The sequence below is a fragment of the Aquarana catesbeiana genome, linkage group LG06, assembly GCF_042186555.1.
Source record: "Aquarana catesbeiana isolate 2022-GZ linkage group LG06, ASM4218655v1, whole genome shotgun sequence".
Lineage (NCBI taxonomy): Eukaryota > Metazoa > Chordata > Amphibia > Anura > Ranidae > Aquarana > Aquarana catesbeiana.
In genome coordinates, this window is record NC_133329.1 from 316,001,630 (window position 1) to 316,145,808 (window position 144,179).

At 43.4% G+C, this 144,179-nt stretch overlaps 1 protein-coding gene across 2 annotated transcripts; it reads left to right on the forward strand.

The window, feature by feature from the left end:
• The first annotated feature begins 1,985 nt into the window (after window positions 1–1,985).
• On the forward strand, window positions 1,986–76,167 carry FTCD (formimidoyltransferase cyclodeaminase). Of its 2 annotated transcripts, XM_073633707.1 has the most exons (14): window positions 1,987–2,144; window positions 20,704–20,887; window positions 32,679–32,807; window positions 33,768–33,856; window positions 34,565–34,744; window positions 36,314–36,451; window positions 39,853–39,984; window positions 50,145–50,206; window positions 63,759–63,885; window positions 64,306–64,467; window positions 68,624–68,667; window positions 70,585–70,723; window positions 72,813–72,908; window positions 76,032–76,167. In XM_073633707.1, the coding sequence occupies exons 1-14, from the start codon at window positions 2,091–2,093 to the stop codon at window positions 76,113–76,115; spliced, it is 1,620 nt and encodes a 539-aa protein (XP_073489808.1). In that variant the 5' UTR covers window positions 1,987–2,090; the 3' UTR covers window positions 76,116–76,167. The 2 variants fall into 2 exon arrangements, with proteins under 2 accessions (XP_073489809.1, XP_073489808.1); XM_073633708.1 differs by lacking the exons at window positions 68,624–68,667; window positions 70,585–70,723 and having other exon boundaries at window positions 1,986–2,144.
• Window positions 76,168–144,179: the final 68,012 nt, after the last annotated feature.

Consider the following 144,179-nt stretch of genomic DNA (forward strand, 5'->3'; position numbering starts at 1 on the left):
CTAATTAATGAAAGCACCACAACTCCATTAAGGCTGGGTTCACACCTATGCGAATTGGATGCGGATTTCTCCGCATCCAATTCGCATGACAGAAGATTGTGACTGGCTCTCTATGGAGCCGGTTCACATATCTCTGTTGCGGGAGTGGAGCGGCTGGCACAGTAAAGCTGGAACAGGGACGCACCGAACAGCCTGCTGTGAGCCGCATCCGTCAGAGGTGTGAACCCAGCCTAAGTCTAAAGCCGCGTATACACGATCGGACTTTCCGATGGGAAATGTTCGATGACAGGCTGTTGGCGGTAAATCCGACCGTGTGTATGCTCCATCGGACAATTGTTGTCGGACTTTCCGCCAACAAATGTTGGCTAGCATGTTTTGAAATTTCCCGCGGACAAATGTGTGGATTTTCCGAGCGTGTGTACACAAGTCCATCGGACAAAAGTCCAAAGTACAAACACGCATGCTCGGAAGCAAGGACGAGCCAGAAGTGGTCGGTCTTGTAAACTAGCGTTCGTAATGGAGAATTAACATTCGCGACGTGGCAAATTATGAAAACTCCAAATGCAGAGCACATTCTCTTCTTCTTTAATGGGATAATAATGAAGCTGCTTTGCTGGTGATACTGATGGAGTTTTTGCAAGCTAATTTTTAAAAGGCTTTTTTTTCTAGTGATATCAAATAATATCAAATAATATTATTATGCTTTTTTTATTTTTTATTTGGGCAAGTTACCACAACACCATTATCCTGTAGTTTTTAGGATCAAAGATACAACTATGTTGGTGTCCCTTGTCAATTTTACATTGTATTTTTTAAAATGTAACTGCCTACTCCCAAACTGTCATTTGAAGTAAAACACATAGCCAAGTATTATTCTTTATTCTTCAATTTTTTTATTGTGCATTAAAAAAGAAAACAAATAAAATTAGACATGCTATCTGCCAATAGAACATAACCAAACAGTGCAAACAGTGCATTCTATGCATCCAAAAATATAGAAAAAATACCAAATTAAATCATTATTCAAGCAAAAAAATAATGTCACATCAAGTGACTGGGCTTCTCTAAGCTGCCGCACGACATACGTGCAGTAAACACCCATGCACACGTGTGAATGCAGCCCTACGCTCAGGCTGGGTTCACACTGAGGAATGGAGCGGCTCACAGCAGGAGGCCAGCGCATCTACATTCACCGTTTCAGGTTCGATTTCAGCCTGAATTTTGGGCTGAATTCGGACCTAAAACGGACCAAAAGGCGCACAGGACCCCTGTGCAATTCACACCGGAGCCGCTGCGGAGATGTGTGAACTAGCTCCATAGAGAGCCGGTCAGAATCTCCTGCTATGCAAATTGGATGTGGAAAAATCCGCATCCAATTTGCAATAGTGTGAACCCAGCCTAAAACTACAGACCTGCTGAATAAAGGTCAAATATCCGCCTCCTCCCTTGTGAGTCTCCCTACATGGATCCTCGCCTCAAGCCTCAGAACAGTTCTGCTCCGTGGGGACTCCCTCTTTTGCACAGATCACTGACCTACATGATGTTGGTCAGGGGTGACTTGTGCAAGCAGGGGATGTTTTTAAGAATAGTTAGTTAGCCTTTTCCTCCACTTTAATTATACACACTTATTTAATGGGTAAGCACAAAATACAGTCACCAGATTTAATTCTATTTAGATCAGCAAAAGATTCATTCTGATTGGCTGCTATGGGTTATTGCCCTTTGAATTGTATTATTAAATAAATCTGACATGGTTAGAATAGATTTGGAATTAATGTATGATCACAAAAGATCCCAAAATGTGCACACAATCCTTTCATTTTGGTTTACTTAGCAAAATTTGCACCGCAACCTGTTAAATATTAAATGGACACTGTTGATGTGTGTCTGGACATATGCCCCCTTTCCTGCAGACATCATTTTGTTTTGCACACTTTTTTACAGACACATCCTCCCTCATACCAGCCAAAGCCAGAGATAATGAGTTAATAATTAACACCTGAAAATAGCAGACTTTTTAGAAAGCTTAGTGAGGCAGCCTCACAGGGGGATTAAGCCATTCCACTAGAAGGGCTCAAGAGAAAGAAACCATGGCCAAACTAGTGGAATGTGTCCCAAATTTCTCAGAAGGAAGGAACAAGGAGGTAAGGGAAATTATAATTCATTTCCAGGTGTTTAGAGAAAGATGTCACATTGTCTTGAGCTATCCCTAAGGCCAGATTCACGCTTTTATGATGAGTGGCAATGCATGATTTGCTCTGCAGTGCCAATAAATCTGAATGGCAATACATAATGTGTGTTGCAACTCGTTACCATTATGGTGTAAATTATATCTGAATTGTATCCCAATGCATGGTGGTGTGCTGTGTTGCTAAAAATAGTGCATTAACATATTTGGTGTGCCAGAAAGTCATTTCACATGCATAGGCTGCCTTCATGCATGTGGCACAATGTGCAAAGATGAAAATGGACCCTTAAAATTCTTGTGAATATCAGTGAAACAGCCAAGGTACATTCAAATTTCTAATCTCTCACTGGATTTTTACATATATATATATTCTTCTTTTTTTTTTTTTTTTTAAATTATATAAACTAATTGCTAACCTGAAAAGGAAAAAACAATAATGGTACATATACAGGTTATACCTCCACTCTGCTAAATAAGAAAACCAAAAGGATTAATGAACTGTGCATACCAGATTTAAGATAAAGTCTATACTGCAAGGTGGACAAACCATTTGTGCAGATGCATAAGAACCCTTTGGAACTTGGAGGCCCATTTTATATTGGATGTGGATCTACCTGTAGCCTGGGGTGCTCTCCTGCTGTAATGTAAAACTAGACTTGGCCCGCATCTATCTAGCCATCATTGTGTAGCACCCTGGGGTTTAGTCAGGGAGCTCCTCACAAATTTACTTGCCAAGAGTAGTCATCTTGGTCGATGGAGAGAAAACAATAGATCTCTAAGTTTGGCCTTGTTGCACTTTTCTCTTCTACCAGTAGGTGGCCGGGAACTTGGTGGTACTAGATATGAGAAGGGCAACCCAAGGTCAGGTTATGGGTATATGGGTTATCTCGGTCAATGTAAAAAAAAAATATAAAAAATGTGGGGATTGGGGAGGAGGACAAAAGGCAAGTGCTGTATAAATGATTGGTCAGTCAATTGACTGATCAATGTCTGACCACGCACCTGATGTGGTGTTATTGCTGTAACCAGAGAACCAGTACATAAATGCAAAGGGCAGGGGGAAGGGTAAGGGAAAGGGGATTCTCTGTATATAGAATATCGAGTGGAAAAGCGGTTACTTCAGCAATTCGTGATCAGAAAGTGATGTTTATAAAAATTAACAATTTATTGAATTATATTAAAATCAACAGGGCATATTGAGACATTCAAAAATGGGGATAAACACAATATGAGTAATGCAAAAAACCTCAATATCAGAAAGGTGATTCTAGGAACGGGACAACAAATAAGACAAAAAACACACACGACAGCACTGACACGGTCCGGACTAAATATGTTGTTCAGCAGCAATAATAATCGAATCAGCCCATAGCAATCACACAATAGTGTTGCTACCATGTATTAGTTAATCAGGTATATATGTTTGGGTTTGATATGCTGCTGAGGAACATATAGTGGTGGGAACAAGGAGAGGGGAGAGACTGGTAGGAGTATGGCCAGGGATGATTGCCTGGCAAGACCAGCTTGTGAGGGGTGGACAGCTAGCAAGGAATTGAGCCTGGAGTGTTCTGCAGCGATGGGACTAGGAATGCATACACAGATTCATGGGCAGTTCATAAGGTGCAAATGTCACTGATTAGACAAGTTGATATAATAATAGTTCGCTGAAGGTAATAGAAGTCACAGTTCCCAGCATACAATAGCAGCCTCCTGTATTAAGCACTGAGTGCAGTGAGGTACGATGTACAGTAGTCCAATGTGTTTATGGCAATGATAGGGGCGATGTGCCTCAGCATGCAGATGTATATATGCATCTATAGGAGCCTGTTATGAATGCTCATACATTACCACCCGTAGGTATTCTGGAAGGCTGGTCCGGGAGCGGATCCTATGAGAGAGTGCCAGGATCCAAAGGACTTAGAGAGTGGCAAGATTCCTGCTGCTGACAGTGGCGGTCGCAGGGTGTTAGCGTTCCTCTTATGATGTGGAGACACCTAACGTTTTTCTGATCGCCTGGACGGCTCGAATCGATTTCGGCGTGTGCTGTGGCAATCGGCGGGTGCCTCACAGCTGTTCCCCTAACTCAGCCTGCTCCGTGGGTCGTGACAGCACCGTTGATGACGTCAACGCGTTTCGCTGGAGCTTAGTAGCGTAGCTTCATCCTGGACGTTTGATTGGTAGAGCCAAAACACACCTTTTATATTGTAGTGTGTTGACATGGGCATATCCAATCAGCAATGTGGTTTAGCAGAGAGCAGTATCTCTGGCTGTAGAGCGATGTAAAACGTGGAGTTTACACATTATTAGCAGTACACCGCGGGTATACTTAGACCTTACACTTTAAATAGTGTCTTCTCCCGGTGTCCGCATCTTCTGCCGGCTCCACCGCTATCTTCTGGCACTCTTTTGCCAGTGGTGGTCCGGACCTCTGGATCGTCTTCTTCCCTCTTCTCTTCCAGAGATGTTGACACAACGCTCCCTCCAGCCAGAATGGTCTCTGTGCGCTCCGCAACGGACTTATATAGGTGGTGACCCCGCCTCCCTATGATATCACAGTCCCGGGGCATGCTGGGACTGTGAGGTCATAAGGGGGCGTGGCCATGTCATCATATGACCACGCCCCCTTATGACCTCACAGTCCCAGCATGCCCCGGGACTGTGATGTCATAGGGGGCCGGGTCACCTCCTATATAAGTCCGTTGCGGAGCGCACAGAGACCATTCTGGCTGGAGAGAGCGTTGTGTCAACATCTCTGGAAGAGAAGAGGGAAGAAGACGATCCAGAGGTTCGGACCACCGCTGGCAAAAGAGCGCCAGAAGATAGCGTTGGAGCCGGCAGAAGATGCGGACACCGGGAGAAGACGCCGGAGAGACCCCCGAAGTCAGAAGAGGACCCTCGAAGACGGAAGAAGACCCCGGAGCTGCCTAATAAATTACTTTAAAAACCTGTGTACTGTGGTTTTTTATTGACACTTTTTTCCCTAGGTGAATGGGTAAGGGGTACCATGTACCCCATACTCATTCACATAGGGTGGGGGGCCGGGATCTGGGGGCTCCCTTATTAAAGGGGGCTCCCGGATTCCGATAAGCACCCCGCCCGCAGACCCCGACAACCAACGGCCAGGGTTGTCGGGAAGAGGCCCTTGTCTTCATCAACATGGGGACAAGGTGCTTTGGGTGGGGGGGCCGCAGGGCGCCCCCTTCCCCCAAAGCACCCACCCCCCCATGTTGAGGGCATGCGGCCTGGTACGGCTCAGGAGGGGGGGCCGCTTGCTCGTCCCCACCCCCTTTCCTGACCGGCCGGGCTGCGTGCTCGGATAAGGGTATGGTATGGAATGGGGGGGACCCCCACACCGTTTTTTCGGCGTAGGGGGTTCCTCTTAATATCCATACCAGACCCAAGGGCCTGGTATGCCCCTGGAGGGGAACCCATGCTGGTTTTTTATTTAAAATTTGGCGTGGAGTTCCCCCCTCAAGATTCGTGGTGGTAAAGAGCTGAAAAACCACGTGATATGGTGAAAGTTGGCTGGAAAAGTCCCGTCGTCTGTATGCAAGACAAACTTCTGGCCAACTCCCTTTGTACAAAAATCCAAGGGAAAGTTTGTACAAAGTCCTATTGTGTGTGTGTGTGTGTGTGTATTGGGCTTTAAAATCATTTCTATAGATCAAGCCTTGGCAATAGCCAGTGTATTTACATAAATCAAGTGGGAATTTTTTGTGGGTGATATCATATTTTGGGTGTACAGTGGCTTTATCTAAGTCCCTAAGAAGGCCTGTAGGTTCAATTCGGTGTTTAGGCCTAATGGAATAAGGGACTTTAAACGGTACACCCACCAATTCTCCTTTTGTAGGAGTACTCGATCAAAGTCACCTCGTCTGCTAGATAACTTTAGGGCATATATGCCCTTCACCTGCATCCCTTTGGTGCTTCTGCCATGTTGTAATGCGAAATGTTTGGCTAGTGGTTTCTCAGGAATTTTTTCTTTGTCTTTAATTTCCCTTAGGTGCTCCCCAATTCGTACTTTAAGAGGTCTCTTTGTTTTCCCCACATACATTTTGGGGCAGGGGCAAGTTATCATGTAGATAACCCTGGACGTAGAGCAGTTAATTAGATCTCGTATTTCATAGTGTTCTTTTCCTAGGGCATCGGAGAAGGTAGTTGTTCTATGTACGAATGGGCAAATCTGGCATTTATTGCAGGGGAACATCCCTGTACTTTCACATCGAATAGTACCAAGAGGCCTAAGAGACAGAATCATTCCCGCTGAACATCTACACACCGATCGTTTCCTACCTAAATGGAAGGAACTCTGTGTGAATCATGGCGTTGCTGTCATGGAGTTGATTGTGGAAGAGGAAAAAATCCAGTTGACTTCATTACAGGAACAGATTGAGGAAAGCGCACGCGGTTTGGAAACATTTAAAGATAAGGAGGAGTTCATTAAACAGAATGAAAATCTAAAAAAGGAAATTAAAAAAGTTCAACTAAACCTTAAAATAACTAAACAAAGTAAATTTATGCGAGATACAATCGACTTTGAAAAAGACGAAGCCTTTGACCTGACAATTCGCCGTGGACGTAGTAGATCAAAAAGTCGAGGACGGGGTCAACAACCTAGACAAAGTAGACACGAATCCCAAAGCGACTCAGAAGACGAGACAGCTAAAACAGTGACTTTCTTTAGACCAGGAGGGGTCGGCGCCGACTAACAATCAGGCACCGTCCCCTATAACCAAAACTGCCGTAAAAACCAACAAACAGTCAAAAACAACCAAAGAAAGGACAAACACCAGGAGCCAAAAAAGGAAGTGATACAGCCACCACAGCTAGTGACTACCCGCCCAAAGACTGATATGAAGGTAGTAAACCTGTCTGACCTTGAACTGACTCCTGATTACATAAGCCTGCTACAGAAAGGCCTGTCTTTTTCCCCTGTCTCCAACATGGATAAATTTACGGTATATAAGGACATAGCACTGTTCCTGAGGAAAGTCTTCTTAAAATCACTATACACTGGTCGAGATACCCCTATAGAAACAACTTTATCTCTTAACACCGAAGACCAACAGGTATTTTTCTCAAGTCATCTTCCAGGACGGCACACCTGAGAGATGAGAGGCTCCTCCCCACAGGAAACACAATCAATCAACAGCTGTTTTAAGTCCACACCCTTCCCCCTGATCCTCAGTTTTTGATTGTGTTTCTCCCTACACGGCGAAACTGTTTGTTTTTTTCCAAATGACCGAAGCCTGGGGCTGGTGGTCTCCCCCTGGGAGCCGGACCAAATGCCTGGGAAGCCTCTGGGTCTGGCGGGATATATTTATCCTTCCCGGGGGGTTCCCCTATCCTTTCCTCAGGGGGGGCAGCAGAAACTGGGAAAGCCCCCCTGAGAGCTGAAGGCCCCTGGGTACAGTGGTGTCCCCAGAACTTCAGGGGCCTTTATCCTGTCTCCCCCCCCCCCCCCCCCCCCCCCTTACCTGTCCGGAAGTCCTTTCAGACGGGGGTGCTGGCCGTCGGTTCTTTCCAGGGGGATCGTATCCCCTGACTCCTGGGTCCCTGGTAGCTCGCGTGGGCTGCTGGGGAGGGCACCGCCTGAACGACCCGCGTTCTTACCCAGAAGGGAAGGCTGAGAGTCAGCAGGAGCAGGCGCCCACATCCTCCTTTCGAGGAGGCACCAGTTTACTATGGTGAATGTCTGCCTAAACCACCTCATGGGAATGAGGAACGTACGGCATTGCGCCCCCCCCCCCCCCCCATGTGTATATACTGACTGGACAGAGCAGGACACAGCCTAACCTTGCAGCTCCCTAAAGGGACAGCAGTTGTGGGGGGGGGGGCACTTTGGCGGCTATCCTCCTTGCGTGTGGACCATAAGGATGGAAAAGCAAGCCCGGTGGCTGTGGAAAAAGGGGAAGACAACGGTGAGTCAAAAATCCCCAATCCCAGCCAGATGGTTTCTGGGCATTTGAGATAATCTCCCCTGGGGTCTGGATTCAAATAGCCCAGAAGCTTTTGCTAAAGACACCAGCCACAGCTCCCTCCTACATCAGAGATGCTGTATGGTGGACAAGTGGTGCAGAGGAGCGAGTGTGCCTAAACCACCTCAGATGGGAAAGAGGTAGGTAAGGCATTTTTTCCCCTTCCACCTGTATTTACTGAGTGGTGCAGTGCAGGACCTGGGGGTCTCCATAACAAAATAGCCCAGAAGCTACTGCTAAAAACCACCAGCCACAGCTTCCTCTTATAGCAGAGACACTGTGGTTATCACAACAGTAGGTTGCCAGCCTCTCCCTACATACCCGGTTGTGGTACATTAGTAGGGGTGAATACAGCAAAGAGGGTGACCTGGTAGAACAAAGAGTTCCTTACTGGCCAGGTATACCACTGAACAAGTTATTAATGGTGCAATGGTTGAAGGATTCAGGAGTAGGCTCCCTTGCTCAGCAGGTGCACTAGGTTATCTGGCCCTATTTGCCCAGCTGCTAGGAATCTGCTTAAAGTTGCTCCAAGATGCTTAAAAGCTGACCTAACTTTCAACAATGTGGCGGGGACCAAGCTTCTGTGTGGCACAGTAGGGGTTCCCTTGTGACAGATCCTCCTTTTGGGGGTTGCTTGCTATGGGTAACTTTTCATAAGCTCCAACCTCCCACTCCACTCTTACATTGTGGTTATATTTTAATGCAGGGGGTAAGAAAAACCTTTTTGTTGGTTTGGGCTACAGTCCACTCAGTGACAGATCTAAAAGCGATTTCCCATAAATCGTTTTTCCTATATCCTTTGATTAAGGATTTTCTGTGCAAACATATGCAAGAGCTAGATGGCTATATGATTGCTTCTTTAAGGGCTGCAGGTGGCTATTTACCTCCAGGCTAAATTGGTAACCACCCTTTTTAGAGGTCTTATATTGGTCTCTAGGGCTGGGCTCATTGAGACTTTAGTTACTGATCAGCCCCACCCGTGTATGAGCTGGCTAGTGTTTGCTCAATCTACGGAGGTAAGGTAGGACAACTGCTACTATAGTAAGGTGTCCAACCATTTTAGGATTGGTTCCTTCACTGGTGGTGAAGGATTAGTATCTACAGTCCAGGCTATGCCTATGAAATAATTTACTCCTGTTTGGTTATTTCATAAAGGGATACACCATGACTCCTTCTTGGCTGCTCACCAGTAGACCTCAGTAGTGAAGGTTTGTCCTTGCTGGGGGGTTTGGTGGCACAACTAAAGTACACATTGAGATTTGTGACATCTCTGCTGAAGCTTGTTGGGTGTCCTTTATATCCTAAAGGTACTGCTTTGTTTGGCTACAGATCAGAAAATACAACAGGGAAGGTGGTCTGTACTTTCTGGTTTTGTGCCGCACGCCAGAAACGCACATCATTGAGTCTGGTGATGACATTTCTGCTCATAATTGTTATATTGCTGCACATCAGACCTACACAAGATTGGGGTCTGTCTGTGGGGTTTTTGTGTGTCCTGTATTACTGCCTTATTGGTTGCTTATCAGAAAGGCAGCAGGAAAGATTGATGGCAGGGGTAGTACATATACTGCCTTTGGTAATCGGTACAGCACCACAAGGTGGCGTCGTGCTGATTCAGACAGTGCTATTAACGGCAATAGCTGCCGATTTTAGGCATGCGATTTGACATGTGAGTCGCATGCCAAATCGCTTCAATATGGATGTGCTATCTCTATTCAGAATTGTTAGATTGTTGCACATTAGAGATATACACGATTGAAGTTTGTCTGTGGGTCCTGTATTACTGCCTTATTGGTTGCTTATCAGAAAGGTAGCAGTGAAGATGGATGGTCCTGATTTTGTTGGAAAATACAAATTGAACCTGTGCCATGGGTAGTACACATACTGCCATTTGTAATCAGTGCAGCACCACAAAGTGACGTGCTGATTCAGACAGCGCTATTAACAGCAATGGCTGCCGATTTTAGGCATGCGACTTTGACATGTTGAGTTGCATGCCAAATCACTTCAATATGGATGTGCTATCTCTATTCAGAACTGTTATATTATTGCACATCAGACATATACAAGATCGAGGTCTGTCTGTGGGTCCTGTATTACTGCCTTATTGGTTGCTTATCAGAAAGGCAGCAGTGATGACGGATGGTCCTGATTTTGTTGGAAAATACAAAATTGAACCTGTGCCAGGGGTAGTACACATACTGCCATTGGTAATCAGTGCAGCACCACAAAGTGGCCCGGGCTGATTCAGACAGTGCTATTAACGGCAATGGCTGCCAATTTTAGGCATGCGATTTGACATGTTGAGTCACATGCCAAATCACTTGAATATGGATGTGCTATCTCTATTCAAGATTGTTGTTGCACATCAGACACATACAAAATTGAAGGTTTACTGCCTTATTGGCTGCATATCAGAAAGGACACAACAGTGAAGGTTGTTTGTCTTTTTCTGATTTGTTTTTGCTGCTCAGCAGGGAGACACATTGAGGGTAATGACATCTCTGTTAAGTATTGGTATATGCTACACATCAGACATACACAAAGATTAAACATTGTTTGTGTCCTGTATGTCCTATATTTACTGACTTATTGTCCGTATATCAGAAAGGCACAGCAGTAAGTGGTGTTTCTCATTGATCTTCCTTGCTGTTTCTTAGGTATATACAGTAGGGGGTTGTTGGCTGCACTCCTCCAGGGAGCCACAGCATGGGGACCCCTTGTTTGTTCGACCCGAAAACTGCTTTTCCTGCGACCGGTGCAATCTTGAGGTCTGTGGTTCCGTAAGCAGGGACTGCTGGATACGCTGCGACCTGGAGTCGCACAGTCACGAATGATACCCTTTGGAAGCCATAGTATGACTTCTCATGCGTCTTGCAGTCCCAAGTGGCAGGTTGGGTCGCACGGGTGTGGGAACCCTAAGCTTATCTGTCCCTTCTGGTTCAGGTTTTGCAATGCTGCAGGAATACTCATTGTGGAGTTATTGCCTTATTTTGCAGTAGACCAGAAAGATCGCAGCTGTAAAGGCTGTCTGTTTGTTTTTATGTTGCTGCACAGCAGAAGTACTCAACATTGAAGCTTGTTGGTGCTTTCTGTTTCATATTGCCTTACCTTATGGCACTTCAGAAAAACACAATGCTGTAGGTTGCTTGTGTTCTTTCTCTGTTGGTTCTATGTAACTGCACTACAGAACTGCATAACAGGAAGGATTGTCTTATAACTGTACTTGGTGGTTCGTCATAATTACGCAACATAGAAGTTTGGGTCTTTCTGTCTTCTCTTTATAGCCTTGTTTTGCTGTACATCAGTAAAACACCACTGTAAAAGGGGGTTCCCGTCCTTTCTGTATTTACCAGTTATGACCTAGCTAGCTGCACTTCAGAAATGCGCAGCATTTAAGGTGTGTTTGTGTCTTAATGCTTACATATTGGCCGCACATCAGAAAACCAGACTGTGAGGTTCAGATTTGGGTCTCTTCCCATATTTGATATTTTGGTTTAGCTAGTCACACTCAGATACACAACATTGATGTCTATGCTTGTGTCCTTTCTGTCTAAATCTATTGTGCTATGTCCACAATCTATGATTTTTTTATTTGTGATATTAATAATACATGTATCACCTTTTTGTATTTCAGCCTTCTCTTCTGTGAAAGGGCCAGGAGTTCTGGTGCAGATGTCACATGTCAGAAAGCCTCGACCCCTTACATTCAGGGATGCCAGAGCCATTTCCTAGGGTTGAAGCCCAGTAGAGTTATGGGTCACTGGTGGAAGGCGATAATGAATCGCCCTGTTTAATAAGAACTTAGGAAGTTCGGTTCAGAGGAGTTTTATGGCCTGAAGATGAAGTATAAACATGTATACCCGACCAAATAGGTTACAGCTCGGTGCATGGCCTTCATTTTGCCCTTCTAGCAAAACTAGATGTAGCAATATGAGTGTTCTTCTCCTGAGTAGGCTCTCAGGCGTAAGTAAAACTATAGATTGGGCATGCCTTAAACCCAGGGATTAAGTTTTTGTTAATCTATTTCCCTTAAGTAGGTTTCCCTTCAGTCTTTGCTGACGTAAAGCTAAAAATGAGCAAAAAGGGGTTGTCTGTCAGGGGCCCCCCTTTTTTGGCAGTTTTATTTCCATGGACAGGGTTGTGTTAAGACAGGCCCCCTTATGGATCAATGTAGTGTCCTTGTCTTACAACACAGGTCTCCGATTAATCTTTTTAGTGGTTCTAAACAGCACCTATAGGCAGAATAGGCCATTGTTGGTAGATGTGTGACAGGCAACATTGATAACCTACAAGTTTAACATGTTTTCTGATTCCATCTTTAAGAGCCCACTCCACCTAGATCCTGCATCCGAAACAGAGAAGGCAGGGACACATGTGGAGTAGACCGGCAGATCAGCCGCATGATCCAGCTAAGATACCTTCATCAAGCATATGGAGTAAAGGTAAAGCTTACTGCAGAACCGAGGTTCGCCAAGAGTCTTGCAGTGGTCCCACCCTAAGGTAGGCCTGAGGTACTTGATTATCCTCTCAGGTGTGCCGTCCTGGAAGATGACTTGAGAAAAGTACTAGTTACTTACCGGTAACTGTCTTTCTGGGAAATCTTCCAGGACGGCAGGCCTACTTCCCACCCGTTGGAGGAGGGAAAATTTTAGAACACTAGAAGGTGAGTACCTATGAGGAATGATTTCCCTTGTGAACCAGGTTCAGGAGTTACTTCTCTACAAACTGAGGATCAGGGGGAAGGGTGTGGACTTAAAACAGCTGTTGATTGATTGTGTTTCCTGTGGGGAGGAGCCTCTCATCTCTCAGGTGTGCCGTCCTGGAAGATTTCCCAGAAAGACAGTTACCGGTAAGTAACTAGTACTTTTTTTTATCCTAAACTCTCTTTTCCAAGAGAATGAAGGATCAACCCAAATGGAAGCCCCAATTAGAAGAAAGGCAAATCTACGAATCCGTTCCCAGAAAATGCCCCCCCTTTCTAAAAAATGGTTACAAATTTTTTTAGAACTTGTTCAGACTGACCTAGAGAAGGTCAACTGGACTCAAAAAACGTTGACAACTTAACCATTGATGAAAGATGAGCACTTAATGACCTCCAGAAAAGACAGAACATTGTTATTAAAAAGTGGGACAAAGGTGGTAACGTAGTTCTGTTGAATCAACAACATTATGAGAAAGAAGTAAAGCGCTTCCTGAGTGACAAATCCACCTATAAGAAACTCGACAATAATCCTTTTCCTCACCTTGTTAATGAATTAAACATCAAACTGGTAGGGGCTAAAGAGGAGGGTTTGTTGACACAAGAACTTACAGAACCCGCCAGAAAGGCCGATAGTATCGGCCTGCCAAGGCCCCCTTGAGAAAGTCGGTAGGTACTTAGACTCCCTGCTGAAAGATATGGTCACTAATTTAAAATCCTATGTACAGGACACTCGACATGTCCTGGCCAGGATTTCCAAACTAGAAGATCTGAAACACTTGGATGAAGTCCTACTGGTCGGGATCGATGTCAAGTCCCTGTACACTTCGATCCCACATGAATGTGGAATCAATGCAGTTAAGATCTTTCTGGAACAATGGTATCCAGAATCAGGACCACAAAATGAATTCCTACTGGAAATACTGGATTTTGCATTACTTAAAAACTACTTCAGTTCCTGACCACCTACTATCAGCAAATCCGAGGCACCTCTATGGGGGCAGCATGGGCCCTGGCCTATGCTTGCCTTCATCTGGGGCTCTGGGAAGAGGAAGATGTTTACCCCTCGTCCATGTACCGCAGCCACGTACACACCTGGCTGCGGTACATCGACGATGTCCTAATGATCTGGATGGGCACCACAGAAGATTTACATGACTTTGACTCAACTGAATACCAATCAAAACAACATAAGGTTGACGTATAACTTTGACCGGACTAGCTTGCCTTTCCTTGACCTACTCATCACGTTCCAAAATGGCCAACTGCTCACCTGTACATTTCGTAAAACGTCCGCAAACACTCTTTTAAGTGCCAGTAGCCACCACCCCCACTGGCTAAAGAATGGCATTCCGGTGGGGCAATTCTTAGGAATTAAAAGAAACTGCACTAAGACCAGCGATTACAGAAGAGAATCTCTAGAACTCTATGCGAGGTTCCGCGAACACGGCTACTCACATAGACAAATTAGGAAAGCCAGACAAAAGGCAGCAGCGAGGGACCGTGACAGTTTACTTGTGCTACATTCAACTGATTCAACTGCCCCTAAACAGGTGGTATGTGACCAAACCAGGATAATCACTACTTTTGGCCCCCAGTGGAAGGAGGTACGCTCCATTCTGGAGAAACACTGGGGGGTTCTCGCCAACTACCCAGGGCTACTTAACATAGTTGGTACTTCACCCAAGTTGGTGGCCCGACGTGCCAGAAATTTGGGTGATATGCTTGCTAAATCTGAATTCACTAAGAACCCCGACCCTACCTGGCTAGCTGACTACCCACGAAGTACAGGGATGTTCCTCTGCAATAAATGCCAGATTTGCCCATTCGTACATAGAACAACTACCTTCTCCGATGCCCTAGGAAAAGAACACTATGAAATACGAGATCTAATCAACTGCTCTACGTTCAGGGTTATCTACATGATAACTTGCCCCTGCCCCAAAATGTATGTGGGAAAACAAAGAGACCTCTTAAAGTACGAATTGGGGAGCACCTAAGGGACATTAAAGACAAGGAAAAAATTCCTGAGAAACCACTAGCCAAACATTTCGCATTACAACATGGCAGAAGCACCAAGGGAATGCAGGTGAAGGGTATATATGCCCTGAAGTTATCTAGCAGATGAGGTGACTTTGATCGAGTACTCCTACAAAAGGAGAATTGGTGGGTGTACCTTTTTTAAAGTCCCTTATTCCATTAGGCCTAAACACCGAATTGAACCTACAGGCCTTCTTAGGGACTTAGATAAAGCCACTGTACACCCAAAATACGATATCGCCCATAAAAAATTCCCACTTGATCAATTTATGTAAATACACTGACTATTGCCAAGGCTTGATCTATACAAATGATTCTAACTCTTGCAAAATGACTTTGTTTTAATATCGTCCTCACTGTCCTGTAATATGGTCTCTTTTCTGTGTCCTCATGTCTCTTCCCCCTCCTCCCTCCTCCCTGGTATACATTATTATGTATTATACTATATTTTTCTATATTCTATGCACATTAAGCAAAACGATCTGCAAAAGATTATACAAAGTAACGGATTTGGTCGCAAATTTCATGTTCCCGGTCTACAATACATGAAAGGTGTGTTTTGGCTCTACCAATCAAACGTCCAGGATGAAGCTACGCTACTAAGCTCCAGCGAAACGTGTTGACGTCAATGGCGCTGTCACAACCCACGGAGCAGGCTGAGTTAGGGGAGCTGAACAGCTGTGAGGCACCCGCCGATCGCCACAGCACACGCCGAAATCGATTCGAGCCGTCCAGGCAATCGGAAAAACGTTAGGTGTCTCCACATAATAAGAGGAACGCTAACACCCTGTGACTACCACTGTCAGCAGCAGGAATCTTGCCGCTCTCTAAGTCCTTTGGATCCCGGACCAGCCTTCCAGAATACCTACGGGTGGTAATGTATGAGCAATCATAACAGGCTCCTATAGATGCATATATACATCTGCATGCTGAGGCACATCGCCCCTATCATTGCCATAAACACACTGGACTACTGTACATCGTACCTCACTGCACTCAATGCTTAATACAGGAGGTTGCTATTGTATGCTGGGAACTGTGACTTCTATTACCTTCAGCGAATTATTATTATTATTTATTATTATATCAACTTGTCTAATCGGTGACATTTGCACCTTATGAACTGCCCATGAATCTGTGTATGCATTCCTAGTCCCATCGCTGCAGAACACTCCAGGCTCAATTCCTTGCTAGCTGTCCACCCCTCACAAGCTGGTCTTGCCAGGCAATCATCCCTGGCCATACTCCTACCAGTCTCTCCCCTCTCCCTGTTCCCACCACTATATGTTCCTCAGCAGCATATCAAACCCAAACATATATACCTGATTAATACATGGTAGCAACACTATTGTGCGATTGCTATGGGCTGATTCGATTTATTATTGCTGCTGAACAACATATTTCGTCCGGACCGTCACAGTGCTGTCGTGTGTGTTTTTTGTCTTATTTGTTGTCCCGTTCCTAGAATCACCTTTCTGATATTGATGTTTTTTGCATTACTCATATTGTGTTTATCCCCATTTTTGAATGCCTCAATATGCCCTGTTGATTTTAATAAATTGTTAATTTTTATAAACATCACTTTCTGATCACTAATTGCTGAAGTAACCGCTTTTCCACTCGATATTCTATATACCGAGAATCCCCTTTCCCTTCCCCCTGCCCTTTGCATTTATGTACTGGTTCTCTGGTTACAGCAATAACACCACATCAGGTGCGTGGTCAGACATTGATCAGTCAATTGACTGACCAATCATTTATACAGCACTTGCCTTTTGTCCTCCTCCCCAATCCCCACATTTTTTATATATTATTTTTTTTTTTTTTTTTTTTTTTTACATTGACTGAGATACCCCATATACCCATAACCTGACCTTGGGTTGCCCTTCTCATATCTAGTACCACCAAGTTCCCGGCCACCTACTGGTAGAAGAGAAAAGTGCAACAAGGCCAAACTTAGAGATCTATTGTTTTCTCCCCATCTACCAGGATGACTACTCTTGGCAAGTAAATTTGTGAGGAGCTCCCTGACTAAACCCCAGGGTGCTACACAATGATGGCTAGATAGATGCGGGCCATGTCTAGTTTTACATTACAGCAGGAGAGCACCCCAGGCTACAGGTAGATCCACATCCACTATAAATATAATTCAATATAATTCAAATATAATTTTAATATAATTCAATAAATTGTTAATTTTTATAAACATCACTTTCTGATCACTAATTGCTGAAGTAACCGCTTTTCCACTCGATATTCTATATACCAAGAATCCCCTTTCCCTTCCCCTAACCCCTGCCCTTTGCATTTATGTATCTCAGTCAATGGACAGGGGTTTTCTTGAATCCTTTGGCCTGCTGAAAGGACCTATATATTCGGGTGAGGTCAGGTGATCGCTGTTCTGCGCCATCTGGACGGCTGTCTGGGTAGACGTCTGTCGTACACCCTAGGCTGAAGATTGGGCCTGTCCTGGGGCCATCTGACTGCCAGGCTGTGTGAGGGCCTGTCCAGAAGTAAGAGGTCAGCACAGGGTTGGGACTGCGGCTTGCAGTCCAACCGAAAGTGACAGTTCTGTTGGCCGGAGAACCTGTCAGTGGTCGAAGGGAAGCTGTCGCCACAAAAGGACCAATCACCTTTACCAGGGACCACAGTGAGTAACTGAAGAAAGTATCGGACCATATTCTCACCGAACAGGCACGGTGGAGAATTGGGAAACTTCAGGTGGTAATCAAGTCGGGGACCCAACCTGCGGAGCAGATGCTTGCAGGGCATCCTTGAGTCAAGCCAGGGACCTCGCCGGTTAACAGGGGTGAAGCTTGAGAAGTATCTGGAGTGCCAAGCTAGGGACCCAGCAGGGAAGCGTGGGTGATGCTTGAGGAAGATACCACTGCCATCCTTGGAGGAGCTCAAGGGATTCAGAGGGCCTAGTGAGAGACCAGGAGCTCAGTGTTTAAGAACTACAAGAGGCAGTTGTAGTGGAACTGAAAGAACTGTTAAAGGACTGTTGCCATAGGGAAAGCATTCCTACATGTGCAGAAGTGGCCCCTGGCTGGGGCCATTCCCTGCACGGCTGTCCTCCTATTGAAGTCTCGGAGTCTGCCAATTGAATCCATAACTACTTAAGGGTGTCCTGGCCCTTTCCCCCAAAAATACAAAAAGGACTGTCAAAAGAAATAAAACCTCTTGCATCCAAGAAGTGTCTGGCGCCCAATGACTTTCACCATCTTTGCACACACTATGCCTCACAACCCACTACATATTGAAGGATGTCAGCTGTCTTTGACCTTGAAGGTCCTCGTTAGACTGGACAAGGCCAGAGACCTTGCTACAATTGATATTGGGGAAAGGGAGCTTAAAAAAAAAAAATGGTCTTGCAGAAAGGGCCTTTGATGACTCTGTCCCCCACTGTCTAGAATGCAGGTACATTTGATTCTGTAAAACTATTAATGCTTTATGCAATTCTTCCATTGCTGACTTGGTTATGAAGGTGCTGGCTGCATGATGCAATCCTTATCCTGTCTTCACTACTTGATTGTGCAACTGACCTGGAACAAGCTTGTTCAGCTGTTGGGACACCTAATCTCTATATACTTGCATACTACTGTTCTTCTTGAAAACGGGGTGTGCTTAGCTGAAAGCGATTTATCACTTCACAACTGTCAAATAGCGCTCAGTCTCCCCTATCACAAGTGCATGGAATCAGGGAGAGTTTGTGTTCAAGAAAAAAAAATGTTGGGACTTTAAAACCGTTCTAATAAACCTTTTTCTGGTGGCAGTCACTTAAAGGCTAAGTTCTCCTTTCTGAATATGTCACACCTGTATTTAGGGTGGAGCATGTTTAGCATACACCCCCTCTCCTCCCTGTGACAGCGGACAGGGAATCCATGGCGTGCACCCACTGCCACAATTTGAAACCAGTACAGCACTCTGCACACAGAGCCTCATCATTCATTCAGTTTTCTATTAATGAATGTACTACAAGTACCGTCAGTCATTGCGGCTGACGGTTTGTAGCTCTCAATGAACTGTGAGGGCACTAGTGAGCAATCTTGTAGTTCATTGCTCTTACTGCTCTCAAGTAACTGCCTGCCCATATCACATATCAGGGTCGTCCTGGCAGTCTGCAGGAGCCTGGCAATGCACCCGCAATCTGGCAGGTGCAATGCATAAAAAGAAACTTCTTCTTTTTTCTAATATATATATATATATATATATATATATATATATATATATATATATATAATTTTTTTTTTTTTTTCCCCCAAAAGGTGATGTATCCTTTAAGAACTACATGTGCCTAATTCAGGCAAATATTTGCAGCAGTGTCAATAACCTTACCGACACATGTTGTAAATTCATGTAGTTCTTGCAACCGCCACTTTATGAATCTATTTCTAGGGCAGCAACACAATCTAAAAGAATTACTGCCAGTTCTCAGGCTGGTAAAGTGGTGGTAATTAAGACCAACTCTGAGCTGGCGTATAGAGGTACACCAGTACTCAGAGCTGGCAGTACCTACCTGCACAGGGCTGTATCCCTAGCCAAAAGCTAACAAAGATGATATCATTGCCCTTATTTGGGAAATGATTGTCACTGGGTGGTTAGAGCTGATATGGAACTAAAAGACCAGTTCTCCATAAGCTCTGCTGTACTTTTGATTGACCGCATTTGGCAGTGGGTGGATTTGATAGCTGCTATTGGGCTGAATAGCGATTATAAATCCACACATCGTTGTGAGCTGTCAATCAGTCGGGCACCACCTTCCTCAGCCTGTCAGTGACAGGTGTAGTGGCCAGAGAGGGAGTGCATTGGAGTGCCAGTGTAGATAGAGTACAGACATGAAGAGATTTATGTACCTGTCTGTGACTTGAGTGCTGCACCCTGGTGGAATTCTAAAGGGTGTCTCTGAAACCCTTCGTGTGTGTGTGTCTAAACTGATTTGACCATGAAGAGGGCTCCTCTTCCTGTTGGCCTTCATCCCCCCCCCCCCCCCATGTTTCTTTTTGGTCAAACTGGATGAGATTATTTTCAGCCTAACTATGAATATGGCTACATTACACAGAGATCCAAGTGCTAGAGACAGATTGATTGAAAATATTCTTTATAGATGGCTATTACAATTTATAATCTACATTAAAGTACTGGTATTACCCTAATTTCCTCTCATGTTGACAGTTGTCACCAATCTCAGTTCTTCTACTCCTACTTTATTTTCTGTTGCATTTCTGGGACTCAATGTGTTCACTGACTGCAATGAAAGCAGGACAGGGGTTTGAACCCTTCCCCACTCATTTTGGCTGGAGTTAGTTTACATGTTTGACACAAAACTGTAGATGTTGTAATTACTGGCTAATAAAACGCCATGGTGATATCTTTGTTGGTTCAAGAATTTCTGGATTAAGGTCAGTACTGGCCCTCCATAGATAAAAATCATTGGTTTGTCTTTCCTCGGCACACGTTACCATATGAATGGTAAAGCTCCAGGAAAGTCTGAACCCAGTCTGGGGGGGGTGTATCTCCATAGTGCATATTTTCTGTATATACAAATATTGTATATACTTTTCATCTTTGCTATTAACACAAAATGTAAAAAAGTCCTTGGGAAAGTTGTTCTTGTAGACTTTCACTGCAATGTTTCTAAGATCCAGTTATTGACCGCTGTCATTTTGCTTATCTCCATAAGTTTTTACTGAGAAACAATGTGTGTTTTATTTTTATTTTATTTTTTACAGCTATTCAATTTAATTGATATCCCTAAATAAAACAACCCATATTTACTGAATATTCATCTTTAGATTATTGATGCAGTAGCTGCAGCTATTTCACAGACGGAAGGATGTCGCCTGCTAGATGTTGATCCTGGAGCCTCCACCAACCGCACAGTGTACACCTTTGTGGGTTCACCAGAGGCGGTCATCGAAGGAGCCCTGAATGCAGCAAGGGTTGCTTTTAAGATGATAGACATGAGCAAACACAAAGGTGAGCAAGTGACTGTATTCATACCTCCTAAGACTATATTCACTGCCCTTCACGAAAGGTTGTTTTACATGCATTGTCCTTTTACGAAGTATGTATTGAGATTTTCTTTCTTGAACATCACGGGACACAGAGCCACAGTAATAACTGATGGGTTATGTAGGTACCACTAGGTATTGGACACTGGTCACGCCCTAAGTAGGAAGTTCAACCCCCTATATAATCCCTCCCCTTACAGGGATACCTCAGTTTTTACACCAGTGTCTTAGGTGTTGGACGTGTAAAGATGTCCTGTGCTGAAGCTCCAAAGGGAATATCCTGATATCCTATACTGGGGCAAGCCAGGCGAACCGGATCGATTCAAAGTGTCCTTTCATGGCCAAATTGAATGGTACCCAGGCCTTGTGTCCAAAGAAACGAGGTTTTACCTGTAACGCTTCTCTTTTTAGAGAGCTGGACCCCGCATATCAGAAAAGGGTCTTTAACACCTTATTTTTGGCTGGGTGCTTTACAGGGCCAGAACTAAGGATCCCCCTATTGGTAGGGGGCCACCAGTCTCTGACGATTTTTTCAAACAGAGCCCACCGTGACAGCTGAAGATTGGGTCTGTATATACAGAATCCTGCGGCTGGATAAGGTAAGAGGAGATTCCACAGAATTTTAAATTCTAGTAGGTTTTCTCCTTTTAAGGTAAATGCATGCTATGCCTATTGTGACCACCGGGGGCTGCCAAGAGCACATACCTTCTCATGCTGACTTCTGTCTCAGCGTTCGACGCTGCACAAGCTCCTCCGACCGGCTCCAGGTAGGATGAGATGGGGGGGTTTTCTCCTCTGGGATTCCCCCCAGGCTAGGGGGAGGCCGCAGGAGGGCTGTAAGGCGGTTTTACACCGCACTGTCACCACCGCTGCTGCCGCCGCCGCCAGGCTGCCATTGCAGGTGCAGGCCTCTCTCCTTCCTCCTCCACCCCAAGCCTTCCTCCATGCTCATCCCGGAAGGGTCGGCTCGCGCGGGAAGCGCACGTTTTTTGAAAAAAACTAAGGCGGGGCGGTAGAGGGGGGGGCGGGGCATCAGAACAGCGTCAGCGTGCTCAGACGCCCACATTGCCAGAAGCAGTGCTATTTAAAGCACACTTTACAGGTGCTCTGAGTCTTTGGAGGGACACAGAGCTGACAGTCGCATGTAAGGTGGGTCACAGGCATTCTCCTAGGCTGCATTTACTAAGGTAACACCAGACTGGGCATTTGGTAGCAAGGCTTTTGCCAGACTACATCGCTCAGCAGTCAGTGTTCATTTTGGATACCTCCACCTTGTTGCTTTGCACTATGGGTAGAAGAGGTTCAAGTACCCCCAGAACCAGAGACACTAGGGGATCTCATTCGGGTTCTGAGGACCCCCTGTCTGCAGCATCCCCCCCCCCCCCCAAGGGGCCAGGGACGGCTGGCCAGGGATAGCCGTTGGGGTCAGGGGCTGTACCTGCTTCTGGCACTTCAGCCCCTGTATACATTACACAAGAGGTTTTTTCCTCAACCATTACTGGTTTAGAGGAAAGATTATTGGCCGTGATTACATCTTCACTCAGTGGAAGAAAATGTACTAGGCCTTCCTCTGTTTCCCAAGACCCTTGGGTAGAGGAGCTCTGGGATAAAGGAGAAGAATCTCTTTCAGAGGAATAAGATGGGACAGATGATTCCTCTTCTGAGGAATCAGGTGGAGAGGGACCCTCTTCGGCTTCCCAAGAGGAGAAAGTCTTAGTACAGATCCTTACTGGATTGGTCCGCTCCACATTTAAGTTGCCCATATCTGAATCGGTTAAGGAATCTTCTTCTTCTTTGGGGTCGCTGAAACCTTCTCAAACAGCACATGCTTTTCCTGTTCATAATTTACTTGAAAAGCTCCTTTATTCTGAGTGGGATCACCCAGATAAGCGTTTTCTTCCGACGAAAAAGTTTTCAATACTTTATCCTATGGAAGAAAAATTTATTAAAATGTGGGGAATACCGGCCATTGATGTGGCCATTTCCTCTATAAATAGTAGTCTGACTTGTCCTGTAGACAAAGCTCAGATGCTCAGGGATCCTGTGGATAAAAAGATGGAATCCTTATTGAAGGATGTTTTTTCCTTAGCAGGATCAGTGGCTCAACCTGCAGTAGCAGCGATTGGAGTCTGCCAATACTTAAGAGACCATGTTAAGCAGGTCATCAAAGTTCTACCTGAACAGCAGGCCCAGGGGTTCGCTAACCTTCCAGCGGCCTTATGTTATGTTGTTGACGCCATCAGAGATTCTATCATGCATACCTCTCGTCTTTCACTTGGGTTGGTGCATATGCGTAGTATCCTGTGGTTGAAAAATTGGTCAGCCGAAGCACCATGTAAGAAGCTGTTGGCTGGGTTTCCTTTTTGTGGTGCAAGAAGAGTAAGCGTCCGTCTTTCAAATGGACTCTTTCCCCAGTGCCAGGGGCATCAGCCTCCAGGCAGTCACGACAGCCTCCTCCGTCTGGGGCAAGAAACAAGAGTCAACCCCAGGGACAAAAGAAGTCCTAGGGGAAGAAGTCTACTAGACAAGACACTAAGGCCTCTTCATGAAGGGGCGCCCCCGCTCGCTCGAGTGGGGGGAAGACTGCTACAGTTCTCAAAGCTCTGGCAGGAGGACTTCCAGGACAGATGGGTAATCTCCACGGTAACCTTAGGGTACAAGCTGGAGTTCCAAGAATTTCCCTCTCCTCGTTTCCTCAGATCAAGTGTTCCCAGAGAAGAAGCAGTCGCTCCTTCTAGCGTTAGAGCGACTTTTGTCACAAGAGGTCATTATGGTGGTTCCCACAAAGGATCAAGGATTGGGCTTCTATTCCAACCTTTTTACGGTCCAAAAACCAAATGGGGGATGTCAGACCCATTCTGGATTTAAGAGATCTGAATCGATTCCTAAGGATTCAGTCCTTCCGCATGGAATCAATTCGGACAGTAGTCTCCATCCTGCAGGGAGGAGAATTTTTGGCATCGATAGACATCAGAAATGCATATCTACATGTGCCCATTTTTCCTGCTCATCAGAAGTTTCTGTGCTTCGAGATAGGAGGGTGCCATTTCCAGTTTGTGGCTCTGCCCTTCGGGATAGCCACTGCACCTCGAGTGTTCACAAAGATCTTGGCTCCTCCTCTGGCCCGATTTAAGGGCTCAGGGTATAACTGTCATAGTATACCTAGACGACCTGCTCTTAATAGACCAGTCGGTAGCCTCCTTGAACGGGAACTTGAGGACCACGGTCAAGTATCTGGAACACCTAGGTTGGATACTCAACCTAGAAAAGTCTTTCCTAAAACCAGTAAGAAGACTGGAGTATTTGGGTCCGATCATAGATACAAGCCAGGAGAAAGTATTTCTTCCTCAGGCAAAGATTACTGCTTTAAGGGAGCTGATTCTGACAGTCAGGATCAAGAGGTCTCCTTCTGTCCGCCTTTGTATGAGGCTGCTAGGAAAGATGGTGTCTTCATTCAAAGCAGTTCCCTATGCTCAGTTTCATTCAAGACTGTTGCAACACAGTATTCTGTCGGCCTGGAACAAGAAAGTTCAGGCATTAGACTTTCCGATGCACCTGTCTCATGCGGTGCGTCAGAGCCTCAATTGGAGGCTCGTACCCGAAAACCTGCAGAAGGGGAAATCCTTTCTGACGGTTACCTGGACGGTGGTAACAACAGATGCCAGTCTGTCAGGCTGGGGATCAGTTCTGGAACAGTCTGCGATCCAGGGGCTATGGTCCAAGTCCGAGAGGACCTTGCCCATCAACATTCTGGAGATCCGGGCGGTATATCTAGCCCTAAAGGCCTGGACTATCAAGCTACAGGGTTGTCCGGTCATGATTCAGTCCGGCAATGCCACAGCAGTGGCTTATGTCAATCATCAGGGAGGCACCCGGAACCGAGCTGCTCAAAAAGAGGTGAACCAGATCTTAGTCTGGGCAGAGATGCATGTGCCATGCATATCGGCAGTTTTCATTCCAGGGATAGAGAACTGGCAGGTTTACTATCTAAGTCACCAGCAGTTATTCCCAGGGGAATGGTCTCTGCATCTACGTCTTTTGGGCCATATGCCAAAGATGGGGGGGGGGGGGTTCCAGATGTAGATCTCTTTGCATCCTGATTCAACAAAAAGATAGACAGACAGATTTGTGGCAAGGACAAGGGATCCTCTTGCATGCGGACGGATGCGTTGGTGATTCCGTGGCATCGGTTCTCACTGATTTATGCATTCCCGCCTATTCTGCTACTGCCACGACTCCTTCGCAGGATCAGGCAGGAAAGGAGGTCAGTACTTCTGGTGGCCCCCGCTTGGCCCAGAAGGACTTGGTATGCAGAAATAGTAAGGATGACGGTGGGTTCCCTACCGGTACGCCCAGACCTGTTATCTCAAGGTCCAGTGTTCCATCCTGCCTTACAAACGCTAAATTTGACAGTTTGGCTATTGAGAGCCAAAAGTTCGTTCTGAAGAGTCGTGGGCTTTCAGGTCCTGTGATATCTACCTCGATTAATGCAAGGAAGCCAGCTTCCAGAATGATTTATCATAGAGTCTGGAAAGCTTATGTATCCTGGTGTGAATCCAGGGGTTGGCATCCCAGAAAATATGTCATGGGTAGAATTCTTGATTTTCTACAATTGGGATTAGAGATGAAGCTGGCCTTGAGTACCATCAAGGGCCAGGTCTCGGCCTTATCAGTATTGTTTCAGCGGCCACTTGCTTCGCATTCTTTGGTCCGACACTTTATGCAGGGGGTGATGCGTCTTAATCCTCCGGTTAAGGCGCCCCCACACCCCTGGGACTTGAACTTGGTTCTGTCGGTGTTACAGAAACAGCCTTTTGAACCAATACGTCAGATTCCTTTGGTCTTGCTGACAAGGAAACTAATTTTTCTGGTAGCTATCTCTTCTGCTAGAAGAGTATCAGAATTGGCAGCTCTTTCCTGTAAAGAGCCTTATTTGATTGTACACAAGGATAGAGTGGTATTGCGCCTTCATCCTAGTTTTTTACCGAAGGTGGTTTCAGATTTTCATTTAAACCAAGACATTGTTCTGCCTTCCCTTTTTTTTTTTTTTTTTTTTTTTTTTTTTTTTTTTTTTTTTTTTTCCAGATCCCTGTTCTCCGGAAGAGAGGTCACTACATTCTTTGGATGGAGTAAGACCAGTCAAAAGCTATCTGGGAGCAACTGTTCAAATTCACAAAACAGATGTTGTTTTGTTCGTGCTGCCAGAAGGTCCCAATAGAGGACAGGCAGCGTCAAAAGCTACCATTTCTAAATGGATTTGACAATTGATTATTCAAGCTTAAGGTTTAAAACACAAGATTCCTCCGTTTTCAGATCAGGGCACATTCCACAAGGGCTATTAGTGCTTTCTGGGCAGTGCATCACCAGGCCTCTATGGCTCAGATCTGCAAGGCCGCAACCTGGTCTTCAGTCCATACATTCACAAGATTTTATCAGGTGGATGTGAGAAGGCATGAGGATATTGCCTTTGGGCGTAGTGTGCTGCAGGCAGCGGTACAAGGTCCTCAGGTCTGATTGCACCCTACTTGGTTGTGATTTTCCCCCCCTCAGTTGGCATTGCTTTGGGACATCCCATCAGTTATTACTGTGGCTCTGTGTCCCATGATGTTCGAGAAAGAAAATAGGATTTTTTTTATAACAGCTTACCTGTAAAATCCTTTTCTTTCGATGGACATCAGGGGACACAGAGGTCCGCCCCTCTTCTAATACACTTATATTACTTTGCTACAAAACTGAGGTATCCCTGTAAGGGGAGGGATTATATAGGGGGTTGAACTTCCTGCTTAGGGTGTGACCAGTGTCCAATACCTAGTGGTACCTACATAACCCATCAGTTATTACTGTGGCTCTGTGTCCCGTGATGTCCATCGAAGGAAAAGGATTTTACAGGTAAGCTGTTATAAAAAATCCTATTTTTTTTTAAACAAATGTACAGCTTAATACAACAGGTAATGCATAAAAAAGTACAATACGATAGGGGCTATTGGGTCAATAATAGTGAAAGCAGTGCAAGATAAAGTGGCTATTGATACAAAAAAAGGCCCCGAGACCAAGCTTCAGATATACAGCTGCGTAAAGGAGTTCATGAACTCACGGAGTCTGCATCTCGTAGCTGATTGGGGCCACCGACACCCTAATGGAGGTTGTATTCGCCCCTGAACCAACTAGCGCACAAAGTCCATGAAAGCCCAAGACAATAAGGCTGGATTCACACCTATGCTTTTTTTAGTGCATTTTGCAAATTTGCACTACAGTTCAATTAACATGGATTCCTATGGAACATGTTCTGTAGTGCAAATCTGCAAAATGCAAAAAGCACTAAAAATGCATAGGTTTGAATCAGGCCTAAGAGGAGAAGAAATGAAGCAACGAGGAAAAAGAATTTGGCGAAGAGGGTACATGCATTGTCCTTCATCTCCATGGATAGTGCATTTTGATGGAAACTGTACCAAAGCTTCATTTCTTTTAGTGCATCTGCAGTGCAAAGGTGTAAATGCAAAACTACCCAAACGTGTTTTGCATGTTGGCTGCCAAATGTGCATAATAGGTTTTGATATTTAAGCCCTTCTTTCAGCATTGGGGATGTTAATATTTACTTTCCAGACTTCAGGGATTGAGCCTTTTTAGTGTAGGTGTAAAAACACTAATTTAGAGCATTTAACAAAAGCAGTATTGCTCTAAATGCATATGCACAGTTAACAATTTTATTTAAAATGTAATTTCAGTTTTGAAATAAACTACCTACAGTGCATCCAGAAAGTATTCAGAGCTTCACTTTTTCCACATTTTGCTATGTCAGTCTTATTCCAAAATGGATTAAAGCAGAGTTCCACCCTAAAGTGGAACTTCCGCTCATCGGATTCCTCCCCCCCTCCGGTGTCACAATTGGCACCTTTCAGGGGGGAGGGGGGTGCAGATACCTGTATAATACAGGTATCTGCACCCACTTCCGGGTATAGCTAGCCGCAGACTCCCCGCCCACCCCCGTTGTGTTGTGGGAAATACACAGTTCCCACAACACAACGGGGACCAGTGTAGACGCGCAGCGCGACTCGCGCATGTGCAATAGGGAACCGGGCAGTGAAGCCGCAACGCTTCACTTCCTGATTCCCTCAGTGAGAATGGCAGCGGCAGCACCCAAGGGTCGAGGGACGGTTCGGTCTCGGGTGCCGACATCACTGGACCCTGGGACAGGTAAGTGTCCTTATTTTAAAAGTCAGCAGCTGCAGTATTTGCAGCTGCTGACATCTAAAAAAAATTTTTTTTTGTGAAACTCCGCTTTAAGTTCGTTATTTTCCTCAAAATTCTACAACCAATACCCCATCATTTATACAACATGAAAGAAGTTTGTTTTTAAGCTGGCAAGATCAGAAAAAGGGTGGTTACACTGCTGGAAAAAATGTGTGCTATACATATTAAATGTGAATGGGGCTTGTCAATACTTTTATAGTGATTTCTGTTCATCTTTTAGATGTTGGTCTTAATAATTTGAATCTTGAAATGTTGGCCGTTGAGCTTTTGTGAGTTATTTTAAGGTTTGGTTTTGATTTTTGGAGGTTTAGGTCCTAGTGACTGGTCTTTTTAATATAGATTTCATGTTCATACTTGGTCTTCTAATGTTCAGTGTAAAATGAATAATTGCTTTTGCTTGTCTCTGTAGTGCTAAGTGGTCCAGCTTATGATTTCTGTGGTGGTGGGGTGTTTTTTTTTTTTTTTTCTCTATGGTGATTAGTGTAACTGGTCTGGCTGTTTGGTCCCAGGTTCCATTTCCTGATGGAACAGGAAAGCAGCCTAGCAGCCAGTCAGAACAGGATGTACGTGTCATATTGACACGTACATCCTAGTGAACCAGCCTTAAAGAGGGTGGTTCACTTCAATCCATCATGAATGCTGCTGCCAGACTCATCCACCTTACCAATCGCTCTGTGTCTGCCACTCCTCTCTGTCAATCCCTCCACTGGCTTCCGCTCGGCCAGAGAATTAAATTCAAAATACTAACTATGTACAAAGCCATCCATAATTTCGCCCCAGCTACATCACTAGCCTAGTCTCTAAATACTAACCTACTCGTTCTCTTCTTTCCTCTCAAGATCTCCTGCTCTCTAGCTCCCTCGTCACCGCCTCCCATGCTCGCTTCCAGGACTTCTCCAAAGTCTCTCCAATCCTATGGAATGCCCTACCCCAATCTATCCGCTTATCTCCTACTTTATTAGCTTTTAGACGATCCCTGAAAACCCTTCTCCTCAGAGAAGCCTACCCTAACCACACCTAACAACTGTATTTTAATTTTCTCCATCAGCTCATCCCCCACAGTTATTACCTTTTTTTGTTTCCACTTGACCCTCCCTTCTAGATTGTAAGCTCTAACGAGCAGGGCCCTCTGATCCCTTATGTATTGATTTGTATTGTAAGTGTACTGTTTGCCCTCATGTTGTTGTAAAGCGCTACGCAAACTGTTGGCGCTATATAAATCCTGTAGTATTATTATTATGCAAATTGGATGCAGATTTTCCGCATCCAATTTGCACAGCAGGAGATTGTGACCTGCTCTCCTCTATGGAGCTGGTTCACATATCTCTGCAGTGGCTCAGGTGCAATTTGCCCAGGAGCCCTGTGCGTCTTTTGGTCTGACTTCAGCCAAAAACTCGGGCTGAAATCGGACCTGAAACGGTGAACAAGGACGCACCAGACCCCTGCTGTGAGCCGCTGCGTGCTCATATGTGAACCCAGCCTAAAGCCTCGTACACACAGTATGATTGTTGGCCAACCGAGTGTCTGATTTTTGTCAAACAGGTGTGTGCCAGGATCTTGTCTTGCATGCGAACGGTACACAGTTGTCGTGCCACAAACACAAATGTAGTGATGTACTACAAGGAAATTTATCTCTTGAGCGCCACCTTTTGGGCCCCTTCTGCTAATTTCGTGTTTGAGCATTGATTCCGAGCATGCATGTTTATACTTTCGACTTTTGCCTGACGGATTTGTGTACTGACCATATGAAAATCTGAGGTCAAACCGCTGTCCGCCAAAAATTTACTAGCCTGCCTTCCAACATTTGTTGGACGAAAGTTGGACAACAATTGGCAAAAGGAGCGTACTAACGGTAATATTTTAAGACAACAGTCTGTCAACAGACAATCCCCTGCCAACAATCGAACCATGTGTACAAGGCTTTAGAGTAAAGGATAAATTAATTCCAAACCGGAACTCCTCAGTAGGAGTAAAGTCCTGGATGTACTATGGGGAACTGTGGCAAATGCTTTTGCCAAATTTTGATACACCTTGTCCACAGGCCTTACTTTTATTTAGATGACGGCTCGCTTCCTCATGGAATGTTATCAGATTGATCTGGCAACAACAATCTTTCATGAATCCATTCTGCTTACTATTAATGCTACTATTTTCAAAAGCAAAATCTTGGATATTGTCCCTAATCCCCTCAACTATTACATACAATCAATGTTGGACTGACTGGCATGTAGTTACCAGGTAAATATCTTGGCCCTTTTTAAAATATTGGTACCACATTTTTCAAACTTTCTGCCAGTATTGAAGATGTACATTAAAAATTGGAATAATGGTCTGGCTAAGTTATTTGAGGACTCTCTGGTTTAAGCCATCTTGTCCTGGTGATTTTATTTGCGTTTTGTTTCCCCCCCCCCAAAGCGTCTTTCAGAACAGCACCTCAGAGAGATTGTGACTCCTCCCACTGGACCACAGGAAACTCCTCCTTCCTCCAGAACATTAAAGGGAGGCACCTCCCTACCAAACCTCATTTTTGTGTTTCCTCCAGCCTGGAGGGAACATCTTATGGGGGGGGGGGAGCCATGATCTCTTAGGTGATCCTGAGAGACAGAGGTCCCTCAGCTTTGTTTTTCCTCCCCCTCCCTATTTATTTATTTTATTTATTTATTTTTTGAAGACCCCAGCCCTCCCGTCCTACCAGAGCATTTTCAGCAGTAGGTTCGGGCTCCTTATTTCTCCCTATGTGCTCAGAGCCACTGATGATCCAGGGACCTGCTCCAGTACAGTCCCGGCGTGTGTATCATTTCCGGTACTCGGGCGTAGGGGGAGAAGGCAGGGCAGGAACTGGCGCCTATTTCCACGTCCAGTGCAGTGGCACTATGGGAGTCTGGAAGTGGTGTGTGAAGCCATAAACAGAGCTGGATGCGGCGTCTGCAGCAGTGGGGACAGGCACCAGCAAGGCTCAAGTAGGGGACAGTTATTTACATCTGCCCATTTCCTTTACCTGGGGTTTCCGATCTTTCTTTTTCCCCCTGGTGGCGGGGGCCTGTCTGGGCACTGAAGGCTGTGTCTCTCCCCTCTTAGTGCACCTTGTTGGGTGGCAGAGACTGGGTCTCACCAAAAGTCCCCTGTGTGGTGGGGTGTTTTTTTTTTTTTTTTTTTTTTTTTTTTTTTAGCTCTTGCAAGATCAAGGCCAGCACCAGTCAAATGTTTCCCTAAGTGGGACCTGTCGGTAGTCCTAGTAAGGAGTCCATTTGATCCTCTGGAAGCAGCATCACTCAAATGTCTCACTCTGAAAGCTGTGTTCCTGATCGCCATTACTTCAGCACGCAGGGTCAGTGAGCTACATGCTCTGTCAATTAGGGAACCTTACCTCTCAGTGTTTCCGGATAGCTATCCTTAAGACAGACCCAAAATTCTTACCTAAAGTAGCCTCAATGCATAATTGGTCACAGGACATTGTGCTAACCCATCGGGGGGAGGAGTCTCTCTCTCTCCCTCTCTCTCCCTCTCTCTCCCTCTCTCTCCCTCTCTCTCCCTCTCTCTCCCTCTCTCTCCCTCTCTCTCCCTCTCTCTCCCTCTCTCTCCCTCTCTCTCCCTCTCTCTCCCTCTCTCTCCCTCTCTCTCCCTCTCTCTCCCTCTCTCTCCCTCTCTCTCCCTCTCTCTCCCTCTCTCTCCCTCTCTCTCCCTCTCTCTCCCTCTCTCTCCCTCTCTCTCCCTCTCTCTCCCTCCCTCCCAGAGCGCTTGCGGCCACTTGGGCACAAAGAGCTGTTCCACCCCTGAACAAATTTGCAAGGCGGCGGCATGGTCAAGTTTTCGCACCTTTGTGCGAAATTACAGGCTGGACCTCACATCTGCCAATGATCAGCCATTTGGCAGGAAGGTCCTGCAGGTTGGAGGAAGGAAGTGTTTCCTGTGGTCCAGTGGGAAGAGTCATGATCTCTCTCAGGTGCTTTTATCGAGCCAATATGTTCTGCCTGCGCTTTTCTTACTTAGTTTAGCTAGCTGCTGTGATTGCACTTCTTGTAGTGTTGGAATGGTGACCATAATCCCTTGGCTTTTATTTCGACATCTTTTTGTAATTCGTAGATCTAGCAATGTGTTTTTTAGTCGGGCATCTACCAATTGACACATAGCAGTTGTCCTGCAAGACATTTCAAGAAATAACGAGCCTTAGTGGAGTGAGAAGTCCATCTGCCCATTGATGTCTGAATAATTAAAGTCCCACTAACATTGCCCTGCCTTTCCTATCTGTGAACGGAGATTGGACTCCTCCTCATCCTTCGGGCTAGTGGGCCTGTAGCATACACTCTCAATTCATTTCCCATTGTTTCTTTCCTTTTGAAGCTCCAGCCACAAGGATTCCCCCTCCTCAGTTGCTGTTGAGAAAATTGAATGATAAAATATTACACTGTGCACATCGTTCTCTGTTCCCTGTCTTTTTTAAATAAATGAATTGTGTAATTCAATCTGCATGGTCATTGGTATTAACTTGTCTAATCGTGTTTCAGGAGAGCATCCTCGTATGGGAGCACTGGATGTCTGTCCCTTTATTCCTGTCAGGAATGTAACAATGGCAGAATGTATATCCTGTGCAAATATATTTGCAGAGAAACTGGCTAAAGAGCTTCATGTTCCAGGTAGTGAAATTATTATTATTAATAAATCTGGTTCTCTGTTCATCACTTAGGTTACCTCAGATATAAACCCATAATGCGAGAAATGCAGATTGCTAAGCTTCTTCTGAAAATGCGATTTAAAAAAAAAAAAAAATCTGTTAGCGGACCTCCCAGCTATTGCAACACTACCAGTCCCATCACACCTCTGCCTCTGGGTGTCATGCTTGTGGCTGTCAGTCTTGCTATGCCTCATGGGACTTGTAGTGCTGCAACAGCTGGAGGTCTGCTAATTACATATCCCTTCTTGCCTATGTTTTCATTGGAGCTAATTTTTTTTTTTTTTTTTTTTTTGTGCTGAGTGTTGTCAGTTTTTAGTAATTTTGCTTCTGTTACAACATCTGTGGATTTTTTTTTTTTCCTTTTCCCCGCAGGAGCTGGCAAAGCATTGCACCTGCAATCTGTGGAGTACAGTGCAATGTCAGGCACCTGCAATTCTTTCATCAGCCCTCTGCCTGCACCTCCTATATGGGCTTCTTTTGAGATGGAGAGCCAGAGGAAGTGTCAGGGAACTATGAGTGCGCTGATTTATGGCGTTCATGTTCCATTTGATAACTATGAGTCTGTCTGCGGCAGTGGAAAGTGACTTGTGGTATATTCAGATTTCTATGAATGATGCGGCTGTGCTGGCGGAGCCCTGCACAGCCGTTTCGACTTTAAAATGTGACGCATTTAATACAAATACAAATGCCCCTACATTTCACGTGAAGGGGTTTCTAGAGGTGAGGGGTGGGTACCTGGTTACATGTTTACAACATAAATATGGATGTAACCTAATGCTAAAGGTAGAGTTGGCCTTTTAATCTCTCTTAATAATTAAAAAAAATATATAATATAATATATATATATATATATATATATATATATATATATATATATATATATATATATTTTTATGTTTTATAATTGATTTTTTTTTTCCAGTTTACCTGTACGGAGAGGCAGCTCGCAATGTAAGTCGAAAAGCTCTTCCAGCAGTGAGAGCTGGGGAGTATGAAGCACTTCCCACTAAGGTACAGAGGGTATTTCAAATGAGTCAGTTGTCTGCAAGCTACAAAAGTGCTGAAACTGGCTAACCTAGAATAAGCATACAGATTAAGAAGGTAGAGGCTTCTACAATGCATATTTGTTCAGGGTCAGCAAGAGTGCTGAAGCTAGGAGATCATCCAAACTATTTTCAGAAAGGGAGATCTGTAACAGCAGCCATGTTCTTTGCACAAGTTTCCTTTAAATGTTTTGGCGCTAGTGGTGTCTCACAATCCATGCTGGATTCCTTTTTTGTATCCAATTGGAAGTCCAGGCTATGAGGATAAAGGGTGGCTGAGGACCGGATTTGAGGGTAAAGAGTGAGATCTTGCAACCTATACGTCAGGCTCTTAAAGCAATTATTTTATTTATTTATTTTTTTTGTCCTTTTTAAAACTCTGGTTTTATGTGCATGCTAGTTTTAGATATTAAGATGTAATCCTTTTTATAAATGGTTTTGGCATTTTTTTTTGCTTCATTATGCTTTTATTATTCTAATATAATTCTGGCATTCTGTTTCTCACACTCACACTCACACTCACACTCACACTCACACTCACACTCACACTCACACTCACACTCACACTCACACTCACACACGCGCACACACACTCACTCACTCACTCACACACGTGCACACACACACTATCTTGTCTGGGTTCCACCACATCTGAATCTTTCTTGTTTGAATGTAGCTTCAAAATCCAGAATGGAGTCCAGATTTTGGAGATTCTGTATTTGTTCCAAGCTGGGGGGCAACTGCAAGTGGTGCTCGTAAATTTCTTATTGCATACAATATTAATTTACTGACTACCAAAGAACTGGCTCATCGTGTTGCCCTGAACATCAGAGAAGGAGGTCGTGGGAAAGATCAGGTGAGAGGGAAATGGTGGTTTGAATAATACCACTGTATCCTGTTATTAAATCTATGTATATGCATCTTTTTTTGTGCCGGATTCCTGCTGTAGCCAGTAAAATAGCAGGTTACTCTTATCCACTATAGTACGGTGATATTTTTCTTTTGACTTTGCTCCAGCTTTGTGTTTCTATATAAATGTTAGACATGTGCAATTCGCTTAGTTCCGAATTCGTTTTTTTAACGAATTTTGACAAATTTGTTAATTCCAAAATTTCCAAATCTCCGAATTTTTTTCAATTTCCAAAATTGGAAATATTGGAAAATTTCGGAAATTTAAAAATCTGAAATAACTAACTATTAAATTATAGGTATTGGAATTTTTCCTTTCAAATTTGGCTGTTAGTGAATGTAACGAGTACGAATTATCTGAAATAACGAATGCTGTATTTAAACGAATGGAACGTAACAATCTAATAATAATAATAAATAACAATAATAAAACTTTTTTTTTTTTTTTTTTTATTAATTAGTTCCATTCCATTTGTTTAGATGCAAGATTCGTTATTTTGGATAATTTGTAACTTCAGATAAATTTTTATTCGTTACAGCCAAATTTTGAAAGGAAATTTCAAAACCTATAATTTTAATTGTTATTAGTTCTTTATTTCCAAATTCGGAGATTTGGGAATTTTGGAATTAATGAATTTGTCAAAATTCCTTTTCTTTTTTCTTTCCTTCCCAGTATGAAAACATTTTATTTTGAGCTGGGTTACTCCTCTGAAATCATACCAGCCCAAAGGTACCCAGACCTACCCTTTATACCCCTTTCACACTCGAGGCGCTTTAGTGCTAAAAATGGCACCTGTAAAGCGTCTGAAAAAAAGCCGAATTTGCAATCCCAGTGTGAAAGCCCGAGTGCTTTCACACTGGGGCACTGCGCTGGCAGGACGTCAAAAGTCCTGCAAGCAGCTTCTTTGCAGCGGTGAATACACCGCTCCTAAAGCGCCGCTGCCCATTGAAATCAATGGGCAGCTGCGCTTTGCGGGCACTTTTAACCCTTTATTTGGTCACTAACGGGGGTTAAAAGCACCGCAAAAACGATGGTAAAGTGCCGCTAAAATTAGCGGCGCTTTCCTGCCGACGCCCGGGCACTGGCAGTGTGAAACGGCCCTTATGGTAAATAGCAGAAAGCAGCAATATTGATGCTGCTTTACTGTACATGTCTTCACCTAGTCGTAAGCAATCCAGACATAGATTGTAAAAAGCAAATTGCAATTTAAATACCTGCATGACCGTTTGCATAAGCTATTCCTGATAATCATAAATGTTACAATGTTAGATTTAAGCACTCTGCTCTTCCCCACCATTTTATTTTTTCAGCTGTATAAAAAGACTAATCCAGGCCTATGGCTGCTACTTTAAAATAAAGCTATTTTATTGTTATATTTCATGTTTCTTAAAATGATCGGAAGCTGTGATGTATGTTAGCAGAAAAATGACTGCATTTGAGTTGGGGCATGAGCAGTTAATCTCACTTTGTCCATCCTTCTTCTTTCCCCCCCCCCCCCCCCCCCCCCAACCCTAGCCTGGTCGTCTGAAAAAAGTGCAGGCTATTGGATGGTATCTTCAGGAGGAAAGCATGGCACAAGTGTCTGCGAATTTACTAGATTATGAGGTTACTCCACTACATGTGGTGTATGAGGAGACCCGCAAGGATGCCAAGGTACCCACTTTGTTTTGTATAGTTTTCTTGACCAAATACAAAACTCTGTTCTTTTGGTGTAGTAACAGCTAGCCCAAACTCAGAATGGATAATTGTGGATTTCATTTGGTCATTCAGTGTAGCCAGGTGCTTAGCTAAGTGCGAGAAACACTGGCTGCAGCTGTTCTCTATAGTTGCTGCCCTGTGGCGATGAACTGTTTCTATTTTAACAAGAGGGAGCTGTTGAGCAGCAAGTGTTCAACAGTCTGAGTCAGGCAGCAATGCGCTGTGGGAACTGTAGTCCTGAGGGTAGATTCTACTGTGTAATCAAGAGCTTTTGAACTAAATTCCCCATAGGTAATTGCTAGGAGAAGGGGAAACGGTTGCATTTTCCTAGGCTGTACAGGGCATCGTATAAAATGGATAATATACCAGCGCATGTATGCAAAAAAAAAAAAAACAGAAAGCAGCTGAACACCAGGGTCAAACAATCAAATCCCTCAAGTCAAATAAATAAAGTAGGTGCAGCGCTAAACAAAATAAAAAGAAAAGAGAAAAAAAAAAAAGTCCAGGGATAAAAAGAAGGTAACAATATAGCAAAAGTCCTTCAAAATATATAAAGCATAAATAAAGTCCAGATTTCCTATGGAATTTCACAGCAATATTATGTGACTGATAGAAGAGCCCTTCACCATATACTGAATGGCCTCTCACCTGATGACCAGGACCCTTGAGTAAAGGGTCATAAAAGCATTCCCATAGGGATCACAGAGAGTGAAGGTTCAATCCAGTGACAGGAGACTCCTCCAGGTAACCACGTAACAGGGGGTCAGCATACATCATATAAATAGAAAGGGACAAACATAGTGCTTTCCGTATGCCAAACTTTATTAGAAAGTAAAGAAAAACACTTACATATCAGGCACTTCACAAGTGCCAGGACGGTAACAGTGCATAAAAATACAGCAAGGTGTGTACAAGCAATCGAGCATGCGCAGTGGCCACGGATGACGTCACGACGTCACGTTCTGGACGCGTTGCGTCCCAGTGGGCAGGGACATCCTCAGCAGATGTACAGGGCATCGTGTCCTCTCTCCGTGAGGGAGACCAGAGTGTGCACCATCGCTGCTGCATATCAGCTGCCTGAGTGGGATACGGAGCACTGATTTTTTTTTTTTTTTTTTTTTTTTTTTTTGGGGGGGGGGACGGGCAGCCACCTGGGTGCAGAGCAGATTGTGAACTATTTTCTGCGTGTGACCGGATGAGCTCCAATATCGCTGGGACTAGTGAGCTGCGGCTGTGGGAAGTTACTATCTGCTGCTAGAGAGGGACTGTGCCCCTTAGGAACTGACCATACAGCCATCTAGTAGCCTTATTTGTTGCCTGTAGGCTTGACTGGGACTATTTTCATGTACACCAGTGGTAAAACTGGGTCCCAATGCTAGCCGTGCTTATACTAAGGTACCTCATAGGGGACATTGCACCAAATCCTAGTCATTCTCCTAGAGTGTACTCTAAACTAGTTCTAGTATTCACATTGCAGTTAATCCTTATATGTATTGTTTGTTGCTCATTCATGAGTTGCCCACAGTCTAGTCATACAGAACTTGATTTTGAGCTTGGCATAGTGATTATACTGCATAGCAGACTGTGTCAGGGCTGGGCAGCCCTCCCTTCTCAGTGCTCGGGTTGCTCAGCTGTTGGTTAATTGCCAGCACTCATCGTTCCACAGCGGCTAACTTGGTGATCATTTCCTGCTCGTCAGTTTTTAGCCTACCTCTTCTGGCTACTTTAAGGCTGTATTCACACTATTACGACTTGGATGTGGGTTTCCCGGCACCCAATTTGCATAGCAGGAGATTGTGACCGGCTCTCACATCTCCGGAGCGAATTACACAGGAGTCCTGTGTTTTTTGGTCCATTTCAGATCCGAATTCAGCCAAAAATTGGGGCTGAAATCTGACCTGAACTGGTGAATGGAGACTCACTGGACCCCCTGCTGTGAGACACTCCGTGGTCTAGTGTGAACACAGCCTAACTACCTGGTTCATTTTTTGCCATTCGCCTTGATCAAACATATATCTGGAGACTCTGCTTTGTTCCTGTTGAAGACTTGCCTGGCTGACGTCCCTACTGTTTCCTGTCTGCTGCCTCCAACTAAGCTGATCTCTGGCTGCCTGATTTACTGGCTAGTTCTGACTACCCGCTTTGGCTACCGTACCCTGGCTATGTTTTGACTACGTTTTAGTATTTGTACCATTTTTACCATTCTGCTAAAAGGTGTGGTTTTTCTTCTTCCCTTCCCTTTTTTTTTTTTTTTTTTGCAGAAAACTGCATTTTCTGTTTCTGTCTCATGGTTGCTGACAGTCTGAACCTACCTTCCGTGTGCTCATTATGCTCAAACCACCATTTTATTCTAACCCTTACCAATACATTAAGTCATTTACAACTAAACAGTGCTGTCCACTTCCTGGTACTAATTCACAGCCAAATGAAAGGCATCTATCTTTGTGTTCTTAGTGGTGCTTGCAGTAAATTTAGCTCAACCTGGTGTGTCGAAACGGCTGAGGTTGTTCTTGGAGTCGAGGCACAGAACAGACAACCTAAATTACCAAGTGGCTCTTGCAGTGGGTAGCACTGTATTAAGTTTCCTCTGTCCTTCTTAGGGCCATTTTTGGGCTTTTGACAAAACTGGCCCCACAGTGAATATATTTCTGCATGCACATTTGTTTGAAATGTGCAGTGACCACTAGGTTGTAACAGTTTTTCTAAAGGTTTGAAGCTTTGCACCATATGTTAGCACTATAAATACAGTAATTTAAAGTCCATCTTACAATGGACTTTCTGCTAAATTTTATATGGGGGGGGGGGGGGGGGGGGGGGGGGCGACCTAAACAGCAGACCATTAGAGAATGTATTGAATGTTCAGACCTTGCTGTTGACATGTCAACTTGAATAGAGGTGGGGGTTAAATCAAGGGTCCCCTTGATTTAACCCCTTAACCCCCCCCCCTGTGTTTTTTTAATACATCTTCTTTGCATGTTAACCCATACAAAAGTCAGTCGTGAACCAGTAAGGGTACATAACAAGGTCACAGAACATAACAGAATTCTGAGGCCCATAGTATTGGATAAAGACATAACCCTCAATGTAAACCAGGTGGCCGCAGCATGGACGTCAAAGTATAAAAATGTGTAAAGTACATTTGTAATTTTAAAGAAGCAAAAAGAGTTGGAAAAAGTATTGGGAGTATCCTTTTCTATGCATATAAATAAACCTTTTGACATTTTTGAATCACTGTATTACATACGTTTTATAGTTTGAAGTCTCTTTATTCCCCATTCTTGATGCCTTTCTTTACAACACTTTTGTATCTTTTCTTTACTTGTTGAGCTGTAGATTCTGATCCGCTTCTGTTTCAGGAGTTAGGCCTTCCAATACTTGGTTCGCAATTGGTTGGTTTGATCCCCCTTCAAGCCCTGTTGATGTCTGCAGAGTATTATATTAAAGAGGAAAATCTCTTCTTGCTGGAAGAAGAGCACAAAATCCGCTTGGTAAGATATCGTGTGTGTGTGTGTGTCACAGGCCACTGCTCCTTTTTTTTTTTTTTTTTTTTTTTACATTTAATAAAAAAAAAAAACCACAGGGCTTTATTCTCACATAGTTTGACCACACTTTAACTTCCAGTCAAATTTATATGATTAGCCTTTTTAACCTATCCCTTAGATCTGATTCAAAATATTGCTTTTGAATAGCCATCTTTTATTGTCCTGTAATTCTAGTACTGCAGTGAATAAGGCCGAGAGAAAACAGAAAATTTTCTATCAAATACTTTACTGTAGTTTTCCTTTCCTGATGGACTCCATGGCAGCCTACATGTGGGTTTTACCCCGCCTCCTCTCCAATGCTATAGGACCCAATTCCCATAAATTTGTGCTCACGGCCAGAGACTGCATTCTGTACTAGCCAACTCTTGATCCATGGGAGGGAACTCTGTTTGTCATGGAGTCCATCAGGTAAGGAAAATTACGGTGAGTGTTTGAAAGGAAATTTTCTGTTTTCCTGACCCTCCATGGCAGCCTACATGTGGGAAAATAACTAGCCAAACCACATGTGCAGGATTGCTGAACAAAAAAAGGTTTTAATTTGCCCTTCAACTGACAGGAGTCTTAAACCAAAATTCACAGGCTAAGGATGCAGGTTCTATGCAATAATGTGCCATGAAGGTGTTGATGGAGGCCGCCCTGCAGACAACGTATGGAGCCACGTCAGGCTGCCGCCCAGAAAGTTAAGATGCCACTGGTCGAGTGTGCTGTCACTGCCTCTGGAGGAGCCAAACCCTTGGCCTTTAGGCCTGCTGGATGGCCTGGACAATCCAAGACAGGATTGTTCTAGACGAAGCATGTGGGGTTTTTTTTTTTTTTTTTTTTTTTTTTTCCCCTGTTTTGCCTGGAGAAAAGGACAAAGAGGAGATCTGACCGTCTAAAAAAAAAAAAAAAAAAAAAAAAAAAAAAATGGCTGTAGCTTGGAGGTACTCCTTCTGTGTCTCTCCCACATCTAGAGGATGAGCCTCTGTAGCTTCTTGCCTTGAAGGTAGGAAGGATGATATCCTGGTTTTCGTAGAAGACCAATGTAACTTTTGGGTTTGAGTCAAGCATGGGTATGAGTACTACCCGTTCTGGGGAAGGTTAGAAACTACTCTTTGTGTCTGAAGACCCTGATCTCAATCTCTTTTGACCAATGTGAGAGCCATGCAGAGAGTGAACTTGAGAGAGGGAGATCCTTAATAGATGTCAGGCTGACTCCTTCGATTCCGAGCTCTGGGCACGTCCAGGACAAATGGGAGAAGCCATTTGGGGAACCTTGATTTTTCTCTAGGCCCTGAGTCTTGCTGCCCCACCTGAAGAATTGCCTGACCAGAGGGTGACCAGCCCATGAAACTCTGGAGAAAGCCGATGGGGCTGAAACTTGGACTCTTAAGGGAGCCGACTGACAGGGCCAAATCCAGACCTGACTGTAGGAAATGCAGGATCTCTTACACCCCCCGGGTCCCTATATGATCTTCCCATGGAGGTTGTAAATTCCACAAATTTAGCCCATATTCTGCCATAGACCTTATCCGTACTTGTCCTTGAGCTCGAGGGTGGAGATGACCCCTGATGTGCAGCCAAGGGCCTCCGGCCTCTTCCTCAAGAACCATACCATCGGTAGTAGACGTGCCAGGCATGGATGCAGAACTGCCCCCTGGGGACCGGATGTCTGAGGGGAAGGGGCATGGGTCCTGAAAGCTGAGCTGCGTCAGCAGGGGAAGCCATGGCCTGTTCGGCCAGTATGGCACTACCGCCACTATCTCGCTGGCTTATGCTCAGTCTCTGTAAGGATCTGAGAATGACTGACTGGGATTGGGGGGGGGGGAAGTATATATTCTGCTGAAGTTCTACCGTTAGAGCATCTACCCGAAAGGCTTGGCTGCAACGGCTACGGGTGTAATACTTCTTGAGTTTGAAGTTGCGGGGGGATGCAAACAGGTTGACTTCGAGATCGACACCCAAGGACCGAATCCATCTGAATGTCTCCGCATGGAGAGACCACTCGTTGTCCACTTGGATACAGAACAGAGTCTGCCTGAGTGTTCTAGGCCCCGGGAACATAAACTACCGAGATGTTGGCCAGATTCTTCTGGGCCCATGTCGTGAATGGCTCCACTTTCTGAAGTAGGCAGAAGACTCCGAGTCCCTCCCTGTCTCTTCACATAGGAGAGAGCTGTGGTGTTGTCCATTCTCAACAATAAGGTTTCTCCCTCTATCAGGTGGCGGAGGGAGCAGAAGGCTGCCCGTAGTGCTGGGACACTTGATACTGGGATGTGAGGTTGGAGATCCCATCTGCCCTGGGCAATCTCTGACCTGCAGTGAGCCCCCCCATCCTGTATTGCTGGCATCGGTCGTAATTGTGACCCAGGAAATGGGGGTGTTAGAGTGGCATCTGGCAGGTTCCTGCTTTACAGCCACCAGAAGAGGTTGTCCCTCATGCCCAAAGTTATGTAAATGCACTGGCTGCTCTTGTCTGGGTCCCCACTGCAGGAGAAACCCCTTTCTGGAAGGGGTGTAACCACCAAAGGGCCCATTTGACCATGGGGGGGGCGTAGAGACCATCATGCCTATGATTGACCCCTCAGACATGAGGAAGCTAGGGCCAGGCGTACTCTGTTCCACACTACTGGGATCTTCTCCTCCAGAGACAGGGAGATGATGTACTTGACTTTGTTGAACTGGGCCCCTAGGTAGACAAAGCCTTGTGTTGGCTCTAGATGACTTTTCTCTAAGTTCAGTAACCAGCCAAATGCTACAAGTGTAGAAATGACTTGAGCCCTGTGACGTAGCAGTTGCTTTCTGTCCTGTGATGGCAAGAGAAGATTGGCGATAATGGTGTAGGTGTATGCCTCTTTCTGATGAGGGCTACCACAGCCAGAAGAACTTTCAAGAACACCCGAGGTGAGGTTGAGAGACGGCAAGGGAGGCAGGTGAACTGAAGATGCTCTTGCCCGACTGCAAGCCGGAGGTATTTGCAAAACTCTGCGATGGGCACGTGAAAGTAGGCATCTTTTAAGTCTATGGAGACTAGCCAGTCCCCCAGCTGGACTGCTTGTTGAATTGTAGACAGGGTCTCCATTTTTGAATCTTTTGTTTTTGACAAACTTGTTCAGATACGTGAGGTCTATCACTGGGCGCCATGAGCCCTTTTTCTTCAGAACTAGGAAGAGGCAAGTACATGCCGAGGTAGGGCGAACCTCAGAAGAGGAGCATCTGTGAAGGACCATACGTGTCCTGAGGAGACCATCTTGATGGTCCCAGTAATCCAAGATTGAGGCCACCCAGACATTTTGAAAGAGGGGCAGTGGACATGCCCTCACCAGACATGTCTGAGCATGCCAATCTCAAAAGGACTTGGAGGGCCCATGTCTGCCAGAGGTTGAGTTCTTGGCAGACCTCTGAGAGAATGTCTGTCCCCCTCTTCCACTTCCTCCTGAAGTCCTGGCCTATAGAAACATGCAATCCTTGCCCATTCTGGTGCTTGGTTTCCTTGACTGGGGCCTTCTCTGGCCGAACAGGCTTTTTTTTTTTTTTCCCTAGGGCAAGGACCCCTGACTTTCCACCAGTGGCCCATGCTATGGTGCTGTCCAGTTTGTTGCTGAATTGTGAGGAGCAGATCAGCACGCCAAGGACACAGCCACAAGGCTCACTTGGCTGTAACAGAAGACAGCCTAGTCTGGACCAACAGATGGAGAATGTTGATGGAGGCCTCGCCCAGGAAGACTGACGCCAGCTTTATCTCCCGTACGGCTGAGCCTCTAGCCACATCTTTCTGAGATGTTTCTGAGAACTAAGTTTTTCCGTTCAGACTTTCATTGTGTTGGACATGGCTGCCCAGGCCAGTTTGCAAGCCATTCCCACCATCACATAGAGCCTTTTGAGGTCTCATCGATCCTTCTCTCAAGGCCATCCTTGAAGGATATGGCATCTTCTAGGGGTGACAAGCTTTGCCAGTCTCATTATGCCTGCATCGACTAGAGGCGTGGCCTCCAGGTGCTTCATGTCCTCACCCTTAAAGGGATAGAGCCTCATTGTTTTGCTTGAAAGGGAGGTTCTCTTGTCAACCTTGTCCCAGTCTTCCAAAATGATATCCTTCAGTTCAGCCAAAAGCGGGAAGTTGGAGCGTTTGTCTTCCAAGTGTTTTGAAGAATTTCCTACGTTTTGCTGAGGGAGTCGCTTGTTCTTCCCACTTCAGGGCCTCCCTGATTGCTTTAATCAAGGGCAAGTCTAGGGTGAAGTCAAAGCGCCTGGAATTCATCTCACTCTACTATCTGAGGATCTGGCAGATGCATAGCTTGGCTGGGATCTATGCAGGTCCTCTTGAGCATCCCCGACGGTAGAGCCTGACCTGGTGGTAGTCTGGCTATGCATGTGGGTCATACCCATTTCTTACAGGGACTGTTGCACCACACGCTTTACGAGAGACTCCATTTGCTGGGTGCCTGTCTTTCCCCAACTGCCCGGGCAAAACATGGCTCACAAAGCGACTTGCCCTCCGGGACCTACATCCCCAGCAGGCTCTCTGATCAGAGCGGCTGTCATGGCCGTGGGTGCAATGTCTGGAGGAGGAATTTAAACTTCTTCTCCGCTGATGTTGAATCCTAGACGGAGAGTCATGGCGTCTGGATCTAGATGACGAATGCTGATGTTGCGGCCTGGCAAGGTCCCCATCTTTCCTTGTCGAAGTATGGAGATCCGACCTGGATGGACTTTGACAAAGCCAGAGAAGAAAGTCCTGTTCGAACAGATGCATTTATAGGTGGACCTCAGGTGCGCCCAGCCAGCCGGACACTCCCTTACCCCCCCCACCCCCACACATACCTTATGCGTAAAGGTCAGGATTTAGAGGGGGAAGAAAAAACTGGTGCTTCCCTCTTTAGAGAACACCCCCCTCCCCGACAACCACTGACAGATGGACAGAGGGTTACCTTGTGAAAGATATGCAGGGCTTGGGGAACCTGCTGCACACTGCCCGCAGGATTTCGAGATGAGGCAGCGGCTGACAGCTGTTTAAATACCCCGCCGTAGTGACGTCAGCGTCACGTCTCTGTTGCACATGTGCCAACACAGCTGATTGACAGGCACCTGCATGGCCTCTGAGTCCTGAAGGGCTGTGTGAATGCGTGGAACAAACCCTTGATTCCGTCTGAGGCCTCGCGCATGCGCAGAAACACTTGTGACTTGCACCCGGAAGTATTGCAACAGCCTGGAACGCAGGAGCACTCCAGCCACCATGAGAGGCCAATAACACCAGGGAGAAAAGGAGGAAGGAAGGAAACAAATATACAGACTGCTGCCATGGAGGCCTGCTGCAGTATTCCATCTTCTGTACCTTGCCAGTCAGTCGAGAGGGCGGCCATCATGGGCATACACAGGCCATCCACCATTACTGGACAACCCTGCCTGTGGCTGGGCTCTGGGCTATTGACACCGGTTCATCCAGGATACCTGTATCCAGCCTGCTCGTGCAGGGGCTCATTCCTAAAGCCTGGGACGCCACTCCATGCAGATAAGCGTGCAGGGTCCAAAGAGCAGGACAAAAAGAAGGCAGTCTCTGGCCATGGGCTCAAATTCATGGGAATGGGGTCCTATAGCATTGGAGAGGAGGTGGGGTAAACCTACATGTAGGCTGCCATGGAGTCTGTCAGGAAAAAAACTTTTTTTCAGTTAAAGGGACTAGGAAAGTACTACTAAAGTACTACTTTTCTTGGAAAAAAGTGCCTTATACCATTATAAATTGGGTAAAAACTAAGCCAATTCTAGAATTATGTCCATCAGGGTAAAAGGAAGTCAAATCTCATGAAATTTTAGCATAAATTAACTTTGTGCAGTGTCTCTAAATACCGTACCTTGAAAGTATTCATACCCCCTTGAAACTTTCCATATTTTGTTATGTTACAACCAAAAACGTAAATTTTTTTTGTTTTGTTTTTTTATTGGGATTTTATGTGCTAGACCAACACAAAGTGGCACATCATTGTAAAGTGGAAGGAAAAATAAATGGTTTTCCAATATTTTATAAATATCTGAAGTGTGGCATGCATTACAGCTGCAAGTCCCTATGGGTATGTCTCTTTATACATCTAAATTTTATATGTATGCCCATTCTTTTGCAAAATGGCTCAAGCTCTGTCTGATTTGATGGAGTACATCTGTGAACAGCAATTTTCAAGTCTTGCCACAGATTGTCAATTGGATTTAGGTCTCGACTTAGAATGGCACAGTCAAACACCTGAATATGCTTTGATCTAAAACATTCAATTGTAGCTCTGGCTGTATGTTTAGGGTTGTCCTGCTGGAAGGTGAACCTCTGCCTTAGTCAAGTGTTTTGCAGACTCTTAAAAGGTTTTCTTCTAAGATTGCCCTGTATTTGGCTCCATCCATCTTCCCATCAACTCTGACCAGGTTCCCTGTCACTGCTAAAGAAAAGCATACCCACAACATGCCACCAAGATGTTCATTGTGGGGATGGTGTGTACAGGGTAATGTGCAGTGTTTTGCACCACACAACGATTTTGCTTTCAGGCCAAAGGGTTACACTTTGGTCTCCTCTAACCAGAGCACCTTGAACATGTTTGTCGTGTCCCCCACGTGGCTTCTCCCAAACTGCAAACAGGACTTCTTATGGCTTTCTTGCCACTCTTCCATAAAGGACAGATTTGTGGTGTGCACAACTGATAGTTGTCCTGTGGAAAGATTTTCCCCAGAGTTACCAAGGGCCTCATGACTGCTTCGTTGATTAATGCTCTTCTTGCCCGGCCTGTCAGTTTAGGTGGATTGCCATGTCTTTGTAAGTGCAGTTGTGCCATACTCTTTCCGTTTTCAGATTATGGATTGAACAGTGCTCTGAGATGTTCAATGCTTGGTCTATATATTTTATTTATTTTTATTTATATATAACCTAACCCCCAGGGTTGTCTTTAAGGCAGGGCAAATGGGGAAACTGCCCTGGGCCCCATCATGGTTGTGGGGCCCAAAGCAGCTGCCTCATACTCGCCAACTATCCCAGTTTTTAAATTTCTTTGTCCCTTGAAGTTTTAGTCCTGTACTGTGACCTGGTATCTTGGTGTGAAGTTCTGTTACTAATATTGCTGTGTACAGATGACTCACCTACAGACCCTGTGTTTTTACATGTAAATAACCTGCATTAATATGCAAATAGTCGTGGACCGGTGCCATTCATATGTATATCATGCATCCCTGAGTTCATATCCACCATCACCTCTGCTGAATGCTGCTCACTGGGGAGGTAAAGGGGCATGCTTGAAAGCCCTGCCTACAACTGTGGTCAATAAGCCTAATATCAGTCTGTTCTGCAAAGGTAAGCAAACTGAAGGTGGAAACTTTTTTCAAACTAACATGGTGCCACAGCACTCTGAGGGGTCGAGGGTGTCATTAACAATTAATGGCACTGCTGTGTATTGACGTGGAAATTCCCCTATACACTACTATACACTATACACTAATCCATGTCTCCTGCGCTAAATCGCCCTTTTGGTATAATGCATCTGTGTACACTCGTATCTTCCCAAGTAACACAGACCTAACCACCATCCTCACATCCTTAGCTACACAGCCTGCCTTCCCTTCTGGAGAGCCTGTGTTGTTTATTCATAGTATTTAACAATAGAGCTTGTTAGCTTTACAATCGGTTAATCGAGCACAGGCTTCAAACAGGAGGAGTTATACAAATCCCAACCAATGAACAATGATTAGGGGAGTATTTTGGGTATGTCTGGGCAGGGCCAGTGTGTAGGATTTCCTGCCCCCTGTCCGTGCTCCTTTTAGCTACAGATAGAAACCATATTGCTGGCCTAAACTCATGAACACTGCCCCAGACCACAATGCACACAGACTCCCCGTTTTTACCGTTGGCGTGAATGCTTATTCTGCATTGTTCAGAGAATGCATACCCGGATTATACTACCATTCCTGCTGATGGAGAATATCTGCAGAGACACGCCATAGCCCCTCCGCGTGCTGATCAGACACACAGAGCAACCCGAGCGTACATTTCCCCCCCCCCCCCCCCATAACCAATAATGTCTTCGCAGAGTGAACCCCCCCCCCCCCCCCCCCAAGGATCGTCTGTGCATTGCACAGGGGCCCTTCACTGGTGGACATATCCCCACTCTGCAAACACTTCTCTGCAACCTCAGGAAGCTTTCCACTACCAAACGGGTCTCAACTGGCGTCAGTCTGCTCTTTAGAGCGGGCTGCAGGAGCACTAATGCCCCATACACACGATCAGAAATTCCGTCAGGAAAAACTTGGATGGTTTTTCTGACAGAATTCCGCTCAAGCTTGCCTTGCATAGACACGGTCACAAGTTCTCTGAACTTTCGACCGTCAAGAACGCGGTGACGTACAGCACTACGACGAGCTGAGAAAATGAAGTTCAATGCTTCCAAGAATGCGTCAAATTGTTTCCGAGCATGCGTGATTTTTTTTTTTTTTGCGCATCCAAATTGCATACAGACTAATGCATTTTCGGATAGGAACTTTTTCCGACCGAAAAATAGAGAACCTGCTCTCAATCTTTTGCTGGCTGGAATTCTGCCAGCAAAAGTCAGATGGAGCATACACACGGTCGGAATTTCTAACCAAAAGCTCACTTCCGACTTTTGCTGGCAGAATTTCTGATCTTGTGTATGGGGCATAACACTGGGAGACACTGTGATAATACATATTAAATGCATCTTAATAAAATTTCCACAACAGTATCTAAATGGCAGCATGTTTCTGTGGTGTCAGGAAAGTGATTTTGCATGCATTCCCGACACACACAAATGTGAACGCAGGCTAAATGTCTGTTACGTTGGTAGTCAGTGTACATCTTCTTGTTACATTAGGGCTTGGTGTACAATCCTTTCATTCACACTAGTGGTCAGTGTAATTTCCCCCCCCCTTACATTGGTTACTGTAAATGCTCCTATTACATTAGAGGTCAGTGTAAATCCCCCATTACATTGGTGACCAGTGTAGAAACTCCTCTTTATATTGGTAAAAAAATCCAAACGTGCATTTGTGGTCAGTTTCGAATCCTCCCTTACATCGGAGGTCCATGTAGAAGCCCCCTTTAAATTTATGGTGAGTGTAAATCCCCCCCCCCATGTTGGTGGCCAATGTAGAAATCCCCTTTTTATTGGTTGTCGGTGTAAATTCTTCATTACATTGGTGATCAGTTTAAAGTGGACTGAATACAATTGCATGCCACATATTTCAGATATTTATTTGTAAAATTTGGACAACCATTTATCATTTTCCTTCCACTTCACAATTATGTGCCACTTTGTGTTGATCTTCCACATAAAATCCCAATAAAATACATTTACGTTTTTTAGTTGTAACATGACAATGTAGAAAATTTTAAGGGGGTATGAATACTTTTTCAAGGCACTGTAAATGACCAGATCTCAGTCCAAATGGGGTTGCCTGATCTGATGTCCAGACCATTTTGGTGTACCCCCTTTTTTTTTTTTTTTTTTTTTTTTTTTTTTTTTTTTTTCCTCTTTTAGCAATCGTAATCAATTATAGTATCGGAAGCCCTCGTTATAACCTTGAGAATATACTGCAAGTTGTAAATGCGTCCTTTTTTTAATTAGAGAAATTATGGAAGAATATATTTTGGAATAGAATAGGGAGCTAATGGCTGCAAGTGTGCCACATCGGTGTTATTGACAAGTCTTGTAATTGGCCCTGGCTGATAGGAATACAAACAATGGACTTTGCTTATCTCACAGCCAACTTCCTATCCTTATCCTTTTGCAAGTGTAGCTTCACTTCCCAAAACTAGAATATGGCACATAAGCCAGGCAGTGACTGTTTCCAACATGCGCCTTGCATATGACAGAATCTTTTAAGCTAAGCAACACCTTATTTTTTTTTTTTTTTTTTTGTTGCGTTTTTTGGGAGGAAATCATTCCAGGTCCTTTCTTTTCAAAGGGAAAAAATGGGGCTATATAATTTTATAAGGGGAGCTAGCTGTATCTTTGAACAGTATCCTTTCTAAATTCACTTTTATAGATACCAGAAATGTAAATTTAACTCTGCATGCAGTTAAACTTGCCACAATATTATAGATTGGTATGGTTTCCATCCACTAATTTATTGATGTGTAATAGGTTATTAACCGACTAGGACTGGACTCTCTGGCTCCCTTTGAACATAGGAAAAGAATAATCGAGTAAGTGGTTTTAAAACAGTTGATATAATGTATAAGACTATTTATTTGGTGATGTGGGATGAACCGAACTCTGGGTTGAGGCACCTGATGCTGACATTCATCAGACCCCAGAAAAGGTGTTGGTTGATATAGACAGCAGGACGGTGGCTATGGAAGTTGGAATCCATTAAGGAGTGTGTAACCATTCACCCGCCGAATCCACTAGCCCTAAAAATGAATGACGCTGGAGCATCGGTCCCATGCCCGGCCATCACCAACAATGAGCGAGGTCCCCGGGGGCTAGGCCACGACAAGTAGGAGGGCCGGCTCGGACGCCCCGGGTGAGGCTGCCACAGGTGCTGAATCTTGGTGCTAGCAAATATTCAGGCGAGGCCTAAGTGGAGAAGGATTCCATGTGAACAGCAGTTGCACATGGGTCAATCGGTCCTGAGAGATAAGCGAGTGCATTTCGGAAGTGACATGCGATGGCTTCCATCACTCTTGGCCGATCAAAAGGGAGTGGCGAAGATGGGCAGGGCGCCCTGGAATGTGTTCACCCAGAGAGAGGGGCCCGAGCCTTGGAAAGTGTCTGGGCTCTCGCTGGCCCTCAAATCCGGGGGAAAGGGTATAAATCTTGTGCTGGGTCGTACCCATATCCCGCAGAAGGTCTCCAAGGTGAACAGCCTCTGGCATGTTGGAACAATGTAGGTAAGGGAAGTCGGCAAGTCAGATCCATAACTTCTGGATAAGGATTGGCTCTTATGCCATGTACACACGGTCGGACTTTCCGACCGGGCTGGTCCAGCGGACGGAATCCGACGGACAGTCCTACAGTGTGTGGGCTGCATTGGACTTCCGACGGACCGTTTCAGTCAGAAATTCGACGGAGTTTAGATTTGAAACCTGCTTCAAATCTTTTCGTCGTAACTTCGCCGGACTCAGTTCCTAACGGAAAGCCCGTTCGTCTGTATGCTGGTCCAACAGACCAGATACGACGCAAGGGCAGGGTACTACATCTCGCTCTCGCTGCAATAGTAAAAACAAACATTCCTATTGCGGCGAGCGAGAAAGGGAGGCGGCGATGTCCCTTAGGTCTGGTATAGACTTTAAGAGGAACCCCCTACGCTGAAAAAACTGTGTGGGGTCCCCCCAAAATCCATACCAGACCCTTATCTGAGCATGCAGGCCGGTCAGGAAAGGGGGTAGGGACAAGCGAGTGCCCCCCCGAACCGTACCAGGCTGCATGCCCTCAACATGGGGGTGGGAGCTTTGGGGGAGGGGGGCCCCACACCCCCCCACCCCAAAGCACCTTGTCCCCATGTTGATGAGGACAAGGGCCTCTTCCCGACAACCCTGTCGGGGTCTGCAGGCGGGGGGATTATCGGAATCCGGGAGCCCCCTTTAATAAGGGGGCCCCCAGATCCCGGCCCCCCACCCTATGTGAATGAATATGGGGTACATTGTACCCCTACCCATTCACCTAGGGAAAAAGTGTCAATAAAAAAAACACTACACAGGTTTTTAAAGTAATTTATTAGACAGCTCCGGGGGTCTTCTTCCGACTTCGCCGGTGTCTGGTTCTTCTGCCGGCTCCTCCGCTATCTTCTGCCGCTCTTTTGCTAGCGGTGGCCCAGACTTCTGCGTCGTCTTCTTCCGTGTTGACACAACGCTCTCTCCCGCTGTAATGCTGTGTGAGCGCTCCACAATGGCTTGTATAGACGGTGGCATGTTGGGACTGTGACGTCAGGGGGCGTGGTCATCGCGTGAGGCAGAATGCTTTAAGTCAAGGGGCAGACAGGAGAATAAAATTTTTATTTATTTATTTTTTTTTTTTTTCTTTCCATGGTGACCTTGGGCGCCTAATAGATAAAACTTATTATTTTATTATCTGCAACTGGTACCAAATGTAATGAATCCAAGAAATATGTAAGGCTGTGAATAATGTAATGGGTGATTTCTTTTGTTGTTTTTGGTGTTTGTTTTTTTTTCAGATGTTTCTAACCGTGCACCAGACAGTTGGCAATCTTTTACACTGGGGCGGTTTTCAGGCGCTTTGGCGCTGGAAATGGCCTCTGCTAAGCGCCTGAAAACCACCTCTCATTCATTCAAGTGTGACTTTTCACACTCTGGCTTGGGCGGTGTGCTTGCGGGACGTTCCAAAAAGTCCTGCAAGCAGCATCTTTGGGAGCGTGTTGGGAGTGCTGTATTTTAATGCTGCCAAAATGCCCTGCCCATTGGAATGAATGGGGGTTAAAAGCGCCCTGCTAGCGGCTGAAAAGTGCCGCTAAAACGAGTGCCACTTTGCCGTGGCCCCAGTGTGAAAGGGGTCTAAAGCAGATCAGTAAGGGAACAATTTTATAGCAAAAGGGGTCAAACTTTACAGGATTTTAACTAATTTTAGAGCTCATCACAGGAATCCTAAAGTTAACTGTTTTTGGAATATTGAGATGGTGTTGGGAAATGGAGATGACATAATCTAAAGCAAGAGGCTTTAAGGTAATTACACTAATTGGTATTTGTTAGACACCTTAGCTGCCGAAGTGTTAGATGTGGTTGACTGGAGAGTGCAAAATCTGGTGCAGTTGTGCATGGTAGCCAATCGGCTTCTCTTTATTTTTTAATTTATTTATTTTTATTGTATCAAAATATTGACATAGAGTTTTCCTTCAAAGTTCAAAAAAAATAATAGTATTTTAAATACATTTTCCAATTCCCCCAACCCCCTTACCTCATTACCCGCTCATCTTCCTTTTAACATTATTATTATTATTATTTTTCTTTTTTTATTTATTTTATTTTTCATCTCACCCGGTACCCATTCACCTAGGAGTTTGTCGCCTCGACATACAGTGGGAACGGAAAGTATTCAGACCCCCTTAAAGCGGTAGTAAACCCGCTGACTTTTTTTTTTTTTTCCCTACACCTGTAAGGGAAAAGGCATAATGAGCTAGTATGCACCGCATAAGCCTTATTATATTATATTATATATATATATATATATATATATATATATATATAAAAGTGATAGCCACGGTCTTCTGGGCCCCATGCCAAGCAGCTGCCCTGCTATATAGCGAACACAAGTGGTCGCTCTTCCCCTGCAGAAGTGGAGAACCTGGACAATGCCATCATGATCTACACTTCATCCAATCAGAGAATGCCTTGCATTTTTTTCAAGGAATGCAAGGCATTATGTGAAATGCTAAGAAAAAAAAACCAAAAAAAAAAACCTCCACAATAAAAATAAAAAAAAAAAAAATAATTTGAAAACACACCCAAAGGGGTTACCTTGAAAAAAAATGTATGGGTTTTTTTGGGTATATGATGCTGATCTTTTGTACCACTATACAGTGGGGACAGAAAGTATTCAGACCCCCTTAAATTTTCCACTCTTTTATATTGCAGCCATTTGCTAAAATCATTTCATTTTTTTCCTCATTCATGTACACACAGCACCCCATATTGACAGAAAAACACAGAATTGTTGACATATTTTTTGCAGATTTATTAAAAAGAAAAACTGAAATATCACATGGTCCTAAGTATTCAGACCCTTTGCTGTGACACTCATATATTTAACTCAGGTGCTGTCCATTTCTTCTGATCATCCTTGAGATTGTGCTACACCTTCATTTGAGTCCAGCTGTGTTTGATTTATACTGATTGGACTTGATTAGGAAAGCCACACACCTATCTATATAATACCTTACAGCTCACAGCGCATGTCAGAGCAAATGAGAGGTCAAAGGAACTGCCTGAAGAGCTCAGACAGAATTGTGGCAAGGCACAGATCTGGCCAAGGTTACAAAAAATTCTCCTGCACTTAAGGTTCCTAAGAGCACAGTGGCCTCCATAATCCTTCAATGGGAGATGTTTGGGACGTCCAGAACCCTTCCTAGAGCTGGCCGTCCAGCCAAACTGAGCTATCGGGGGAGAAGAACCTTGGTGAGAGAGGTAAAGAACCCAAAGATCACTGTGGCTGAGCTCCAGAGATGCAGTCGGGAGATGGGAGAAAGTTGTAGAAGGTCAACCATCACTGCAGCCCTCCACCAGTCAGGGCTTTATGGCAGAGTGGCCCAACGCAAGCCTCTCCTCAGTGCAAGACACATGAAAGCCTGAATGGAGTTTGCTAAACACCTGAGGGACTCCAAGATGGTGAGAAATAGGATTCTCTGGTCTGATGAGACCAAGATAGAACTTTTTGGCCTTAATTCTAAGCGGTATGTGTGGAGAAAACAAGGCACTGCTCATCACCTGTCCAATACAGTCCCAACAGTGAAGCATGGTGGTGGCAGCATCATGCTGTGGGGGTGTTTTTCAGCTGCAGGGACAAGACGACTGGTTGCAATTGAGGGAAAGATGAATGAAGCCAAGTACAGGGATATCCTGGACGAAAACCTTCTCCAGAGTGCTCAGGACCTCAGACTGGGCGAAGGTTTACCTTCCAACAAGACAATGACCCTAAGCACACAGCTAAAATGAAGGAGTGGCTTCACAACAACTCCGTGACTGTTCTTGAATGGCCCAGCCAGAGCTCTGACTTAAACCCAATTGAGCATCTCTGGAGAGACCCAACAATTGGCTGTCCACCAACGTTTACCATCCAACCTGACAGAACTGGAGAGTAGACATGTGCACAGCCAAAAAATTTGTTCATTTTCATTTTCGTTTCATTAGTTTTATTATTTTTTTCGTTTTTCGGGTCATTTGTTATGATCGCGATTCGTAAATTCGTTCGTACATTCTTTCATTCGTACATTCGTTCATTCGTACATTCGTTCATTCTTACATTCGTTCATTCGTACATTTTTTTTTACATTTGTACATTTTTACATTTGTACATTTTTACATTTGTACATTCGTAAATTCGTACATTTGTAAATTCGTAAAATCGTACATTTGTAAATTAGAAAATTCGGAAATTTGTAAATTCGAAGTTTGAAAATCCAAAAACCCGAAAATTCAAAAAATCTGAAATAGTAACCGAACTATTAAATTATAGGTATTGTAATTTCCTTTCAAATTTGACTGTCAGTGAACGTAACAAACACAAATTTAACCGAAGTTACGAATTATCCAAAACGAATGCTGCATCATCTAGACAAATGGAACGGAACAAATTTAATAATAAAACGTTGTTGTTATTAATTCATTACGTTCCATTCCGTTTTTTCGGATCATTCATAACTTCGGATAAATTTGTATGTGTTACGTTCACTAACAGACAAATTTGAAAGGAAATTACAATACCTATAATTTAAAAGTTACTAGTAATTACTAACAGTTAAGTTATTAGTTAACTATTATTTCAGATTTCCGAATTTTCGAATTTACAAATTTACGAATTCACTAATGTACGAATGTACATTCGTAAATTGCGAATGTACGAATGCCCGAATTTACGAATGTCCAATTTTTATTGAATTTACGAATATTCGAAAAAAATTCGTTAAACGGGTTTTCGTTAATTCGGATATTCCCGAATGAACGAATTTTATCGAAATTCGTTAAACTAATTCGGAACGAAACGAATTGCACATGCCTACTGGAGAGGATCTGCAAGGAGGAATGGCAGAGGATCCCTAAATCCAGGTGTGAAAAACTTGTTGCATCTTTCCCAAAAAGACTCATGGCTGTATTAGATCAAAAGGGTGCTTCTACTAAATATTGAGCAAAGGGTCTTAATACTTAGGACCATATGATATTTCAGTTTCTTTTTTAATAAATCTGCAAAAAATGTCAACAATTCTGTGTTTTTCTGTCAATATGGGGTGCTGTGTGTACATTAATGAGGAAAGAAAATGAACTTAAATGATTTTAGCAAATGGCTGCACTATAACAAAGAGTGAAAAATTTAAGTGGGTCTGAATACTTTCCGTCCCCACTGTGTGTGTGTGTGTGTGTGTGTGTGTGTGTGTGTGTGTGTGTGTGTGTGTGTGTGTGTGTGTGTGTGTGTGTTGTGTTTTTTTTTTTTTTTTTTTTTTTGTAATTCCTTTATTAGCCAAAGAAAGTTACATGAAACAGTATGTACAGTATCTCAAGTAAATAACCGGTAGGAAGGTAATCAGGGGGGCCGAGACCGAAAACAAAAAGTTGTACAGAGTATGTGGCCATAGCAGCGTATACTTATTTGTGTAAAGTTCTCAACGCGCCACACTAGGGTGTCTAACAAACATGTATATCAATGGACAAGGCATATATGCTTCGATGAGTATAAAAAATGTAGATAAACTATAATAAAATGTGTATTATACGGTAGAATGAGTTAACTTAACTTGGAATTTTCCAGGTAACGTAACGGAGGATGGTACTCCCCCTGGGGCCTAAATCTCCTTGTCTTCTTAAATCTCTTCCAATTTTTCCATTTATTTTAAATCCCTCCATGTCTTCCTCCCCACTGTATTTAAAATATTCCATGTCTCCTCCACTCCACTGATCCATTTCCTTTATTTTGGGGCTTTCTATTTCGTGACACTTTTTTTTAGGTATCAAACTTTTAGCAGCGTTCACCATATGAAGTGACACTGAATCTCTATATTGCCTTATTGTGTCGTCCCCCCCCCCCCCCCCCCCCCCCCCCCGGGTGGAACAGACCCGTCCACGGCTCTTCAGGTATTACCATGTTGTTAATTTCTCTTTATGTATTGTAAGATCTCTCCTTCCAATATTTCTTAATTATTGGGCATTCCCACCAGATATGGGCCATAGTTCCTACTTCCTTGCAACCTCGCCGACACTCCGTTTTTCCCTGGTTGATTTTTGCATGCTTTGTCAGGAGTTGTGTATCGCCTTGGCAGCCAGTTTATAGTTCCTTTTCGGCTGTTTTTATGTCCACAGATGAACTGTGTACCAATTTCAAAATGTTCTCAATGTTTTTCTTCTTCCCACGTGTCCCCAATTCTTTCTCCAATTTTTTTTTTTTTTTTTTTATTTTATACATGGCGGGATTTCCAGCCCCTCTGCTGCTACTAAGATTTTGTAGATCCGAGCTTTTCTGTTTCTTGTATTTTCCACTGTGCATAACCGCTCAAACAGGGTGAGGTCATCCCCTGATCTTACTGGTTGCGGCAGAGTCGCTACAAAATGCTTCAGCTGGGGATAGCGCCATTCATTTAACCTCCATCAATTCTTTTTTGTGTTTAACTTCTTGTAATATGCTAATTCTCCCCTCTTTTTATTACGGTATATCTGAGTTGTGCATTGTCAATTTTTTTTTTTTTTATCCAATTCCCACCTACTGACCTTTTCCCTGGTGTGAAATAATTATTGTCTTTTAACGGAATTATTGGTGAATTACATTTCCATTTCCATTGTTTGTGTATTGAATCCCAAATTCTAAGTGCATTCTGTGTCATTTATGTGTGTATTCTCCTCTAGTGCCCTACAATGTGGTGGGATCCATATAATCTTGCCTAGCCGTGCATTACACATTGTATTCTCTAATTTTACCCACCTTTTTTTTCACTTTTTTTTCTTTTGCCCATTCCACCACTCGTGATAGCAATACTGCATTATAATTTTTTTAAAATCTGGTACATTTAGTACCCCTTGATTTTTCTTTCCTTAATACCAAGGATGAAATTCTTGGTTTCTTATTTTGCCAAATAAACTTAGTAATTTTATAGTTTTTAACACTTTAAAATATGCCTGGGGTACAGCAATAGGTAGCATTTGACACTTATACATAATTTTTGGTAATATTACCATCTTTAGGGTATTTATATGTCCTAGCCATGAAATAGGCCTTATTTCTATATTTAATTTTTTTTTTTTCTCCTCCTAGTAGTGGAATATAATTTGCTTGATTATATTTTCCCTAGGGATACTGTTAACTTTATCCATAAGTATTTTAATTCAGTTTTCCTCCATGGGAATAAATTCTCGCTGTAAGCTCTGTTCTTCCTATTTTGCTTATATTAATATTTAAGATCTCTGATTTGATGGGATTTATTTTAAAGTTTGAAAGTTCTCCATATTGTGTTACTGTTTTCAGTAGATTGGGCATTGTAATTCTAGGGTTTGAAATATAAAACAAGACATCGTCAGCAAATGCCGCTAGTTTGTGCTCTTCCTCCCCTGTCTTAATGCCTCCTATGTCTGGGTTGTTACGGATTGTTGCTAAGGGGGTTCCAATGACAACACAAAAAGAAGTGATGAAAGGGGACACCCCTGTCTCATCCCATTATGCATTTCGAAAGGGGGGAGGCAGTTCCATTGATGTTTACAGTTGCCGTAGGATGTTTATATAGTACTTTGTTCCATTGAATCATCCTTGGGCCTATTTCCATATTTTCCAACCTATTCATCATAAATCCCCAGTCCACTCTGTTGAATGCCTTTTTGGCATCTTTTCCTGATGCCCCTTTTTGTTTACCGAGTATAACATCCCGTAGTAATTCTGGAACACTTTCGCTATTTCTTTTGTCGCATATACCATTTCCCCTTTTTAATTTTTTATTTTTTTTTCTCCTATAGAAATCAGGATCCCCCTGATGTAGGCTTTATGTGCCTCCCAAAGGGTGGCATCCGATGGCTCCTTCATGCCATTTATTATTAATAAATATATATAATATATATTTTATTTCTTCCTCCTTTCTTATCTTGTATCAATTCCTCATTTAATCTCCATGAGTAGTGCCGTCTTTGAGCTCCTGGTACCTTCATTTTCATCATCACTGGGGCGTGGTCTGACAATGTTGTTATTTCTATATTTGTTTCAATTACCAGATCTAATAGCCTGTGTTCTACTATTATATAATCGATCCTAGAGTATGACCCATGCACAGGGGAGTAAAATGTACAATCTTGTGACCTAGGGTTTGCCCTCTCCATACATCCAGCAATTGGCACTGATGTAATTTCTGCTTTATCATTTTCAATTGGACATTCCTGTCCCCTTTGCACGGGACGTACTATCTAATACAGGTTCCATACAAAAATTCAGGTCTCCGGTCATTATCGCCTTTCCTGTTTTAAAATCCATTAACTCCCCCATGACCTCCTCTTAGGTAATTTGTTGGGTTCCTATTAGGGCAATAGATGTTTGCCAATGTGCATTCCATTTCGCAGTCTACCCTTTTAGGAGGAGATCTCGTCCTTCGGGGTCCGTCATCCTTTTTCTCCAATATGAACCGAACACCTCCAGCTACTCCAATTGCTGCGCCCTTTGCCCTCCTTTTCAAGTCCCCAAAATACCATGTTGGAAAATCTTTTGAGTATAGCTTCACGTTTTGTTTTTTGTCAGATTTGTCTCTTGTAGGAAAACAACCCAGCTTTATATTGTTTAATCTCCTTTTTAAGATTGTCTTTTTTTTTTTTTGTCTTTTTTTGTCCGTGTATTTAACCCTCTGACGTTATGTCAAATTTATTGTCATCGTTCATTCTTCAAACTCCCCATCCCTTTTTTCTAGACTCCTCATCTTTTATTTGCCATCTAGGAATAATCTGCTTTAAAACCCCACCGCCCCATTCTGACCCCAGAACCATCGGTGGACACCAACCTCTGTTTCCACCCACGGTTCTCTTTATCTTGGGGTGAGGCTCTGACAATGCCACCCCACCAAAACCTGATTGAGGGGGGGGGGCGGGCCTGGAGCGTGTGACTGGCCCAAACATTCACTTACCCAGCCTCCTCCAGTACCCCTCTCAACCCATCTGATTTTTACTTCCTCTCTGTCCTCTAACCCCCCCAACCACTCCACCCTCCCTCCCCACCCCCCTCCGATCTGCATACTTTAGTCCACTCTCTATTATTTCTCTCACCTCTCACATCTATAGTTAAATACTAAACATTTGCTTCATTGTCTTTTCTTTTATCGCCTTCTTATGAGTCTTTGTGTATTTTGCCACTGTTCTTCTTCATTCTGCATAGGTCTTCCTTCTTCTGACCACCCAGGAATAGCTAGAACTTGGATATCCATTTGGTTGCAAAACCCCTATAGGTCCTCTGGAAACCTTAGTCTTATTGATCTACCTTCGTTCTATTAGAGATGCCAGGAACCCCTGACTGTATTTTATATTCTTCATTCGCAGTCGTTCCAGTAATGGTTTTAAGAGTCTTCTTCTAGCCAGAGTTTCTTGAGAGAAATCTGTAAAGACTTGGAGTTCCGCTCCTTCGTATTTTAAGGCAGGTAGACCTCTCGGCTTGAAATCTCATGATAACGTCTCGGAAGGTCAGTTGATAGATTTGGAGGTTTTCTAATCCTGTGGACACGTTCAATCTTTAGATCGTCCTCTTCCCTTTTATCTAATAGAGGGTTAAAAAAAATAGGTTCTGTCTTCTGCCTTTATTCTCCTGATCCTCTAATTTATAAAGGATCTTCCTTTGATCGATTTGCAAGTCTTTAACTTGTTGTTTTAACTCTGTTATTTCCTGTGCTTGTTTATCCGCCCTCCCTTCTGTCTCTTCTACCTGTTTCAACAGCTGTCCTAAATCTACACGTAATGTAGAGATTTCTGTTTTTTAATGGTGTTTTCTAGTCTCAGATCTTTCCAGTTTTGTTGGCATTTGGGCCTTTTCTTAACCTTCCATTTTACTTGTTTCAAGTTCACTTTCTGTGTTGGTAACTTCTCTGGGTTGGTCTGATGTCTCCTCTTTTTTATTTATTTATTTTATTTCCCTGGCTTTTTTCTTTGTTCCCTTGTTGTTGTTGTTTTTCCGGTCCCGGGCTGTTTGGGCTCCCGTCCTTTATCAGCTATCTCTTAATTATGTTTAGTATTTGTGTTTTCTCTTTTGGGGTTTTATGTTTGTTTCCTTTTAAACTTCAACTTGTCATATTGGGTTTATTATCTTATTTTTTCCCAGCTTGCTATCTCCATTTCCTATTGACCTCTAAATAACTGGGCCCTTTGTCACCCTCAAGATTATTTTAAGAGATATTTCTGCAATATTTTTTTTTTTTTTTTTTTTTCTTTTTGGGATTCTGTGCAGGTTGTCGGGTGTGTGTGTGTGTGTGTTTGTATATGTATATATATTCGTTTAAGCGATTTTATGAGCTATTTGCTTACAGTTCATGTGTGTTTCTGATACAATTCTAATATGGTTCCAGACTGATCACTGTTTTATTTATGTGGGTTTCTCCTGCAATTTGTTTGCATTTCCTTTTTTCTCTGCCCACTCTCCAGCTGACACCAATATGTACTACTTTATAGCACTCCCCCCCCCCCCCCCTCCAGAGTCTTCAGGGGACAAGGAACTAGTAACACATTAGTTGGTGACGAGGCAGAGAGTCCCACGTACAAAATAGAATGTGTAAAGTCAGTCTGACCCCCGCCATTCATCATATCCACTCGCACACGCCTCGTGAGCAAAAATAGTTCAAACGCAGTTCCTATGCAATTTTAATACCACTTAATAAACAATGCAGTTCATATGCGCTTTCTTTATGTATCCTATGCAGTTTAAATGCAGTGCTCACCTGTCGTTTTTGTCTGTGACTCATTAACAGTTCACTAGCAGGTTATATGTAGTAGGCAGCAATGGAACAATTGATGAAGGGGACGTGGTGGCCCGCATACGGAGGAGAGGAAAGCAGCAAGTAAGGGGCGTAGGCAGAGTCTATGGGGCATGTTTGTTTATAGGAAGGTCAGAACCCGCTCCCTCCATTCTTTGTTTTCACTGCTCCTCCTTGCTTACCCTCAGCCCCCTCTGGCGTGAGCTCTGGTAGCACTGGTCTCCACTCCACTCATCACCACTCCTCGCCTTTCCTCAGAGAGGAGAGGGAGGGGAACAAGCCTGGGGGGTTTTCGGATGTGTTACTCTGTTTTTTTGTCAATGTTGGTCCCAGCTATAAGGCGGCAAAATGCCGTTTTAATAGTTGTTACCGGGGGGCAGCTTGGTCACTCTCTCTGAGGCAGGTTCCCAACGCCCCTGTTCCTCAGCTGGTGTGCAATCCCCACCAGAGGGTGATGTCTCGGCACCTCCACAGGTTTCAGCACTCGGCCTTCTAGTCTGTTGCTCCAGGGGACTGTCATGAAGGGGGGGGGGTCACCGCAGCCTCTCACCCCATGGATCTCCCTCCAGTCTCATTAGAGCGCCTTCCACACGCTCCCGTTCGGTGGCACGGTCAGGCCCCTTCCCCAACAAGGCTGGGTCACGTCCTCATCCCATGTGAGGGTGCCCGTCAATCGGCTTATAACTTCAGGTTGTTCAATTTAGAGAAGTGTAGCTAAAGCTATTTTTGCTATTTCTCCTATGCATTACAGTGCAGTTCATTCTGCACTTCAGTGACCCGTTTTCAGCTGACAGTCCAGGCTCTGAAAAGATCCCAACCATATTGTCAGGATCCACCCAGAAGCCTGGACCGGCACCTTGCTCAGCAATCTGCTGAGAGCCTGAGCCAGCTGCTCCCCCCCCCCCCCTCCCACACACACACAGCCCAGTGCTCTAGTGAGTGCTGGAGGGGCAGAGCAGAGAGCTGGTGACTGCTCTGTGCTCAGAGGGAAGGGGGAGAACTGAGTGATCGTGGTGTTTGCTTGCTTGGTTCTCTGCACAGAACCAGCGGGGGACAGATACTTCTCTTTTCAGCTTTGACCAAAAACCTGTATACAGAGTTGCACCAATTTTTGCACTTTCCAGTTTTAGTAAATTAACCCCAGTGTTTTTATTTCTAAAGATTTCAATAGTATGTGGCTTTAGAGGCCACAAACTTGTATGGTATGAAACCAAGATAATGAGAGATCAGCATTGTCCCTCCTGGCACAAGAACCTCTCCTTGCACTAAGCATCATACTAACAAGTGGTGTCCTGTCCCTGACCTACCCACTCACAAAAAGCATGCCAGCCAAGCCAGGCACTCCTTTTTTCAGAAAGAATTGCCACACACAAGATAGCCACTGATGGTCACCAGGGATAGCAGCGGCCCATTAAATAGCTGTTCTCCTTCAAATGCCTACAGACTCTGCAAAGGAACAATGTTCCTCCTGTGCCCCTGTTCCATCTGTAAAGTGGCACAGCACACCTATTGGACGGAAGGCAAACTACACCTGCTTACAGGCGCATCATGGGAACTCTTACTTTTTCCTGGTGAAGTCTGAATTAATGAAGATTGTCAGAAAACTACCAGTGTGGTGACCACAAACATTGCAGTTCATAGTTGTACTCTGGGCAAAATGTGACTTGTATACTGCTGCATGTGTGGGGGGTCTTCCCCCCCCCCCCCCCCCCCCCCCAATATAATAAAAACTGCACTGTATGTGCCTAATGTATCTTTGTACTGATTTCAGAGTATATGGAGATTCAAGTCTTTAGCTGTTTCAGGTGTGGAATGATCTAGTGGGATTTGGACCTTTTTTAATTAAGTGGTCCGTGGCTAAAGAGAGTGTAAGTATTTTTGGTATTGGCACTTTTGGAATTGCTGAACTACTGCTTGACCTCATATCTATCCAATGTGCATAATGTAAAGCTTTCTAACAGACAAATACTGAGTAGTGTGCAATGCCAAAAGATCTGGAGTAACATGCAGTTCACAAACTACTGTTTTTAGAGAACCTGGTTTAATTAACACACAAACAGTTGGTATTCTGTAATATAACCATAGTAGGTATTAAACTCTTTAAAAATGTATAATTTCAGGTATCTTGTACAGGATACCCTTTCTGGGTCTCTCATCACACAGACGGTAAAAGAGTTTGTACGTGGTGTGGGTGCACGCACAGCTACGCCTGGTGGGGGCTCAGTTTCGGCTGCCGTATCTGCTATGGTGGGTAGTTGGGATGCAATTGGTAAACATGACACAGCTTTGCTTTCTGCCAGCTGAAGACGCTTTTTATGTTAACCAAAATATGGCATTATTTGCCACTGTTCATAGTTCGAACACGTCATCAACTAGTTAGCCTAGAACTGCCTTTAAGGACCCTATCGCCCTGGAAAGCTGCCATGAGTCATTCCTAATGAGAAAATCTACCTCCGTTTTAATGGAGCCAGCGAACAATAATATTTACACAATGCCCACTAACTCGCTGCCTACTGGATTCTCTTCCCCATGACCAAACCTTTTTAGGACATCTTACTTACTGGAGTCAAACACCAATAGAATAAGAACACCACTATAGCTCTTATTCTTGTAATGGCTCACATAGTGTACAATATTGATGTAGATCTAATGACTATTCCTTTGCAGGGTGCAGCGTTGGGTTGCATGGTGGGACAGATGACTTATGGAAAGCGTCAGTTTGAATCTCTGGATGGTGTGATGAGAGAATTAATTCCTCCTTTCTATCATGCGCTGGGTGATTTGCTGGACCTCGTAGATGCAGATTCAAATGCCTTTTCAAGCTATATGGTAACTAAGATCTTTTTCCCATCAGCTGTTTAAAGTGGAAGTATACCCTTACCTCGTAAAGCATCCCACTCCGTTTAAAATGGAAATGAAAGGCAAAAACATTTTTGTGTATACATATAAAATGCTTTAAATACCACCTCCTAAATTTTCTTCATGTTCTCAGCTACATAATGAGCTCAGAGCTAGGGGAGGAGAAACAGTAGCACACTGGTCTTCCCAGAGAGGGGCAGGAGTGGGGTCAGCACAAGTCTGATCGGCGAGCAGCTTCAGTACCCAGCACAACTAGAAAACTGACTACACTGTGATTGCATGCCTAGTGTGGTTAGTTTGTTAGGAAAGCAGAGGGACTGGCAGAATTGCCAGATATTTCACGAAAAGGAAACGCAAAGAGGACGGAATACTGTTTCAAACAAGTACATGGTACAGCAGGCACATATCACAAATTTGAAATGTTGGGCTAACATTTGTTTGAGTTAGTAGCTTTAAACTTAAACACTGAGTGATTGCCAAATTCTGCTGCTACTACCCTATAGTAGTAGGAATGGTTATTTGTATTTAGCCAGTCATATGTTCAAGGCACTGCTACCATATTACATAACCAGGTCTGTGGTCTCCCCTTTTCTCCATCAGTTATGCTTGGGATCAGGCTACAACTTGGTCATAAATCTGTCCTCAGTTGATTGCAGAGTGAAGGAGAAGCAGAACACCAATGAGATAACCACTTTGACTTTTCTCTCCTTTTTTATCATGTTCAAACTGTTTAAACAGTACTGTGCAAGTAATATAACTAGTTTTGGCTAAGAATGCTTCATCCTTAACCACTTCACATTGCTGGACTTCAAGTGGTTATACCTCCCTGCATCATGGTCGGCTCTTATAAAAGCAATCCTAGCAGCTAGTTAGCTGCTGGATTACTTTTTACAAGCAGCGGAAGGGGACACCCCTGAAAATCTGAAGAAAGGACCAATCAATAGACCGCTCTACTGCCCTAGAGTTTTTTTTTTTTTGTGTGGGGTTTTTTTTTTTTTTTTTTTTTTTTTGTCCAGAATGCTCCATCTTCATCTCCCATCTCCTGACCTAGTGAAACTATTGTCTTTGGGACAGTAACTTTCCTACTCTTAAGACTCAAACTTGGGCATGGTTGGGCAAAAAAAAAGACATTTGACAGGGGTATGTCTTATCTTGCAGGCTTACTAGATTAGGCTTTTTTGTCAGTTTTTCATGTGTTCCTGTAAAACCTATGAGTAAATAATGAATCTGTGAGTAAAATGAAGGGTGTATCATGAAAACATGCCAGATTCCTTACATACCTCTAAAATATCAGATCTGTTTTGAAAATGCAGTTTACGATGGGTATTCTGTTTTCAAGTTTAACCTAGATTTCTATACTGTACATCCATACATTTAGAAAAAAAAATGTTATGTTACATTTAGCAATATTTGCTATTACTGAACAATAGTGTAAGCTTGAATATAATTGCTGGCAACATTGACAGGACTGTGTTTCAAGGTTCCCCTTTTTTTACTATTATGGCCACAGATCTTTATACATGCATACTTCTGTTCTTCTTGCATTATTTTGTCTTCTACTTAAAATGATTGTAAAGGGTATATATATATATATATATAATTTTTTTTTTTTTAACAAACATATCATACTTGCCTCCACTGTGCATGGCCCTAAACCTCCTCTTCTGGGGTCCCCCGGCGGCTCCAACCCCCTAGGAGAAGCGCTCTCCCAAGGGGGTTACCTTGCGGGCATGCTCCCGAGTTCAGCATTTGCATCCACAGACAAGAATGCCAGGCTCATCCCCATGCCCACATCGTTGGATTTGATTGACAGCAGCCAATGGATGCGCTGTTATCAATCTATCCAATCAAGAGCAGGGGCCCCGTGGAGAGAGGGACAGCACGTCCCCGCCGAGGAGATGAAGGGGCTCAGGTAAGTAAAACTGGGGGGCCGCTGACTGCCAGGTGTTTTGTCACCTTAATGCTTATGATGCATTAAGATGAAAAAACACTAGTGTTTACAACCCCTTTTTTAAGAAGCCTTTCATAATTGTAGCCCCCTCCTAGTAAGGCTGCTAGGTAACTTTATTTTATTTATTTTTGTCATTTGTAGCTCCTTCTGTAATCACGGGAGCAGTGCTTGTTAGTTTTGGACTGTTCAGGGCATCACAGGCTGGGAGTTGGCTTGCTTCCCTCTGCCTCTCGAAAAAGTTTCTGAAGTTCAGGGAGGGATAATTCAAATGACAAGCCTGAATAACAGGGCCTAGCCAATCCCTGGGAGGTGGGCCCAGTTGGTGTCTGGGATGCTGCTAAATGGTCTGGAGCCCTGAGGAGATTCTTTCCCTGCAGGAGGCAAGCTTCCCCCTCCTCACAGATCCAATCACTCTGGAGGGAAAGAATCTCCTCAGGGCTCCAGACTATTTAGCAGCATCCCAGACACCAACTGGGCCCACCCCCCATTTTAAAAAAATGGTTATAAAATTTTGTAAATAAGTTTTTTTTTTTTTTTTTTCTCCTTCACCGATGTGCGCTGATGAGGTGGCACTGTTGAGGCTACACTGATAAGTGCCCTGATTTATCAGTGTAAAAGTACCCTGTCACAATTGCCAGTTACCATCTCTCCTCATGCTGTGACAGCACATGAGGAAAAGGATGCCTATCAACTGGCAAGTGTCTACATGTGATTGGACACAGCTCATCACATGGTAAAGGGCTGCTGTGATTGGCCCTTTACTCTGATCTGAAGGATGTCAATAGACGCCCTCCCAGAGCTGGACGACCGTGCTCTAACCATCTTTTGGCTATAGCGCAATCGGGAAGTGGTTAAGACACAGGACCGTCACTAAAATTCAATCACAAATGTTCCAAATCTGCTAGGTTTTTATGCAGTGCTTGAAATTTATCGCAGACCGCTCCTGGGACCTTGCCAGTAAAGACCTTGCGGTGTGGTGCTATAAGGGAATGAAGTGCCAGAAGATGCTATATGAGCTGGGACTGCTTTTAAAGTCCTAGATATACGGGTTATCCCCTTTTACCTCCAGCAAAGGCTGTTTAGAGAAGATTAGTGAGAAGCTGTCCTGTTTCTTCTATTGTTTGGACTATCCTGATCCCCTCCCCTGTTCACATTATTTAGCAATAAATTCTAAAGATGACTCCTAGACTGAGCCTGTGTCGTTTGTTCAAGGAACTGTGCTTGTGACTGGCAGGCTCTGTCTCGGTAAGGGAGACCTAGGCATATTCTCAGCGGGCCCTTTTGGGGAACGGAAACCTACTGTATGTAAAACCTTCTGTTCCCCATTTTGTGTAATGTACAAGAAAGAAGGGTGCTGACAAAGTGCTGGATTTTTTTTTTTCTATGTGTAATGTATCTAAATTTTGGATATTCAAAAATGTACTTTCTTTTGCAACATTCAATGGAGGAACTTCTCGTATCTGTATCAAATAGTCTACGTCTTGGTTTTAATTAAAAAACTCAACCCTGGGAGATGATTAAAGAAACCCAAAACAATTGATTATAAATCTGAATAATCTGAAAAATGTTTCTAGTTGTGTAGCTCATATACTAGTATCCTTCTTTGAGGTATATTCAAAGTCCCATTTTTATCCCTACTTTGTATGGGGCGTTTGTATGTCCTATACAATTTGATACTGGGATGGCACCTCTAGAAGTTCTATATTAGGATATGACATGGGTCCACCATTTTGAATTATGAGGGATTCCTAAAAGTGTATTTAAACATGCAGGATTACTGTGTGGATCCTCCTCCTACAGATTGTATCTGTTATACAAAAAGTAGATGAAATACTGCATTCCTTAGTTCCCTACAAGCATAGGGCTGCCTTTTAGACACTGGATGGTACTGCACTTGAAGCAACAAAATGACTTGGAGCGCCAATAAGAAAATGCAACATTTCATGTTGCAGCATCATACGCCAACTAATCGGAGAGCAGCTGTTACCCATAATATAGTGACCACTATTAATTTTGATTGTTCAGTTTGCTAGGGAGGATGGTCTGCATACTAGGGACTTGAGCAAATATCAGCAGGTTCAAAAACCTTTTACTGAAATCTGTTTTTACATAGGTTTTTCTTTCCGTCCTATTTTTAATTCTTTTTTTCTGCCCCCCCCCATCTTTTGATGTCAGGCCGCCCTCAAGCTTCCAAAGGGCACAGAAGAACAGCAGCAGAAGTAAGTTTGTCCTAATGATTCTATGTATCTTAAATGTTTGCTTTAGCTGTATTTTCTAGTGGAATTAATTGAGTGAAAAAGTGTAGAGTTATTGTAAGTGCACAAAAGATATTTGAGAATTGAAGTCCTTTTGGCTTGGAGTTAAAGTGTATGTCAAGCTAGGTCACCCCTTTACTTTAACTCTAACAGAACGTTCTGTAAATTGGCTAAGTACGTGCCAGGGGTGGCATTTACACTCAGATCCCACACTGTGCAGAGATTTTTGTGCTCTGAGATGACAATCTAAGCATCAGCAGACTGCGATTTGATTGTTCTAGGGGCAGGGTAACTGTCAAGGACTTTGGGCTGCTGGAGAACCTTTGCCTGGAGAACTGTTTTAATGTATTCTTAAGTTATCCAGACAGAGCTGGCCACTAATTGCTTTTTGGCTTCTTATGCATAAGTTAGTCCTATGGGGGAGTTGTTTTCGTGATAATAGGATTAGCGCTACTGGCTAAAGTGACAATTGTGTGAGAGAATGGGCGTAGCCCTTATCTGATGGTTTTCTGTATAAATTCAGTGTGCGTTTCTCAAAGCAGTTCTTATTCTAGTTCACTCCAAGACTGGTGTTTTGGGGGTTTCTATAGCCAGATCTATTGGTCTCCTGTTGCAGGACTTGGGAAGCGGCTTCTTGGTGGAAATACCCAACAGAGTATCTGGATTCCGTCACAATAGCTATGCAGTAAACCTGTACCGACATAGTCTCCACCATGTGTTTTGGCGGACATGCACCATTCCCGTCTCAGCATCTGCTGTTGCCAGACATGAATGGAACAGAGTTAACAATATGATAACACTCTAACGATCTTTAAAATTCTTTTATTGAAACTGCTAAATCTGAGTTATCCTGCAGGCTGAAATTTGATTTGGTAGTTAGTTTTGCAGATTGCAACTTAGTCCATTTAAAGAGGTTGTGGAAGTTGTAACTATAGGTAAGCCTAGAATAAAGCTTACCTATAGGTACTGTAAATATCTGCTAAACGTGTGCTGTTTAGGAGATATTTGTTTTGCGCCAATTATTATGTCATCGGCACATGCGCTGTGAAGAAAGGGCCCCACGTGCCATTTCTTCACGAGCGAGTGACGTCGCACGTTCCGGACAGTCACTGAGCCAGAGTCCGCGGCCCCGAAAGAAAGCGGGGCGAAGATGGATGCGGCCTGCAGCGAGGACAGCGTGGGCTTCGTTTGCAGGTAAGTGTCACATAATGCGATGCATACTAGCCTTTTATACTTTTACTTTCCAGGGGCAAAAGAAGGAATTAAAACCCATCAGGGTTTACTTCCTCTTTAATGAATGTCACTCAGTGCCGATCCTGACCTCCCTGGGGCCCAAAGCAAAATTCTGCTAAGGGGCCCTCTACCTGACCCGTGAACTTTGTAAACCATTTTCCATTGTCACACCTGACAGAGCCTCCCCTCTTACATCGGGGTCCCCAGAGAGCCTCCCCTCTTACATCGGGGTCCCCAGAGAGACCCCCCCCATCCTTATATTAATTTCCACAAACAGCTGACTACCCCCCCCCCTTTGCAGAGGTTCCCCTGTACCTGGCTTGTGGAGGTGGGAGGTGGCGATCAGCAGCTCTATGGTGCCCACAGGCAGGGGTATCTCCCTGGTGCTAGTAGTTCTATCTCTCTCTATCTAGCCCCCCCACAGTGGTATAATGGAAGAGCCCAGTCGCAAATGCGACTGCAGCGACCCCCTAAAGTTCTGCCACTGGGTGTTGTAAACATTAATTGACGCGCTATGACACGAGGGGGCCTCGAGTAATTTGGGGGGCCCTACGCAGCTTGTGTAGTGGGCGTATAGAGTGGATCGGCTCTGATGTCACTGGCATACATGTGTTGTAGCTTGTTTAAAAACCTTGTGATTTCTCGCAGGCGGTTTGCTGCTCTACAGGATGGCCTAAAGGAAGCGGTGGGAGTTCCATTAAGCCTGGCTGAGAAAGTCAATACTTTGTGGAAGCCCTTGCTAGAGCTTTCTAAACACGGCAATACTGCATGTATATCTGACCTTCAGGTAAAGAACATGTTTAAAGAAAATCTATGGTCACATACACCTTCATTTTTGAACATCGGCAATGTAATAGTAATACAAACAGTAAATGGTTATTCGGCAACCCCAATGTAAGCTTACTAGAAAAATTGCTTTTCATGTTATGCTGACCCTCTTTCCACAACTTTCTGGATTCCCTGCATGCTTGACAGCTTCTTTTTCTGCTGTTTACTTTGCAGGCAGCGATTCTTGTACTGACTCTGTCTCCTGAAAACTCCTTCCTCTCAGCAGTTCTGTACAGGGCTGCTGTTAGAAACCATGGGGCCCTATACAGAAAACCTGACACAGGCCCCCATACAGTCAATGCTTCAGTTATGAATCAACAGTGAGTGATCGGTACCGCTCACTTATTGTGTTCATTTTAGGAAAGGAAGGGGCTGGTAAATATGACCTGTCTACCTAACCCCCCCCCACTCCTAATCTTGAAGGATCCCCTTGTGCTTGCAACTGCCGGCAGGAAGCGGAGGGGGTAAGCCACCAGCGCTGCAGGGGTAGAGGGGGCACACAGGTGGAAACGTATGGGGCACAGGGAGGGTGATGAGTGGGTGGCGCGGCACATGGCAATTACTGCAACCAATCCTTTTTGTATGGCGCTCTGCAGCAGCTAAAAGCCAATGGTGGAGAGGGGGCCATACAGAGGATCGGTTCCAGTAATTGCCCCCCTGCTATACCGATCACCCTTCCTGCCCACATCCGATTCACCCTGCTGCTTGGGGCCCCCCTTCTGGCCCAGACCCCTGTGCAGGAGGACTGGAGGTACCCCCTTATCTACGGCCCAGAAGGTACAGTAGGCTCTATTTATTCTAGTATACAGCAGTGCTTATCAACAGGGCATAGTGAACTTGTGTCACAGAATTCGAGGAAGTAAACGTGCTGGGGTCTTCACAAAGCAAGTTTACCAATTTTAAGATCTGATTTTAATAGACGTAGACTGTAAATAATTGAAATACAGTGTGGAAATATGATTTTACATTTTGACCATTGATGCACTTTAGTTCAGTGCCATAAACGAGTAATTTCTTGTTTTCGCTGATGGCGATTAGCATCAGAAAAAAGGAAACTGTCCTCCGAGTAAAACGAGATGAAAGCATAAAAAATAATGGAAAATCTGCTCTGCTTGTAGTCTCTGGCAGCGTTTTTCAGACACTCTGTTTGTATGCATGCAGGCGAATCATTTGTAAAATGTCATTTCTCAGGGCGGGTTTCCTTATGATGACAGTAAGGGCATCTCTATTTTGAAGACTGTGTAACATAGTTGCAAGGTTCTTCAGGTTGAAAAGAGACACTAGTCCATCTGGTTCAACCAATTAAAAAAAAAACACAAAGTAACCCTCCCATATACACAATTCTATACCCATAGGTGATCCAGAAGAGGGCTGACAGTGCTTTAATACTTAAATAGTAAGTACATCATACATACTGGTTTTCCTGCCAGGATTTATAATTTCCCAGTCTGTCCTGGAATTTATATGCTAAACAGCACACCCAGGATGGAGACTTAACTTTTTTGTGCTGCAGTACAGTTTGGTCACCTCTCCGCCCCCCAGGCTAAAAGAGCAGCAGACTATATGATCCCTATGCTCATTCTCCTGTCTGCATATACCTTGTCAACACATGTGCATGTTTCTTCTAGTCTGACTGTTGCTGTGGCCCCAGTAGAGGGCCAAAGTATCATTTTGACTCAAAATGTTTCCAGGATTATAGAAAATCTTATAGCAGACTTTTTTTTCTTTTCATAGGAATTTAGGCCTTGTTACTTTCTCAAAATAAGTGAGAGGGTCTGCCCTTACTAAATTCACATTAATATCAGTGTTAGAAGAAAAGCGGTAGCCCCAGAATCTCTTACCTGGAAAGGCATGTTTTACAATTTTTACCTCCGTGTTAGTTCTACAGAAAATTTATTTTAATGACAATTTTCTTCAATGTCTATTATGTTGTCGCTGATCACTTATCTTAAAGTACCATTTTTCATTCGGTTTTGACAAAAATATATAGACACGTTCATCAGTTTCTTGAATGTTTATTGACCAAACTAATTTTAAACCTTTCACAGGTGGCAGCAAAGGCGTTAGAGACTGGAGTGTTTGGGGCTTATTTTAATGTCCTTATCAACCTTCGAGAAATAAAAGATGAAGAATTTAAAAGCCAGGTAACAAGTGTTGCATAAAGTATTCAGCAGCTGTATCAGGCTGGAGGACTGAGCATATCTACTGTCATCAGGAAACCTGGTGGAAATGGCAGGGCCACCACAGGAATCGTCTTCACAAAATGCTTTTTGCCAGACTATATATGGCTTCCTTACTTGTAGTATTGGATCAACCTGTTAGCCAGGCAACAAGCATTTTTCATAAGAGTGGGCCAGCAGTGATGGTTTACTTTTTTTTTTTTTTTTTTTTTTTTTATTCATATTTATTTATTTTTCTCAGCAATGTTTTCTTTAAAAACTGTAGGTCCCAAAATCCACCAAGAAAACATAAGCTTGCATTTCCTTTGAGGGTACCGTCTGTCTTCTTTGGGCTTATATGTTCATTGCGTTTGCAAATAAGTGCATTTCTATGCCGAAAAATGCAGCATGCTGTACTTTTTTGCACTGTAATAATATAAACAATGCCCATAGTATAACCTGGATTTTGGACGGTCTATGCAGTGTGAGTGCAGTCAAAAATGCCTCCCCACTAAATCTAGGTGCATTTCACAGAATCAGTTCAAAAAAATTGGTCATGGGAACCCAGCAAAATGGTGATGGAGAGGTACTCTCCTACTAATGTTGAGGCAGGGTGTGATCAAAATGATGGTTATGAAAAAAAAAATTAAAGATACACACAAGGAGTTGCCTCTAGAAAATGTATTTACATACAGTGGGGATGGAAAGTATTCAGACCCCCTTAAATTTTTCAATCTGTTATATTGCAGCCATTTGCTAAAATCATCAATCCATTTTTTTCCTCAATGTACACACAGCACCTCATATTGACAGAAAAACACAGAATTGTTGACATTTTTGCAAATTTATTAGAAAAGAAAAACTGAAACATCACATGGTCCTAAGTATTCAGACCCTTTGCTGTGACACTTGTATATCTAACTCAGGTGCTGTCCATTTCTTCTGATTATCCTTGAGATAGTTCTACACCTTCATTTGAGTCCAGCTGTGTTTGATTATACTGATTGGACTTGATTAGGAAAGCCACACACCTGTCTATACAAGACCTTACATCTCACAGTGTATGTCAGAGCAAATGAGAATCATGAGGTCAAAGGAACTGCCTGAAGAGCTCAGACAGAATTGTGGCAAGGCACAGATCTGGCCAAAGTTGCAAAAAAAATTCTGCTGCACTTAAGGTTCCTAAGAGCGAAGTGGCCTCCATAATCCTTAAATGGAAGACGTTTGGGACGACCAGAACCCTTCCTAGAGCTGGCTGTCCGGCCAAACTGAGCTGTTGGGGAAGAAGAGCCTTAGTGAGAGAGGTAAAGAAGAACCCAAAGATCACTGTGGCTGAGCTCCAGAGATGCAGTCGGGAGATGGGAGAAGGTTGTAGAAAGTCAACCATCACTGCAGCCCTCCACCAGTTGGAGCTTTATGGCAGAGTGGCCCGACAGAAGCCTCTCCTCAGTGCAAGACACATGAAAGCCCGCATGGAGTTTGCTAAAAAACACCTGAAGGACTCCAAGATGGTGAGAAATAAGATTCTCTGGTCTGATGAGACCAAGATAGAACTTTTTGGCCCTAATTCTAAGTGGTATGTGTGGAGAAAACCAGGCACTACTCATCACCTGTCCAATACAGTCCCAACAGTGAAGCATGGTGGTGGCAGCATCATGCTGTGGGGTGTTTTTCAACTGCAGGGACAGGACGACTGGTTGCAATCGAGGGAAAGATGAATGCAGCCAAGTACAAGGATATCCTGGACGAAAACCTTCTCCAGAGTGCTCAGGACCTCAGACTGGGCTGAAGATTTACCTTCCAACAAGGCAATGACCCTAAGCACACAGCTATAATAACGAAGGAGTGGCTTCACAACAACTCCGTGACTGTTCTTGAATGGTCCAGCCAGAGCTCTGACTTAAACCCAATTGAGGATCTCTGGAGAGACCTAAAAATGGCTGTCCACCAACGTTTACCATCCAACCTGACAGAACTGGAGAGGATCCCCAAATCCAGGTGTGAAAAACTTGTTGCATCTTTCCCAAAAAAGACTCATGGCTGTATTAGATCAAAAGGGTGCTTCTACTAAATACTGAGCAAAGAGTCTGAATACCTAGGACCATGTGACATTTCAGTTTTTTTCTTTTTTAATCTTCAAAAATGTCAACAGTTCTGTGTTTTTCTGTCAATATGGGGTGCTGTGTGTACATGAATGGGGAAAAAAATGAAATGATTTTAGCAAATAGATGCAATATAAAAGAGTGGAAAATCTAAGGGGGTCTGAATACTTTCCGTCCCCACTGTATAGTGGTACAAAAGATCAGCATCATATACCCAAAAAACCCCATACATTTTTTTTTTTTTTTTTCAAGGTAACTCCTTTGGGTGTGTTTTCAAATTTTTTTTTTTTTTTATTGTGGAGTTTTTTTTAGGCATTCTCTGATTGGATGAAGTGTAGATCATGATGGAATTGTCCAGGTTCTCCACTTCTGCAGGGGCAGCTGCTTGGCATGGGGCCCAGAAGACCATGGCTATCACTGTAGTAGCTGTTACTGCTTCCATAGCAATGCCACAGATATGGCATATGCATACTTAACTGAACCAATGTAATTATGCAAACAAATTCATACCCAAGTTCAGCTTTAAATGGATAGCATGAGCATGACAGCCAAACCATTGGTATTCTCAAAAGGAGAGGTCCTAAATGACCACTTCCTGTATTGGGTGTATACAAAGCCACAACTGTTTAGGATGACTCAAGCTTGGCTTTTCTTTTAGACTGCAGGCTTCACTTGATAGGACATTGCATGATGTATTCTATAAACTTTTTAAAGGCCAAATGCACCTTTTTGCCAAAATAAAAATATATGGCACCCACATTTGCAGGAAAAAAAAAATATGCATAGGCACTCTTCCTCCAGCTATCTGTACCAGGTATGGACTTTCAGTTAAAGAGCTGGAGGAACTGTCAATGGACTAAATGTGCGGTAATCGCTGCACGTGTTTCATAGTCATAGCAGATAGTATTTGTCATTCATTCATGCAACCTCACTGATTTAAAAATTGATAGCTGCCACTGGGGAGAAGAGCATACTAATTTATAAATTTTTTTTTTTTTTTTTCCAGACCCAAAAGAAAGCTACCCAACTATTGGAAGAAGCAAAAAATAGTGTTCAGTCTGTTTTGCAAATTTGTGAGGGGCGCAACTGAATTCTCGCAAAATAAATAACTACTATTGTACAATTCACTGTTTTTTTTTGTCTTATTGGTGGGAAACCTCCTATGACGAAAATCTGTTGCTTTCCATGAATAACCAGCACAGATAAAAGATTTTATTGCCAAACACAGCACAGTTTAAGGTACATTTGACAGAAATAAGCTAGAACAAATGTCCTAAACCTTCACTAGTTAGATCTTAACCGCCTCAGTACTGTGCACTTTCACCCTCTTCCCTCCAAGATCAATTTTAAGCTTTCAGCGCTGTCGCACTTTGACAATTTGCATGGTCATGTAACACTGTACCCAAATGAAATTTTTATCATTTTTTTTTTTTCACACAAATAGCTTTTTTTTTTTGGTGGTATTTAATCACTGCTGGGGTTTTTATTTTTTACACTACAAATAAAGACTGAATTTTCAAAAAAAAAATAATTTTTCTTAGTTTGTTATAAAATTTTGCAATTACCGGTAATTTCTATTGATACATTTTGACCAAGACTGATGCTGCTACCTTTCTTTGGTAAAAATAACCAAAATCTGTGTTTATTTGATGTTGGCAGTGATGGGGGACAAGCAGATTTCTTTTTTTTTTTTTTTTTTTTTTGGGACACTGAAGTGGGTATAGGGACAGGGGTATATCAGTGGTGCTTGGTATACTTTGTGGGGTGATTTGTAACAACTCTCTGTGTAAAATCATCCTCATACAGAGAGCTGTCACAGATCTGCAGATTCCCCCTCCCCCTGCACTGAGCTCTCACTGAGCTCGGTGTGGAGACCTGTCACAGAGACACGTGTCTGTTTACATTGTGACGGCTGTGATTGGCCCTCCCGATCACCTGATAGCTGTGTCCAATCACAGTGCCCACATCCCGATCTCTGCTCAGCTGGATCCTGTGATCATTTCATTTGAGTTTCAGTGCCACAGTTCCTAACCTGAGAAGCTCAGTTCCGGGCTGGTTGGAGAATCTCCCAATGACCGCAGATCTTGTCTTCAGGTCTGACACAAAGACAGATGCCACATGATCATAAGGGGCTACTGCAACTGGACTTTGCTGCAACATTTGTCTGGAGATATCGGTTATTATACAACTATATTGTATAACTGGATAAAAATAGGATAATCGGTATCTGAAACATCTACTTGATTGGGTAGGGAACCTATTGCACAGCTAATGCAGAATGGAATAAATTTATATAAAAATATTTATTTTGGTAATCCCTTATCCCTAAATAAACAAAACTCAAGGCAAGAGGTCCATGGCAGGTTGCCAAAATTAGAGGGCAGATATTCATCAGTCACGGTCTCCAGGGCTTTTTGAACACGGCTGTATATTTAGATGTACAGAGTAAAGCTGGGTCAAATTCCGAACTAATTTTCTTTCGAAAATCGCAACGAAGACTTTTTGTTCGAATTTCGCACCATTATTGGGCTGCAGCAATGGCCATCGAATTTGAGTGATCAAGCATGTCAGAAATTGTTGGAAAAACAAATGTTTAATCAATGATGGGAGAATTGTGTTAGAAATATAATTGAAAAATAAATGTGCATGAGCCATGACCTGGAAAGAAAAAATTCCTGGCCACAAAATGTCTTTTCTGTAGCAACATACAGTGAAATTGAAATTCGCGCAATCAAGCCTTAAAAGTCAATGGTGGCACCATCGGATCACAAATCTCATAAAATTTCTGATTTTTGAAAGAAAATTCATTCAAAATTCGACCCCATGTATGGCCTGCACAAAATAAGCTGCTTGTTGTGTGGCTCCTGGGAGCCACAGCTGCAGCATATTTTTGCTCATAGACCTACATTACAAAAAAATGCTTTGCATGGTTTGTTGCCCCCTCCCCACCCCACCCACCGCCATTATTTGCTGGGATGCAGGCAGCCAGGGTGCACAGCATCTTTGGTTGGCAGGACACAGGTGGCCAGCACAGTGCCATTACTTGATAGACATGTGCATTTGTTTTTTTCTGAATGCATTTTCGTCAATTTCTGGGATTTTCGTGTTTAGTTTTAACGATAACTAACGTACAGTAGCGATCTGTGTCTATCGAACCTGCGGTTGAATGTGCTTAACCTAACTCTATTAGTCCAAGATTATTCGACATTATAGAGACATGAAGATTCAACGAAGCAGCTAAAAACATACGATCGCCGCAAGCGGACATTTTTATGGTCAAATGCTCCACCCATAGGCCATAGAAAAATGCTAATGTTGTTTGACTAGTAATAATAAATAATTATTACTAGTCAAACAACATTTAGCTTGTTTGACTAGTTGTACAGTTTAGCTGCTTTGTTGAATCTTCTTAGAACATCCCACAGACACCATAAGCCTTTAATTGACAGATTCGACCTTAATTTGGATTTTCGGACGAATTGATTTTTTAACGAAACAAAATAAAAACAAATTTCAGGAATGACTAAATATTTTTCAGATGAAACAAATTCTGAAATGAAATATTTCGCTGTCTATTACTTGATAACCCATTAACTGATTAAAATCCAACCGCCATGAAAATTTACATTTTGTGCCAGAAATGTTCTTTGGCTGCATGTGATTTTTAAATGTTTTTTGCCTTTTCAATTCATGACTAAGACGAGTTCTACACTGTGAATATTGTTTTCTTGGCTTGTTATAACAACCAATGATGCTGTGCAGCCCAGGTGCTGAACATACAGAAGGCTGGTATGGACGCTCCCTTTTCCCCCACCCTGCCTCCCATGAGCGCCTAGCCTCATGGATGACATGACCTTGGATACAAATGTTTGCATTTCTGTCACTTTCTCTGTCCTGAGTGAGAGAATATGCCTGGTGTAAAAACACATTGGGGTTGATTTACTAAAGGCAAAAATACTGTGCACATACAGTTGCTCCAGTGCTTGGTAAATGAGGGCAAAAATACTATTTTTTTTTTTTTTATCTTCCTTGCATGTGATTGCATGTGTGGGTATTCTTTGTAAAGGCAAACCTTACCTAATTTGCAAAGCTCTGAAGCAAATGAATGTGCACAGTCTATTTGCCTTTAGTAAATCTAACCCAATCAGTTCATGTATTTATAATAAGAAAAAAGCAGTGAGATAATCACATTACAAAGGAAAAGGTATTGCTCCCTTTAGCAGTAATTACTTATTGTAAGCATTTCAGTGTGATTTAGTTCAGGGCTTTGACCAAGCCAGTCTATATTCATTCATGTTTTGTTTAAGCTATTCCTTTGTGGAATTTTCATTGTGGATTTTCAGTGTTTTAAAAGATTAAGTTCAACTTTCAGATAGATGTCCTCACCTTCTCAATAGCCACACTTTGCTATGATGTGGAATTCATAGTTCGCTTGATAACTACAAGCTGGCCAGGCCCTGAAGCCACAAAGCAACCCCTGTGTTTTGTTTGCCTCGAACATGTCTACTCTGTCTTCAATTCCTTGGTCCACAACACATTCTTCAAGAAGACCTGTAAGTTCAATGGCAAACTGTAGTTTTCTGTAATATCTTTTCTGGGCAACAAAGGGTTCTTGATGGGACACCTTCCATGCAGTTTAAATTTGTGATTGTAGCTGCATGCATGACACCAACTGTTGTAAGAGTTGCCTTCAGATCTCACAAAAACTTTTGGGTTCATGGAGACTTCTTTGAACATCATATGGTCAGCTAGTCCACTAGTCCAGGACCAATTGGTAATTGTTTCAAATCTACACCAATTGTACATTAGCGAATGATCAATTTCAAATAATTTGGCACCAAATCCCTTGTCAGACTAATGGGCATCTGCAATGTTTTTTTCTGAGGGCCTTAGAGAGCTCTATTGAACATGGCATGATAACACACATATTAATAGCAAAGAAAACACCAAACCCTAGATATCAGTGGTATAACCACTTCCTCCTCTACCGCGCTATAGCCGAAAGATGGCTACAGCGTGGCTCTGTTCTGAGGGGGCAGCCATGGATGTCCTCCTGGAACCACGTCTCTCCTGTGCCCCCTGGGGCGAGCATCGGACCTTTACCACATGATCAGCTGTGTTGAATTGTCCAATCGCAGTGTAAACAGACTTGCCGGTTATCGGCAGTACTTTACTCACGTGCTGTCACATCGTAAGGAGAAGAGAGCTGGAAGTCAGAAGCCGGCAATCCTGATAGGGTACATGCACACAGATAATCAGGGCACTGATCATGAGTGCCCTTAATATTAGTGCCACCCATCAGTGAAGCCTCATCAGCGCACATCAGTGAAGGAGAAAAGTTACTTATTTTGCAAAATTTTAGAACGGAAACTTTTTCCCCCAAAATTTGCAGTCTTTTTTTCATTTGTTTAGCAAAAATTAAAAAAACCAGTGGTGACTAAATACCACCAAGAGAAAGCTCTGTCTCAAAAAAATAACAATTTCATTTTGGTATAGTGTTGCATGACCATGCAATTGTCATTTAAGTGCAACAGTGCTGAAAATTGGACTGGTAAGGAAGGGGGTATAAGTGCCCAGTAAGTATTTGATTCTAATTTTTATTGATTAGAAAAGGTGGTAAAAGTAGGTGCACTTAATTTTTACATGTGACCAATGTACATGTAAGACCCTTTTAGGAATGGCATCAATCTTTATTACCACAGGAGTATCTTGTCACTCAAAATATTAGGAAGGGGGGGTATATATAGTAGATGATGAAGGATCTGGATGGATCAAATTGAGGACCAATTTGAGGAGGAGCAGTAGCTTGAGAGACTCTGATTTTGCCACAAAAAAAATTGAGGTCTTTGGGACCTGAGATCTCCTTCGGGAGCGAGGCTGCCCCTGGCTAGGGCAGGAAGTGAGGAGTAGAGTAGAGGTCTAAAGGGTGTATGGGCATGTTCCCTCTCATGGAGCACGGTTATGGTTGAAAAAGTATGTACATTCTTACTTTTTAAAGGATAAGTTCACCTTTTGTAAAAGGTTAGATCCACTGATCATGGGTGCAAAGCTTTCCAGGCTCCTTAGGAAAGAAATAATAAATGCACATTTTTTTTTTCCTGCAAAAATATGTGCATTTATTATTTTTTTCCAAAAGGTGTACTTATCTTTTTAAAAGCCTTTTTATTCAGTAACTTTTTTTTTTTTTTTTGCAACTACATCTGGCTTGCTGCACTGGTCCCAATCATTTGGTGGAGGGGGGATTATAGTGTGGGGTTGTTTTTCAGGGGTTGGGTTTGGCCCCTTACTTCCAGTGAAGGGAACTCTTAAGGCGTCAGCATACCAAGATATTTTGGACAATTTCATGCTCTCAACTTTGTGGAAACAGTTTGGGGACGGCAGTCCAACATTACCATAGACACACTTCTAAACCTCATGGACAGCCTTCCCAGAAGAGTTTAAGCTGTTATAGCTGCAATGGGTAGGCTAACTCAATATTGAACCCTATGGACTAAGACTGGGATGCCATTAAAGTTCATGTGTGTGTAAAGGCAGGTGTCACAATACTTTTGACAATATAGTGTATATACAAAAATAATTAATATATGTGAAAACCTCAAGTGATAACAGTTCATATACTAATAAGAACACTCTTCAGTGATGTATCAGTCTTTTCTGGATTCTTCAACAGAAATCTACAGTGTGTCCCACCACCAGTCCTAATGCACTCACCAGAAAGGATTGTTGCACAAATTATAGACCGGAAATTAGGCTCAATAACATCCTCCAAGGCCAATAGGTCTTTCTAAGTGGACACTTTAAGAAGATGAACCCTCTAGAGATAGCAGTGACCAGACTATTCCGCCAATGTAAGCAGCAGATGGATAGCGACACTGGAATTGGAACAAGTGGTCCCCAAAAATCTGAGTAATATAGTGTAGTATTTTAAAAAAAAATGAAATATTTTATTATACTTGTCTAATGCACTCACCAGACCCGACGGCTGCACATCATGTGAGCAACAAAAGGGCACAATGCCAGTCAACCAGTCTCCATAATTCACCCCCCAGAGAGCGGTCTCTTTAAGGAAATATTCTTGATACAGCACTGACCAGGAGTGATGTAATTTACCAGCACCATGGCAGAACTGTGTGGAACAAGTGTTCACCAAAAGCAGAGCCAAATTGAAAGCATATAGTGAAGTATTTATTTAAACTGTTGTAAAACAGGCAGGATAAAAACAAAAAACAGTCTCCTAAACTTGCAAATATGGCTGCCGCATGCAGACCATGCGAAGGCGACAACATCAGCACTTTTAGTCGCCCAATGCGTTTCGGGCTCTAGAGCATTATCAGGCGTCATCAGGTTTTTGACCCCTGATGATGCGCTACAGCACAAAACATGTGAAACTGAATTGTTTGGTGAGTGCATTAGGGGAGCACAGTAACTAAGTGGTTAGCCCTTCCGCCTAGCAGCACTAGGTCGTCGTTCAAATCCCAACCACGGCATTACCTGCATGGAGTGAAAGTCTGCATGGCAGCACTCCCATAAAATCACCTTTATTGATCCATGATAGAAAAATTACAATCCATACAGCACCTGCATGGAGTTTTCATGTTCTTCTTGGGCCTATGTGGGTTTCCCCTGGGTACTCCGGTTTCCTCCCACTCTCCAAAGACATGCCGGTAGGTTAATTGGCTGCTGTCTAAATTTGAACTAATATACAGTATATATGAATGTGAGTTAGGGACCTTAGACCTTGAGGGCAGGGACTGATCTGAATGTACAATATACTGTATATGTGTCAGGAATCATCAGACTGAGACAGAAGTGCAGTAAAAATCACATTATTTATTAAGATGGTAAAATGGTATAAACAGAGCAAACGTAATCAAAACATAGCCAGAGTTCGGTAACCAGGACAAGTAGTCAGAACAAGCCAGAGAAACAGGAGTCCAGAGATCAGGGAAGTCGGGTGAAGCAAACAGGACTAGGAACCAGAAGGGAAGTCAGCCAAGCAAAAGTCTTTAACAGGAAAACACAGCAGAGAGAGTCTGGATATGTTGACCAAGGCAAAGGCACAGAAGCTCTGATCCAAGGAGTTTATATAACCAGCAGCTCTAGCTGACGAGCAGGAAATGAAGACCAGGTGAGTCACTGTGGAAGGAAGAGTCTTTGGCAATTAACCGTCAGCTGAGCACAGAGCTCTGAGAAGGAAGGGCCAAGCCCAGCCTTGACAATATGTAAAGCACTGTGTAAATTGACAGTGCTATATAAATACCTGTAATAAATACATTTGGACTGGTGGCGTAAATTGACAACGGAGAGAGACTCTATCATAATCAAGAGCTTTTGAACGGCATTTCCCAGAGGGACATTGCCAGGAGGAGGGGGAAGAGCTGTTTTTTCTCAGACTGTACAGGACACAGGTTCTTCTTGCCATGAGGGATCCCAGAGAGTGCACATCACTGACCAGTGTGCACCACCACTGCTGCATAATGGCGGCATGAGCAGAATCCAGACTGCTGAGTCCAGATGTGCTGGCAGATGTGCTGTCCAGAGTCACCTGAGTGCAGATCAGTAAGTGGACTAACTGCAGTGTGACAGGATAGTGAGCTGCAATATCTCTGGGACTGGTGAGCTGCTGCTGTGGCGATTTACTATCTGCTGCTAGAGAGACTAAACCCTTTAGGGACTGACCATAAAGCCATCTAGTAGCCTTATTGCAACCTGTAGGCTCGACTGGGACTATTTTCATGTGAACCAACAGTACAACTGGGCCCCAATGTTAGCCAACTGAAGAGTTGGGACTAAAAACTGTCCCTTTACAGTTGCTACATGGAGACCTTTACCTAGTGTTATGCTAAGAGGTACTTCTCAGGAGATATTGCATCATTATTCTAGCCATTCTCCTAGAGTGCGCGCTAGACTAGTTCTAGTATTATTATACATAATATTATTATTATACGTATTGCAATTAAAGTGATTGTAAAGGCAGAAGTTTTTTTTTTATCTTAATGCATTCTATGCATTAAGATAAAAAACATTCTGTGTGCATCAGCCCCCCTCAGCACCCCTAATACTTACCTGAGGTCCCTCTAGATCTAGCGATGTTGCAGGAGTGTCTCCGCTGCCCGGGACTTCCCTCCTGATTGGCTGAGGCAGCAGCACAGTGCCATTGGCTCCCACTGCTGTCAATCAAAGCCAGTCAGGTAAATGAGGAGAGAAAGGGGCCGGGCCGGGCCATGGCTCTGTGTCTGAATGGACACAGGGAGCTGTGACTCGGCTCGGGTGCCCCCATAGCAAGCTGCTTGCTGTGGGGGCACTCAACAGGAGGAAGGGGCCAGGAGTGCCGAGGAGGGACTCGAGAGGAGGAGGATCTGGGCTGCTCAGCGTAAATCCACTGCACAAAGCAGGTAAGTATAACATGTTTGTTATTTTTAACTAAAAAAGGAGACTTTACAATCACTTTAATGCTTGTATGCACTGTTTATTGCTGACTTTGCTGATGTATGTGTTGATTCCAGTCTTGTAAATTATAGGATGAAACAATCAGCGCCACAAGTAAAAAATATTGTGATGTTAAAATAAGATAACCTAATAACAAACGTGCACAGCTGCTAAACATTCCAAGTAGTACACCACACTAATTTCAAAATGGATAGTAAATAAATGTAGCACTATATGTAAAATTATAAATATAAAGTGCAAATCTCTAAAATTAAATAAATCCTACATATAAATGAATAGTCCATAAAATGAAAAAATGAAGAAATACAACCTGAAAAACTCTTCTTGTGATCAGTGTATCCACACAATTCCACCACAGTGACTGTTCATCCTCAAAAGGAGTGCACACCACCACCAGTAAAAATGCGCGCTCACCTCCCAGATGAGTCAAAACTCGTATGCGGATCTCCCCATGAGCTCTTTGCTCTCCCTTCCTCTTCCCAATCAATGGTGGATAATTCAGATGGCTCTTTTCTTAATGGTAACTCAGCTCATTAACATCCAAAGAAACGGAAGAAACCAGCTTGGCTCAAGATTCCATGAGTTCAGGACATGTAAATAATAAGTATAGAGACCATAGTGTTCTCTGTATACAAATTTATTCAAAGCTCAGTAGATTCTACTGAGGAAGGCCTGTGATTGGCCGATACGCGTCTAGAAGGGAGGAGCTGATAGTCACGTTCAATCAGGCACTGTGTATGTGGACACGGCGGTGCTACTCTGGAGGTTTTTATGTGATTTTAAAAAGGTTTTATCTTGTAAGTGCAACTTGTCTGTTTGGGGGCTTTGAATAAATTTGTATACGGAGAACACTATGGTCTCTATACTTATTATTTACATGTCCTGAACTCATGGAATCTTGAGCCAAGCTGGGAGATGATCTGTTTCTTTGGATGTTAATGAGCTGAGTTACCATTAAGAAAAGAGCCATCTGGATTACCCACCACTGATTGGGAAGAGGAAGTGAGAGCAAAGAGCTTGTGGGGAGATTCGAATATAAGTTTTTGAGTTTTTTGAGCGCGCATTTTTACTGGTGGTTGTGTGCACTCCTTTTGAGGATGAACAATCACTGTGGTGGAATTGTGTGGATACACTGATCACAAGAAGCGTTTTTCATGTTTTATTTCTTAATTTTTTCATTTTATGGACTATTCATTTATATGTAGGATTTATAATTTTACACACAGCGCTACATTTATTTAGATTCCAGTCTTGTGGTACAGAACTCTGTTCTAAGTTACTTTTGTCATAGTGATTATACAGTCTACCAGACAACATAGATTCTGTATGCTTTTTTATGCTCGAACCTCCATTTATAGTATAATGTATTGGTAGTTTAATTTATGAGTTAATTTATCACTAAGTGAGTTAATTTACCACTAATTGGCCTTGTGTCTATTTCCTGATACTAATTCACTTTAGAGTTAAATGGAACCAACCTTACGTTCCTATACGTGCTTGCAGAAACTTTTGTTCAATCAGGTGTTTTGGAGGGGCTGAGATTTATCTTGATGTCCAGAGCAGAGAACCTAAATTACCAAGCGGCTCCCTCTAGGGTGGCGCTACATGATTTTTAATTTTTTTCTTAAAGGTGAACTCAGCCACATGTTGTCCTGAATGTATAAATTGGTTCTGAGTTCCCAGTGTACAACTCCCTATTTTATTAGAGAATGGGAAAGAGAGAGAGGTTATAATTTTACATCTGAACAAATTCAAAGGTTGATTAGGGAAACACACCATACATCATTTAGCTCTCATATACAGGAAATGTCTTATACATTTTTGACAAGATGGTACCGTCCACCAGTTCGGTTGGCACAGATATCCCCATCAGCAGATGTTAACTGCTGGAGGGGATGTAAGCAAAGGGGCTCATTTTTTCATTTATGGTGGTTTTGCCCAAAGATTAAAGTATTTTGGCAGGCAATAGCACCATGGATTAAAAGAATGACACTCAGACCTATAGAACTTTCCCTGTTACATTTCCTATTTCATGGGATGCCATCATCTGCTAAGTTCTATAAGAGAAGCATTACTCCACACTTGCTAAATGCAGCTAAAATATTGATACCTAGATTTTGGAAACAGTCCAGATGTCCCACTATAATGGACTGGAATAGGGAGGTAGAAAAAATAATGGAAGCAGAGAGATGGGTACATATGGTTAAGGATCAATATAATACATTGAAAACATATGGGCCGGATGGTTATTTTACTCCTCAGAAATAGGGGCGGATTAAACAATCCTATGGGGAGTATTGTTGTGCTATGGATCGGATAGTCTGAGGGACGCATCTGGTGAGGGGAACTTGAGGTTTTTTTTTAATTTATTTTTTATTTTATTTTTTTGTGGGGGGAATTGCAATGGAGAGATGGTTAATTTCATTAAAGGAAGAGAATAATTTATAGAAATGAATTAGGCACGGGATTGGTAACGCTTTATTAATGCACATAAAGGAGGGTGGAAGGAGATATTGTTATGGAATGAAGAGAGGAATAAATACATACTTAATGAAGTGAGAGGGCGAGGTTACACTAAATAAATACTGTACACTTAATATTACTGAGGATGATGAGAATAATTAATTTTTTTTTTTTGGCATCGGGTTTGAAACATTTAATAGGGTGCTGTAAAGTCTCCTTCTTAATTATATATTTATATATTGAATAATATGTTGCACAAACTTGGTGCTGGTTACGTTTTTATGTTGCATAAATTGCTGTGAATTTTTTTTTGTTTCATTTGCTCTCCGTTTCTCTCCTGATTATGATATGATTGCAGAACTTATGTACTTCCCTCGGGGGGTTCTTTTTTTTTTCTTTTCTGTAAATTAGAAGAGTAGGTGTAACTATTTTATATAAATATTTTTGTTTTGTGTATTTTTATGTTTTGTGATGAAATTTGTCTTAATAAAGATAAAAATATTAATATAAAAAAAGGTGAACCATAACTGTGCTAGTTATTTAGATTTTTACCTTTTGATTGCTAAAGCTTTCACTATGTCTCCAAAGGTTTAAAATGTACAGTATACTTTATATCATTTCATGAAATCCCACTAAATGACTGTACTATCAAGCATTGCCTAATAATTCAGGGTTAAGGTTTGTAAACCACCTACAGTTTATCTTCAGTACATGTGGAAGTATCCATAGCTACGAGGAATTTTTCTTTGCTTTGTAGGCTATGCCTGATGTCAATGGAAATAATAAACCTGTTCTGGTCCCGCCTCTTGTACCTCACACTCCCCTTGTATTCTTATAAGCCTAGCCTGTATTATAGTGAACAGAACTTCGGAAATCCCCTGAGAGGTATGCATGACATTTCTCCCTTCTGTGTTATTTAAGATAAAGTATTGGCTGAATCCTATCGGAAATTGGATGTCTTTCCAGCTCCTGGGTACTCCTAATTTCTCTGCGGATATTGTATGAGCACCCAGCAATGTCCAAATTTGGAACAAAATGTGTATTAGAGTGTGTGTGTATTTGTGTATGTATATAACTATCGATACATAAGTGTTTTTTGACTGTTACTCAAAGCCAACACTATTAAATAGGAGCAGTCCTTGAGCAAGCTACTTTTTAACCACCAAGGTCTCTTATCTTGCCTTCTACACATAACGATTATGCATACACCCAAACTTTCTAAAATTATAAAGTGGGACACTTTTAGTACACAGAGGGGTTGATTTACTAAAGACAAATAGACTGTGCACTTTGCAAAGTGTAGTTGCCCTCTGCAAGTGCAGTTGCTCCAGAGCTTAGTAAATGAGGTAAAGCTTCACTTTGCAAAGAGTACCCAATCCCATGCAAGGAAAATAAAAAAAAAAAATGCATTTTTGCTTGCACGTGATTGGATGATGGAAGTCGTCAGCGCTTCTGCTCATTTACCAAGCTGTGGAGCTACTGCACTTTGCAAAGTGTATTTGCCTTTAGTAAATCAACCCCAGTATGTAGGCTAAGGAAATGTCCCTGCCACGGCCCCGATTACACAAACCACAAAGATCTAATATACAGAAAATGATTGTCTAAACCACACAAGTGCTTTTTGACCTCTATTTTTCCTTTTAATATTGGCTTTTCAAAATAACAAATGCGGTTAGGCTGGATTCACACCTATGCAGTTTTAGTGCTTTTTGCATTTTGCAGATTTGCACTACAGAACGTGCCCCATAGGAAACCATGTTAAATGGACTGTAGTGCAAATCTGCAAAATGCAAAAAGCACTAAAACTGCATAGGTGTGAATCCAGCCTAATATAGAGGTTGAATAGAAGGTTTTGTGCAGCAGAATGCTTTTGGTAGAAAAACAGTACATTTTGTCAAGAGATTTAGACATAAGACCAAAAAGAGGGACTACCGAGGCTGCACGATGGACAGCATGATTTGGTCTCAAAAGGTCCAAATGAGGAACAGATGGGGGGGCGCTATGTTATGTGTTGATATAATGAAACAAGCAGATGAAAAATAACCTGTAGCAACCAATCACATTTCAGCCCACCCCAGTTATGTCTGAGAAAGCTGAATTGCAAATGCTTGCTGTGGGACATTTATCAAAACTGGAGCAGCCAGCACCACTGCTCCAGATTGCTCCAGTTTTAATACGTTCTCCCTTATTGTGTGTAGCCATAGTGCACAGGGCTGTGCATGTTTATTCACAGATATTCAGAGCTGTTTAAACTATGACTATGCAAATTCTTCCAGTGTTCAGGTGCAGTGCTGCACAATCTAAGGTGACCTGTTTGCTTTGCAATCAAGCAGTGCATATGAAAGATATTACCAGCTGTCTTGACCTGATATGAGTTTATGGCAGTATGCATCAGAAGAGCCATATTAGTTACAGAGATGTATCAATAATGGCTAAAATATATACTTCAATATGCAATGCACAATATTTTTTGAATGGATATAATATTATTGAAGTTAATATATATAATATTATTGAATGTTTATAAGTTGTCCTACATTTTGCATAGCATTTTTTTGCCTTTATCATCTGTATTTGATCTGACCTGATAGACAACATTCTGTATAATAGAACCCATTCCTAAATAAGGAGGGGTTAGCACTACCTGTCTACCTACATTGCATATTGGGGGATGGTATGGATCATACACTTAGACACTGACTGGATGGTACAGTACATTTCAAGGGAGTGGAGCAGCCTGTAAATAAACAGGTCTGGCAAGAGATTTGTGTGACGAAACGTACATATTACATAGTTAGTAAGGTTGGACAAAGACATCACTTCAACCTGAGTGAGTGAGGGTGCGTGTCTACAATTGTCCCTATCCCTGTACATTGCATCTCATGAAGATGCTCATCTATTATATTATTATTTTTATTCAAGGTACCCATATAGCACCGTCAATTTATGCAGCGGTCCACACATACATCACACACTCACATTGGTCCCCCCACCCTCAAGGAGCCCACAATCCAAGGTCCCCAACTCACGTTCATATTACTTAACTCTATTATTAAAGTTCCACTTTAAGTCAAGATCACTTCAGGCTGGCCCATTTTGCAGGTAAAGCTACAGTATGTTAAACCTTAAAAAAAAAAGTGCCTATACGGTTTAAAATCTTGTAAGGCCTGTATCACCCTGCTCAGCACATTCTCAGTTTAATCTCGGCACTGTGCCTAAAATCACTAGAGGCCAATCGGCGGACAGCTTAAGGCCTAGTACACACTACTACCCAGCGGGCTGAATGAAAAAAACAACTGACAGCTCGGGAGGAGCCGCTGTACTAACTATGCGATGTCAGTACATCAATTTCCCCCACTAACCTATTGGTGTTGCCAATGTCACACCTCCATCCCCAAACTCTCAAGGTTTTTCACCTTAATGCATTCTATGCATTAAGGTGAAAAACCTCCTGTCATGCAGTAGCCCCCTGAGTCCCGTAATTCCGGCAGGTGTCTCGTGTCCTGATTGGATAGATTGATAGCAGCGCAGCCTTTGGCTCCCGCTGCTGTCAATCAAATGCAATGACGCACGGGACGGGGCCGAGCCCTGCTGCCTATGTCAATAGATGCAGCAGCAGGACTTGGGAGCACGCCTGCATGGGTGTCCCGAAGGAAAGCGCTTCTCCGATGGGGCACTCGAGAAGAGGAGAAGCCCCCAGCGCCGCTGAGGGACCCCAGAAGAGGAGGATCGGGGTAAGTATGATATGTTTGTTATTTAAAAAAACAAACAAACTAGGGTTTACTAACCCTTTAAATACAACAAAGAAGAAATACGCCCATGGGACTTTAAATGAGGTGAGCACAAAAAGGTCATTGAGAGTATACAAAGTAAACATAGTTTATGAATTTGTTAAAATTGTATACCATTTGTTGTATATGAGATGCATAAACAGAGGTGCCAAACCACTTGACAGTGATAGACACAGCATACCAAGCGGCCACATACAGTATATATTTGGAATTGTTGAATGTACAGTAATATACAGGCATCATAAAACTCGACACGTTTCGCGAGTCACTGCTCGCTTCTTCAGTAGATGTAAATGCAGTGTATCTACAGAATAAAAATATCAATGAGAAATATATAATTTAAAGATAAATGCCATAAAGCAGATATATGAGGGACCTTACGCAAAGGGATCCCATACTCACATATGGACTGAGCCAATGTCTCAAAAGCCAGTCAACCAACAGGTGGCGGCAAGGTGTGTGTCTCCTGGGAGCTGAAGGAAAGGAACTAGCAAAGACCCCCCGGGGACAGATAGAGGGCAAGCATAACATGGGAGCCAGAAAGTGTAACCTTTGATGTCCCTCAATGTCCAACATGACTGGCTGCTGCAACAAAAGTGTATATCTAAGTAGTCAAATAAGTACTAGGAAGGCCAATCATATGTAACCACATGTAGCAAATAATGAAAGGAGTCTACATAGTATACAAGCCAATCAAGTATGGGTGTGGGTATGGGGACAGATGGGGAGTGAAGTTGTGTAAAGGTGCAAAGCAGTATTGATGGGGACAACAGTGAAAGGGAAACTGTGGTGAAAAATATAAAACAAAAAGTGACATGTGAGCTCAATTACACAGGTGTAAAGACAAGTTTTGTGTTGCATGCTAGTGAAGAGTAAGACTGCTTACCATGATACATATGTCCTCAATGAGTGAAGTGTGGGGCCATGAAAGGAGAGATCCAATGATGCTAATTCCTCCCGCTAACCTATTGTGTTCTGACAGGGGGAACGGCCCTCCTGCCAGAACACACTGGTCAGTGCTCCCAGCCATTGGCTGAGAGTGCTGATCGGATGCTGATCGGTAGACCTTTTTTGGTTATGCGCCTTTGACAGAACCCAGCTGAATGGGCGGCTTCTGTCAGACTGGCTGCCGTACACATAGGCCAAATGTTGGCTGGTTTCCATTGAACCGACCAATGCTGCCCTGACATTTGGCCCATGTGTACTAGGCTTTAAAGCGGAGCTCCACCCAAAAGGGGAAGCTCCACTTGTTTGCTTCCTTCCCCGCTCCACTGCCACATTTGGCACCTTGCGGGGGGGGGGGGTACCTGTTCCCCCAGAAGTTCGGCCTCCTGCTGACTCCAGGACATTCAGAAAGCACAGCGCGCTTCCTTTATAAGGAATGGCAGAGGCAGCACCTGGGAGCCAAGTGAAAAATCGGCTGGGGTTCTGACATCACGGGATCCCTAGACAGGTAAGTGTCCGAATATTAAAAGTCAGCAGCTACAGTATTTGTAGAAAAGCAGGAGAGAGGTGACAGGACAAACTCTGTTTAACAGCTAAACTTACAAGGGTAGTGTCTTATCTTAGCTCCCTGATATTCTTTCCTTTCTCCTTCATGGGCAGCCTGTAAATATCAGCAATGTAAAGCTTCTGTCAGCCTTCCTTTCTATCCAAGCCAATACATACAATCAAGGCTGGAAATATACATATTTTAATTGCAGAAAGTGACATATTGTTTTTGAGACCAAGAAGAGGGGGAGAGTTTTCAATAAGGAAGCGACTGCTCTCAGCTTCAACAAAATGGAGGCCTCCGGTAAGAAGAAATAGGAACAATGCTGGAGGCAATTTACAGTACACACTAATTTTGGTAGCATAATTATTTATTTGGAATGTATGTTCTTTTGTTTTTTGTTTCAATCAGAAGAACATTTTATTCAAACAAATTCAAGCATACATGTTCCAGAAATACTCATGTAGCAGAATCACTAACCTCTTCCAGTCTAATGAGAACCTTTAAGGCCTCAGACCGCTGACATCCTTCAATATGTAGTGGGTTGTGAGCAGGACAGGACTAAGGGTGGTGGGGGCCTCTGGGCTTGAGTCACTTTCGGGCCCTACCTTCTATACATTACTGTATTTATCGGCATATAACATGCACCCCAAGTTTAGGAGGGAAGTTTAAGGAAAAAACTTACATTTAAATGCCCATCAATGCAGCCTTGCACAGCGTCCATCTGCAGCCTTGTCCAGTGTCATTGCAGCCTTGTCAGTGTCATTTGCAGCCTTGCCATTTGCAGCCTTGTCATTTGTAGCCTTGCCCCAGTGTCATTTGCAGCCTTGTCATTTGCAGCCTTGCCCCAGTGTCATTTGCAGCCTTGTCATTTGCAGCCTTGTTATTTGCAGCCTTGTCATTTGCAGCCTTGCCCCAGTGTCATTTGCAGCCTTGTCATTTGCAGCCTTGTCATTTGCAGCCTTGCCCCAGTGTCATTTGCAGCCTTGTCATTGCAGTCTTGAAGTTTAAAAATGGCGCCACCAAGATACAGAGTCCTGTGTATCTCGGCGGCTCTTGGGTCCTCTCGGCGGCTCTCGAGTCCTCTCACAGTCCCGAACGGAGCCGAGAGTAGCTGAGTGTTTGGGTGCAGCATCACACAACTGCGCAATTGTCAGTTAAATCGACGCAGTGCCGTATCGCAAAGAAAAAATGATTGAAGTGCAATATTTCTATTATTACATTGTTATACAAGATAAAATAGATTAACTCACCATAAGCAGAATCAATCGGAGCCTGAGCATGTCACTTGCCAACGTCACCTGCCTTCAGATGCGGATTGTCACTCGCCACGACACTTGTAAGCGGATGCAGAGTGTCACTTGTCAGCAGATCAGGGTGCCACTTGTCACGTCACTTGTCAGCGGATGCAGGGTGTCACTTGTCAGCGGATACAGGGTGTCACTTGTCAGCAAATGCAGGGTGTTACTTGTCAGCGGATGCAGGGTGTCACTTGTCAGCGGATGCAGGGTTTCACTTGTCAGCGGATGCAGGGTGTCACTTGCCAGGGGATGCAGGGTGTCACTTGTCAGCGGATGCAGGGTGTCACTTGTCACGTCACTTGTCAGCAGATGCATGGTGTCACTTGTCAGCAGATGCAGGGTGTCACTTGTCACGTCATTTGTCAGCGGATGCAGGGTGTCACTTCTCACGTCACTTGTCAGCGGATGCAGGGTGTCACCTGTCACATCACTTGTCAGTGGATGCAGGGTGTCACTTGTCAGCTGATGCAGGGTGTCACTTGTCACGTCACTTGTCAGCGGATGCAGGGTGTCACTTGTCAGCGGATGCAGGGTGTCACTTGTCACGTCGCCTGCCACTGGGTCGAAGGGGGCCCCGTCAGGTAGGATGTACGGGGGCCCCATGATTTCTAACATTCAGGGGCACATTCAGGGGGGCGGCAAACTCCCGACCGCTAGCAAGCCCCTTTCGCCGGCACCGCTGCTTATTTCACGGGGACCGATCGGGCTTGTGTACTCCCACTTCCTGGTAGTGGTGGAATGCACGAAAGGGCGGACGTGATGTCATCAGCCGGAAATGATGCAAGACATGGGAGGCAACGCGGCCATCATTTCCGGCTGATTACATCACGTCCGTGCGTTCCATCGCTACCAGGAAATGGGAGTACACAAGCCCGATCGGTCCCCGTGAAATAAGCAGCAGTGCCAATGAAACGGGCTGGCTAGCGGGTGGGAGTTTGTCGTGGATCCGGTCCTGCCCACGGCACTTCACTTTAAGATTTATTGTTGCTAAAAAAAGCAACAGGAATGACACAGACTGTGCGGAGGAAGCACAGATTGGGGTGGAAGAAAAGAAAAGCAGGAGAGAGGTGACAGGACAAACTCTGTTTAACAGCTAAACTTACAAGGGTAGTGTTTTATCTTAGCTCCCTGATATTCTTTCCTTTCTCCTTCATGGGCAGCCTGTAAATATCAGCAATGTAAAGCGGGGCCCATGGGCTTGAGCCCAGTGAAGCCCAATGGTAGGTCCGGCCCTGGTTGTGAGGTATAGTGGGTGCATAGATGGTGAAAGTTATTGGGCGCCAGACAGGTTTTATTTCTTTTAACAGCCTTTTTTTATATTTTGCAAGGGAAAGAGGGTTAGGGCCAGGACACCCTTAAGAGATTGCAATTTCAATAGGCAGACTCCAAAACAGGGAAAGGCCCCAGCAAGGTGCCACTTCTGCACATGCAGGTTTGCTGTCTTCTATGGCAACAATATCTAACAGTTCCTCACACAAGGTTCAACAGCTTCACCACTACAATGTCCACATGTAGCTCTTCAGCCCCTTGAGCTCCTAGTCTCTCACTGGACTCTCTGATTCACTGACTCTGAATCCTCAAGGCTTTTGCAGTGGTAGTTCCCTCAAGCGTCACCCACGCTTCCCTGCTGGGTCCCTAGCTTGGTACTCCAGATACCTTTCAAGCTTCACCCCTGCTAACTGGCTCGGTCCCTGGCATGACACACAAGGCTGCTCTGCAAGCATCACCTCCACTGGTTGGGTCCCTGACTTGATCACCGCCTGACGTTTCCCGATTCTCCACCATGCCCATTCTGTGAGAATATTGCTCAGGTACTTGCTTCAGTTACTCACTGTGTTCCCTGGTAAAGGTGGTTGGTCCCTTAGTGGCGACAGCTTCCCTTCTACCTCCGACCATGACAGGTTCTCCAGCCGGCAGAACCGTCACTTTTGGTTGGACTGCAAGCCGCAGTCCCAACCCTGCGCTGCCCTCTTACTTCTGGATAGGCCCTCACACAGCCTGGCAGCCAGATAGGCCCAATCTCCAGCATAGCAGCCCGGGGCAGACGACACACATCCATCCAGATGGCAGTCTGGGTGGCACAGAACATAGATCGCCTGACCCGAATATATAGGTTTTCCCAGCAGGCTAAGGGATTTAAGAAAACCCCTGACCATTGGCTGAGATATCCCATATACCCATAACTTTACCTTGAAATGTCCTTCTCACATCTAATGCCACCAAGTGCCTGGCCACCTAGTGGCAAAAGAGAAAAGTACAACAAGGCAAAACTTAGGGAGAAATCAATGGATCTCTAACAACTATTTACAGTAGCTACCCCTGACAAGGAATTTGGTGAGGAGCTCCCCGACTAAACCCCAGGGCGCTACACTCACAAGACAATTCGTAATTGTTGACAAGTTATAATGCACAGAAGCGAGTAGTCAGTTATAGTTTCCAGCTTCAGAGAACTATGTACAGATGTCAGCTCTCTGAAGAAATCATACAGCCCCACCTAGTGGGTGAGAACGGGAATTACAGTACAGTAAAACTGACTCTATTTGCAAGCGTTGTCTCGCAAGACGAGCAGGATTCAAGCCTCAGGGGTGTGCAGTACCGCATGTGGCCAGAGGTGTGGGGGCGCCGGTGACACTCAGAGACACTCGGAGACACTCAGAAACACTCTATTCCTGGGTGTCTCCAAGCGTCTCCAAGTGTCTCCGAGCATCTCCAAGTGCTCTCCGAGTGTCTCCGGCACCCTCCCACCTCTGGCCACATGCGGTACTGCGTAAACTAGCAGTGTCACTGGAATAAATTATCTAAGTTTCCATTGATTCCTATTGGGAAACTGGCTTTGATATACGAGTGCTTTGGATTACAAGCATGCTTCTGGAACGGATTATGCTCATAATCCAAGGTACTACTGTACAACTATATTATTATACGGTAGCATACCCCAAAGTCATAAAATAATAATCAACATTGAATGTTCTTTCTAAAGAATATTGTTATCAAACTGTTATGGGTAAAGTTCCACTTTAAAGTGGTAGTTAACTCTTGAAAAAAAAAAAATCTGTTCACCCCTTCCTGATAATGTCATAATGTGCAAGTATTCACCGCATACCAGCATATTATGACAGACTTAGCTCTAAAGTCGATCCCTTCAGCGGCATGCTGTCACCGCTGACAGGGCTTCCATCTTCACCCAGTCTTCTTTCATGGTTCACGCGCTTCGGCTGTTTAAATGGCCAGGCAGTGGTGATGTCACTCCGGTGCATGCTCACAGGAGCCACGATTGTGGCACAGCACTCTGAATGGAGGGCACACTCATGTGTGCCTTCCATTCAGAGCACAATGCGCATGCGTCGGTAAGGTGTAAATGTAAATATTTGTTAAATAGTGCACATTTAGGAGATATGCATTGTGTCCTCAGGTAAGCCTTAGAGTATTATAGGCTTACCTGTATGTACAAGTAAACAAACACATTTTAATGATCTTTGTGTAATTTATAAAGCACTTATTTAGTTATCAAATCCTTGCAGCTGTCATTATGAAACATGATTTTCCATAGGGGAGGCAATAATCCACATATATTATTAGTGTCATAAGTTTTGATGCATGCAAAGTCTATATCAGTTAATTATATGCCATACTTATGAAAGTCTTTAAAATTAAAAATTAACTCTAAACAAATAACTAAATACACACTTTAAATCCGTATTTAGGAGCTATAATTGTAATTTGTAATTTCAAACGAGGTTACTGCGGTAAAGCAATAAAGTTTGTTCAACTTCCTGACCTTAATTTGTGATCAGACCATAAGGGAGAAGCAATGCCGTTAGTCTCAGGCCCAGCTCTGAGTTGAAAGGCAAGAGTGCCAGGCAACCTGCCACTTTTCTATCCCTGTAGTTATACTGAAGGTTTATATCTAATCACATACCATATTACAGTAGGATCATTGGAGTAATGGATTCTGTAGTGCAAGGCCATATTTAGACATCCTGCTGCCCTGAATAATGATGGCTCTTTGTGCAAGCCCTACCCAATGTATATATTGAGTAAAAAAAAAAAGGTTTTATGTTTTTTGATTTAAAAAAGAGCCTTGGCAATCCTTTGAACATACCCTCCACCCTGCTCACCCCACAGTAGTCTTGTGGAATTTAGCCACAATTGTCCAGAGGTGGACAGATGAGAGAAACAAAATGAGGAAAAAGTCATCACAATTTATACATTCTGAGGCTTGGTGTTACCCTCTCTGACCTTGCTTATCTAGGTACTGGTCCACAAGTGCCAAGTTCCACAAGAATAAGGTGGCTGGGAAAAACAAAAGAAACATGTCACTAGCTTATCTTTGTAGATTTACAAACACATTGAATTCATGTAAGTAATTTTGTTTATCTGTTCAATGGCGTCACTAGGGGGGGCAGAGGGGGCCCTGACCCCCCAACATTATGCTGTGCCCCACCATGTGCTCCCCCAATTAAAAAAAAAATTGCCTTTTTGTAAAAAAAAAAATGTCTTTTTGTTTGCATTCGTAGCCGATGCACCGCATCTTACTCGGGCCGCCGCTGGAGTAACACAGTCTCTATTGAGAAGGAGAGCATCCCCAGTCAGCTCCTGAGAGTGATTCCTCCCCCCTCCCTCTGCTCGCTGACACTGCATAATGCGAGCACTCACACAACCATGGCCGCCCGATCTGCTCCTTCCCCTGCATCCTCACTGGCAGGGAGAAGAGCGAGTTGCAGGAAGGACTCCACCAGGACTCTCAGTTACTGAAAAAACAGACTGATTTCTCCCATCCTTAGGACAGGAGAACCAGCCTGTAAATTTCAAGAGTGGTGACTGCAAGCTGAGCCAAGTGTCAGTCTATGACACTCTTTCACAGCCCAGCGAGTCCAGCCCCCCCCCCCCTTCACTCTCCTCATGTACGTTAGAGCAGAGATGAATACAGCTCTTCCTCCTCCCCCCGCCCCTGTTCCTCCTGAGTCTTCCAGTCCTGCCCACACTATCCGCGGTGTGCAGCTGTATTTGAAGAGAGGGGATGTGTGGGCGGGAAATATGAAAATCAGCAGCATTCCTGGCTGTGTGTCAATGATGCTGAGCTTCTAGCCTGGACCCGTGCGTAAGTGTGTGCGCTGCAGTACACTGTAATCACTGAACTGCATTATCTCCATCCCTTCTCTCCCCCATTTGTCCCTCACCCTCTCCTGTTCTTTCAAGACCTTCACAATTTACTTTCACTTTCAGTAAGGCAGGTAATAGACGGTGCTAATTTCTTTCCTGCATCCACAGATTACAGGAAAGAAACGTGCATGATTCCCCCATCAACACAGATAGTGCTGACAGGGGAATATCCTTCCTGCCCAGCAATTGTATTCTCCCAACAAACAGTGATTATCACTAGTGGCTATAGCAACCACTAGTGATAATCATAAGAGTATCTGGCAGGCTGGTTGTACCCAATTTGATCAATCAACTTGGTACATTCAGCTTGCTCATTAATGGTTCAAATCTCAGCCAGCTCCTGCTGAACCAGCTGAGATTTAAACTGCCTATGGCTGGTCTTAGCACTTAGGCAGCCCATACATTGATCACTTTTTTCATTCAACTAATAGGTTGAATGAGAAAAAAAAGAAATGATCCAATTCTCCCATATACACATTATAGGTGGATGGGGGAATCCTCCCAGTGTGGACCAGTGGTGGAACTACCAGGGTTGCTGTCCTGTCCTGGCTATTCACAGCACCGGTCTCTGTCTCCATGGCAGCGGCGGCACATTGGAAGCCAGTGCTGGTTACTTTATGGGGCTGATGTACAGGAGGGCAAGCACAATTTGTTGTTAGAGATGGGCTGGGCATGTTCAAAATTCCACATGCCTGATCCTGCCAGGAAGCCGGCACTGCACATCGCTAATTACAGGCACTGAGACATTTCCCGGTCCACAGACCAGGAATGTCTCACTGCCTGTGATCAGCCATGTGCAGTGTCGGCTTCCTGCCGGGATCGGGCATGTGGGATTTCAAAAACACCCGAGCCCATCTCTAATGGTTATAGAGTAGACAGTTGAGCTCGCTGCAGGTTGCTTAGCAGCAGTGCAGCCTTCTCTAACATGCTGATCATGATGCAATCCAGGTGATGCTCCTAGTCAAATCCTAGTGTTAAATATCATTGTGATTTTATTGATCAAAGCCCACACCTTACAGGCATGGAGCCCACATGGCTGCTGAACATACGGTTGATGCGGTTGTACTCTTGATGCTAATAAATACTGTGTTTATTAGATCTGACTGGGAGCATCACCTGGATCACATCCCGATCAGCATGTCAACAGAGAAGGTTATACAGCATTACTGCTGCTAGGTGACCAGCTCTCTACAACCAATAGTGCCAGCCTTCCCCTGCATGCACCCATAATGTCACCAGCACTAGGTCCTAATGACTGCCGCCGCTGCCAAGGAGACAGATGCCAGTCCAACGCTGTCAATAGCAGGGGCAGGACAGCAAGAGGAGGCTGGGGAACCCCACAGTGGCAGAACACCAGGGCCCGGTGGCAAGCCTTTGCGACCCTGATAGTTCTCCCACTGCTTTGGACCCTTATATTTTCTTGGTATGCTGGTGACATATATCTCTTGTTTTCTGCCACCCTAGGGGGCCCCAATACAGTAGGAAGGGAGCTCACTGCAGAACATGTGAAAGGGCCCGTTGTGGGATCATAGATATATATATATAATTGAATTTATAGTTGCCCCCCTACTTTTGTCCCTGTCCCCCCATGTGCCCCCCCCCCCCTAAATATGAAAGCTGGAGACGCCACTGTATCTGTTGCCACTATTACTTTGAAGAAGGACCTCATATGGGGCCCCATAATGTTGTATAATACTTTGCTAGTGCATTAAGTTTGTTTTGAAAATTTACGAAGTTGTGCTGGTAACATAATCCTCCCATAATCCTCCCTGTAGTTAAACAAAGATGCTTGCATATATGGTATATTGCTGCAGCTTTTTTGCCTAACAAGCACTAGCAAAGCATGTGTGAGCTTGTATATTAATGTATCATCAACCTACCAGCAGGCTTTCTTCAAAAGTTTTTTGGTAAATTATTCTGAGATCCTGTTCCTTTCAGTGTCAAGTTTATTTTTTCTATGCAAATCTCATTAAAGCCTCTGAAGGGACAGAGCGAATAGACATGTAGAGAAATTAAAGTGGCACTAAAGGCAGTTTTAAAAAAAAATTTGGTTAGTGTAAGAGAGAGTTATAACCCCTGTCAACTTTTTTTTTTCTGTGCCCCATTGGGGAGATTTCCCTTCACTTCCTGTCCCATATTAAACAGGAAGTGAGAAGAAATCCCTCAGGGGAATCCCTGGTTGTCACCATAAATAATTTCCCAAGTGGAAGATTCACCCTCTATTCCTGGTGACAACCCAAAATGTGGGATATTCTATAATTTTCCCTCTGGGTGACAATAGCCAGCAGGAAAAATAGAGAGGGTGAATCACACTCACAGGTCGCAGACCTACAAAAAAAAACAATATTTTTACCATTGAACTTAGATTGCGTCTTTTGTATTAGGGGAACTATTGCAAAACATTGAACTTGTAACAATAGATAGGTAAGAGGCAAGACTAATATAGCCTCCATGTCAAGGCATATAGGACGAGAATAGAACTATACCCTCAGTACCTGTTGTAATTACTATTACGCTTCACCATGGTTCCATCAAAGGCAAATGTTATAAAAGTACGACACTGTTACCAGCCTTCAGGCTCTGTCTTCTAATTAGCTAAATTACATTTGTAGCAGTCTGTCTTTGACCAACTGAGTTGGACCTAATCCTGATGTATCTAACCAGGGTTGCAATTTTGTCATACTTTAAATAAAATAGTTTTTTGGCGGTGAACATTATTATTTCAATTTTTGTTTAAGGTAATCTTGTGTTCATTTTTATTTTACCAGATCTACCAATATGTGGAATCCAAACCAAGGTAAGGCCAACAAGATCTAATCTATGGACTAATTTTTGTGCTCCTCAGTAGATGTTTTCTGTCACTTGACTGACAAATTTAGAGACAAATTTCAGTTCTGCATTCACCAACCTTCTTTGCTGTGCCTTGAATTATAACCTCATAGATAAAATTGGTATTCTTCATGTAGCAAAACACTAATTTAATCAGTTTTATCACTATGCAATACAGTATCAACAACAAAACAAGAAGATATTGGGTTACCTATATAAAAACAGCAGGAAATGAAAATCAGTGGTTGCATTTTGTTATGTAGATCGGAAAATTATATTTGTCACTGAGCTGGCTGTAAAACACAACACAAAACTTTCTGTTTATGAGTCTGTATGAGATCCCTTATAGAGTTCAGGCTGCCCCTCACCCCGTACCCAACTAGCCAATCATCTTGACCCGCTTGGATTCATAATTTTTATCCATGCCCCTGTTGTTAGGCCATGCTCCCATGAGGCCAGCCAAGATGGCGCCTAAGACCTGGAGGAGAGGCCACGTGCATCTGCTGCTGCTGACCAGCCCTGGGCAGAGGGTGAGGCAGACTGGATGGATGCTATGGACCCCTCGGCAATCCCAGTTCCACCCTCAGATGAAGAGGCCACAGGCTCAGGCTCCCATGTAGTAGAGCCGTCACTGTCTCAGATCATGGCGACCATTAAAAGCTGCCATGCGTCCCTGTCGACCCAGATAGAAACCATTCGGGTGGACTTTGCCCTGTTAAAGGATGATGTCCATAAAATCAGGAACCGGGTCCCACTGCTGAACACCGCATTAGTGCGGTTGAAGATGATTTTACCCCGCTCATAGTGATGGTCCGGGAGGTGGCGGCGGACCACAAGTCCCAGGAATCCAAGTTTGGAGATATTGAGGATAGGCTTTGCCGGAACAACTTGCGTTTCCTGGGATTCCTGGAGGCCACAGAGGGGAAACATCCACAGAAATTCCTAATATCCTGGCTCAAACAAACCTTTGGAGCTGAATCTTTTTCCCACCTGTTTGCTATTGAGAAGGCACATCTTGTGCCGCTGAGCGCCCGACCCCCAGGTCGGTTTTTCCAGACCCATGTTGGCCTGTTTCCTATACTTCAGGGATAAAGAAACTATTCTTCATAAAGCTCGCAATATTCTGGAATTACTCTACAACAATAATCGCATTACTATTTTCCCAGGTTTTTCAGCAGGTACGCGGAAGCAGAGAGCAGCGTTCCAGAGTGTGAAGCAATGCCTGCATGAGCGTAGCCTACCATATAGTGTGCTCTATCCAGCAAAGCTTAGAGTGGTCCATAAAGGAAAAGTGCAATTCTTTACCTCTCCTAAGGAAGCTAACAGATGGCTGGAATCACTGAGTAGTGCTTGACCTGGGAGGCAGAGTGCTGAGGGAATGCTCCCTGGTCTCCTGTTTTGCACTTCCAAAGCCTCAGAATGTGCTTTACTTATGGATATAGGCTTTTGTTTACAACTAATGCACTTTTGACTGGCTGCAATGAATAATCCTTCTAGCAAGCGGTTCACAGTTTGCTCAGCAGTTCACCAAGTTATCACCTTCCCCTTTCTATCTGGCTGGATAAGGAAGGACTCCCCCCTGCTAGGGTGACGTCGATGGTTACTGTTTGGGGAAGAGGTCTGTAGTATGTTGGGGACTGCGGGCAGGGTGAGGGGTTTATGTTCCTTTGTTCTGGATCACTACTTACAAGGTTGAGGGTTCAATTTTTTTTTAATGTTTTTTAAGCTGCTGATAATCCACTTTTTATCTCTGAAGTTAGCTATGCTATGTATTGCTTTCTGCGTTCCAAAGGAGCCCTCTGCCATCGTCCCGCTATGACGGGTCCCACAATATCAACATCTTTTCTTATGACACCATCGCTCTATACTCTTAAACTCTTGTCCTGGAATGTAAGAGGCCTTAACTCTAGGATTAAAAGGGCACTAGTCTTTAATTATATTCAGAAGTGTAAACTTCATGTAATTTTCCTGCAGGAAACGCATCTGGTAGGCTCTAAAACTATGGCCCTTCAGAGAGCGTTTGTAAAGCATCCATTTCATTCAACTTGCTCTTATTATGCAAGGGGAGTTTCCGTCTCGGTTACAAAATCCTTACTATGTACCCTGGAGGAGGTTGTAACGGACCGCTTTGGACGGTTTATAATAGTGATCCTCATCATAGATAATACCCCCTATACATTTGTGGCTATTTATGTGCCACCACCGTTCACAATTGCGTTGTGGGATACTGTGATGGCAAAGGTGCCCCAAGTGGCAAAAGGCCCGATTTATTCTGCTGGGCGCTCTAAATGCGGTACTTTCCCCGGACATGGAAAGATTCCAAACGGTCTCTAAATGTGCCTCCTCCCTGGCCACGTGTGCGAAACAATATGGTTTGGTGGAGGTGTGGCGCTGGAAGAACGCTAATGCTCGAGAGTGTTCGTGTTTCTCCTTCTCTTACAACACTTTGTCCAGACTAGATATGTGTTTTGTTAATAGGGAGGTGTTGCCAATAGTGACTGATGTACAATATCTGCCAAGAGCCATTTCAGACCACTCCCCCCCCTTTTATTCTCCTGTACATGGGCCAGTCCCAATGTTATACATTGTGGAGACTGAGCCCATTATGGTTAAAGGAGGAGTGTTTTGAGAGGTTAACAGCCACTAATATAGCAAACTTCTAGTCAGAAAATAGAGGGGAGGTTTCTCTCGGAACTACCTGGGATGCTTTTAAAGTCACTCTCCGGGGATCCATTTCGGGGTTAATTAAAAAACTTAGATCTGACAGGGAATGGAAGATTAGGGAATGTGAACAGGTTGCTACAGATGCGGAAATAGAACATATTAAAAATCATACCTATACTAACTTTGGGGTCTGGAGGGATAAGGCTTGCCAACTGGACCTGGTTTTGGTGGAAAAACCCCCAAAAAGGTTGCTGTACCAATCACAACGTATCTTCTAATTTGGTGATAAGAATAGTAAATTATTAGCATATTTGGCCCACTCACAACAAGCATCAGCCTTATTCCCCGAATTTATAATGAACAACATACTCTTTGCACCACACACAGTGATATTGCTGATGCTTTTGTTGAATTTTATTCAAATCTATACACATCTAGGGTAGATTATGAAGAGGAGGAGGTCTGTCAATTATTGGCACCAATCCCTCTCTGGGAACCGTCCAGGGATGTGGCGGTGGATTTGGATCTTCCTTTTAGTACTGACGAAATTATGTCTGCAATGCTCTCTCTTAACCCAAATAAAACCCCTGGACTTTATGGATACTCAGCTGAGTGCGGTACGGCACCTATAAAGAGTTTTTGGCATCAAAACTATTGGAGGTATATAGTGACGCACTGGAGATGGGGGTGCTCCCAGATTCTACAGATTGTACTGATTCCTAAGCCACACAAAGACCACGACTTCTGCGAATCATATAGGCCCATATCGTTAATTAATGTGAATGCAAAAATTGTAGCTAAAATTCTAGCCAAAGGATTAAACAAAATGATAGCGTCTGTTATTCATTCAGATCAGACGGGATTCATCCCAATGAGATCTAGGGCTATAAATTTGAGAAGACTCTTCACAGTATTACAACCTGAAGGACCTACCCCAGATACCCGAGTTGTAGTGTCATTGGACACCGATAAGGCTTTTAACTCTATTGAATGGCCCTATTTATGGGCAGTCCTTGAACGGATGGGCTTCGGTCCCAAATTTATAGCTTGGGTAAAATTATTATTTGCTAAACCTCTGGCGCGGTTGAGGGTTAATAATACTATTACAGATACCTTTTGAAATAGCTAGGGGCACTCGGCAGGGGTGCCCATTGTTGCCCCTGTTGTTTTCCCTCGCTATAGAGCCACTGGCGGCACAGTTGAGGGAGGATGGAGAGGTAAAAGGTTGCTGGATAAATACTAAGGAAGAAAAGACCTCTGGCCGATGATATGATTCTAGATCAGGAGTATGCGGGGGGCTCATTGGCTGCAGCTTTGAGTAGAATCACAAGATTTGGGGGGTATTCAGGGTTTAAAGTTAATTGGGAAAAATCATTGATCTTGCCCATCTGTCCAGAATATTCCCCGGGTCTGCTTCCTGATGTCCCACTAAAAATAGTTTCTCGTTTCCGCCATCTTGGGGTTGAGGTCCATCTACCAGCGAACACCTATATTAAAAACAATCCTTGTCCTCTTATGGTACGTCTGAAGGATAACTTGCAGACTTGGACTAAGCTGCCCCTCAACCTCCTGGGCCGAATCAACATATATAAGATGATATACCACCCTAGGTTATGGCATGCACCAACTTAGGTCCCAAAAAAAACTATTCACGGAAATTAACACATTGCTCTCCTCATTCCTCTGGGGCACTAAACCACCTAGAGTATCCCTAGACACATTGTTTTTACTGGTTCAGGCCAGTGGGCTGGCTCTGCCAATTTTACAGTGCTATTACTTGGCAGCTCAGCTGACGCATATCCATTGGTGTTTTTTTCCTCAGATGGATTCAGCTTTGGTTGAGCCTCAGGCTGCCCTGATGAACTCGCTTAAAGCACTTATTAATGTAATGTACAGGAATAGCGGAAGGGTAGTTCTTTGACTTCTTCTCTTATTGCTCCTTTGTGGTACAACCCCCAGCTAAAAGAAATACATAAAATCCCTGATGGGGTGTGTTGGGCTTGATATGGTATCAAATATGCTCACCAATTGCTCAAGAACCAAACTTTTAGAACCCTCAGGGATATTCAAATCGAATATAAGTGCCCCAAAGCTTATTTTTACCAGTATCTGCAACTTCGCCATGCTGTGGCAGCCCAGTTTGGTCTTCAGGAGGTCCAGCTTGCCCATTCTGGGCTGGTGAAATTACTATTAGAGGAAAACCATTCAAAAATTATCTCAATATATTATTTTGCCCTGTTGACCTCTTCTTCCTCTAGGATGGAGAGAGTGGAGGCTCAGTGGAGATCTGATATCCCATCCTTTACAAAGGAATCTTGGGCTGAAGTCACCGAATTGCTGTTGCCATCAGTGATTTCAGCCAGAGACAAAATTATCCAGTTTAATTATCTCCACTGCGTATATTATACACCCGCACGTCTTCACAAGATGGGCAGGGTAGAAACACCAGAATGCCATAGGTGTGGGGCTGAGGTAGGGGATTATTTTCATATGGTATTGCTCTGCCCTCAGGTGGGGAAGTTTTGGGTGGGCAATCATGAAATTCTTAGAGGAAAAATTAGCCCTTCCAAACATATGTGCTCCGGCCAGATGCCTATTGGGTGACTTTGGGGAAGAGGAATTGCCCGCTTCCAAAAAAAACTCTCTTAAGGATAGTCTTTTTTATGCTAAAAAGGCATTAGCTCTGAAATGGAAGGATCCAAGGCCTCCGTCCCTCCTCTATTGGGTAGACCTAGTTAATGGAGCTCTACCGAAATATAAACTGACCTACAATTCCAGGGGTTGCCCTAAAAAGTTTATAACAAAACATGGGCTGGTTGGATTAAATCGGTGTCCGGAGATATAGAGATTTAAACGCAGTATAGATGGGACCATGACTGGTTTATATCTTAATCAGCGAATGAAATACTTATGCATGGCAAAGGTACTGGGTTTATTACTATGCTTTCAAAAAGCGGATTACTTAATTTATTTACAATGTTGAGTTTAGTTTGTTTTCTTATGTTTCGTATTACACATTCAGGGGTACTCCCCTGGAGATACAGATGGCTGGAATAAAACATACCTGAATATACAGGATGCTAGTAATGTATGTACTGATGCATAGAATCTAATCCTTTGGAATTTGTATGTTACTGTTTATTCATTTGATAAATGTCATCCTCTGTAACAGGAGTGTTATGGATATTGTAATTTTTATTTGAAATACGAATAAATTTACCCTTTAAAAAAAAAAAAAAAGGCTCCCTTTCTCTATGGGATCCCTATGGGATTAAGAGGCCTTCATTCAAACACAAAACACAACAAAGGCCTGCATCTGACCTGCTTTCGCTGCAATGCAAACATATAATAATAATAAACATGCTGTGTCTCTAAAGAAACTGAAAGCAGGTCAAAGACCACTTCAAAACTGTCATCCACACAGCACTATGGAAGTATATGGTAATCTGCCCTCCTGTGTTTGACGATTCTAAAAGGCACATCAAATGCTGCAGAATAAAGCCTGTGTACACAAACAATGATGAATATTCTTTCAGTTCTCATTGTAGTATAGACTTTCACCATATTATTTTGTATAGCCATATTCAATGAAGGATCACAAAATGTTAAAGTTGTTTAATTTTTGCATCTATACAGGAATATGGTGGGTTCCCCCACTATTTGCATCTGCTGCCAGTCTTCTGACTAGGACTGGAATGCATGTCTTGTAGGTGCCAACTGATAAGGTTTTCCTATTTTCTGTTTTAGGAACACCATATGGGCAGCCTGGATATCCAGCCCCCGGCTGTCCTCCCCAACAAGGGCCTTATCCAGGTCAATATCCTGCTGGCGTAAATCCGGGATACCCTGGACCTGCTCAGCCACCTCCACCTGGTGGATATCCCGGAGGGTGCGCTCCTCCTCCATGTCAACCAGGACAATATGGGTATGGAGCCCCTGGGTGCCCTCCTCAGTACCCTACAGGATTTCCAGGCGGTTGTAACCCACAGGGAGGGCATCATCATGATAAGCACAAAAAGCATAAGCACCATGAACATGGACATGGACATGGACATGGACATGGTCATCATGGCCATGGGCATGGAAAGGTAGGTATTTTCATCTTACATGAGACTATAATGTGATTTATTCCATAATGTAATATAAAAGCTAACATTTTATTCATGCGTACTAGTTGACTTATAGAAAAAGCCAAGTGACTACATTCATCCAATACTCGTTTTTTGTGCTTGTTGCCTATAGCGCAACATCCTAGCAATTAGCATATAATGCTGATCTTGTCCCCAAATACACAGAAAACTTTCACTGCAACTAGAACTATTACAAGTGTACAGTTGTTCTTGATGGGCAAGCATCAAAAATAAAAATGTTTCTGCAGTATACTAGAGATGGCCCCATTCCGAATGGCAGATTGCATGGTCCAAATAATGCAAACTAAAAGGTTCTGTGCTACTACCCATACAATGCTTTGTTAATAGAGCTCACGTTTGCTTGATCTACAGTCGCTCGTCTGAGAAAGGCAATCAATAAAGATGATCCGCACAACCAGATGTTGCTCTAAAAGTCTTGTTATTTATTCAAAAACCACAGTGTATAAATGCAGACAAGGTCAGTTGACGCGTTTCAGCCTACAAGGCCTTAGTCATAACTCATGTTATGATGGGCTCTGAATGCTGTGCTGTATACTTTATAATCTAAACCACTAATTATCACAGTACTGTCCTATAGAAGGTATTCATACCATTTAGCTTCCCAATTGCACTCTGTTTATGAACAGACACTTTTGCTAGTGTATAGCCAAAATAGTAAAAAAGGTTAGTGTTCCCTTAAAAACTAAATAAATAAATGGCTGAGTTTTTAAAACGCTTAACAATAGCTTAATTTGTGTGTGGAACCAATTACAAGTAGGTACAAAGAAAATAAAGCCAGTAGATTAATGTCAATTAGAGAGAATATTGTTTACCACACATTTTAGGCTTTATACAAATCTGTTTAATCCCAAGCATGCCGGATAGCATATAATATCTCTTTATTTATTGTAATATTCTTATATCTGTTCTCGGGGATGAGATCTGTTTAGCAGTTCAGGAATTACATTGCGGAGATATTGCAGAACGTCTATAAACCACAATAACAAATCTGAGTTATCAAATCATTGCCCTTATTGTGCAATCATTACAAACTTGTGATAAATATCGATATGGTTCAGGAATTTATAGAATAGATTCCAGCTCGTTAATCAGACTTACCATATGGGCCTAGCCTCAAGGTTGTATCTCTTGTGGCCTCCAACATGGATTCAAAATCTGCCAAGGGAAAACTGGACTTTCTTAGTAATCAGTTTAAACCCTATGACATCAATAACAAATGCTTTGGCCGGGATGAGGGATCAGCAGTCCAGTAGCCGAGGATCCCATAAAAAGTGTAGAAAAACCCCCTACCTCATTTGACTGCCACTTCATGTAATTATCTACTAATTTTTTTGTTCTAAATGAGCCTTTATTGGCTTCACCTTCAGCACTGGTTTAACTTTCTGATATTGGTAGCACCAATGTACATAGTCCTATAGCATTAATAGATACACATTACTAATATTATTTGTCCCTCTAAAAAATAAAATGTATGATCTACAGTGCGAGGCAGGATCTATTTTACCCAAACTTTCGTTTAGATCAGACCTGGGCAAAATGAAATCCCAGGGCCACATCCGGCCCTTTAGCTGTCTCTTTCCAGCCCTTGATGCCTGCACTGTCAGCATGCCTCTCTTCTTCACTGAGGAAACTAACAGGCTCAGAGAGGTATCCTGAAAATGTCTGTGTGGGGAGAATAAGCATATGCCTGGGGTGTGCCAGATGTGCCTGGGCACACCCCAAGCACTATATGTGTTGCCAATTTCCCCCTACTACCCGGGCTTCCCCTCGTGTTGCACCCCCCCCCCACCGCAGTGCTGTTGGCTTCCCTCCTTTCCTCTCCTCCCCCCCCCCCCGGCTGCTGAGGGGATGTTACAGGATGGATAGTAGGAGCTAATCAATATGTAATTTACCGGCCCCTTTCTTGTCTAACTGAACACAGTGAACACATTAACTCACTGTGTGCAATCCTAACCGAAGCCTAGTAAACTATGGGCGGGGGGCCCGCGGAACTGGAGGGGGAAGTGTCATGGGAGGGGGTCAGCGGCACAGGAGAGGGCAGCAGAACAGGAGGGGGAAGTGTCATGGAAGGGGGCAGTGGGACAGGTGGAGGGCAGCGGGAAAGGTGGGGGGGCAGCATCACAGATTAGAGCGGTGTCTCAAGTAGGGGACAGTGGGGCAGGTGAGAGGCAGTGTCACAGGTGGGGGGCAGCGGGACAGGTAGGAGGCAATGTCACAGGTGGGGGGCAGCGGGACAGGTGAGAGGCAGTGTCACAAGTGGGGGGCAGCGGGACAGGTGGGAGGCAGTGTCACAGGTGGGGGTCATTGGGACAGGTGGGAGGCAGTGTCAGAGGTGAGGGGCAGCGGGACAGCTGGGAGGCAGTGTCACAGATGGGGGCAGCGGGACAGGTGAGTGGCAGTGTCACAGGTAGGGGGCAGCGGGACAGGTGGGAGGCAGTGTCACAGGTGGGGGGGGGGCAGCGGGACAGGTGGGAGGCAGTGTCATAGGCTGCACACACATAACGGCAGCTGCTTCATGTTAAAGATGGCCTGGAGAAGGCCTTCGACACGGTCGAGTGGCCTTTTCTCTGGGAGGTCCTCCGCAGGATGGGGTTCCCCCTGCTCTTCATTAAATGGATGAAGGTCCTTTACCATGACTCCACCTCGGCCATTAAGCTGGGAGGGGGCCTGTTACGGTCCTTCCATCTGTCCAGGGGCACGAGGCAGGGCTGCCCTCTCTCTCCAGCCTTATTTGCCATTGCGATGGAGCCACTTGCAGAGGCCCTTCGCACCTCTCCTCACGTTAGGGGGCTGCGGATTGGCTGGCTGGAGGAGAGGGTCGCCCTGTACGCAGACGATCTCCTACTCTTCCTTAATGACGCGGGTCCATCACTCGAGGGAGCCCTGCGGGTCCTCAACCCCTTTTCTTCTGTCAAGGGCCTCAGAGTTAACTGGACAAAATCTCTCCTGTTCCCCATCGACCCTGCGGCCCGTGACACAGCTCCCACTGACATCCCTCTTCAATGGGTCGAGAATTTTAAATACCTAGGGGTGGTGGTCTCCAGGCGGGCTTCTGACTACTTACCCCTAAATTTGTCCCCGGTAGTTCAGGAGACTCAGAAACGGCTGAAGTCATGGGAATCGTTGCCTCTTTCAATATTGGGACGCATAAATTTGTTTAAAATGAAAATACTCCCCAAATTCACTTACTTATTTTGCCACTCTCAACAGTGGATCCCTAAATATTTTTTCATACGTCTACATCGCCTCCTCGCCTCTTTCATATGGGGATCCCAATCCCCCAGATACAGCTGGACCACACTGATCCGCACGACCTCCCAGGGTGGCTTGGCATGTCCGGATCTACACAAGTACTATCTAGCTGCCCAGCTAGTAACAGCTGCTTGGTGGCTCAATCCGGACATCTCCAACCCAGCTACCCAGGTAGAGGCGGCAGTGTTGGGATCCCTAGAGGCGCTCAAATTTTTGCTCTTTCGAGGCCCTCGGGCCCCCTATCCACTGACACCCTCCATGCGCACCACGCTGCGTGCATGGGGGGCAGGTCTCAAAATTGAAAAATACCTTCAACAGGCAATCTCGCCCAATGCTCCCCTTTGGCTAAATTCAACCCTGAAGCACATCTATAAACTGCTCGAGCCCCATGCCTGGACCAAATTTAACATAAAAACGGTGACACAGATTGTTTCCAATCAATCCCTAGTACCGCTCTCCAAACTGAACTCCGATTTTAATATACCGCAGTCCTATTTTTTCAGATTCCTTCAACTCTCCCATGCCTTCGGCTGCCAATTCTCCATCTCCCCTCCTCAACTAGTCCAATCTTCACTGGAAGACCTTCTTAGGTCGGATTGTACAAAAAAACCCACTTCTCAATTATATTCACACCTAACTATCACCTCCCTCCAGACACTGGAAAAGCTAAGATCTAAATGGTCCCGTGACATCCCCGATTTTGACAGTGATGACTGGGATGATGTATGGGATTTCCCATTTAGCTCCCTGGTCTCTCTGAGAGAACGCCTGATCCAATTCAAAATAGTCCATCGGGCATATTTCACTCCTCATAGACTACACAAAACGAGCCCCGACTCCCCTCCCGAATGTTGGAGATGTGGTGGGACTCCTGGGGACTTCACCCACATCTTCTGGACCTGTCCGGCAATTGTCGGCTACTGGCGGGAGATATTGGACTTTATCACACAAATCACCTCTGTGCCACTGCAACCATCAATGTCAATCTGCATACTAGGCCTGACTGAACAACTAATTCCTACGGTGGCAGGACGCACACTGGTGGGATTGCTCCTGTTCTATGCCCGTAAAGCCATCACCCTTAGTTGGCGCAAATCAACCCCCCCTCCTCTTTCTCTGTGGAAACAATTAATTAACAATAGCTTACCTCTGTATAAAGACACATATGACAACAGAGGCTGTCCCAACAAATACAGCAAAGTCTGGTCTAAATGGCTGGCAGATCCCTCCACTGCTTCAGAGACCTCTCAGTAGATCCCAATCACGAAATAACCCCCAAGCGGGTGCCAGGTGTACACAATGAATCTATAATATGATACCATATCATGTACAAATATGCATAGCATCATCTAGCGACCCAGCGAACTGTGCCGGTATAACCACTATCATAATATGTATTTCATGCCAGATATTTACGTATGTTGGGGTGATAGCGTGACTCCTACATATAAGACCAATGTATGTTTGAGTGTTTGTTCTCTCTTTGTTTTTTCTCTTTGAAAATCAATAAAAAGACTTTAAAAAAAAAAAAAAAGATGGCCTGGGTTGTGACCAGTGGTCTGGGCCCCTCGGACGTGCGGGTCCCTTACATGTTTACCGGCTGTACCCCCCTGATGGCGGCCCTGGGTGGAGAGCTGCAAGTACTGGAAGGTGAGATCCTGAAGAGCTGATCAGTACAGTGGGGAGGCTGAGATCTGGTGGAAGAGAGTTGCCTAGGAGATGTTCCGATGCTCTCCCGCCACTCTGCTACCTGACCAAGCTTTTCCAGTGTTAGCGCCTGCACACTGCAAGCACTGGGAGCCATGTACCTGATCTTCATTCCAGGTCAGGATTTGCAGAAATCCCCGCTGCACCAATCTCTCCTTCCAGTCTGTTATTTTCAGAGGGCATTTGACAGAGAGAGAGGAGGTTTTCTATCACTCTGCCTGATTGAACCCTATAATGCTGCACAACTGCAATGCAGTTGTGTGCTTTGCACACATTTGCAGCACAGACCTTTTGAACTCAGTGGGCGAGTTTGATAAGCTGTACCTCTTTAGTAAGCCCAAGTTAAAAATGCTTGCTCGGCCTCTTGTTTTTATCACCCCCATCTGAAAGAGACCTATTTTATGAGCAGTTGTACCTACAGTATTTATACCCCTTGAAATTTTCCAATGTTGTCATGTTACAACCAAAAACATAAATGTATTATTTGTGATAGACCAACACAAAGTGGCACATAATTGTGAAGTGGGAGGAAACTGATAAATGGTTTTCCACAATATTTACAAATAAATATCTGAAAAGTGTGGCTTGCATTTGTATTCAGCCCCCTTTACCCTGATACCCCTAGCTAAAATCTAGTGGAACCAATCACCTTCAGAAGTCACCAAATTAGTAAATAGAGTACACCTGTATGTAATTTATTATAAATACAGCTGTTCTGTGAAGCCCTCAGAGGTTTGTTAGGGAACCTTGGTAAACAAACAGCGTCATGAAGGCCAAGGAACATGCCAGACAGGTCAGGAATAAAGTTGTGGAGAAGTTTAAAGCAGGGTTAGGTTATAAAAAAAATCCCAAGCTTTGAACATCTACAAGAGCACTGTTCAATCTATCATCAAAAAATGGAAAGAGTATGGCACAACTGCAAACCCACCAAGTCATGGCCATCCACCTAAACTTACAGGCCGAGCAAGGAGAGCATTAATCAGAGAATCAGCCAAGATGCCCATGGTAACTCTAGAGGAGCTGCAGAGATCCACAGCTTAGATGGGAGTATCTGTCCACAGGACAACTATTAGTCGTGCACTCCACAAATCTGGCCTTTATGGAAGAGTGGCAGGAAGAAAGCCATTGTTGAAAGAAAGCCATAAGAAGTTCATTTGCAGTTTGCGAGAAGCCATGTGGGGGACACAGCAAACGTGCAAAAAGGTGCTCTGGTCAGATGAGACCAAAATTTTACTTTTTAGTCTAAAACCAAAACGCTATGTGTGGTGGAAAACTAACACTGCACATCACCCTAAACACACCATCCCCACCTTGAAACATGGCGGTGGCTAGCTTCATATTGTTCAGCAGGGACAGGAAAGCTGGTCAGAGTTGATGGGAAGATGGATGGAGCCAAATACACGGCAATCTTAGAAGAAAACCTGTTAGATTCTGCAAAAGACTTGAAACTGGGGTGGAGGTTCACCTTCCAGCAGGACAACAACCCTAAACATACAGCCAGAGCTACAATGTAATGGTTTAGATCAAAGCATTTTCATGTGTTAGAATGGCCAAGTCAAAGTCCAGACCTAAATCCAATTGAGAATCTGTGGCAAGAATTGAAAATTGCCATTTACAGACACTCTCCATCCAATCTGACAGAAGAAGAATGGGCAAAAATGTCACTCTCTAGATGTGCAAAGCTGTAGAGACATCCCCAAAAAGACTTGCAGCTGTAATTGCAGCGAAAGGTGGTTCTACAAAGTATTCACTCAGGGGGGGCTGAATACAAATGCATGCCACGCTTTTCATATATTTATTTGTAAAAAAAATTGAAAACTATTTATCATTTTCCTTCCACTTCACAATTATGTACTGCTTTGTGTTGGTCTATCACAGGGGTAGGCAACCCCCGGCACTGGTGCCGCAAGCGGCACTCGAAGCCTCTTTTGCCGGCACTCGACTCCCTCCCCATCAGCAGAGCAGCACAGGGAAGTGTCAGTGAGACACTAATGCATTCCAATTTCAGAGTTCCCCACACCGCACCTGCACTGAAGGGGAGGCACTGTGCCCCCACACATTGTAAAAGATGTGAAACATTGTTTGGTTCTCTAACTTTGCTGTAGCTGCGATTGTCAGCTTTTGTGATGGGGAAGAGATTGGGTGCAGTTCTGCTGGGGGGGAGGGCGCCGGTCCCTCTTTGGTTTCCAGTAGAAGAAGGACTGTCATTGGCTACTGCTAAAGCCTATCACAGTCCTGCTAGCCCCATTCACCATCTGGAGGAAGATGACTTGATTGGTTGCCACTAACAATCTCAGAAAGAAGGAATTTCACTGGTTGAGAAAACCACAATCAGGTGACAGTTTGTGGAATTACTGTTGAGCTTCTGGGAACTTTGTTGAAATTATTCCTGAACCTTTGCGTCACTTCCTACTGAACCCCTGCACTCTGTGTCCCTTTAAGCCACAGCCAATCACACCCAACTTTTCCTGTGGCGCAGACCGCCGCACTTTTTCTCAACGCCAGGGCACAATTTATGATACTGCACACAGGCCCACTGCTTTCAGAAAATGCCCCTGACCTGAGCTCATCATTGCGCATCCATTCCATATGCTTGTATTGACATCACATACATCACATACAAGCACGGGGGATGGATGCGGGAGGTGGATCAGCAGGATGAGTGTGCCAGGACAGGTAGATGTGTCTCATCTTTCCTTTCACCACTCTGCATATCATAGATGAGAAGAGGGTACAGCGGTGGGGAAAATGAGCAGGAGGGGTTCAGAGGTGAGACAGATGAGCAGGGAGGTACAGTGATAGAAGACATGAGAAGGGGGTTCAGCAGTGGGACAGAAGAGCAGGGGGATCCAGTGTTGGGCCAGATTAGCAGGGGGGTTCAGTTTTGGGCCAGATGAGCAGGGGGGTTTAGTGTTGGGGCAGATGAGAAGGGGGTTTAGTGGTGGGACAGAAAAGCAGGGGGGTAGAGCAGTGGGGCAGATGTGAAAGGAGGTATATAAATGGGACAGGAGAGCAGGGGGTTACAGTGGTGGGGCAGGACAGCAGGGGGATACAGAGGTGAGACAGATGTGCAGGAGGTACATTGGTGGGGCAGATGAGAAAGCGGGTTACAATGGTGCGGCAGATGAGCAGATGGGTTCAGATGAGATGGTGATTCAGTAGTGAGACAGAAGAGCATGGGGATATGGTGGTGGAGCAGATGTGCAGGAAGGTACAGTGGTGGGGCAGATGAGAAAAGAGAAAGAGGGTACATTGATGGGGCAGATGAGCAGGGGGGGGTACAGTGGTGGAACAGAAGAGCAAGGGAGTACAGTGGTGGGGCAGATGTGCAGAAGGTACAGTGGTGGGAAGGATGAGAAAGGGGTTTAGTGATGGGACAGAAAAGCAGGGGGTTACAGTGATGGGGCAGAAGAGCAGGGAGTTACAGTGGTGGGAAACATGAGCAGGGGGGTTCAGTGTTGGGGCAGAGGAGAAAAGAGGTACATTGGTGGGACAAATGAGCAGGGGGTTACAGCGGTGGGGTAGAGGAGCAGGGGGTACAGAGGTGGGGCAGATGTGCAGAGGGGTGCAGAGGAGAAAGGAGGTACATCTGTGGAACACATGAGCAAGGGGTTACAGTGGTGGGGCAGAAGAACAAGGGGTACGGCGGTGGAGCAGATGTACAGGGAGGTACAGTGGTGGGGCAGATGAGAAAGGGGGAATATTGGTGGGGCAGATGAGCAGGGAGTTACAGTGGTGGGACAGAAGAGCAGGGGGTCACAGTGGTGGGGCAGATGTGCAGGGCTTTACAGTGGTGGGACAGATGTGCATAGGGTTACAGTGGTGGGGCAGATGAGCAGGGGAGTACAGTGGTGGGGCAGATGTGCAGGGTAGTACAGTGGTGGGGCAGATGTGAAGGGTAGTACAGTGGTGGGGCAGATGTGCAGGGGAGTACAGTGGTGGGGCAGATGTGCAGGGTAGTAAAGTGGTGGGGCAGATGTGAAGGGTAGTACAGTGGTGGGGCAGATGTGCAGGGTAGTACAGTGGTGGGGCAGATGTGCAGGGTAGTAAAGTGGTGGGGCAGATGTGCAGGGGGTTACAGTGGTGAAGCAGATTTGCAGAAGGGACAGTGATCTGAGGTGTGAATGTGCATGAATTGGGGCTGATCTGAGGCGTGAGAGTGCAGGATGTTAATTTCTCACTACTAAAGTGGTTTATAGCATTCACTTTATAAAAAATCCTTTTCGTGATTGAGAGTGTGAAGTTGACATTTTTCGGTTATAAAATCGGCACGCTCAATTTCTTTGAAAACATTTTTTCAGGACACTGTGCTCAAAAGGTTGCCTAGCCCTGCTCTAGCATATAAAATCCCAATAAAATACATTTATGTTTTTGGTTGTAACATGACAAAATGTGGAAAGTTTCAAGGGGTGTGAATACTTTTTCAAGGCACTGTAGTATTCCTAGTGCAAGTAGTTTGTTTTCTATTTGTTGTTATGTACTTATGCACCTTCCTAGATCCAAAATAATATTGAATGGAATTAAGTTCCACTCTCCACAACAGTCCCACTTTCTCATATGGCCCAATGGGAAAAAGAATTGCTCACTGCTGGTTTAGCCCGGGTTCACACTATACCGGGCTGCGGATCGCACAGGAGCGCTGTGCGTCCCTGTTCCCCGTTTCAGGGACGAATCAGGGCCGATTCTATGCCTGAATTCGGCCCTGAAACGGAGTCAATGACGCACAGCGTTTTTGTGCAGTGCGCTCCGCAGCCGCCCCGGAGATATGTGAACCGGCTCCATAGGGAGCCAGTCACATTCTCCTACTATGCGAATTAGATGTGGGGAAACGCACATCAAATTCGCATAGGTGTGAACCCGGGCTTAGACTCCTACCTGCCTCTATTTTGCAGTTATTAAAACAGGACATTAAAGTGGAACTACCACTATCCTACCTATCAGTGGATAGTTGGAGCTACAGGACATTCCATGCAGATCTTCACAGTCCTATACTGCAAAACTGTAAATTAAGAAGAAAAAAAAAAAGAAAAGTAATTAAAGTTCCACTTTAAGTTCTTCCATTGAGTTTTAAGTTGGAAGGTCTACCTGCTTTGATCACATGACCTGTTCCCATGTTCAGAAAAAAATGTACCCCTGGCATCCCCTTAAAGCTGTCCATACTATTCAATCATATTGTACAATATCTGTGCAATCTCATTTAAATTTACCAAAACTATGTAATATGGGGACAAACCTATACAATCCAATATATTTCTATGCAATCACAAATGCCTTTACATTGCATAATTGTTGGTAGATCTTAAGGAGATTATACAACAAGATTGGATAGTCTATTGTCAGTTTTACAGTCACCAAAACTATGTAGCATGAGGGCAAACCTAAACAATCTGTTTAAATTGTATCCACTCAGGAAGGCCCTTGCATTACATAATTGATGGTAAAATTAAGGGAGATTGTATAGTCAGTTTAAGCTCCTGATCTAGTGGAAGATTCACTGCAATAAATCTAAGAGCAGAGCTTTGAATTCCTGAAATTTTAGCATACACTCTGAGCAAACTTCTGGGGAAAGTAGTGAGCCGAGAAAAAGAAGGTATGGAAACTCAGAAAATTCAATCTGGCAATCGAAATAGGTTATTTTTTGATTACCTTAAACCCAACTTCAAGATCTGAGCTCTCCATAATGCCCTGAAGGGCCCCGAGTAGTATTTTAGGTTTTTTTTTTAGACTTACCTCTTGAGTCTGATCATGTTTTGTGCAGGATCCTCTTTATTTTTTCTCTGACAATGGGGGTCCTCAGTGATGTAGAATACTAACATGATGATATCTGTGCCATTCTCCACATCGTTGTATGTGAGTACAGCAGTGACCTGCTGTCAGGGGAGGCAGGTGAGGCAGAGCCTCACCTGCCATGAACTAAAAAAAACCCAAAAAAATGATCAAGCTTTGAGGGTTGCAGCTCAGTGACCTGGGGGGGTTGGTAGATTTGGGGGGGTAGGTCCTAACCCACTATTGGTCAAAATTTGGGGCTCCTGTGACCTATGGTTTTGGACATACGGGGCTCCTTGCGCAGCCTGTCAGAAGCTACATACAGAGCGGCCAGTTTAAATACAAGCTAGCACACACAGTTTCCAGCAGACTGAGAGGATGAGCTCACAGTGCCTCTTACTTCTTGGAAAAAATAAATACACTGCGCTGAAGGTGAAAAATAATATCAATTGTGTATATCAAATACCGATCCAAACAAAATAACATTAAATGATAATAATATAGTATGACGTAGTTCTACTATGTAGCACCACTCCGTACCAATACTAATAACGTAGTATGCTGAGAGTGCTATAAAAATGTGTATAGTAACATCAGTGCAAAATATGCAAATAAATCAGCAAATAACACTGTTATATCAGTGCAAAATATGCAAATAACAATATACATAATTAAAAAATACATAATAAAAAAATATTCAATAAACATAAAGTGCAATGTGCAGTTAATCTACAACAGTAGATATAATATGTGCAATATTCAAAATAAAAAATTGCCAAGTGCCACACAGTGGTAAAATATACAATTCAGTGTTAAGTGATCCGTGAATCTAATGTTCAATAGTATAGGTGAATGAACAATGTCCATAAAAAAGCATGCTCCAAATATTTCCAGTGCTTAAAAAAACATGCTCCAGTGTCATCCAGTGACCCCCCGGGAAAGCCGCTCACCTCAGAGCGTGTGACTCAGCTGTGAGACTAAGTCTAAACACGCTTTGGAGCCATCCCCCGGCTCAGTGATGGTATCCAGGTGCACAGCATAAGCAGCAGCTCCACAAATATAGGAGAATAAAAAGAAAAACTGGATGGTGTAATAACGTTTTAAAAGTTTTATTGAAGTAAAAAACACCCCCCACAATGGGGTACAAATTCAGGGTGTGTGAGTGCACCAACCTAGCAATAGCCTTCAGATATGTCAGATGGGGTAAAGTGTGCGTTGCATCTCAATGAAAAAGACAGCTCCGTGCTCCATCCTGGCCCCTCCCCTACGCGTGTTCGACACAGGGTCACATGTCTTCATGATCATCTATTTTTTCCTATAGTGGTGCACAGTATATGAAACGTGTTCTACGCAGGCAGCTAGGTGTTTTTTTGCTCTTGAGGCATCAAATCATTGTGGTTCGCAAGGTTTTTCTTTACTGCCTCTTACTTCTTGTCAGAGGCACTGAGCTCAATGGACAGCTTGGAGTCTTGGACCAATGGTGAAGTACTGTACCAAGCTGTCCAATAAAAATGCTGCAGTGGAGGCACGCCTCTCACTGCAGTGTCATAGAAGGGGGCATGTGTCTAAAAGACAAATACTCCCTTCCAGTCCAGCCCTTTTAACTACAAAGAAAAAACATGGGTTTATGTGTATAAGATTTACCCACAATCCCATGTTTTTCTCAGACAGTTAAAAGGGAGAATGAGAATCTGCTGCTGAAAAGGTACGGTTTTAATCAAGCTAAATCATATATTTATATGCTATATTTTATAACATAATAATTTATTATTTATCTATTTATTGTGAAATTACTGATGTGAAATTACTGATGTGAAATTTTAACTTCAAACTTCGGTAATTTGTGTATTAAGCCACCTGCTTGAGTAGAGTTTTTGAAAATATAGTAAATTACCTTAAAAACAATATATAATAATTATTTGTATATTACTTAATTATGGTAATTAGCCCCTTGCCACCCAGGCCAATTCTGACACTTCTCCCCTACATGTAAAAATCAAAAAAATCACCTTGTTTTTTTGCTAGAAAATTACTCAGAACCCCCAAACATTATATATATATATATATATATATATATATATATATATATATATATATATATATAATGTTTGGGGGTTTGTGTGTATATATATATATATATACACACAGTATCTCACAAAAGTGGGTACACCCTTCACATTTTTGTAAATATTTTATTATATTTTTTCATGCGACAACACTGAAGAAATGATACTTTGCTACAATGTAAAGTAGTGAGTGTACAGCTTGTATATCAGTGTAAATTTGCTATCCCCTCAAAATAACTCAACACACAGCCATTACTGTCTAGACCGCTGGCAACAAAAGTGAGTACACCCCTAAGTGAAACTGTCTAAATTGGGCCCAAAGTGTAATTACCGTATTTATCGGCGTATAACACGCACTTTTTTCCCCTTAAAATCAGGGGAAAGTCGTGGGTGCGTGTTATACGCCGATCCCCGCTGTTGCTATGTGAATGTCGGCGATCGCCGCCGACATTCACATCGCGAGTAGTTTTAAATATGGCGCCGCGGAGTTCGGAGGGACTCGGCGGTGCTGAACGAGCGCCGCCGAAATCACAGAGCCGAGATACACATACCCGAGTGTATTCGGCTCTTTCCGGCGCCGCTCACAGTCCCGCCCAGTCCCGCCATTGGACCTGTGTTATGTCCATCATGGGGCGGGACTGGGCGGGACTGTGAGCGGCGCCGGAAAGAGCCGAATACACTCGGGTATGTGTATCTCGGCAGCGTTCGTTCAGTTCCGCCGGCGCCGAGTCCCTCCGAACTCCGCGGCGCCATATTTAAAACTACTAGCATGTGTATGGCAGCGGCAGGCATGGACACTGGGGACAAGGCTGTACTGGGGACAAGGCTGCACTGGGGACAAGGCTGCGCTGACAAGGCTGCACTGGGGACAAGGCTGCACTGACAAGGCTGCACTGGGGACAAGGCTGCACTGACAAGGCTGCACTGGGGACAAGGCTGCACTGACAAGGCTGCACTGGGGACAAGGCTGCACTGACAAGGCTGCACTGGGGACAAGGCTGCACTGACAAGACTGCACTGGGGACAAGGCTGCACTGACAAGGCTGCACTGGGGACAAGGCTGCACTGACAAGACTGCACTGGGGACAAGGCTGCACTGACAAGGCTGCACTGACAAGGCTGCACTGGGGACAAGGCTGCACTGACAAGGCTGCACTGACACTGAAAAGGCTGCAATGACACTAACAAGGCTGCAGATGAACACTGATGAGGCTGCATTGATGGGCATTTTAATGTAAGTTTCTTTTCCTTAAACTTCCCTCCTAAAAGTTTTTTTCCTTAAAATTCTCTCCTAAACTTGGGGTGCGTGTTATACGCCGGCGCGTGTTATACGCCGATAAATACGGTATTTTGTGTGGCCACCATTATTTTACAGCACTGCCTTAACCCTCTTGGGCATGGAGTTCACCAAAACTTCACAGGTTGCCACTGGAGTCCTCTACCACTTTTCATCACGGAGCTGGTGGATGTTAGAGACCTTGCGCTCCTTCACCTTCCATTTGAGGATGCCCCACAGATGCTCAATAGGGTTTAGGTCTGGAGACATGCTTGGCCAGTCCATCACCTTTACCCTTAGCTTCTTTATCATGGCAGTGGTCATCTTGGAGGTGTGTTTGGGGTTGTTATGTTGGAATACTGCCTTGCGGCCCAGTCTCCGAAGGGAGGGGATCATGCTCTGCTTCAGTATGTCACAGTACATGTTGGCATTCATGGTTCCCTCAATGGACTGTAGCTCCCCAGTGCTGGCAGCACTCATGCAGCCCCAGACCATGACACCACCCACCACCATGCTTGACTATAGGCAAGACACACTTGTCTTTGTACACCTTACCTGGTTCCCGACACACATGTTTGACACCATCTAGACTAAATAAGTTTATCTTGGTCATCAGACCTTAGGACATGGTTCCAGTAATCCATGTCCTTTGTCTGCTTGTCTTCAGCAAACTGTCTGCGGGCTTTCTTGTGCATCATCTTTAGAAGAGGCTTCCTTCTGGGAAGCCAACCATGCAGGCCAATTTGATGCAGTGTGCGGCATATGGTCTAAGCACTGACAGGCTGACCCCCACCCCTTAAACCTCTGCAGCAATGCTGGCAGCACTCATACGTCTATTTCCCAAAGGCAACCTCTGGATATGACGCTGAGCACGTGCACTAAACTTCTTTGGTCGACCATGATAAGGTCTGTTCTGAGTGGAACCTGTCCTGTTTAACCACTGTATGTTCTTGGCCTCCCTGCTGCAGCTCAGTTTCAGGGTCTTGGCAATCTTCTTATAGCCTAGGGCATCTTTATGTAGAGCAACAATTATATTGTTCAAATCCTCAGAGAGTTCTTTGCCATGAGGTGCCATGTTGAACTTCCAGTGACCAGTATGAGAGAGTGAGAGCAAAACAACAAATTCAACACACCTGCTCCCCATTCACACCTGAGACCTTGTAAAACTAAAGATTCACATGACACCGGGGAAAGAAAATGGCTAATTGGGCCCAATTTGGACATTTTCACTTAGGGGTGTACTCACTTTTGTTTCCAGCGGTTTAGACATTAATGGCTGTGCGTTGAGTTATTTTGAGGGGACAGCGAATTTACACTGTTATACAAGCTTTACACTCACTACTTTACATTGTAGCAAAGTGTCATTTCTTCAGTGTTGTCACATGAAAAGATAGAAGAAAATATTTACAAAAATGTGAGGGGTGTACTCACTTTTGTGATATACTGTGTGTGTGTGTATATATATATATATATATATATATATATATATATATATATATATATAATTTTTTTTAGCAATTTTTCAAACGTGTTTTTTTTTTGGAAAGAAACTGTTTCATGAAAAATAAGAAAAAATTTAAAAACCCACTAAAGGTAGCCCAATTTTTTTGTATAATGTGAAAGATGATGTTACACTGAGTAAATAGATACTTAACATGTCACGCTTTCAAATTGTGCACACGTGTGGAATGGCACCAAACTTCAGTACTTAAAAATCTCCATAGGCGACGCTGTAAACATTTTTACACGTTACATGTTTAGAGTTACAGAGAAGGTCTAGTGCTAAAATTATTGATCTCGCTCTAACGATCATGGCGTATGTAACCTGTGTGTATCTGGCTCTGATACTAGCCAGTGCATCACCAGCGGCAGCTACTGACCTCACCGCAGGTCCCTGGAGTACAAGGGGCAGATGCATTATGCCCCACACTCACAGGATGCCCAGCATTGTTTAGCCCAGAAGACAGAGGACAATAAACTGCAAAAAGCTAGTTATTGGGACAGTGCTGAGGGATGGGGGTAAGTATTGCAGCCAGAACTTTTTTTTTTGTTTGAAATCGTTCCTGGGGCCCCATATATATATATGCTCTTGGGCAATAAATCATAAATTGACTGGTATAGTGTTTTTATATTTTTTATGTTCTATGAAACATAATACTAAAGTGAAGTTCACCTTTAAAGATAAACAATTTCCTTTCTCTTTTGCAGCATGGTAGCAGCAGTTCAGACTCAGACTGAAAGGCACCAAGATTGGATCCTTATTTGAAACTAGATCTGTTGGTTTTTAATATTGATTTAGTGCTCAAAAGATGGAAAAAATAAAATTCAATGTATTCAATACAATATGTACATGTTTCAGAATTAGTATATTTTTTGTGTATGCTGCGAGATAATAAAAACATTAATCTGTGTGTCTCACATGGATTTTGGTGTAAACCTCTTGCTGATGGACAACCTACAAGCAATATTCCAATAGAGCTATCTCAGTATATCTCTGTGTTATTTGGGTGTATATTAAATCTAATGCCGCGTACACACGGTCGGACTTTTCGTCTACAAAAGTCCAACGGACGCTGACGGACTAAAGCTGGCTGGTAATCCGATCGTGTGTGGGCTTCTCCGGACTTTCAACTGACTTTTTCAGCCTCAAATCCGACGGACTTTAGATTTGAAACATGCTTCAAATCTTTCCGACGGACTTGAGTCCGGTCGAAAAATCCGCTCGTCTGTATGCTAGTCTGACGGACAAAAACCCACGCTAGGGCAGCTATTGGCTACTGGCTATCAACTTCCTTATTCTAGTCCGGTGTACGTCATCACGTAAGAATTCGACGGACTTTTGTGTGATCGTGTGTAGGCAAGTCTGTTCGTTAGAAAGTCCGCCGCAAGTCCGTCGAAAGTCCGTCGAAAGTCTGTCGGACAGGCTGTCGGACTTTTGTAGCTGAAAAGTCCGACCGTGTGTACGCCCCATAATTCTGACCACATTGTGACTGTAGCTAGCTTTTTGAGAGCAGTTTCATATTAAAGCCAACCTGACACGAGAGGAATAGGGAGTTGCCCCTGCTGACTTCCTTCTTCTGAAAATGCTAGTTGCTTGGCTGTTATGCTGAGACACTAGATCCAGTACATTGAGTCACTGGCCTGAAATATGTATGCAGATCAAAGAAGTCGTAGTGAGGTCAGAAGTCCTTCGCTGCATACATGTTCCAGTCAGTGCCCTAAAGTCATGAGAAAGATATGGGGACTGCTATTGTCAGCCTCTCATTTGAGAATGCAAATTTCCTGCCTGTCATGCTTTGATGCTTCGCTTCAATGCATTTGGAATCTTTGGCCCAGAACAACTATAGAGGAAGGTATTTTCGACACTCGTTTACACCATACTTGCTCCTGGTCTGTGACTCAAAAGTATTGCAGTCTGAATAGCAGGCAACTAGCCTTTTCAAAAGAGGGCCAACAATACCAGCCACCATACTTTTCTCATAACAGAACAACTTTAAAGTCAATCTGAAGACACACCTCTTCTTCTCTTTATAGTCCTACCCCACCATATGTTTTTACTTTTAATGCATTGTGCTTGGGAATGCCTCCTATATGTGTTGTTTTTTTTTTTCTCTAAATATTAATGTACTTCTGTGTGCCCCGCCTCCACTACTGGGAAATCACACTTGCATTCCTGTTCTCTGTGCTGGTATAGCTGAGTAATGACCACACCCTGCAACACAAGTGTTCTCACTGCCAAACCTTGATGACTGTTGGCTATGAAATCCAAGCTTGTTAGTTCAGTCTATCTAACTAAATATAGAATTTTATGACTTCAGCTGGGCTTTAATGTACTGAGGCATGGCAGTCAGAGAACTACAATTTTCAAAAAGAGGGCAGAAATGGCAGCCTTCATTTTCAATGACAGGTTTTCTTTAAGCTTCCTATAAATGATTAGAAAAGGTTGCACAATTCTTCCCCTCTCAGCTATGAGTGATCTGATCTACATAGCAAAAGCAAACATCCATTACATGTGGGTGTTCACTCTGTGGGCTGTACACTCAAATACTGCACTCGTCAACATTTTGTGGTTTTAATACTTCAAATAGAGAACATTATACTCACCTCAGTGGATGCAACATCAGTTTAAATCTGCATCTGTTTACCGCCGTCTCTGCAGTGAGAACTGAGCAATCAAACACAGCTGATCGCTCTGCTCTCTCATCCAGTGCTCACTGGAGCACTGGACTGTGGGTGGGGCAGGAGGGGCTGAGCCAGGTGCCAGTCATGGCATCTGGGTGGATCCTGATCATGTGGTTGGGATCTTTTCAGACCTTGGAATGGCTCCCTGCTGTCAGCTAAAAATGGGTCACAGGAGTGCAGAACGAACTGCATTCCTGTGATCCATAGAAGTACAATCAAAAAAGTTTTGGCTGTACCTCTCCTTTCACTATGTAATTTACATACATTGGGTTCCCATGATCCACCTATGGATGTCCTCTGAAATTCTACACTACGGCATAATAAAAAAAAAGGCCATAAATGCAGTGAAAATACTTGAGAAATGGTAGTTAGCTACACCCTCTATAACATTATAGCAATGTAGCACCCTCTAGGTAGGTAGGTGCTAGAGGTGGTATTCCTGGTAAGGTTAGGTAAATTTAAGCAGGCCTGGCTGGTTGCTAGGTCTGTTTGTTTTCATTCTGGGTTGGGAGTGGCTCAGAGTAGTGCTGGGTGACTCACAGGTGATGCCATTGGGACCTCCTACTTCTTTCCGGAATGTTCTAGGGCTTTCTGGAAAGAGAGGGTGGAGGGGAGGTGGAGTCACCTGGGGTGTTCAGGGGAGCCCTGGCCAATCCAACTTGGATTAGCAGGGGGCAGCCTCCTCAAATACCATTGGTCAACCCAGTCAAGGAGGAGTGGTTGGGTGGAAGAGCTAGAGTGAGAAAGTGTGGAGGCTGTCGGGGCCTTAGAGGGAACTCCCTAGTCTGGGGGGGTGACCTTGGGCCTGGGCTCGGGTGCTGTCGTGACCCCCTTCAGGAACCCATGAAGAGGCCCTGGACCGGAGGCAAAAGAGAGAGCAAGGAGAGGGCAGCGGGAGAGAACACTACTAAGAGACTCCAGGGAGGACAACTGGTCATGGCCAGGAGGGCTGGTGAGTGAGGTACAGTCAGGAGGACTGGGGAGGCATGCCTGAGTGGACTGAGAGCTTGCAGTCTGAGATGGGTGCAGAACCAGAAGTGTGGACTGTGGTGGAAAGGGCAGCAGCCAGGAGGGGTGGCAGGGCCTGAAGAGGGCTAACTGGGATCAGTAGCCACATATAGGACAGTTAGCACATGGACTTTTTTACTATTTTTTCTGCTACACTATAGGGGCCCACGGTCCCTGCCTGCAAAAGGCATTTGCTGAGGCCTGGCTGAGCCAGTGTCAGGCCTACCCATACAAACATGCTAGCCGATCCTGGGAATTAAGTGATGTGCTGGAGGTGACAGAGAGTAAGAATCTGCAGCAAGCGATGTGCTGGAGGAATGAGGAGAGGTAAATTCAAGCAAGAGAGTGCAGAAGAAAGTTGAAGGAATATGTACAGGTTGTATACATAGTTTGTCCCACGCTAATTGTTGTTGATCCAATTGATTCTTTACTGGGCATCCCATATACTCCATCCTCATCCAAGTTATATCCCGCAATAAAAACAAAAAAACAAAGTTCAGTGACTGTTTTTTTACTCAGAGTGCTTGAAGTGAATGCAGGGCTTGGGCAGGGTGACAGACAATCCACAATTCTAAGCATCACCTAGGCAGGTACCACTACAGCAACATAAAGAAAAAACGAGTAGTATTTGAGGTAGACAGATGCTTAAAATAACAGAAGTATGAACATATAAACCAAGAAAAATAGTCAGCTGTAAATTGTTTTATATGTACTTTGATTGGTAATGGGTTTCTGAAAATATTGCACAGTAGGCTGATAAAAACCTATAATGAGCAAAAAAAGTTAAAAAAGTGGTCTGCAAGTGCTGACCTTCTGAAAATACTAGCCACCTGGCTCATATTCTTAGATATTTTAAAGAACTTTTTTTTCAGATTGTTGTTTTTAATAGAAAACATTTTTTTCAACTTTTTTTTATTCCATACAAAATTGAATGTTAAAAAAACAAAACAAAAAAAACTCAACCTCTCTTCCTTCCAATAGTTTCAATCAAGTAAAGAAAATGGTAATGGGAGGACAAGTAGCATTACAGTGGTCCACTTGCGTAAATGATGTACATACAGAGTTGCTCATACACGAATAGCAATGCAGATAATGTAATAGAATCATTGATTTCCAACATTTTTATAGCTTTCAGGTAGGTCACGTCTTTGTATAATATTAAAACATAGGGGATGAAATTACGCTGCCATTGCATTGTAACTACAATAACAGTATCAAAGAATATGCAACTTAAAGTGATTGTACGGAGAGAGCAGTAGGGAGAGAGCAGGGTCTACATCTACCTCTTCAGGAAGCTTCCCATTGGATGTGGACCGGCCATGCCCTACTTCACTCCTAATGGGAGATGCTGTCGGCATCCCTGAGTCTTTTACTGCTTGTAAGTAGCTGCAGATGAGTGAGCTTCCCATTAAGTCTGTTGAGCTTTTGGCTGACTGTTCAATACAACGTTCTTTGCAAATCGGGTCTCTTCCTTGGCTGTAAAGGATAAGAAGGTTTAGTTCCACTTTAACTGATCCACTGATCAGTGGTGTGCCCCACTGTCAGAATACAATAACCTGATGGAAGGATTCCTCCATCCACCTTCATCTATGGCTAGTTTTAGTGAAAAAGGGGACAATTATTGAGTAATTGACCTTGAGTCTTTTTTCAACCTCACCAACTATGTAACTATTCCACAGGCAGTGGTTTCAGCAGGGACCATTGATAATTTCAAAAAACTATTAGATAGGCACCTGAAAGTGGATGTAAACCCGAAATATTTTTTTTAAATTAAGGCTTGTACCTTGTGCAGTATAGGATTTCATGTCATCTGTGCCCAGTCTTGCCACAAAGAGTTAATCCAGCTCTGAGCAATCCTTTTATCTTTTTTCAGTGAGATAAAAATGGTCAGACAGAGAAATAGATGGTTTCTTCCCCTTGATGTGAGTGACAGGTGATTTACATATCTCATGCACAAGTGTGAAAAAGGTATTCTGTGTACTTCCCATCCCCCCTCCTTTTTTCTGGTTGTTAGTGATCATGGGGCATAATCCACAAGATCAGCAGAAGTTCAGTATAAGAAATACACAGGAGAAAATGCATGTTGACAAGGGGAGTGTAGAGGTGGGCGGGGAGTCTATTGACATCACGACTCCACAAACCGAGCTCCAGACAACAGACTTGCCCACAGAATCTATAGTTTTTCGGGTCTGATAACAGACAGAGGGGAGACATTTGACAGGTAAGAATACATGCAGGAGGCATGTATATCCTTATAGATAACCACTATGGCAGTAGTTTAGAAAGGATGGGAGTGTGTTTACATCCACTTGAACGACCACAACATACAGGGATATACAATGTAATACTGACATAAAAGCACACACACAGGTTGGACTTGATGGACTTGTGTCTTTTTTCAACCTCACCAACTATGTAACTATGTAATCATCTTCTTAAAAAGGTCTGACTGTCTCTCTGTATTTAAACTCAATGAGCCACTGATCTAGAACTAACATGTAGCAAGTGAAGTTAGGGGTGAAATCAGAAATCCTGATCTGTAGACTTGTTGCAGTCTAGTGAACCTGAAAGTGCGGAAACCACTGGATTACCATAATAGCCAAGGAACTATCCCTTTCACAAGGCAAGGTTAGCAATTGCTGCCTATGTATTTCTCATAATATAGGTTAAACTTGAACTTAATCAGACATCTTTGTTCTATATAGGATTTGGGTGATTAGCTTTGGTGTCAAATGACTCGAGTGGGGGGATACTTGTATGGACTAATCTGTTAAACAATAGATTTGAGATTGAGTCTAGATGAGAGACCCAGTCTTGTCATGTAGGACCAGTTTAGTGGTGCCTTTACAGTATGATTAATGTTATCTTTTATCTTGTTGTTGATGGGCAGCCTGGAGTCAGCATAAGGTGTGCTGTCATGGAAACCAACACAATACGTGTTATCACCTGACAAACATGCTCGCCGTCCCCCGCCGCCTTTCTATAAATGTGTTCTCATTTCTCTTAGAGTGACCAGAAAAAACTCCAGCTGTATCCACAATAGGTAAGTACATAATACTTCTGTGCCCTAGGCAAGCTACTTTCTTATTTCACTTTCACACTGAACCTTCTTCAAGATTAGACAGAACGCACATAATGCGCTTTTGGCACCAAGAGCACGTTAGTTATAAGCAGGCTGTACATGGATCGAAATTTGGCCGGTTCAGCAGGGTCCAGCCAAATTTTAAACCATGTAGGGGCATTGAGGTTGTCCAGAAGTCGATCAATAAATCGACTTCTGTACAACTGTCTTGGTGGATTTTCCCACTTGATCAGTGCTGCCAGATATAGACCACAACACTGATCAGTGTATTCTGAGAACGGGAAGTTTCCCCGCTGTCAGAGTACAATAACTCAGCAGGGAGTATTCCCCCATCCACATCTAGCAAGTCAGTTTTTTTTGTTCAACTGACTCATACATGGGGTGCTATACTCAACATGAAGAATAATCACATTACAGAGATCAGCTTTAGATGGTAAAAATGTTTCACCTTTTGATTGAGTTATCTAGATTAAATTCTGTATAATACAATTATATACACTATATTTTGGACAGTTAAAGGCTGTCCAGACACATAGATGGCAAATAAAATATGCAGGCACCCTGTGTACCTTCTGAAAATACTAGTTGCCTGTCAGTAATGCTGGCTTCAACACTAAGATCGTCCATAGATGGTGCAAATTTCTTTTCTGCAACCACGGGTCAGTGCTGACAGGGGAATCCCTCCTGTCGAGCAATTGTCTGCTCCCAGTGGGGGGGGGGGGGGGTGGAGGATAATCTCAAGTGAATCTGGCAGGCTGGTTGTACCCAAGTTAATCAATCACTTGGTACATTCAACCTGCCCACACACGATTCGAAACGTCTATGGCTGGCCTTAAAGTTACTAAGCTAGAACAAATAAGCAGAGCAGAAAAGGACTTTTGATTTTTCTCCAATTTTCACAATCTTCTTAATTGTTCCTGGTCAAGGATTCAGAAAATGTCAGAAGGTCAATTTAAAGTGATTCTATAGGCTGAAGGTTTTTATAAGGTACATTTTGAGTTAAGAATACATATTGGAATAATCACATTTGAAATAAGAATATGTTCACTCAAAATGCTCCAAATTCAAAGTGGCACTGTGACCATATTTCCACCATTAATAATCAATAAAGTGCATAAATTATCACATTTTTTATAAAGTCCACAAATAATCCATAAACTTGTGCAAAGAAATATTCAGCGCTTCCACCCAACCTTTCCACCACACACCACTTGTGCCTGTGAGGTCCCTCTCTCCTCAGGAAGAAACTCGCGGTGGCTCAATGCCACCCATTCTCATAACTGACATAACTAGCTTTGTGTAAAAATTACACTCCTGGTTATCTTGTCACTAGGTCACTACCCCATCCAGCTTGTATATCACCACAAATCATATGGAAGAAAAAGGTACATCCTCCAATGGTACAATAAACCAATCCACAATCTATTTATTAATAAAAAAAACACTCACAAATTAAAAAGCATCAATAATAATACATAGTGGTGTCAGGCAATAATGTACAGTGGTCGTCTCTCAGTGTCTCACCACCTCCAGAAACATTGGGTACCTCCACAATGTCACTTTCGGTTTCCAGCTCTAAAGTCATTTCCGGTCACCACATAGCCATGCTCCGACGCATTTCGTCCTTACGATTTTGTCACACAAGCTGGCTACACGGCAACCAAACCTATATACCCCACAGTCCATATTCCCATCGCACACGTTCCTGGAATAAGCTTTTAAGGTACTGGGTGCTGTAGCAACCGCCAGCTGGACACTGGAACCTATACGATATGTAGATATTCGCCAGCACACCACTGATCATCAATTGCGTCCAAAACGTTTGGACGAAATCTTTCTTTAATAAAAAAACATTTTGGACGAAATTGATGATCCGTGGTGGGCTGGTGAATATCTACAGACCTATATACCCTTCTTCTCCTCCATGTTAACTTATATCTATCCACCGGGTGCCTTCATGGTCAGTGGGACTGTGCCATCTAAAGTCATACTTATCTGTCTATACATTTAACCCCTATTATAACGAATGAAATATCAATCTCAGGGAAATTACTCTGAAGGTCGGCCACATACACCTTATAACTGTGGACAATATGGGGGTCACTATAAAGTACCCACTTATAACAAATACCAAGCACTGGAAAATCATAGGTAGGAGAGTGACTACTATCCTGAACCTAATCCTACCCCATTTTTTAGGGAGGGGGAAAGGAAGGGAACACATGTGAACAAATCCTAACAGAGCTTAGGACAGCAGTAAAAATCTGACAGGGGTTTTAAACCTTCCCCACTCTATAAAAAAAGAAGTAACAATTTGGCTGGATATTAAAACCAAAACTAAAAATGTAATATGTTGCAGCTTCCCATTCATTAGATGTGGTGGCTGAATTTGTTTTCTTTTGTTTTAGCCCCCCCCCCCTCTGTTTACCCCTGGTGATCTGGTCAGTAACATACCTCCTGTATTAGAGTGCCCCCACTCTGAATGAAGGGGCATAGCAGACAACAGCATTGTCAGTCTCAGGGGAGGGGTGGTTTAGATAGACTAGCAGATTTAAATACACTAACAAATTAATGCTGAACTCCCCCCAACCCAGTCTTCATTTATATCTTAGATTAGGGTAAAGAGATCTACTCCCTCCCTTAAAAATGATGTGATAGGTTGAGTTTGGATTTTTGTGAGGCCTGTACTGCTATGACAGATCAGTGCTTCTGTGCTGTGGATTCTTCATAGCAAAATGTTGAGAATGATAACCAAGCTTGTTACAATTTTGCTGGGAGTTGGGTGAGATTTCTCTGTTGAACTGGTTGTAAACCTCAGACATGAAATATGTACAAAGCATATCCCTCCATACAGGGCAGCCATCAGAAATTGTGGGAGGGAGGGTCACAGGTGGGGGGCAGCGGGACAGGTGGGAGGCAGTGTCACAGGTGGGGGGCAGCAGGACAGGTGGGAGGCAGTGTCACAGGGGTGGGGCAGCATGACAGGTGAGAGGCAGTGTCACAGGTGGGGGGCAACAGGATAGGTGGGAGGGAGTGTCACAGGTGAGGGGCAGCGGGACAGGGGGAGGGAGTGTCACAGGTGAGAGGCAGTGTCACAGGTGGGGGGCAGCTAGACAAGTGGGAGGCAGTGTCACAGGTGGGGGGCAGCGGGATGGGTGAAAGGCAGTGTCACAGGTGGGGAGCAGCGGGACAGGTGGGAGGCAGTGTCACAGGTGGGGGGCAGCGGGATGGGTGAGAGGCAGTGTCACAGGTGTGGGGCAGCATGACAGGTGAGAGGCAGTGTCACAGGTGGGGGGCAGCAGGACAGGTGAGAGGGAGTGTCACAGGTGAGGGGCAGCGGGACAGGGGGAGGGAGTGTCACAGGTGAGAGGCAGTGTCACAGGTGGGGGGCAGCTGGACAGGTGGGAGGCAGTGTCACAAGTGGGGGGCAGCGGGATGGGTGAGAGGCAGTGTCACAGGTGGGGGGCAGCGGGACAGGTGGGAGGCAGTGTCACAGGTGGGGGCATCGGGACAGGTGGGAGGCAGTGTCACAGGTGGGGGCAGCAGGATAGGTAAGAGGGAGTGTCACAGATGGGGGCAGCTAGACAGATGGGAGGGAGTGTCACAGGTGGGGGCAGCGGGACAGGTGGGAGGCAGTGTCACAGGTAGGGGGCAGCAGGACAGGTGGGAGGCAGTGTCACAGGTGGGAGGCAGTGTCACAGGTGGGAGGCAGAGGGACAGGTGGGAGAGACCATCACAGGTGTGTGGCACTGGGACAGGGGGTAGTGAGTGTCACAGGTGGGGGCAGTGGGACAGGTGGGGGGGCAGTTTTACAGGTGGGGGGCAGCGGAACAGGTGATAGGCAGTGTCACTGGTGGGGGGCAGTGGGACAGGTGAGAGGCAGTGTCACAGGTGGGGGCAGCGGGACAGGTGGGAGGCAGTGTCACAGGTGGGGGGGTGGTACAAGTGGGAAGCAGTGTCACAGGTGGGGGGCAGCGGGGCAGGTGAGAGGCAGTGTCACAGGTAGGGGCAGCGGGACAGGTGGGAGGCAATGTCACTAGTGGGGGGCAGCGGGACAGGTGGGAGGCAGTGTCACAGGTGGGGGCAGCGGGACAGGTGAAAGGCAGTGTCACAGGTGGGGGAAGTGGGACAGGTGGGAGGCAGTGTCTCAGAGGGGGGGCAGCGGGACAGGTGGGAGGGAGGGTCACAGGTGGGGGGCAGCGGGACAGGTGGGAAGCAGTGTCACAGGTGGGGGCAGTGGGACAGGTGGGGGCAGCGGGACAGGTGGGAGGGAGTGTCACAGGTGGGGGGGCAGCGGGACAGGTGGGAGGGAGTGTCACAGGTAGGGGGCAGCGGATAGGTGAGAGGCAGTGTCACGGGTGGGGGGCAGCAGGACAGCTGGGAGACAGTGTCACAGGTGGGGGGCAGCGGGACGGGTGAGAGGCAGTGTCACAGGTGGGGGGCAGTGGGACGGGTGGGAGGCAGTGTCACAGGTGGGGGGTAGCAGGACAGGTGGGAGGCAGTGTCACAGATGGGGGCAGTGGGACAGGTGGGAGTCAGTATCACAGGTGGGGGGCAGTGTCACACACACCTAGGGAAGCACCAGTCCTCCCAGCTCTCATCTGTCCAGCAGTGCGGGAGGGTTAGCTGAGCCTGTGTCCCATCTCCACCAGGATCTCCGGCGGCAGCTGCAAGAAAGTGCGACCTGGCACCTGACCTCACCCCACCTCGCACAGCGTATGACAGCGGGCACCGACCTGCACACACCAGGGATCCACCCACCTCTCCACCCTCCCCTGCATTCTGGCAGCTGGTCTGCTCTGACAGCAGCTGCTTCGTGTTAAAGATGGCCTGGGTTGTGACCCGTTGTCCGGGCTCCTCGGACACTCAGGCCCCTTACATGTGTATGAATGAATGAATGATTTGTATAGCGCTGCAAATGCGAACTGAATCGCCTCAAGGCACTGGATTTGCCCTGCCTCTATAGTGTGTACTTGTCTCAATGAAGAGCTCTAAGTGTCATTCCTGTCTTTTGCTTTGTTCCTCTGCTATCAGCAAAAATATCTTCTGACAAGTTTTCCTAAAACAAAGAGAAAAATGGTGTTGGGGAGGGACCTCCAGCTGATTGACAGCCTCAGCTCTTCCTGTGGGCTGTGTGAAGGGGTGTGTCACTTACCTCCAATCAGCTCTTCCAGCTCTCCTCACTGACCTCTGCAGAGTGTAACTTTAGCTCTCCGCTCCCTTTTTTTTTCTTTCAGAAAAGCTTAAATAGCCAGCATTTTTAGCAGATGAAGAGAAGACTGCAGATAGACAGATACAACTTATGTAGGAGGATTTGTTTAATCTCTGTGTATCACCTGAGGATAGTCAGTTCACTGGGTATATGTAAAAATTTACAACCTTTTTAACCACTTCAGCCCCGGAAGGTTTTACCCCCTTCATGACCAGATCACTTTTTGCAATTTGGCACTGTGCTGCTTTAACTGGTAATTGCGTAGTTGTTAGAATATTATTCCAAATTCATAATTCGGCACTTATAGGTGTAATATTATATTCATGGCAAGCTTGCAAAACATATTTGGTTTTATGATTAATCATAATAAATAGAGTATGTGTGAATGACCTTGATCAATTGATTTGACATGATTCTTCATCTAAAGCTGAGCATTGCTGGATTTTTCTGGTGTAGCCAATTTGAGTATGACATTTAAGGTATCTTGGTATAGAATGTCATGAGAAGACAAAAATAGACACGTGTCCACGTAGCTAAAGGAATATACATTGTGAATTATATCATGTTAAGTTAAGTTAGTTTGTAGTTCCAGTCATATTAATAAGTACTAGTATATAGTTACTTAATGTAAAGTTGATAATATGTGTTAATATTATATTGATGTTTGGTTATATGACATTACATGATCAGCATATTACTTCAAGTATGGAGTGTTACATGTGGGCTTGTCAATCCTATGCCATATATGACTCTGAGTTAGAATCTTCATTTGGATAGCATATTGCTGAAGTTAGCATAAATGAATATGTGCCATACAAGGTTCTAAGTTGGTGTGAGGTTATGACGTTCACACGTTCACATGTAACATATAAAGCCAATGCTTCCATATTGAAGGTCACACAGACACACACACAGACACACACAGACACATAGTCACTAGGATAGATGACATTGACATGTTCACAAGACACTTTGAGACAAGTTGGGACAGCTGTCAATTCTGCCAGAAGACTGAGGACGTCATTTCCTGTTTCTTCTTGGACGACACACAAGACAGCACAGCAGCCATGAAGCACACATGCTTTCATAAGCTTACTACAGCTTTATAACTTTTTATTCTATTTCATATATTTTTACCTACACTGAACTGAACTATTATATTTTTTACATTGTATTTATGATGCCAATTGTGTGACAATAAACTCACACTTTGTTTTAAGTCAGTTTGGCTATCAATGCTATTCATCCTGAAGCGCCTCTGAGATACAAGAATATTTAGATATTAATAATATTCTTCATTTTGGCGAGCCAGCAACTGCCGTCATTTCTCAATTTTTTCGGAAATCTCGATCCTTGCTGAGGGGGGAGAGATTAGCGCAGATTTGCGAATATTCAAGTCTCGAGAAAAAAGACGGTTCAGAACCTATCAACCAAGAGGCGTTTGTGTTGCGTCAGATGTGGACAACAGTCCAGCAACAGATGGTTGAAGACAAGAAATTCTTCTAAATACGGTGAGTAAAAGTTATGGAATTTATTGATGAAATAGCGAGAGAAAGCAAGCTAGAGTTTAAAGATGTGTCTTTATATCCAAATGACAGTCACTTGTGGAGATATATGTACAATGAATGCTTAAATGCCAATACACAGATTAATAAATCCAGGTTCACTGTACATAAATTACGTAAGAAAATAAATAATGTATTGAAATTAGTGAGAATATTTAACAAAATGATTATTAAAGTTGATTTACCTGCTAAAAATGTGTGTACATTACAGCAGACAGAATGTAACACTGTACAGAACACAGGGAAACATGAAAATTTGTCTCCAGATTCTCTTAATTGTCCAAACTGTGAGATTTTTTGTAATTATATAGAGAATCTTGAGGAACAAATTGACTCCAAAACAAATCTTTTGGAAAAACTTCAGAATGACAGTAGATTGAAACAGATTGCTGTAATAACTACAGATGACAAAAAGACTGAATCTAAATGTAAGCAACAATCCTCTTATATTCCGGAAAGTTCGGATATGGAGAATGTTGATGCTACTGATGAAAAAGAAATGAAACATAAAAACTTATTATGTAGAACTGCAAAACTAAAGTTGCAAATACATGACCAACTTATGAAAGTTTTAAAAGATTTTCCTATTTAGGACACTGAGGCAACTGTATTTTCCAATTGGGATTCATTTGAAATGTTTGCGGATCGTTTTAATCTGTCAAATGATCAACGCAATTACATATTTCAGTTGTGGGTTCCTGTTAATTTCGCTAAACGAATTAACACACCTGTTATTGATGACGAAGGTCAGGAAAAACAAAATGACGCAACAGATAGACTGCGACAATTATTGCTATGTATGACCGGTGAGCAAATACCGACCATAGAAATGTTAGATCTTTTACAGACTACTGCAGAAGAAAATCCAATTGACTTTAAAATTAAATTTTGCAAGGTTTATGAAATGATATTTGGAGTAGATGATGACAATGACCCAGGTTTAAAAATAGCTTTCATAAAAAAATTTAAATACCTTGACCCAACTTCAGTAGCCATAGCGCAGGAACGTCAAAATTTAAATGATGTAGTAAGTTTCATTGATAAAATTAGGAGGCAATTGAATCAAAGCAATCTCACACACGAGATAGCTATAATTCAATGTGACAAAAATAGTCAGGCTGCAGACACGTCAGAAACGACAGGTCTTGGCAGGAATGACAAGGACAGCTGCAGACAAGTGAGGCAAGGAGAGCCTATCACGTGTCTTTACTGTCATAGATCTGGCCATATGAGAAAACATTGCTGTAAATTTAAGAGAGACTCACAAATAAAAACTAAAGATATAGAGAATGAAAAATCAGCTTTTGTACAACCTGTTTTTGCATGTCAAGATAAAATTTTGACTGAATTGCCTTATGCCACTGAAGTCAAACAGATCAGTAATTTGACTGTTATCAGCAGTTCAGACAACACTGTCACTGAAAGAGAGGGTTTATTGCCATTGCCAAAAATAGAATCACATCGGGATTCAATTTCTCTGCCATTACAATATGTAGCACCAATTATTTTGGACGAGAATGATAGGCCATATATACAATGTTTGCTGAATGGTAAAAATATTAATTGTCTTATTGACAGTGGATCTGAGATTAGCCTTACCAAAGAAAACATACCTGTGAAACCAAATTCTCCTATGTGTAATATAGTGGGTTTTAATAATACAGGTAATTCCACTGCTAGACAGGTATCTAATGTAACATTTGAAGTACCTGGATTAGTGAAAACTAACATTAACATTTGGGTATGTCACAAAGCAGAGAATATACTCGGCATTGATGTAATCAATGAACAAAAATGGGTGATTGATTTGGCTAATAAAAGTATTTGGAAAGATCCATCTAGGCCCAAATCAGTGCTTATTGATCCCTCTGTATACAGTAAAGTTGGTTCCATTACCAATATGTCTACAGAACAAAAGTGGCCTGATGTTGATGGTAATTGTGCTTTAAAGGAAGTGGTACAACGTTTTCCAAGTTTGTGGTCAAAGTTCAAAAATGACATTGGAACTTTGAAAAATACTGAATTGAATATTGAGGGAAAAGATCCAGAACCCCTTAATCAGTATGAGTTACCACTAGAATCAATTGGTCCACTTTCTGCCATTATTCAAGAGTTTGTACATCTTGGAATTGTAAAGAAAGCTAAATCAGTGGTAAATAACTGTATTTGGCCTATAAAAAATACTGATAATTCATATTCTTTATCAGTTGACTTAAGGACATTGAATAAACATATCACAAATAACCCAGTTCTTCCTGATAAATCTAACTTAAAGTTAAATTTGAATGCTGAGGACAAAGTGTTCTCTGTATTAAAAATTATGAATAGCCATTTTTCCCTTTCTTTAGCGAATAGCAGCCAGTACAAATTCGCATTCACATTCAGAAAAGAGACTTATACGTTCACTCGATTAATACCTGGCCTAGGTATTGGTGATGGTATAGTTCATGAATCTATAGAAAAAATACTTTCAAAATTTTCTAGGCCAGAATGCATTTGTCAGCATGTGGATACGATTCTGCTGAGTACTCAGAATATCGATGAACATATGGCTCTTTTGTCTGAGTTGTTTATTATGTTACAAGCTGAAGGTTTAAAATTAAGCACGACAAAAGTTCAGCTGATGAAAAGTCAAGTGAAATACCTTCACATGCAAATTAGTCAAGGAAAGAGACAATTGTTGCAAGAAACAGTTAGAGATATCACTGCAATCCCAACTCCAACAACTCATAAGGCATTGCGTCAATTTTTGCAAAAAATAAATCATTGCAAAGAGTTTGTACACTGTTTTGCAGAAAAAGTTAATCCACTATATAATCTTTTGAGGAGTAAAGGTAATATAGTTGACCAATGGGGTCCAAATGAGAAAAATGCCTTTGAAATGTTGAAAAAAGATTTGCAGAATGCTCCAACATTAAGTACAATAGAGGTTTGTTCTGAAGCATCTTTTGTTTTGAAAACTCATGTATCTGAGAATGCCATCTCAGTAACGTTGTCTCAATTACAAGAAGGTAAGGAGAAAATAATTGCCTATTTCTCCAGAGTTTTATCATTTTTGGAAAAAACTTTTGAGTCAGGTGTAAAGCAACTGCTAAGTGTTTACTATGCAATTAAAGCTACAGAGAGCATAGTGAAATCAAACAAAATCATTGTACAGACACCTGACTGCTCACTAAAAGGTATTTTTAAGGAAGATAGTTTTAAAGAATGTCGTAAAACATATCCTCTATGGTTCAGAGCTTTATCATCCAAACACATTCAGATAGATGTAAAAGGAAGACATCTTCAGGAATGTACACCAGCACATGTTTATACAGCTGTATCTGAAAAGTCTTTATCTCAGGTTTCCAGCATAAGAACAGAGGAGGACATAGAGCCAGTACTTGTTACTACAGAACAGTCTAACACTAGAATAAGAGCTTCAACACAGAATACAGTTACGCACATTTCTAATCTTTTAGAGATGAGAACAAAGGCATAGTCCATTGTCATCTCTGGGTGGTACAAAACTTTTCTTTTGTTTGTGAAAACAGAGATTTGTATCATGACCAAAGGAGGTGTTGCGACCTGTCATACCTAAACTTCACAGTACATATGATTTATAGTTTAGGCCATCTTAGACAGGATAAGGACAGTACATTGTCATACAGAAGTTCTCTTTGAAGGAAAATATATATTTTACATATAGTTTAACAAATTCACAAAGTTATTGTCTCATAATGTTTTAACATTTGTTGGAAAAAAGTTACAAGAATTTAATAAAAATATTTTATGCCTGATTAATGATACTGCATTTCTTTTACAGAAATGGCATCTAAAATCACATAAATATGGAAGATAACAAGCTCATATGAAGAGCAAAAGAGAATATCAGGAAAATTCAAAGTTAAAGAAGGAATCCTCTAGGGAAGAATATTGGACAAAAGATTTATACTTCATATTTATGACTGTTTTATCTTATTCAACAAGAATTTTCTAATCTAACAGAACTTGAAGAAGAAACTTTAAAGACATTTCATGAAGAAAAAATTAATCAGAAGAAACTTTATCTACTATAGATAAACAATTTGGGACTCAAACATTTGTCCACATATACATTTTTGATAATCCAATTATTCTGATATTAATGTTCATATTAAGTTAGGATTATCATTATTATTTTTATTTATTTTTCATTATTCATATATTGAATATTTTTAGGTAACAACTGCACACTCATTCTAGTTTATAGAACATCTTTTGTTCATAACTTAAGAAACATATCACTCTTAATAGAACGGAATGGAAAGTTATGACAAGTTTTAGAGTGTAAAGTATATTTCCAAAGAGCTAAAATATTATTTGAGCACAAATATGGAAATATATTATTGCATTATTTATTTTAATAATAATAATAATTATTATTATTGTTATTATTATTAATTATAGATATGAGTCATCATTATGTTATACATTTTTTAAATTCTATATCATTATTTTAAGATTTTGAATAGATAGATCTAAGAGAAGTTAAAGTAAAGAGAAAAGTGATTAGAAGGAGAGTTATTTCTAGCTGCTTCAGTTCTGAGGAATATTGTGTTCGATCATTTGATACAAGGACGTGTAAATGTGACATGAAAGAGGTTTTGAATGTATTAGAATATTTTGATATGATTAATCATAATTCAGGGGGGATTGTTAGAATATTATTCCAAATTCATAATTCGGCACTTATAGGTGTAATATTATATTCATGGCAAGCTTGCAAAACATATTTGGTTTTATGATTAATCATAATAAATAGAGTATGTGTGAATGACCTTGATCAATTGATTTGACATGATTCTTCATCTAAAGCTGAGCATTGCTGGATTTTTCTGGTGTAGCCAATTTGAGTATGACATTTAAGGTATCTTGGTATAGAATGTCATGAGAAGACAAAAATAGACACGTGTCCACGTAGCTAAAGGAATATACATTGTGAATTATATCATGTTAAGTTAAGTTAGTTTGTAGTTCCAGTCATATTAATAAGTACTAGTATATAGTTACTTAATGTAAAGTTGATAATATGTGTTAATATTATATTGATGTTTGGTTATATGACATTACATGATCAGCATATTACTTCAAGTATGGAGTGTTACATGTGGGCTTGTCAATCCTATGCCATATATGACTCTGAGTTAGAATCTTCATTTGGATAGCATATTGCTGAAGTTAGCATAAATGAATATGTGCCATACAAGGTTCTAAGTTGGTGTGAGGTTATGACGTTCACACGTTCACATGTAACATATAAAGCCAATGCTTCCATATTGAAGGTCACACAGACACACAGACAGACACACACAGACACATAGTCACTAGGATAGATGACATTGACATGTTCACAAGACACTTTGAGACAAGTTGGGACAGCTGTCAATTCTGCCAGAAGACTGAGGACGTCATTTCCTGTTTCTTCTTTAACGACACACAAGACAGCACAGCAGCCATGAAGCACACATGCTTTCATAAGCTTACTACAGCTTTATAACTTTTTATTCTATTTCATATATTTTTACCTACACTGAACTGAACTATTATATTTTTTACATTGTATTTATGATGCCAATTGTGTGACAATAAACTCACACTTTGTTTTAAGTCAGTTTGGCTATCAATGCTATTCATCCTGAAGCGCCTCTGAGATACAAGAATATTTAGATATTAATAATATTCTTCAGTAGTTATGTTGTACACAAACAAACTTGCGTCCTTTTTTCCCCACAAATAGAGCTTTGTTTTGGTCGTATGTGATCATCTCTGGGATTTTTCTTTTTTGCAATATAAACGAAAAAAGACTGAAATTTTTGAAAAAAAAAAAGATATTTTCTACTTTTTGTTATAAAAAAAATCCAATAAACTTAATTTTAGTCATACATTTAGGCCAAAATGTATTCAGCCACATGTCTTGGGTAAAAAAAAAATTCAATAAGTGTATATTTGTTGGTTTGCGCAAAAGTTTTCTGGAATTTACGCAGCTTTTAGTTTACATAATTTTGTACCGTTTGTATGCAAGACAAGATCCAGGCAGGCCCCTGGATCTTGTCTTGCATACAAACGGTACACAATTGTTGGGCAACAAACATGAGCGTAGTGACGTACTACAAGGAATTTCAGCTCTTGAGCGCCACCCTTTGGGCACCTTCTGCTAATGTCATGTTTGGAAGCTGATGACGTTTTGCCTGAGATATAGCAAGCTTGATCCCTGCTACCAGTATTTGACCCTGTTTACCCTGGGACCGCTGTGTTTGACCTGACTGATACACTCAGGGCTCCATGATTTGAGGTGAGCGGCCTTTGCTACTGATGGTGGAGGTTGTTACAAAAGTCACTATATTGGAACCTCAGATCACTGACTTCACTAGGCACTTGCTGGCGTCTCTGCTAATTTCATCAATGATTTTCCTATGAAGATAATGGACTGTTTATCTGATTTATTTTAATTTATTTTAGTTTTGAGAGTGTTTTGTTCTGGGCTGTACTGCCCTTTTTTACATTGTTATCTACGGGATTTGCTATTTTGATCCTCAGTATTTCAGCTGCAGTATTTTTAGGGTTTATGTTTCATTTTTGCGCTGGTTGAGTTCTCTTTTCATGTTAAGCCCATTGAATATTTTTTTTTTGTCCCAAGTCATTAAAAATTGATAAAAAAAAAGTTTTTAAAACACAAAGTTGTCATCGATATTATATATTACTCACACGTGCCA

Bases quoted from the DNA above. Each gene is read 5' to 3' on its own strand.
- FTCD (XM_073633707.1), top strand. From the start codon at position 2,091: ATGGCCAAACTAGTGGAATGTGTCCCAAATTTCTCAGAAGGAAGGAAC. The intron at 63,886-64,305 runs GTGGGTAGTTGG...ATTCCTTTGCAG, and splicing joins CGGCTGCCGTATCTGCTATG to GGTGCAGCGTTGGGTTGCAT. The intron at 64,468-68,623 runs GTAACTAAGATC...TTTTGATGTCAG, and splicing joins ATGCCTTTTCAAGCTATATG to GCCGCCCTCAAGCTTCCAAA.